The following is a 134,232-nucleotide window of genomic DNA, read 5'->3' on the forward strand; positions in this document are numbered from 1 at the left end:
TTTAGCGGCCCTTTTCAGCCACTAGCAGGGCGCTTTTAACCCCCACTAACGGACAAAAAAGGGTTAAACGTGCACTCAAAGTGCTGCTGCCCATTGATTTCAATGGGCAGGGGTGCTTTAGGAGTGGTATGTACACTGCTCCTACAGCGCCTCAAAGATGTGGCTTGCAGGACTTTTTTTTGGCGTCCTGCCAGTGCACCGCTCCAGTGTGAAAGCACTTGGGATTTACACTGGAGTGACAGGAGAGGCTCTTTATAGGCGCTATTTTTAGAGCTATAGCACCTGTAAAGCGCCTCAGTGTGAAAGCAGACTTAGATTTACCCTAAATTATGTGGTGCAAGGGCCTGCCTAATTGGATACAATTGAAATTTGTTTAGTTTTGACCTTGTATTATATGGTTTTTGGTAAATCTAAAAGTACAAATCTATTTGGTAAATCTAATTGTACAAAAAAAATTGAAGATGTATGGCCAGCCTTAGGCTGGTTTTAAACGGGCTGTCCGATAAGGTCCACCTTTCAGTTTTTCAGGCTTGGGCCATCCATAGCTTTCTATGGTGCGGCAAATGTCAGTGGACATGTGTCCACTGACACCCGCCGGCATCCGATCCTGTCCGCCAAAAACAGTGGATCCAATTACAGTTGGATGGAAACAGACAGAGGTCTGTTTCCATTTGACAGCCCCATAGAGAACAGCGGGGCTATGTCTGTGCCCACTCTGCATTGCGGAGCAGACACAGACCTGTCATTCAGGCAGATGCTGACAAAGCCAGTGTAAAACCAGCCTTAGCTTTGGGTTGTTCTTTGGTGGCAAGTCATGGTAATAGCAAAAAATATAACAATACATTGTATAAAAATGACTTTTTTGCTTTTGACAATAAAAAAAAAAAATTATATATATATATATATATATATATATATATATATATATATATATATATATATATGATATCCATTACTATTTACCACCAAATGAAAGCCCAATTTATCCTGAAAAACAAGGTACAATGCACCTGGATACAGTAAGTAGTTGCGATGATATGTACAGTTTTACTAACATGTTAAAGCTGCAAAACTGTTCAGGCATTAACAGTTGTTTTACCTTTGTTGTGAAGAGGTTGATAGCAGGGGATGAGACAATTCTACTAAGGGCTTGCATTTTTTTGGACATGGCGTATAATGAAAATGGTATCTCGGACATAATGAGAGGTACACCTTGCCTTAAGAATATACAAGTTCCCTGCTTGTTTTTAAAGGCATTGTAAAAGGCAGAAGGTTTGTTATTTTAATGCATTCTATGCATTAAGATAACAAACCTGTGTGTAGCAGCCTCCCCAGCACCCCCTAATACTTACCTGGGCCCCATCTCTCTCCAGCGATGTCCACAAGTGTCTTAGCTGTCCATTATTCTTCTTCTGATTGGCTGTAAACAGCTGCAGCCACATTGGCTAACTGACTTTGATAGCCATGGAAGCCAATCAGGGGAGAGAGGGGGTGTGGCCGGGTCAGGGCTCCATGTCTGAATGGACACACGGAGCTGTGACTTGGCTCCAGTGCCCCCATAGGAAGCTGTGAGCGCAGAAGAGGGACTCAAGAAGAGGCGGATCGGGGCTGCTGTGTGCAAAACCAACTGCACAGAGGGGGTAAGTATAACGTTTTTTTTTTTTTTTTGTTTTTTTTATGCGACTTTACAATCACTTTTAAATATATTAAACAAGCAACATGATAGATATTTAGAGAAGCAGCTCATAAAAAACATACAATAATCCATCCATCTAGAAAGCAGAATCACTTGGAGTAAAAGATATGGGAAAGTTCCATGGCTGAATGTACAAAGGAAGTTTTGTCTGGATTTTCACCCATACAATTATCTTTGGTTTCAGTTGAAAACTTCTGTATTCCTGAAAAAGTACAGTAAGCTCTGCAGCCCAAAGAGCACACTGTATACATTATCAGTTTTTGTTTTTTGTTTTTTTTGCACAGACATGAAATTCTTTAAAAATTGCCTAATATTAAGGTATGGGCATGTGTCTTTACATTTGCTCATGCTTCATTTTCACCAACACGCTGCATCAGATTCAGATGCATTTACAACATGCGGTAATAAATCAAACAGCTCTGGGAAGTTAGATAAGAAATAAAGGTGCAACGAAATAGAGGTGACGAAACCAAAAATTCAGGATGCACTTGGCCAAAACCGAAAAGGACATAAAAAAATATATTTTTATATATAATTGTATTATATACTACTTTTTAATATCATGAACTTAAATGAATATGAATTTATTGTCTGCCTATATCGGCACCTTTAGGGTTGGTTCACACTGGGACGACTTGGGATCCGACTTGTACGCCCTCAAGTCGCCCGAAGTCGCCCCAGAAAGAGATTCACATTTAAGTGAATGGGAGCGTCTTAATAGACACTACTGAAGTCGCTCCGACTTCAGAGCGTACTCCCTGTACTACTTTGATCCGACTTTGATCCGACTTCAGCCTATTGACTATCATTGAAGTCGGATCAAAGTCGGATCGCCGTCTCGCATGATCCGACTTCGGCATGCGACTTGTGCTCAGATGATCTTGAGGGGGAACTCCGCGCCAAATTTTAAATAAAAATCCGGCATGGGTTCCCCCTCCAAGAGCATACCAGGCCCTTGGGTCTGGTATGGACCTTGAGGGTAACCCCCTACGCCGAAAAAACGGCGTGGGGGGTCCCCCAATCCATACCAGACCCTTATCCGAGCGCGCAGCCCGGCCGGACAGGAATGGGGGTGGGGGACGAGCGAGCGCCCCCCCCCATCCTGAACCGTACCAGGCCGCATGCCCTCAACATGGGGGGGTTGGTGCCTTGGGGGAGGGGGGCGCGCTGCGGCCCCCCCACCCCAAAGCACCTTGTCCCCATGTTGATGAGGACAAGGGCCTCTTCCCGACAACCCTGGCCGTTGGTTGTCGGGGTCTGTGGGTTTATCGGAATCCGGGAGCCCCCTTTAATAAGAGGGCCCCCAGATCCCGGCCCCCCACCCTATGTGAATGAGTATGGGGTACATCGAACCCCTACCCATTCACCTAGGGAAAGTGTCAATTTAAAAAAAAACACTACACAGATTTTTAAAGTAATTTATTAGACAGCTCCGGGGGTCTTCTTCCGACTTCGGGGGTCTCTCCGGTTCGTCTCCGCGCTCTCCGGGTCTTCTGCCGGGCTCCTCCGCTATTTTCTGCTCTTTTGCCGCTCTTTTGCTACAGCGGAGGAGCCCGGTCTTCAATCTTCTGCCTTCTGCCCTCTTCTCCTGATGTTGACACGACGCTCTCTGGGGCTGGAATGCACTCTGAGCGCTCCGCTCTGACTTATATAGGTGGTGACCACGCCCCCTTATGCCGTCACAGTCCCTGGGCATGCTGGGACTATGACTGCATAAGGGGGCGTGGTCATTGGGTGATGACCACGCCCCCTTATGCAGTCATAGTCCCAGCATGCCCCGGGACTGTGACGGCATAAGGGGGCGGGGTCACCGCCTATATAAGTCAGAGCAGCGCGCACAGAGAGCATTCTAGCCGGAGAGAGCGTCGTGTCAACATCAGAAGAAGAGAAGAGGGCAGAAGACGGAAGACCGGGCTCCTCCGCTTTAGCAAAAGAGCGGCAGAAGAGAGCGGAGGAGCCCGGAGGAAGATCCGGAGAGCGTGGAGAAGAACCGGAGAGACCCCCGAAGTCGGAAGAAGACCCCAGGAGCTGTCTAATAAAATACTTTAAAAATCTATGTAGTGTTTTTTTTTAAATTGACACTTTTTCCCTAGGTGAATGGGTAGGGGTACGATGTACCCCATACTCATTCACATAGGGTGGGGGGCCCCCTTATTAAAGGGGGCTCCCGGATTCCGATAAGCCCTCCGCCCGCAGACCCCGAAACCAACGGCCAGGGTTGTCGGGAAGAGGCCCTTGTCCTCATCAACATGGGGACAAGGTGCTTTGGGGGGGGGCCGCAACGCGCCCCCTCCCCCAAGGCACCAACCCCCCATGTTGAGGGCATGCGGCCTGGTACGGTTCAGGAGAGGGGGGGCGCTCGCTCGTCCCCACTCCCATTCCTGTCTGGCCGGGCTGCGTGCTCGGATAAGGGTCTGGTATGGATTGGGGGGGACCCCCCACGCCGTTTTTTCGGCGTAGGGGGTTACCCTCAAGGTCCATACCAGACCCAAGGGGCTGGTATGCTCCCGGAGGGGGAACCCATGCCGGTTTTTTATTTAAAATTTGGCGCAGAGTTCCCCCTAAAGATTCATACCAAACACAGTGGCGGGGATCCAAGTCGGATCCCCGTTCATTGAAAGTCGGACACATGTCGCAGGGCAAAGTCGGATCCACAAGTCGTGTTGAAGTCGCGTTGAAGTCGCGTTGCCCCTGTGTGAATCGAGCCTTAGTGCAAGAAAGGCTCAAGAAAAATGCATCCCTTTAAATCCTATGTATGTCTTTACACTGGCCCGTTGTGTTAAAAATTTTGCTTGCTGCATTTTTGGTCAGTTAAAAAAAAACGCACCAAAACGCAGCAAAAATATATCAATAATCCAAGTTGCGTTTTTTATGCGTTTTTTGGGTCACATGACCTATTAAAAACACACCATAAGCACAGTAAAATTGTGGCAAAATTACGGCTAATTTCTCTATCAGCAAAATGCCGATAACCCTATTTTCGTCCGATAATTTTTGGCGGCTAAAATTTCGGTGCATCTCTAACAAGAAATTATGGCTTTCATTAAAATATGTGATCATTCAGTCTGGGTTCACACTGATGCGATTACGAATGGGTGTGATTCTCATGCAGATTTTTGCTAGCGTTCAGTGCAATTTTGCGTAGAGATTTACGGTAAAGAGTGCAATTGTAATGTGAATTTCATTGAGTGCCCCCACAGCAAGCAGCTTGCTACGGGGGCACCCGAACCGAGTTGCAGCTCCCGGTGTCCATTCAGACACGGAGCTGCAGTTCGGTCCTGACCCCTCTCTCCTGATTGGCTCCCGCTGCTGTCAGCCAATCAGGAGGCCAAGACACTCGTGGACATCGATGGACAGAGATGGGCCTCAGGTAAGTATTAGGGGGGCTACTGCACATAGAAGGCTTTTTATCTTACTGTATAGACTGCATTAAGATAAAAAAAAAAGCCTTCTGTCTTTACAACCACTTTAATTGAACAAGCTGAAGTTAGAAGCTGATTGGCTACCATGCACAGCTGTACCGGATTCTGAGTGCTCCAGTTTTAGTAGGGCCCCTTTCAGGTCCCCTGTCACACATCTGTTCATCTGTTTTTAATCCATCCGTTGACAGATCAAAAACAGACATCAATGCATTCCTATGGAAAAACGGATGACCATCTATTTTCATCCGCTTCCATCAACATCCGTTTTTTTTTAACAGATCGGACGAAAAACAGATGTAAACAGACGAATGGTCCATTGTTGCATCCGTTTTTTCATTGGTTTTTAGGAGCAACCAGTCACGGAGCTTTGCGGTGGAGACAGACAGGAGAGCAGTATAGATAGTGAGGGGCCAGTCTGTACAGACAGGCTCCCTCAGTTGCTGGCGCTGACTGTCATTTTTGGCTTTTAAACGTAATAGCCGGCTTTTTTTCCCCTTAGGTTTTGGAGCTGTCATTTGGGGGGGGGGGGGGGGGGCAGCGTGTGCAAGGAATAGGGCAGGACAGAGCAGTATACACAGTGAGGGGGCAGTCTGTACAGACAGGCTCCCTTCACTTGCCGACGCTGACTGTCACTGTCAGCTTTTAAATGTAATTGTTAGGGATGAGCTGAACACCCCTCTGGTTCGGTTCGCACCAGAACATACCGAACAGGCAAAAAATTCGGAAGAACACACGAACATGAAAAATCAAGAGCTAATTTTAAAGGCTTATATGCAAGTTATTGTCATAAAAAGTGTTTGGGGACCCGGGTCCTGCATCAATGCAAAAAAATTTTGCATAGTAAAATGCCTGTAAAGCGTGTTGTGTTTAGAACACAGCAAAATGACATTTCTAAAAGGAAAAAATTACATTTAAAACTGATCGCGGCTGTAATGAATTGTTGTGTCTCAGCAATATAGATAACAATCATTGAAAAAAACGGCATAGGGTCCCCCCCAGTCCATTACCAGGCCCTTCGGGTCTGGTATGAATATTAAGGCGAACCCCGAACCAAAATTTAAAAAAAAAAAAAAAAAAAAAAAGAATTGGAGTAGGCAGACCCTTCAGGTCTGATATGGAAATTAAGGGGAACGCTGCACCAAGTTAAAAAAAAACAAAAACATGGAGTAGGGGTCCTCCCCAAAATCCATTCCAAACCCTTATCCGAGCATGCAACCTGGCAGGCCACAGGAAAAGAGGTGGTGACGAGAGAGGGCCCCCCCCTCCTGAAACGTACCAGGCCACATGCCCTCAACATGGGGAGGGTGCTTTGGGGTAGTTGATGGGAACAAGGGCCTCAACCCCACAACCTTAGCCCGCCCGCATACCCCCACAACCACCGGGCAAGGGTTGTGGGAATGAGGCCCTTGTCCCCATCAACTTGGGGACAAGGTGTTTTGGGGGGCTCCCCCGTAGCACCCTCCCCATGTTGAGGGCATGTGGCCCGGTACGGTTCAGGAGGGGGGGGCGGCTCTCGTCCCCCCTCTTTTCCTGTGGCCTGCCAGGTTGTGTGCTCAGATAAGGGTCTGGTATGGATTCTGAGGGGGACCCCTACGCCATTTTTTATTTGGCGCAGGGTTCCCCTTAATTTCTATACCAGACCTGAAGGGCCTGGTATGGATTTTGGGGGACCCCCAGGCAATTTTTTAAATTTTTGGTTCGGGGTTCCCCTTAATATTCATACCAGACCCAAAGGGCCTGGTAACGGACGGGGGGGGGGGGGGGACCCATGCCCCTTTTTTCAATGAGTTTTATATATATTGCCGAGTCCTGACAATTCATTACGGCCACAATCAGTTTTATATGACAATTTTTCCTTTAGAAATGTCATTTTGCTGCGGTACTGTTCTAAACACGGGAAAAATGCACCACTTTACAGGCATACTATAGACACTCCCCAGGCATGATATTTAAAGGAATATTTAATTTTTAATTGTGTCACTTTAAGCATTTAAAAAAAAAATCACTGCTCCCAAAAAAACGGCAGTTTAAAAAAAAAAAAAAAAAAAATAGCATTGATACATGTTCCCTGGGCAGGACCCGGGTCCCCAAATACTTTTTATGACAATAACTTGCATATAAGCCTTTTAAATGAGCGCTTTTGATTTTTCATGGTAGTGTCCTATAGACTTTAACGGTGTTCTGGTGGCTTTCGAATTTGCCCCGAACACCGCATATTGTTGGGTGTTCGCAGAAGATCCGAACAACCAAAGTTTGGCCCGAACCATTCGCCCATTCCTAGTAATTGACGGCTCTTTTTTCTATACTTATAAGTGACGAGAAGGAGCTGTCATTCAAGCCCGCCACTAAATTAAACAAAGGGGCGGGGGTCATCGGGCAATCCCCTTTGTTTAATTTAGTGGGGGGACCAAGTGACAGCTCCTTCTCGGCGCTATTAAGTATAGAAAAAAAAAAAAAAAAAAAAAAAAGCAAGCAATCACACTTAAAAAGGTGACAGTCAGCATTGACTGCCCCCTCACTGTGTATATTGCCCTTCACATCCCCCCCAAAGAGGACTGGTCACATGCCTGCTATCACATAGGGTCCCTATTGATAGGACTATTGGTCCCCTATGTGATAGCAATAAAATCATAAGTTGAAAAAAAAAAACAACACATGAAAAGTAAAAAAACAAAACCACCCCCACATACACAGGCATACTAGAGCTGCACGATTAATCATTAACCACTTCAATACCCAGCTATAGTCATATGACGTCCTGGGATGGGATCTCCCATCCTGGGTGGACGTCATATGACGTCCTGGGATTCCCAGCCGTCTAGGGGGCGCGCGCGCCCGCCGCGTTGCTCGGGACCCGGTGCGTGTGCCCGGCGGCCGCGATGTAAACACACAGATCCACAGCCTGTCAGCTCTGGGGAGAGCGATCTGCGTTCCCAGAACGGAGGAACACTGATCGGTCTCCTCCCCTTGTGCGTCCCCTCCCCCTACAGTTAGAATCATTCCCTAAGAAACATACTTAACCCCTCCCCGCCCCCTAGTGGTTAACCCCTTCACTGCCTGTCACATTTACACAGTAATCAATGCAATTTTATAGCATTGATCGCTGTATAAATGTGAATGGTCCCAAAAATGTGTCAAAAGTGTCCGATGTGTCCGCCATAATGTCGCAGTCACAAAAAAAAAAAAAAAATCGCAATCGCCGCTAAAAAAATAAATATTTTTTTTTTTAAAATGCCATAAATCTATCCCGTATTTTGTAGACGCTATAACTTTTGCGCAAACCAATCAATATAGGCTTATTGCGATTTTTTTTTAACCAAAAATATGTAGAAGAATACGTATCGGCTGAAACTGAGGAAAAAATTTGTTTTTAAAAAAAAAAAAAATTGGGATATTTATTATAGCAAAAAGTAAAAAATATAGTGTTTTTTTTTCAAAATTGTCGCTCTTCTTTTGTTTATAGCGCAAAAAATAAAAACCGCAGAGGTGATCAAATACCACTAAAAGAAAGCTCTATTTGTGGGGAAAAAAAGAACGTCAATTTTTTTTGGGTACAACGTCGCACGACCGCGCAATTGTCGTTTAAAGTGCGACAGCGCTGAAAACTAAAAATTGGCCTGGGAAGGAAGGGCGTGAAAATGCCCGGTATTGAACCGGTTAAAAAACAATCTGGATTCAAAACCCCCTCTCTATATGAACTGACATTTCTCTAATTCTATATAAACAGAGCAGAGCCAGAGCTGTCAAAAAAAAAAAAAAAAAACATTTCTTAGCAGAGAGATTAATCAAAAGGAATGAACTTCAGTCTGTAAATGAGGGCAGTTTAACCATTTAAACCCTGATGGGTTTTATTTCCTCTTTTTTCCCCTGCAAAGTAAAGGCATAATGGGCTTTTTTGGGAAAAATACACTTCCATGCATTAAAAAAAAAAACAAACAGTAAAGTTAGCCCAATTTTTTGTATCATGTGAAAGATGTTACGCTGTGGGAATCATGAGAGAATCAGTCTTTATTCTAAGCAAAAAAAAAAAAAAAAAAAAAATTGCGATTCTCATTTTAATCTGGAATCGTGCAAACCAAAAATTTGACTCAAGTAGTTGGATGTGTAAACTGTATAAAACTGATGTAAACCTGATAGTAAACTGATCCGCTTTTTCTTTGAAAAAACGTGACTGAACTGATGAAACAAACTGAAGGTATGTGTGAAAGGGGCCTAAATCTTCCCTACTTGTACTGTTTTTGGATGACATGTGAGTATAGGCTTTTTGTAATGCATCAAATTCACAACAAATTCGCAGTGTGAACTGCCACTCAAGGGAAAAAACAAAACAAAAACAAACAAAAAAACAAAACAAAAACAAACAAAAAAAAAACAAAAAAACACACACAGTACAGAGTCATTCTCTGGGAAAATTCTCAGTTCTTTATTTTACACAATTTACCAGTACTGCAATAGCTTATTAATATATCCAAGCTCTGCACCCTTCCCTTTCTTACACGGAAGAGTCACAAATAAGGGTTATATATATATACGGAATCAACTCATTTTCAATGAGAAATAAAAATCATGCATAATGCTGGCTAAAGTAGTACAACACTGTGGAATCTGCTGGCACAGAAATGAAATGACAGTAGATGAAACAATCAGTTGACTCTGCTCTGATGTGGACTTAATTTGCATTTTTGTTTATTTCAGCGAGATGTAGGGAACTTCTCAATCTTGGTTGTGTATTACTTTAAGGTACAGATATTACTTGAACAATTTCCACTTTTATATTGACACTGAATACAGATGGACTTTGTAGAAGGTAAAGCACTGCACGATTAAACAAAGCTTTAACACTGCAATATATTGGATACCCATCACCAGCAAAATAAGTTCAGCTGTTGACCATAATATAATATGGATTGAAGAGGCACTTGAATGAGAAAACTTGTTGGCTTCACAGATTGTCAGGGACATCCAAGCCAGAATGAGTTAGAAGTTCTCCATCCCACAGACCAAACGCCGGCAACACTGGACCTCGAAAGTTTGCATTGAGAGTGTGGATGAGGGAACCCTTTTCAGAGTCCACAAGGCTTAGCTTCCCATTATCATAGTCCAGTAGGAGTCCCACTTTGCTAGGATGTCCAATATTGGTGATGGGGATTGTTTTATTTGCCACCATGCCATGCCATTTTCTATGGCTGTAGGCAAACACCCAAGAACGGTTATTGACTCCAATGCATTCATCTCTAGACATATCTGCATCTGCGACACCTATGCGGAATTCATTGGACTTCTTCACTGTCACCTCCCAGTAATAGCGACCGTTTGACATTGATGTGTCCCCAAGCACTACAGCCCATTCTTGAAAACGTTCAGGGTTCTGTGGGATTTTGGATGGGTCAATACCTAGCATGCGATAGATTATCCCTGTGTCCTTCTTGAACAGGTCCAGGCTACTGTGGGCAGTTTTCTCATCGAGTTTAAATGTCACATCTGTAATAAAACCAGCAAATTAATTTAATCTACTTCTTCTTAGACAGTTAGTTCAGGATCAGTTCACATATATGCAAATTGGATGCCTTTTGAAGCACATCTGATTCGCATGACATGTGAACCAAACCACCTTTCTATGGAGCCGGGTTCACATATCTGCGGTACAGCAGCAGTGCGCACTCAGTGCGAATTTAAAAAGTCCTGTGTGTTTTCTGAGCACTGCGGTGCTGTTCAGATGTGAATTAAAGGCTCACTGCCTTCTATGGAAATGCTTCTGATTCACATGTCAACAGTTTTGAACATGAATAGAGAAAAAAAAAACAGCACCGGCGCCGCCCCCCCCCATGCATACACACATACCAGGCCCTTCTAGTCTGGTATGGATTTTAGGAGGAACCCCACACCAGAAAAAAAAAGAAAAGTGGGGTCCCGCAAAAATCCATACCAGACCATTATACGAGGAATAGGGTGGAGATGCTTGTGTGCCCCCTCTCCTAAATCATACCAGGCCACATGCCCTTAACATGGGGGGGTGCTTTGAGGTAGGGTAGAACCCCCCCCCAAAAGCACTTTGTCCCCATGTTGATGGAGACAAGGGTCTCTTCTCCACAACCCTGGTTGGTGGTCGTAGGGGTCTGCAGGCAGGGGGCTAAAAGGAATCTGGAGGTCCACTTTGACAAGGGGGGCCCCCAGATCCCACACACCACCGAGAATGAGTAGGGGTACATTGTACCCCTACTCATTCACCAAACAAAAAAAAAAAAAAGTGTTGAAAATAAATAAAAAACACAGACAGTTTTTGACAAGTCCTTTATTTAAAAAACAAAAACAATGTCCCCCTGGCGTAGTTTCAGCGCCAATCACGATGAACATCGCCGCTGCGACCCAGAAAAAAAATAAAAGGATTAGAGCTCTGTACCCTTTGCTGGCTTCTGCCATCTGACAGTTTTTAACTAAGAGCCGTATCCACCTGGTGACATCACTGGATGGTCCTGCCCCTGGTGACTTCATTGACCCAGGATGCACTGATCGAGGATATCACAAGGTGGCGGTGCCACCAGTGACAACACCAGGTGGACCCACCCCCTAGTTATTTAACCACTTGTTGACCAGCTCACGAAGATATACTGCGGCAGGTCGGTCCGTGCAAGGAGGATAGCAGGCGCACACATGCCCGCCGCAGGAGTGGGTTTGCGGACTCTATGTCCGCCGGCGACACGCGATCGTGGTGTACAGAGGTAGAATGGGTGGGTAAACAAGGCGATTCCCCATTCTGCCAGATGACATGACAGACATAGATCTACTGTAACCAGTGATCGTGAACAGTGAACTCTGTCATGTTCCAGTAAGCCCATTCCCCCTACAGTTAGAACACACTTAACCCCTTGATCACCCCTTTCCTGCTAGTGTAATTTCAGTGCATTTTTTTTAGCACTGATCAATGTAATAATGTCACTGGTCCCCAAAAAGTGTCATTTGTCCGCCGCAATGTCGCAGTCCCGCAAAAAAAAAAAAAAAAAAAAAAAATCAATCACCACCATTACCAGTAAAAACTATAAACAAAATAAATACATAAATAAATTACCCTAAATCTATCCCACAGTTTGTAGACATGATAACTTTTTCACAAACCAATCAATATATGCCTATCGCTATTTTTTTTTTACCAAAAATATCAAGAAGAATATATATCGGCCTAAACTGACGAATACATTCTTTTTTTTTATATATATATATTTTTTTGGATATGTATTATAGCAGAAATTGTTGGTATTTTTTTGTTTAAAGCGCGAAAAATAAAAACCACAGAGGTGATCAAATACCACCAAAAGAAAGCTCTATTTGTGGGTAAAAAAGGACGTCAATTTTGTTTGCGTACAACGTCGCACGATCACGCAATTGTCAGCTAAAGCGACGCAGTGCCGTATCTCAAAAAAATGGCCTGGTCATTAATGGAAAACGCCTTCTGGGGGCGGAAGAACTGTAAGATGGCGGGAGCCAGCGACAGGTACAGAGATTTTTTTTTTTTTTTTAAAAGAAGGAATGTTTATTGACATAATAGAATGGTGTACATGTGAATCACATCAGTAATATAGAAACATTGCAGAGTCTCCAACGGTACAATTAAAGCAGAGTTCCACCCAAAAATGGAACTTCCGCTTTTCGGAATCCTCCCCCCCTCCGGTGTCACATTTGGCACCTTTCAGGGGGGAGGGGAGAGCAGATACCTATAAAATTCAGGTATTTGCTCCCACTTCCGGGCATAGATAGTCGGAGTATCCGCGGATATCTATGCCACGTCCGGCGCCTCCTCCGTCCCCCCCGCTGTCTTCTGGGAGACACATGGGTCCGAGAAAACAGCAGGGACCAGTAGAATCGTGCATCGCGACTCGTGCATGCGCAGCAGGGAACCAGGCTGTGAAGCCGCAAGGCTTCACTTCCTGATTCCCTTACCGAAGATGGCGGCACCTCCACCTGAGAGCCGAGGGACGGATTGGCTTCGGGTGAGTACATTGCCGACTCCCTGGACAGGTAAGTGCCTATATTTTAAAAGTCAGCAGCTGCAGTATTTGTAGCTGCTGACTTTAAAAAAAAATTTAAAAATTTGGCAGGACTCCGCTTTAAGCTAGGAGCAAGAAGCATGTATTACATGAAATATAAGAAGTAAAACATGTAAGCCATATTATCCAAACCAGAGTTCAATTCAGTGAAGCTAGTGAATGTCTTTTTCTAGATCAACAGAGGTTTAAAAAAAAGACAAAAAAAAACAGCGGCGTTCACCGAGATTGACGCTGGATCTACACCAAGGGACATTGTTTTTTTAGTTTTTTTTTTTTTTTTAATAAAAGGACTTGTCAAAGACGGTCTCTGTTTTTATTTTTTTATTTTTGGGTGAATGAGTAGGAGTACAATGTGCCCCATATTCATTTATATAGGGGGGCCAGGATCCGGGGGCCTCCTTGTTAAAGGGGGTCACCAGATTCTGATAAGCTGCCCACAGACCCCCCACAACCACCAGTCAGGGTTGTGGGGAAGAGGCCCTTGTCAATATGAGGACAAGGTGCTTTGGGGGGGTCCATAAAGACATGGATGAGTGAGTTTGGGGTGGAGGAACATGAATGACCTGCACAGAGTCCTGACCTCACCCTGATAGAATACCTTTGAGATGAATTAGAGCGGAGACTGCGAGCCAGGCCTTCTCATCCAACATCAGTGCCTGACCTCACAAATGTGCTTCTGGAAGAATGCTCAAACATTCCCATAGACACACTCCTAAATCTTCCCAGAAGAGTTGAAGCTGTTATAGCTGCAAAGGGTGGGCCAACTCAATATTGAACCCTACGGAAGAAGACGCCATTAAAGTTCATGTGTGTGTGTAAAGACAGGTGTCCCAATACTTTTGGTAATATAGTGTACTTCTATTTCTGAGCTTGCCTGTTCTGGAATGGACTCACTTTTTCTCATATTTAATAATAAGAGAGGGCCCTCTGATTCCTCCTGTATTGAATTGTATTGTACTTGTACTGTCTGCCCTAATGTTGTAAAGCGCTGCGTAAACTGTTGGCGCTGTATAATAATAATAAATAATAATAATAATAATAAGAGGAATAATTACTGCTCCCCCTGGTGGTCAGGCGGGTCCTTTTTAGAACTACAGATTTTCAGGTTCCCACTAAAGCACATAAGTAGATATCACCTCACCCACAGAGAGCTCTAGAAGTAATGTGGATAAACTAGTGACATTATATATAAGAAGGGCCTCTCTCTTCGGGTAGTAGGGATACTGGGGGCCTATCCAGGGACCTGTGACCAGGACTGAACCCTCTGTATACAGCGCGCTTTGCCCTCTTTCAGCCTCCCATCTATCAGCAGCCACAAGTCGGCAGTCTCCGCTCTGTCCTCCTCCACCAACCACCGGCCCCGTCCTCTCCCCCTCGTCTGCAGTCTCCTCACCCCTCCTGTCACTGGCTGTGACGTAGCTCCTCTGTAGCCCGATGACCCGCAGACATCTCAGCGCTCGGCTTCCCAACATCATTGCCCTCATGGGCGACGCCATCTTGGATCTGGGCGGTCTTTGCTCCTCTCCTGTCTATTGGCGATATTCACGTTACAAAGGGTGGCGGGGTCGCCATTTTGGAAAAGGGAGGAGGACTAGGCGGGGAGCTGGTCACGTTGCTGAGAAGAATGTGATCTGTGGACGCTGGGATAATGTACGGGAGAGGGGTGCTGCTGAGTCTGCTGGTCACTGTCATGTGCTGTGTGTGACATGGATAATAATGGAAGGGGGCTCTAACAATAAATAAATATAAATTTGAAGACCAAGTTTTTTTCTGCCACTTTTTGTTTACAAGTAGTTTAACCACTTGCCACCCAGGCCAATTCTGACATTTCGCTCCTACATGTAAAAATCATTTTTTTGCTAGAAAATGACATAGAACCCCCAAACATATTTTTTTTAAGCAAAGACCCTAGAGAATACAATGGCGGTCATTGCAACTTTTTATCTCGCACGGTATTTGCGCAGCAATTTTTCAAACACGTTTTTTTTGGGAAAAAAACAGTTTTGTGCTTAAAAAAAAAAAAAAACAGTAAAGTTAGCCCAATGTTTTTGCATGTAGTGAAAGATGAACAGGTAAGTAAACAGATACCCAACATGTCACGCCAAATTTCGGTACTTAAAAATCCCCATAGGCGACACTTGAAATTTTTAGTTAGATGTTTTGAGTTACAGAGGAGGTCTAGGGACATTATTGCACACGGGGACAGGGGGGCGCTTTAAATTTTTTTTTTATTATTGTTAATTATACTTTCTTTTTTTCAGTTTGACACTTTTTTGAAAAAAAAAAAATTTTTGATTACTATTATTCCTATTATAAGGAATGTAAAAATCCCTTGTAATAGGAATATGACATGACAGGTCCTCTTTACAGTGAGATATGGTGTCAATAAGACCCCACATCTCACCACTTAGGCTGGGAAGCCTGAAATAAAAAAAAAACTGACCACGGCTTCCCAGCCGAGGCAGCTCCGTTTTTTGAATGCAGAGGCCAGGCGTGACGTCATAACATCGCGCCCGCCCTCCGACTATCATAGAGATTCCAGCAACCATCTGGTCTGCCGGAAATCTCTATGATCAACATCCAGGGCCGGCGGATCCGTTCTCCAACTCACTGATCGTAGGTGTGAGTCAGTAGAAGCACCGAGGCAGCGGGAGGGGGGACGTCCCCTCTTGCCTCCCGCAAGAACGATCAAGCGGCGGAACAGCCGCTATGATTATTCTTACGGTGTAGGGAATCGCCGGCTGAAAACAGCAATATCTGAATGATGTCTGTAGCTACAGGCATCATTCAGATATCCCCGCTCAAATCTATCACTTCATATGACGGTGGGCAGGCGGCAACCAGTTAAATCAGTATTTTTTGCTAGAAAATTACCTATAACCCCCAAACGTTATATATTTTTTTATTAGCAGAGACCCTAGGGAATAAAATGGCGATCATTGCAAGTTTTTATGTCACACGGTATTTGTGCAGCAGTTTTTCAAACGTGATTTTTTGGGGAAAAAAATACATTTTAACCACTTCTATACCAGGCCAATTCTGGCATTTCTTTCCTGCATGTAAAAACTCATCACTTTTTTGCAAGAAAATGACTCATTATATACATTTTTTGTTAGCAGAGACCCTAGGGAATAAAATGGTAATCGTTGCAATTTTTTATGTCACATGATATTTGCACATCAGTTTTTCAAACGTTATTTAAAAAAAAAAAAAAACACTTTCATGATTAAAAAAAAATAAACCAAGACACAATATTTACCCCAATTTTTTTGTTTAGTATGAAAGATGATGTTACACCAAGAAAATAGATACCTAACATGTCATGTTTTAAAATTGCGCATGCTCATGGAATGGTGACAAACTACGGTACTTGAAAATCTCCACAGGCTACACTTTAAACGGCTTTAAATGTTACCTGTTTAGCATTACACAGGAGGTCTATTGCTAGAATTATTTTCGCTCTAACGTTCGATGCGATACCTCACGTGTGGTACGAACACAGTTTACAAATGCATGCACGACTTACGTATGCATTTGTTTCTGCACGCGAGCATGGAGAGATGGGGCGCTTTACTTTTTTTTTTTTCCTTATTTATTTTATTTTTTCACTGTCCCTTTAATTCTTTTTCTTTATCACTTTTATTCCTATTATAAGGAATGTAATCAACCCTTGTAATAGAAATGAGGATGACAGGTCCTATTTATGGAGAGATCTGGGGTCAAAAAGACACCAGATCTCTTCTTTACCTTTAAAAGCAAAAGATAAAACATTTTTTTTTAATCTTTTGCTTTAAAGAAATTTTTAAAAAATGTTTATTTCCACCCTGGACTGGAAGTGACATCATGACATCTCTCTGGTCCTCCAAGGCCATAGAACTGATGGAAGAAGATCTACTCTTTGATTTTCACAGTAACCTGCCGGCGGCACCGTCAAATCGTTTCTTGGTAAAACCAACGGAAACGGCAAGCAGCGGGAGGGAGGGGGGGGGGGCTTCTGAAAGCATTCCAGGGGCTTATGAGCAGCTCAGAATGCTTTCAAGAGAAAGCCAGGGACCAGCTAAAAAAAACAATAATGGGGTTATGGCTGATATCTTTAGCCATAATCCCGGTAAACCACAACATATATATACCTGTATGTATTGCAGTCGGCAAGTGGTTATACATATTCCTCTGGCAATGCAGTTGTACAGATAGTTTCATAGCTCCCTAACTTCTGACACAAGAGACAGAGATGTAGTTTAGCATATTTCAGCAGAGGACGCACACTTACCACAGAACCCGATCACACAAATTGCAATAAATTAAGGCAAAACTTTTTTTTTTATAGTTTCGGACAGAGTGGAGATACATTTTTATTGCTCTCTGTGCCCCCACTGTGTGCTCTGTGCCCTCAATTTGTCATGTTTACCATTATCACTAAAACAAAATCCCAAATTTTGGCAACAGGAATAGAGCAGAAATCTTCCAGTGGGGACACTAGTTTTGTTGACCACCAGGGAACCCCTTACTTTGGAGGGATTTCCTCTCACTTCCTGTTTTTGCTATGTAACAGGAAGTGAAGTGTCCCCTGTAGCGCTTGGTTGCTACTAGTAACTAATATCCACCATGTCACCCTGCTGCCAGACCTCCATCTATCACTTTGGAGACAATGAACAGTCATTTGCGTTGTTTTGTTTTATTTACTGGGAGATATAACTTGGTTGGGGGAAAGGAAATATGGGATGCCCATAGAACAATTGCTTTGCCATCATAGTTAAGAATTAGAACAAAAGGTTGAGCCATTAAGTATTGATGTACAAATATCTACAGTCACTTCCCCTGCATAACACAATGCAGACTATTACTCCTCCTCTGCGTATCTCCTGCAGACTGTTGCTCCTGCACAAAACTTCCACTGTAGATCATCACTTTTCCTGTCACAGTAAGGCCCCTTTCACACTGGGGCGGTGGGGGCGTCGGTGGTAAAACAGCGCTATTTTTAGCGCTGTTTTACCGTCGTTTTTGCGGCTGTATTCGGCCGCTAGCGGTGCGGTTTTAACCCCCGCTGGCGGCCGAAAAAGGGTTAAACCCGCTCGTACAGCGCGGCTATAGCCGCGGTATTACCACGGTATAGCCGCGCTGTCCCATTGATTTCAATGGGAAGGAGCGGTTTAGGAGCGGTGAACACACCGCTCCTTCACCGCTCCAAAGATGCGGCTCGCAGCACTTTTTTTACCGTCCTGCCAGCGCACCGCTTCAGTGTGAAAGCCCTCAGACTTTCACACTGAACAAACAGCGGAGGCTGTTTAGGGGAGGTTTGAAGGCGGTATTTTTAGCGCAATAACGCCTGCAAACCGCCCCAGTGTGAAAGGGGCCTAAGGACTCTTTGAACAAAAGAGACTCCTCTGAACAGTCCCAGTTGCTGGCTAGAATTGGTTGCACTGTTACTAGGCCAGAGGTCTGCAGTACCTCTCCCCGGCGGCCTAGTAATTTAGTAGCATGTGCTGGTTGGTGGACTACTGTTCCCAGATAGTCTGGCCTGCAAATCCTGTGCCCTCAGGCCACAGCGATTTGACACTTTCCCCACAATCTCTCCTCTGGCCTCGCACCCAGCTCCCCTGGCATGCCTCATCCAGAAATCCACTGTGGCCCACTCACCGACCCTGCCCCAAGTCCATGATGGAGAGCTTTAACTGGACGTACGTTCCGACAGCTTCTCCTGCCCCTCTGTTCCAGAACACTTCGTCCGTGACCGTGTATGGATGAAGATCCTTCATCTATGACCGTGTAAAGATGAGGCTCCTTCCGAGCTCTCCTCACACCCCCCCCCCCCCGGATGGGGAGAATGGGGCCCCTGCTGCTGCCTAGTGCTCCATTCTCCACGTCTCCCGGCCGACAACTCCTCCCAGTGGCCTGTTACCTCAGCTTATATGAGAGGCCTGCCCCCTGCCAATTGCAGTTGGGGATTGGTCAGGGCTCCTCACATGAGCTGCCTGCCACTCCAGTCCTAGGCCCTGCTCCCTTCCATAACATTCTCCCTGGAAGCAGGGGAGGCGCGTCAGAACCAAAGCACAGGTGGTCACACCCACTGCTGCACTAACCCCTCCCTGCCCCCCAGATCAAAACAAGCAGGCCTAGCCTGAAGCATAGGCCTGCATAAATTTACCTGAACTGACAATTTCCCTTACAAAATCCCCACTCTAGCACCTACCTATGGTAGAGGGTGCTACACCCAATAGAACCAAATGGCAAAAAAAAGTTGACGCTGGTTATAACTCTCCCTTACTATAGCCAAATGAAAACAATACCTTTAGTTCTACTTTTAAACAAAGCGGCTTTAACCACTTCAGCCCCGGAAGGATTTACCTCCTTAATGACCAGGCCATTTTTTGTGATCCAGCAATGCGTCGCTTTAACTGACAATTGTGCGGTCATGCTTTTTTCCCCACAAATAGAGCTTTCTTTTGGTGGTATTTGATCACCTCTGCGGTTTTTATTTTTATTTTTTGCGCTATAAACAAAAAAAGAGCGACAATTTTGAAAAAAAAAACAATGTTTTTTACTTTTTGCTATAATAAATATCCAAAAAAAAAGAAACAAACAAATTTCTTCATTAGTTTAGGCCGATATATATTCTTCTACATATTTTTGGTAAAAAAATCGCAATAAGCGTATATTGATTGGTTTGCGCAAAAGTTATAGCGTCTACAAAATAGGGGATACATTTTGGCATTTTTATCTTTTTTTTTTTTTTTTTTTACTAGTAATGGCGGTGATCAACAATTGTTAGCAGGACTGGGACATTGAGGTGGACAGATTGGACACTTTTTACACTTTTTTGGGACCAGTGATCTATACAGCGATCAGTACTAAAAATAGCCACTGATTACTGTATAAATGTCACTGGCAGGGAAGGGGTTAACACTAGGGGGCGATCAAGAGGTTAAGTGTTCTCTAGGGAGGTGTTTCTAACTGTGAGGGCAGTGTACTGACAGGGAGTAGAGAAAGATCGCTGTTCCTGATCACTAGGAACAGCAGATCTCTCTCTACTTCCCTGTCAGAATGGGTATTTGTTTGTTTACATTGACAGATCCCCGTTCTTGCTCTCTGAGGAGCAATTGTGGGTGGCCGCCGGCCACGAGCATCTGCTCCAGTGGTGCTCGCGTGCCTGCTAATGCTCTTAAAGCAGCCGACGTACACATACTGCAATTCACGCAGCCGTGCCAACCTGCCGTAGTATAATGGCGGCGGCTGGTTGACAATCGGTTAATCATGGCTACTTTTTCTTTATATCAATCTGAAAGGTGGTTGAAATAATTTAGTGCAATGTTAAAAAAATGTGGCAGTTATTATTATTAGTAGTATTATTATTATACAGGGTTTATATAGCACCAACAGTTTACGCAGTACTTTACAATATAAAAGGGAGACAGCACAGTTACAATACAATAAAATAGGATTAAAAGGTCCCTACTTATAGAAGCTTACAATCTAATAGGATGGGGCAAATGGTACAAAAGGATGTAACTGTGGTGGATGAGCTGATGTAAGTAATAAAACATTAGTTGGAGGCATGATAGGCTTCCCTGAAGAAATGAGTTTTCAGGGATTGCCTAAAGGCAGCCAAAGTAGGATACAGATTGAAGTAGAGATTTCCAGAGGATGGGAGAGGCTCTGGAGAAGTCCTGGTGCCGAGCATGGAAGGAGGCGACAAAGGAGCTTGAAGGCAAGAGGTCTTGAGAAGAGCGGAGAGGATGGTTTAGGTGATATTTGGAGACAAGATTGGTAATGTAGTTTGGGGCAGAGTTGTGAATGACTTTGTATGATTTTGTTAGTATTTTTAATTTAATTCGCTGAGTAAGCGGAAGCCAGTGTAGGGATTGGCAGAAAGGTGTGACAGGCACTGAGCGGTTGGTAAGGTAGAGGAGTCTGATTGCTGAATCTCTGTTATAGCACATTTCTGTATACAAACATTCGGGAGATGTTGAGATCTGTAGATATGTGTACAGTAAGGCCTCATTTACATGGGGCATACTACAGTTTACCCCCATTGAGGTCTGAGTTTACCCACACAGTGATGCATAGGTGTTCCATGCATCCCGTGCAAGCAGGGCCACAGGGTGGTACCACTGGGCTTCCTGTAGGGGGCTTGGGCACACAGGGGGGGCCCACAAAGCAGGGGGATCTCTGTCTCTCTCTCCAGCAGCTGAAAGCCAGTTTCTCCCCCACTCCCTTCCACTGGCTTTTAACTGCTGGAGGTAGAGACACATACATAGTGCATCGTTCTGTAATTGTCCTTCTCTCCCGCCGCACCGATCCCCCTCCTCCACTTGTCAGGATAGAAGAAAAATGGATGGGGCAATATACCATCAAATTCTTGAGGAAAATGTGCTGCCCTCTGCCAGAAAGCTGTCAATGGGAAGAAGGTTTACCTCCCAACATGAAAATTACCAAAATCACAGAGCAAAAATTACCACACTGGTTGAAGGAGAAAAAGGTGAATGTCCTTGCATGGCTTAGTCAGAGCCCAGACTAAAACCAATTGAAAGTCTGTGGAATGACTTGAAGACTGCAGTGCACATCGTCATATTTAACTGATCTTGAGCAGTTCTACAAAGAATAATGGGCAAATATTGCAAAGTCTAGATGTGCAAAGCTGGTAGAGACATATCCCAACTAGTGTTGGGTGATTGGTTCGAGCCGAGCATAAGTTTAGCCTTGAACCGGCAGAGCGAATTGGCAGAGCGTTAGACTGTTTGTTCGGCCCACCGAACGCCCCACAATGTACTCCGTGCCGCACAGTACATTCTAAGCCCTGATTGGCTGAAACAGTGAAGGCTTTGCCCAATCAGGACACAGAGCACTGTCACAGCCATGACTGGAAAAGGTCTTGATGACTTAGGCCAATCATGGCTCATTGCTCTTAGACCCACCCACACTATAAAAGGTTCCTTCCCAGAGGAGCCATTTGCAGTGTGATATTGGAGTGGAGATAGATCGAACAGGGCTCTGTTCATTGCTACTAGCGAGTTAGTGTGCTATAGTGTGCTATTGTGATTCTATTGTGAGTGTAGTGTCAGTGTAGTGTGAATATAGTGATAGTGCAGCGTCAGCATAGGGCGTCCGTGCAGTTTTACTGCAATGTCAGTGTAGTGTGTCAGGACAGTTTTACTGCAGTGTCAGTGTAGTGCGTCCGTGCAGTTTTACTGTAGTATATTGAACTGTGTTAGTGTAGTGTGTCAGGGCATTTTTCCTGCTTTATATTGGAATACTGTATGTCAGTGCAGTTTTACTGCAGTATATTGTAGTGTGTCAGTGCAGTTTTACTGCTGTATATTGTAGTGCGTCAGTGCATTTTTACTGCAGTTTACTGATGTGTGTCAGTGCAGTTTTACTGCAGGATATTGTAGTGTGTCAGTGCAGTTTTATTGCAGTATATTGTAATGCATCAGTACATTTTTACTGCAGTATATTTAAGTGCATCAGTGCAGTTTTACTGCAACATATTGTAGTGCATCAGTGCAGTTTTAATTCAGTATATCGTAGTGCGTCAGTGCAGTTTTACTGCAGTATATCGTAGTGCATCAGTGCAGTTTTACTGCAGTATATTTTAGTGTGTCAGTGGATTTTGTCTGTGTAGTGCAGTGTTTTATACCGCATTACATAACATTTAGTGTACCCCTCTTTTTTTTTTTTGGTCGTTATGTGTTTTTTTTAATTTTTTGTCCTGTGCCTGCCCCTTTTTTTGAAATTGCGAGTCGCAATTTTTCTGACTGTGGCGCTGTTGTTCCCCCTTTTTATTGTTTTTATAGCTTTGACATTTCTTTTAGCGGCAGTCCTCAAGTTAAAGTGCACCAAACACCACTTTCCATTGATTAAAGTGCATCCCCGGGTGCGTGGCTTGGAGTCCATTAACGTGGCTGCTTAGATCCGTAGCTCCGGCTCTACAAAGACATCCTGCAGGCATCCTGTGTCCAATTCTTTCCCAAAAGGCACTGAATCCTTCCTAAAGACGGTGGGATCCTGAGGCAGGCATGATGGTGAATAAATACGGGCCACCCGTGCCCCAGTCAGCGGTGGAACAACTGGCTAGATATCGCAGTCAAGATGGTGCCGATCCCGTAGCCCTCTCCTATCTCAGCACAGCTCTCCACATCAAGGGTGAGTGACTCTATGCCTGCTGTGTTCCACACTCAGGCTAACCTCCTAACTCCATTAGACTCCCCTACATGCTCAGGAGACTGTAATTCTTCGGGCCCTTCCTCAGAGGAGCCTACTCTGGCTGAAATCATGCTAGCTATAAAAGACTGCAAGGCCTACCTTACAGTTCAGATGGAAAGCATTCATATTGATTTCTCCCTATTGAAGCAAGATGTGCAAACCTTGAGGGAGCAGATGGGGGGGGGGCAGAAGAACGTATCAGCTCCCTGGAGGACACAGTACACCCCTTAGCTGCAACTGTGCATAGGGCTACTGATGAGCTGGTGTCCCTGAGAGCCAAAATGGATGACTTGGAGAACTGTTCTCGCAGGAATAATCTCCGTTTTGTGGGGTTCCCTGAACGTTCAGAGGGGGCCTGTCCTGAAAGGTTCCTTCGCTCCTGATTGCGAGATGTTTTTAGGATGGAGGTGTTGTCCCATGCATTTGTGGTTGAACGTGCACATCGCACCCCCCACATACTCCCCCCTCTGGGGGCCCCCCAAGATCACTGATTGCAAAAATCCTCAATTTTCAAGACAAAGTCGCCATCCTGCGCCTTGCTAGAGAAAAAGGCCCACTCAAGTTTAATGGCAACAATATCTCCATATATCCGGATTTCTCAGCTGAAGTACAACGCCAATGCATATCCTTTGCTGAGGTCAAAGACCACCTCCGTACTGAGGGCCTGCCATATGCAATGCTCTTCCCTGCTAAGCTGCGGATCATCCATGAGGGTAAAGCACACTTCTGCACTTGTCCAAAAAATGCTATGGCCTGGATAGATGCTGGTTTTGGGAAACAACCTAGACAACTCCAATACTGATCTCTGTAGTCTTTCTTCCTCCCTGCCTCACTACTCATCTCTCCTGAAGCAAGCTTGAGCACCTGTGGGTCACCCTCTCCTTCTTTCTGTCTCCTACACTCTATTGCTACGGATGACTTAAGGTCTGCATCTACCCTTTCCTTCCTTCCTTGTTTCTTTATACCACCCGTGTGACAGAACTGTCAGATGTCATAGCTGGATATAACACCTGTCCTCATCAGCGGGTAACTCCTGCCTTGCCTTATATGACTCCCACTGTTTGTGCCTTCTTTTACAGGTTACTGTTATATCCTTCTGGATGGAAACTTTTGCCTTTACAGAGATCCTTTCTGGACCCACTACCACCTCCGCACAAGTAGGTGGGGAGGCCACAGGGTTTTCTTTTTCTTTTTTTTGGTTTGGGAACCAAAGCTCACTATGTTTGGGATGGTTGAGTATGGTAGAGGGGGAAGGGGCTTTGGTTTTTTCTTCTCTTTTGGCATCTCTCACATTTTAGTTGTTGGGACTGGCTGGACTTTTAAGTTTTTTTCTGCTGCTGTTTTTTATGCTCCTATTGCAGATCCATTTCTGTTGCTACTGTGCATTTATTCTCGTGCAATGTTTTATATATCGTACTGCATCTCCCCATGATCCTGCCTATGTTGTTATGCTGTATATGACTGAATATGGCTACTGCGCTAAAACAGATCTCTTGGAATTTCAGGGGTTTGAACTCACCTCTTAAGCGGTCCTTGGTTTTCTCCTTCCTTAAAAAATATAAGTCACGTATTGTCTGCCTTCAAGAGACTCACCTCACCAATGCTAAACTGCAGTCCCTTAGTTGGCTACTCAGTACCACGCTACGCATACCAACTATTCTAGAGAGACCTCTATCCTGCTAGCAAAATCCCTCCCGGCTGAAATCTTGTGAATTAAGACGGATCTGGAAGAAAGATTCATTATACTTACTATCCAAATTATTTCCATAGTCTTTACACTAGTGAACATATATGTTCCTCCCCCATTTTCCTCAGACCTACTTTCTAATTTATCCCTGATGCTGCTGTCTAGAGCCCCTGGTCCCCTGTTTTATGTTGGGGACTTTAATGCTGTTCTTGATCCTGCTATGGACCACTTGGGAGGTGGGGGTAGACCCTACCCCTCATTTATTGACTGGACTCAGGTGTATGGTCTTACTGAGCTGTGGCGATGGAAGCACCCAGAGGGGGGACATTTTTCTTGCCACTCTGACTCCTTCCACACTATGTCACGTATATATATGGCATTCTCTACTGTTGAAGTGCTTCCTATTGTACAGGCAGCTTCCTACCTTCCCCGAGGGGTGTCTGATCCTGCCCCCTTTCTATGGATCTCCTCCTCCTGCCAAACTCAAGCACTTTGGTCTGGCGGTTGAACTCCCATTGGTTGGAGGATGAGATAGTACAGTTTGACTGCAGGAAGAACATTGCGGATTATTGGCGTACGAATCAGGGCACTGTTGGGTCCTTAACTGCCTAGGAGGCTTCTAAGGCCGCGCTACGAGGCACCTTTATGTCCATTACTGGAATTTTCCGCAAGAACACCCAGCAGTGCACTGAAGATCTAGAAACCAAGATGGTAGCTGCAGGGGCAGCATATGATGTTACTCCTGATCCGACTACCCGCCTATTGAACCTCACTAAAAAACCGTATGCTCTATGTCAATCAGAAGACGTTCGAACACGACAATAAACCATACTCCCATCTCTATCCCTAGGATTCTAACTCCTCAGGATAGGGTTAGCGATGTCCCTCAGGAGATAACAGAAGCCTTCCTCACCGTCTATTGTGATTTATACACTACTGGGGCCCACTACTCCGGTGCCCAACTGAATGACTACTTGACTCAGACGGTGCTTCCCCAACTATCTGACCAAGACCGGACTGAACTGGATGAACCTTTCTCTGTTGAGGAGCTCTCCATAGCAATTTTGCAACTCCTGACTCATAAGACGCCGGGCTTAGATGGCTTTCCAGCTGAATGCCGGTATACACAATTTCTTCACCTCTTGAGTCCCATCTTACTCAATACCTATAATGAGGCTCTGAAAGATGGGGTGCTCCCTCGTTCTATAAAAGAGGCTTTAATTATTTTAATACTCAAACTATGGAAAGATCTGCTTAAATGTGACTCTTATAGACCTATATCTTGGCCAAGATCCTGGCCAATCGTCTGAATAAGGTTGTTGCAAAATTGATTAGGAGTGATCAAGGGGGATTTATTCCAGGCCGTTCAACCAGAATGAATATTCGTAGATTGTTCCACATCTGACCTATCCCCATGACTATACATCTCCCCATGTGATTGTGTCACTAGACACTTGTAAAGCCTTTTGATAGTGTAGAGTGGCCCTATCTATTTTGAGTATTGCAACTGTAAGGGTTTGGCCCTTGACTCATAGCATGGATACGGCTACTATATACTTCACCGCTTGCCCAACTAAGAATTAATTAGAATTCATCCATACCGCCCTCTCCCTATTTGAAATGGTATTTGCAAACACTTCCACTGATTCTTGGGAGACCTCCCCCACCAGTCCCTTAAAGAGTTATAGTCTATGCCTGACCCCATCAGATGGTAATCAAAGGGAGTGAAATACCTATGTCATCTATATACTCCTCAGGGCTTTAAATACTTTTCTCAACTACAGACAGACTTTGACATCCCATCTACTTACCTGTTTTACTATTACCAACTCAGACATGCTGTACGTACTCAGTTTGGTTCTCTGCTCAGTCCTATTAAGACACCTGACCTGGAAAAACTTCTGAGAGACCCAGACCAGACGAAACTTATCTCCATGTATTACTCCACTCTTATGACAGGCACTAACCCTAGGTTTTGGAGTGCTCAAGAGAGGTGGGCCTCCTTTGATATCCCTATCACAGAAGAGGATTGGTCTGAGTTCTGCGATACGTTCAAAATCTCCATTATCTCTCCGAGGGACAGGGTGATTCAACTCAAAATTTTCCATCATTCACACCTTACCCCTGCTAGACTGTATAAAATGGGACTATCCCTCTCTGCTGACTGCTTCCGTGGTTGCAGCAACACTGCTGATTTTCTCCACTGCTTCTGGACTGCTTCGCGCACTGCGGGCAGTTTTAACCCTTTGTCGGCCGCTAGCAGGGGTTAGAAGCACCCCGCTAGTGGCCAAAATGCACTAAAAATATCGGCGTTTTACTGCCGACGCTATGGGCGGCTCGGTGTGAAAGGGGTTTAAACCATCCTCATCCTTCTCATCCTCTATCACCCAAGCAGAGACTAGTGTGCAGTCCACCGAAGCTGCCAGAGCAGCTTATTCTGCCTCCTTGTCCATAGCTACTCCTGCCATAGCCCCAGCATCATGCATGGAGGAGTCAGCTGAGTTAATTGAACACAGCGTCAGCCACTTGCTTCTTGACGATACACAGGCATTACTTGATTCTGATGTTGGTTCTGACTCTGAGGTTGAGCAAGGTAGGAACATGAGCCTACAGAGAGGGGAGAACACTGATAAACAACAAATTGGCAGTCATGTTTCCCCAGCAGCAGCATATTCCCAAGTTGGCTCCAGTGATGATGAGGATTGAGGGGATGAGGATGGAGGGGATGATGATGATGAGGTCAGTGATGTGACTTGGGTGCCGGATAGAGCGGAGGAGGAAAGAGAGGGTGAGGCACAATCTCAGTGAGGCAGGATGTCCTCCATAGGCAGCCATCATGGAAGAGTAGAGAGCAGCCACCCTATTCCATCAGATTGTGGAGCTGTTATCTCCTGACCCACTTCCCACAGCTCAGCTGTCTGGACCTTTTTTAGCATATGTGCAGCAATTGCACTGTTGCAATTTGCAAACTTTGGCTCAAGCAGATCAAGCGTGGCAAAAACACCAGCCATTTGGGTACCACATGCTTGACAAGGCATGTACTCTGCCACCACTCAGCCTGTTGGCAAAAGCATCTGAAAGCCACAGAAAAGGGACACAATTCTTCTTCTCCTCACTCTTCACCTTTCAGGTCTATTCCCACTATATCTCATGACCTCTCAGCAGCCTCCACTGACAGGGATGATGGTATAGCGAAGGGTGTCACAGGTCCTGGCAGCATGTCTGCCAGTAGCACACCACCAGCAGTAGAGTATAGCAGGCAAATTTCTCTGCCCCAGCTGCTGCAGAGAAAAAAAAATACTGCCACATGTCCAGTGTCTAAACTCCAACTTGTCCAAGCTGCTGACTTTAAAACTCCTGCTTTTCTATCTGGTGGATTTTGCACCCTTCTGTGAATTTGCAGAATGTGCTGTACCACAATCACAGGTTCCCAGTTGTTATTTCTTTGTACTTAAGGCCATTCCAGCTCTGTACCATCACGTGGAATGCAATGTTGTGGCATCGTTGGGCTAGATAGTCAGCAGCAAGGTCCATGTTACTGCTGATGCATGGTCCAGCAAGCGTGGTCAGGGACGCTATATTTCATTCACAGCACACTGAGTAGCTCTGTTTGCAACTAGGAAGAATGCAGGAGCTGTATTTTTCCACCACCTTTCCATACAGCTGGTGGTGATGCTTCCAGATTTGTCAGCTCCACCCCCTCCCCCTCCTTCTCTTCCTCCATGCCCTCCTCTTCTGAACTGTTCTATGAACCACCAGTACCCCCTAAGCATTCCAGGGGCTATTCAAGGAGTCAGGCTAAAAGATGCTATGCAGTGCTTCAGCTGGTCTGTCTAGGGGACAGGAGCCACACCAGAGCAGATTTTCTTTTAGTTCTGCAAGGGCAGGTCCAGAGGTGGTTCACACTACTCCAGCTTGAGCCAGGAATGGTGGTGTTCGATAATGGCACTAAACCCCTGTCCACCATTTGACAGGGAAAGTTGACACATGTGCCATGCCTGGCACATGTCCTCAATTTGGTGGTGCAGCGTTTCTTAAACAGGTACCCAGGGTTGGAAGATCATCTGAAGCATGCCAGAAGAGTCTATAGGCATTTCAGGCGGTCATACACAGCCACCTTTCCATACAGCTAGTGGTGATGCTTCCAGATTTGTCAGCTCCACCCCCTTCCCCTCCTTCTCTTCCTCCATGCCCTCCTCTTCTGAACTGTTCTATGAACCACCAGTACCCCCTAAGCATTCCAGGGGCTATTCAAGGAGTCAGGCTAAAAGATGCTATGCAGTGCTTCAGCTGGTCTGTCTAGGGGACAGGAGCCACACCAGAGCAGATTTTCTTTTAGTTCTGCAAGGGCAGGTCCCGAGGTGGTTCACGCTACTCCAGCTTGAGCCAGGAATGGTGGTGTTCGATAATGGCACTAAACCCCTGTCCACCATTTGACAGGAAAAGTTGACACATGTGCCATGCCTGGCACATGTCCTCAATTTGGTGGTGCAGCGTTTCTTAAATAGGTACCCAGGGTTGGAAGATCATCTGAAGCATGCCAGAAGAGTCTATAGGCATTTCAGGCGGTCATACACAGCCAGTGTTCAGTTGGCTAAAATTCAGCAGGAGTTCTACCAGCCCATAAACCTTCTGATTTGTGACATGCCCACCAGGTGGAACACAACTTGGCTAATGTTGCAGCAGCTGCACATGCAGCAGAGGGCTGTCAGAGAATACCTGTGTGAGTATGGCACAACAACAGACTCAGGGCGGGTCAACTTTTTTTCTGCTGCTGATAAAGGATGCATGCACTGTACTGTCACCATTTGAGCAGGCGACAAGGATGGTAAAACCGTGACAATGCGTGCATCAGTGACACAATCTTGTGTAACTGCTGAAGCAGACTCTGCGTGGCATTATGGACAGGGCACTCGAGGCAGACCAGCGGGAGGAAAAGGAGGACTTCCTTTCCTCTCAAGGCCCACTTTATACAGACACCATTCTTGCGAATCCACAGAACACACAAGAGGAGAGGGAGATTCTGGCAGTTTTTCGAGGCATTTAAGCAGAGGAACCTTTGAGAGTAGTACGGCTGGGAGGAGGCAGTTCCAGAAACTGTAATCCTCAGTGACCACGAGGACTTTGCTTTTCATGCCTCCATAAACTTGCGATGCATGGGCTCCCTTATTCTTTAAAGCCTGCGAAAGGACCCAAGAAATTGTGGCATCAAGGAGAAGGATCATTATTGGTTGGCAACCCTCCTTGACCACCATTATAGGGAAAGTATCAGGACTCATCCTGTCCCCACAGAGGGAGCAAAGTATGAAATATCTTGGGGACACCTTAAAGAGGAGTTTATGTAACGCCCTTCCAGACTCTGGTAGGTTACAGTATCATGGAAAAGCTAGATTTGTTGCTGGGGTGATGTCTATTGTTGTGTGGGGGAACCTATTGTTGTGTGGGGGATCTATTGTTGCTGGAGAGTCTCTTGTTGCTGGCTGCAGGGGATCTATTTTACTGCTTTTTTGTTATCATTAATAAATTCCATACAAATTATTAAGCACAACAAAATGATACTTGGTTCTGTATTCTCTAAAACAGTGGTACTGGGAGGTGGGCAGGGGGTGGAACAAAGGGACGGTGCTCAGAGGTGAAGAGGGGCAGAGACAAGGGGTGACTCAGAAGGGGTGGGGGGGGAGTTACTGCACCTATTCTCTGAGAAAAAAAGCCCTGGTCTCAACACATCTGGCAAAAATGTACCCCTATACTTCTCTGCTCTGTTTTCAAGATTGTAATCTGCTAAGGTCTATGTACAATATTTAAAAATATAAAAAAGCAGCGCTGTGACAAAATTTGGTTATATATGATATAACAAACAAACAAGTGGGATATTAGGCCCAAATTAGGGGTAGACTCCAAGTTCATAAATTGGCATAAATATATGGGATGAACAATCCTATTCAGTATCGATCATAGATGGTGAATAAAAAAGATGAGGTAGGTGGAAATATTGAGTCCTTCACCGCACCACTGTGGTATAGTAAAATTATGCGCTTACCAAACGGCAAGCTTGGAAGAGCTTGCGACCTTAACCCGGTCGGGGCCTTTCAAGATGGACCATCAGAGAGGACCACACCACCTTAGCTTGGATTAAGCCCGCTGTTCCTCCAGTTACCACTCTAGGTGGAGATGTACCACTGGCTAGGGATAAACCTCAAGGGAGGTGTACCAAGAAAGAAGGAAAGGCAACATAGCGTAATCCTGCTTTACTTTTATTAAAAACAAAAGAGTTGCACTTACATTCGGAAAAGTATCAACAAACATATAAGCCGGCCGGCTAGAGAGCGATCGCCCGTCCTGTAGACTGTAAACAGTGGATGCAGCACGTCAGCACGTCAGCACGCCCGACGTACGTTTCGTCACACTCTGACGTCGTCTGGGGCACGGGCGACGCACTGACGTGTCGCATTAATGTAGTAAAATAACATAACCAGACCTCGTTCTGAGGACGGGACCGGAAATCACCTTGCGTTCCACCAATCAAAGGCGGATGACACAAGATCGCCATCTTGGATCTGGGAATGTACATAGCAACCTGTGCCAGTTTGAGATATACATAAACAGACCAATTAACATTCATAGGGGTAAGTTAACATCGCACGTAGGTTAATCCCCAACAAACGGAAAACGCAAAAAGGTGATTCTTAATAAATTAAATTAAATTAAATTAAATTAAAACTATTAGTTAAATAGCGTCCTTCGGAGGTGTGGCCATACGTAAAAAAGGGGATAAAGGTATTAAAGTAAATTAAATTAACCCCTTCAAATCGTTTACCACGTGAAATGGCTCGCTAAATCAGGAAGTCATTCCCTAGATATACAGGGGCGTCCCAGAGCCATTCTAACATTTATGGTGGTTAAACCTGGGGGAAAGGAAGGTGATTTCCTCACACATATGAAAAGCATAAATACATCATGACAAAAGTTGTAAGTGGAATACAAGCAAAAACAAATTAAAATAAATTAAAATAAATTAAAATACAATGGACATTTAATTTTAGTCCCGACCTTAAAAGTACCAAATCCCCATACAAATATTGGGGCACATCCCAGATAAGGCAGGTCTAAGTTGCCCTATGGGGCATCTGCCCACCCAGAAATATCATGTCTCTGGCATTAGCCATTCTAAGGGTGAGGAATATTGATCTAAATATTATACTCTAAAGATGGAGAATATGTACGAACCGAAAATTCCGAGAGCTATTATTACTCATGAATTATCGATAAAGGCATTGGTATCAGTGTCAATATTAAGCCCATGGGGGGCATAGCACTTGATTTTATATATCCAGAGCATCTCAAGTTTTGAGATGCTCCTAACTAGGGAGCTACCCCTCCAATGAGGCCGATATCTATCGATTCCTAAGAAAAGTGTTTTAGAGGGGTCTTTATTATGTGTGGTCAGGTAGTGCTTAGAAACAGAATGTTTCGGAAAGCCATTCAAGATATTAGTGATGTGTTCATTTAGACGAACGGAGAGTGGTCGCCTAGTCCTACCCACATATTGTAGGCCACAAGGGCACTGCAGAAGGTAGACGACCCCCTCCGTTGTACAGGTGATAAAGGGCCTAATTTCATGTTCCTCGTGGGTACTATTAGAGATGAATTTCTGAGTTCGCCTAGATGTCGCAGAGTTAAGCCTACAAACACGACATCTGCCACATTTATAGTACCCCTTCAAATTGTCAAAAAGGCCTTGAATGCCTCTAATAGGTGGATCAAGAACATTAGGGGCCAATCTGTTCCTAAGTGACGATGTCCCTTTAAAAATTACTTGGGGTTTGTCTGGAATGACAGTTCTCAGGATCGAATCATTAGCCAATAAGTGCCAATGTTTATTAAGAAGGTTTTTTATACTACTATGCTGTATTGAGTAAGTGGTGACAAAGGGGAGAGTAACGGGATTCTTTCTAGGGGGTGCTTTTTGAATGAGTAGCTGTTCCCTGTCTATACCCTTAACAACATCCAAGGTTTGGGTCAGAAATTCCCTGTTATACCCTTTTTCTACAAACCGGTTCATCAGGACTTCGGTCTGTTGCAAGAACTGTGAATTGTCAGTACAATTCCGTTTAAGACGTAGAAATTGACTCTTGGGAACAGACCGGAGCCAAGAGCTATGGTGGCAGCTATTCAAAGGAATATACGAATTCCGGTCTGTTTTCTTAAAATAGGTAGAGGTTACAAACCGGTCCCCTTGTATATCAATGTTAAGGTCCAAAAAATGGATATTGGACTGGCTGGCTTCAAAATTAAGTACAATGCCCCTATTGTTGGAGTTGAGTTCCTCCATAAAGAGGTCAAGGTCACTGCGGTCGCCATCCCACAGGAGGAGGATGTCGTCAATGTACCTGGCCCACAGTTTTAACTGACCGTGGAGTTGCGATGGGGGCTAAGTATGCCCCCAGTCTTGCAAACCTGTTTATGGCCCTGTGGGAGGAGGATGTCGTCCATGTTTGCCAGAGGCCCCAGTTAAAACTGTGGGCCAGGTACATTGACGACATCCTCCTCCTGTGGGATGGCGACCGCAGTGACCTTGACCTCTTTATGGAGGAACTCAACTCCAACAATAGGGGCATTGTACTTAATTTTGAAGCCAGCCAGTCCAATATCCATTTTTTGGACCTTAACATTGATATACAAGGGGACCGGTTTGTAACCTCTACCTATTTTAAGAAAACAGACCGGAATTCGTATATTCCTTTGAATAGCTGCCACCATAGCTCTTGGCTCCGGTCTGTTCCCAAGAGTCAATTTCTACGTCTTAAACGGAATTGTACTGACAATTCACAGTTCTTGCAACAGACCGAAGTCCTGATGAACCGGTTTGTAGAAAAAGGGTATAACAGGGAATTTCTGACCCAAACCTTGGATGTTGTTAAGGGTATAGACAGGGAACAGCTACTCATTCAAAAAGCACCCCCTAGAAAGAATCCCGTTACTCTCCCCTTTGTCACCACTTACTCAATACAGCATAGTAGTATAAAAAACCTTCTTAATAAACATTGGCACTTATTGGCTAATGATTCGATCCTGAGAACTGTCATTCCAGACAAACCCCAAGTAATTTTTAAAGGGACATCGTCACTTAGGAACAGATTGGCCCCTAATGTTCTTGATCCACCTATTAGAGGCATTCAAGGCCTTTTTGACAATTTGAAGGGGTACTATAAATGTGGCAGATGTCGTGTTTGTAGGCTTAACTCTGCGACATCTAGGCGAACTCAGAAATTCATCTCTAATAGTACCCACGAGGAACATGAAATTAGGCCCTTTATCACCTGTACAACGGAGGGGGTCGTCTACCTTCTGCAGTGCCCTTGTGGCCTACAATATGTGGGTAGGACTAGGCGACCACTCTCCGTTCGTCTAAATGAACACATCACTAATATCTTGAATGGCTTTCCGAAACATTCTGTTTCTAAGCACTACCTGACCACACATAATAAAGACCCCTCTAAAACACTTTTCTTAGGAATCGATAGATATCGGCCTCATTGGAGGGGTAGCTCCCTAGTTAGGAGCATCTCAAAACTTGAGATGCTCTGGATATATAAAATCAAGTGCTATGCCCCCCATGGGCTTAATATTGACACTGATACCAATGCCTTTATCGATAATTCATGAGTAATAATAGCTCTCGGAATTTTCGGTTCGTACATATTCTCCATCTTTAGAGTATAATATTTTGATCAATATTCCTCACCCTTAGAATGGCTAATGCCAGAGACATGATATTTCTGGGTGGGCAGATGCCCCATAGGGCAACTTAGACCTGCCTTATCTGGGATGTGCCCCAATATTTGTATGGGGATTTGGTACTTTTAAGGTCGGGACTAAAATTAAATGTCCATTGTATTTTAATTTATTTTAATTTATTTTAATTTGTTTTTGCTTGTATTCCACTTACAACTTTTGTCATGATGTATTTATGCTTTTCATATGTGTGAGGAAATCACCTTCCTTTCCCCCAGGTTTAACCACCATAAATGTTAGAATGGCTCTGGGACGCCCCTGTATATCTAGGGAATGACTTCCTGATTTAGCGAGCCATTTCACGTGGTAAACGATTTGAAGGGGTTAATTTAATTTACTTTAATACCTTTATCCCCTTTTTTACGTATGGCCACACCTCCGAAGGACGCTATTTAACTAATAGTTTTAATTTAATTTAATTTAATTTAATTTATTAAGAATCACCTTTTTGCGTTTTCCGTTTGTTGGGGATTAACCTACGTGCGATGTTAACTTACCCCTATGAATGTTAATTGGTCTGTTTATGTATATCTCAAACTGGCACAGGTTGCTATGTACATTCCCAGATCCAAGATGGCGATCTTGTGTCATCCGCCTTTGATTGGTGGAACGCAAGGTGATTTCCGGTCCCGTCCTCAGAACGAGGTCTGGTTATGTTATTTTACTACATTAATGCGACACGTCAGTGCGTCGCCCGTGCCCCAGACGACGTCAGAGTGTGACGAAACGTACGTCGGGCGTGCTGACGTGCTGACGTGCTGCATCCACTGTTTACAGTCTACAGGACGGGCGATCGCTCTCTAGCCGGCCGGCTTATATGTTTGTTGATACTTTTCCGAATGTAAGTGCAACTCTTTTGTTTTTAATAAAAGTAAAGCAGGATTACGCTATGTTGCCTTTCCTTCTTTCTTGGTACACCTCCCTTGAGGTTTATCCCTAGCCAGTGGTACATCTCCACCTAGAGTGGTAACTGGAGGAACAGCGGGCTTAATCCAAGCTAAGGTGGTGTGGTCCTCTCTGATGGTCCATCTTGAAAGGCCCCGACCGGGTTAAGGTCGCAAGCTCTTCCAAGCTTGCCGTTTGGTAAGCGCATAATTTTACTATACCACAGTGGTGCGGTGAAGGACTCAATATTTCCACCTACCTCATCTTTTTTATTCACCATCTATGATCGATACTGAATAGGATTGTTCATCCCATATATTTATGCCAATTTATGAACTTGGAGTCTACCCCTAATTTGGGCCTAATATCCCACTTGTTTGTTTGTTATATCATATATAACCAAATTTTGTCACAGCGCTGCTTTTTTATATTTTTATTTACTGTGTATGTGCGTATCACACTTTGTAGCGGCTGCTTTTATGTTGTTTTTTGAACAATTTGTCACTTTTTGATTGCTTTTTTCAGTACACCTTATGTATTAATTTTTATGGTATAGCGCGGTGTTTTGCCTTTTCTTCTATGTACAATATTGGTGGGAGTGTCCCAGGATTCGTAGCTTCCAGAATGGTATCTTTCCATTATTATGCAGAGTCACCAGAGTATCAGTTCCACAAACTCCCCACATCACTCTTCTTAACCACTTCAGCCCCAGAAGGATTTACCCCCTTCCTGACCAAGCCCTTTTTTGCGATACAGCACTGCATCGCTTTAACTGACAATTACGCGGTCGTGTGACCTTGTACCCAAACAAAATTGACACCCTTTTTTTTCCACAAATAGAGATTTCTTTTGGTGGTATTTGATCACCTCTGCAGTTTTTATTTTTTGCGCTATAAACAAAAAAAGAGCGTCAATTTTGGAAAAAAAGCAATATTTTTTACTTTTTGCTATTATAAATATCCCCAAAAAAATATAAAAAAACAAATTTCTTCCTCAGTTTAGGCCAATATGTATTCTTCTACATATTTTTGGTAAAAAAAAATCGCAATAAGCGTATATTGATTGGTTTGTGCAAAAGTTATCGCGTTGGCAAAATAGGGGATAGATTTATGGCATTTTTATTATAATTTTTTTTTATTAGTAATGGCGGGGATCTGTGATTTTTATCATGGCATTGTGGCGGACAGATCGGACACTTTTGACACTATTTTGGGACCATTGGCATTTATACAGCAATCAGTGTTATAAAAATGCACTGATTACTGTGTAAATGTCACTGGCAGGGAAGGGGTTAAACACTAGGGGGCAATCAAGGGGTTAAGTGTGTTCCCTGGATTTGTTCTAACTGTAGGGGGATCGGCTCACTAGAGCATGACAGAGATCACTGCTCCCGATCACTCCGCGGGACCCGCGGGCATCCTCCCACATCGTGCGGCGGGAGCACGCGCCCACTAGCTACTGATGACGCAGTGACGTGCGGGTATGTCGTTTTGCGCACCCATGCCACTCTGCCTACCTATATTGGCGTGAGCCGGTCGGCAAGTAGTTAATGTAACGGTGGATGACATTTCCAATACTCTCTGATCTTTTTTTATCCAACTGGGGGTAAACGGACTATTGGCAAGTCCTGGAAGCAACCTTCCATGTCTATTGCGCAAGCAAACAAAAAAATCAAGAAAAAATTGTTGTATTTGCAGGATATGGTAAAAAGATTAAAAAGGCCTGGGAACTGTGGGCTAGATATATGCTCATCTCGTTTGAAACTTAAAGTGGAGTTCCACCCACTTTTACAACTCTTCAGCATCCCTCACTAAACTGTGCACTGTAAACGAACTGGATATATATATTTTTTTCTCAGCACCTACTGTATATCTGCTGTATTCATTTTTCACTTCCTCCTCCATGGCCGTGGCCCATCGCATCATTTCCTGTTTGCAATGCCTTCTGGAAGGGCTGGCAACTTCCTCTGACACTGCTGTTGCTATGGAAACCTGACCTGAAACCTATTACACTGCTTGTGCTGCTACTACTACTGCTATAACAAAACAGACCTTAATTTACAGACTAACTTTACTAGAATACATTAAGCTTGTGTATTATAGGGGTATTTTTATTTAAAAAGTATAATTTCGGCTGGAACACCACTTTAAGGCATCTTTTTGGGTGTGGGAGCGGACGAGTGTCTCTGCTGTGCATAGTCTGGTATTTACTTATCTCTTCTCTGTTTTCCTTCTCTTGTCTTCTTTTTCTTTCTTTTGTTAGTTCTCCCTGGCTCTCATGGCCGTTGTTAACACGTTAGAGTACTTTTTGCCACAGGCATTGTATTGGCCGAATATGGTTTTGATTACTTTGTGTCTAAAGAGACAGGTTAACTGAAAGTTATGCAGCTGACAAGGTTCATACTTCCGGGATAGTTTTATTTTTCTACACCCTGCATAGTTGCCAACATTGTAAAAAAAAAATGTGGGACACTTTTGTGGCTGTAGGCAGAGCCGTACAATAATTAGGGTGCGGGGCATTCGTTTGTAGGCGTGGTTTAGGAAAATATACAAGTGCGGTGCGCGAAGCGTGGCGAAAAGTGGGCGTGGTTTATGCGACATAGTGGGCGTGGTTTAAATGGGCGTGGCTCAAGAGGGTGTGGTTAGCGTCTGAGATGAATGAGGGATGGAGAGGGAAAGGGGGAGAGGGGGGGAGAGGCGGAGAGGGGGAAAGGGGGAGAGGCGGAGAGGGGGAAAGGGGGAGAGGGGGAGAGGGAAATGACGGGACAGCAGCCCCAGATCCTACACAATAAAAATATGTGTATTCTAGAAAGTTTAACAATCAGCAGATAAAGATACTCCAAGCACCTGGTGTTAGCACTTCAATCATCCCGGCACCATGGTTGTTATGGTGTCAGGATGATTGAAGTGCATTATTTCTATTATTACATTGTAATATTAAATGAAATCATTCAACTCACCATAATGCAGAATCAGTGGGATCCCTGATCGTGTCACTAGCCATGTCGCCTGCCACCATCCGTCCGTCCTTGCGTCAGATGTCCCAGCAGAGTCCGTCCTTGCATCGGGTGTCCCAGCAGAGTCCGTCCTTGCATCAGGTGTCCCAGCAGAGTCCGTCCTTGCATCAGGTGCCCCCAGCGGAGCCCCCCTTACATCAGATGTCCCCAGCGGAGCCCCCCTCACACCAGGAGTCCCCAGCGGAGCCCCCCCTCACACCTGGAGTCCCCAGCGGAGCCCCCCTCACACCTGGAGTCCCCGGCGGAGCCCCCCCTCACATCAGGTGTCCCCGGCGGAGCTCCCCCTCACATCAGGAGTCCCCGGCGGAGCCCCCCCTCACATCAGGTGTCCCCGGCGGAGCTCCCCCTCACATCAGGTGTCCCCGGCAGAGCCCCCCTCACATCAGGTGTCCCCGGCAGAGCCCCCCTCACATCAGGTGTCCCCAGCAAAGCCCCCTCACATCAGGAGTCCCCGGCAGAGCCCCCCCTCACATCAGGTGTCCCCGGCAGAGCCCCCCCTCACATCAGGTGTCCCCAGCAGAGCCCCCCCTCACATCAGGTGTCCCCGGCAGAGCCCCCCTCACATCAGGAGTCCCCAGTGGAGCCCCCCCTCACATCAGGAGTCCCCAGTGGAGCCCCCTCTAACATCAGGAGTCCCCAGCGGAGCTCCCCCTCACATCAGGTGTCCGCGGCAGAGCCCCCCTCACATCAGGAGTCCCCAGCGGAGCCCCCCCTCACATCAGGTGTCCCCGGCAGAGCCCCCCTCACATCAGGTGTCCCTGGCAGAGCCCTCCCCACATCAGGTGTCCCCAGTGGAGCCCTCCTTACATTAGGTGTCTCCAGTGGAGCCCCCCTCACATAAGGTGTCCCCAGTGGAGCCCCCCTTACATCAGATTCCCACAGCGGTGCACCCCCCCACCTCAGAGGAGTCCGCCGGCCGCATGGCTAGAACCCCCGCCCCTTTCCATAACAGACTGGCAGCGGGGCGGGAGGTAGGCGGGGCGAGGCGGAGCAAGGCGGAGGGTGGGCGGCCCCCCCAGCCGTCTTCCTGAACTTCTTTAAGATGGTCGGACCTCTAGCGGCGGCGAAAATCGAGAACTGGATTTCTCGGGACATTTCCCGGGACACCACAAATTAGGGAATTGAGTCTAAGTCCCGGGAATGTCCCGGGAAATCCGGGACAGTTGGCAACTATGCACCCTGTCCGTGTTTGATATGTTCTATGTGGGAGGTCTCTCAATTTTCTGTTCTGCTTATATACTTTTTATACTTGAACTATGTTGTAATGTTATAAAATGACAATAAAAATATTGAAGTAAAAACAATGCATCACTGAGCGTCTGCTGTGTGCCTAATAATGTGCTCATTAACTGTAGGATTAAATTGAGCACGAAGCATGGGATAAAGACCCTGTTAAAGTGAAAATGCATTATTTTTGTTTTGGATAGAGGGGAGATGGATTAAAACACCTGGCAGTTTTTATTGCTGTCTGTGCCACCGTAAGGCCTCTTTCAGACGAACGATCCGTTCAGGTCCGCCTGTCAGTTTTTTAGGCGGACCTGAGCGGACCCTCCATAGACCTCTATGGAGCGTCGGATGTCAGCTGTGACATGTCCGCTGATATCCAACCCGCTCCGATCCGAAAACTCTACGGACTCTACGGTCCGTCGTCATCTGATCCCCCATAGGGGAGAGCGGCGCTCTACCAGGTCCTGTTATCTGCCTGCTCAGCGGTGATCCATGGAGCACTCCCCGCTGAGCAAGCGGATGTTCACGGGCCGGATCATCTCGGATCCGTCCCGTGTGAAAGGACCCTAAAGGAGATTCACCCTCTCTATTTTTCTCTTTTACCATTATCATTGAAAGTGAAAATAAAGAAAATCACAAATTTTAGGTTGGCCCCAGAAAAGTAATAGAGGGGAACTCTTCCGACCTTGTCCAGCTTGGGAATGCAATCCACATTTTTTCACATTTTTTTTTCGGATAGTTGTGGACTCTCTTGGGTCTACTGGTCTCTATTTTACTTCTATTTCAAGGACATTAAAAAACAGGCCATTCCCAGGCTGTCTGGAGGCTTACAGAGACAGGAAAAATGAGGATTTACCTAAAATGACATATTACAGCTAGTAGGTTTTCTGAAACAATGACATTGCTTATTCTACAGAAATCAGTGCTTCTTCTATTTCGAGTTAAGTGACCAACTGCTGAAGTGCTAGTTACGTGACTTCTGCTGAGCAGATTTCAGATAGAGCTGTCATTTACGCTGCTGAGATCATATGAGTCTGGAGAATATTCTTCTAGAGGAACAATTGTTTCAGGAATTCTTTACAATTAAATGTAAAGGAATATGTGCTGTATGAAATATTAATTGCTTGGCTGCCATGCAGATTTAACGGCTTCCTATATTTTCTAAGTCACCAACCTGTAACAAAATAGGTAGCTTAGAATTTCTAACTCCTCTTGCCCTAAGCTGGAAGCATTTTAAGGAACTGCTCGGCAATGAGAATTTCTGTATCTCTCTCAGTGCAGATTTCCAGAGCAGGATGGCTGTAATGGGGGCATAGCATTGCTACAGGTCCACTTTAAATACAATGCAACGTTTTAAGCTGAAAAAATAATATATGAAGAAATACTCATTCTTGTCAACATCAATTATGCAAATTCTTCATATTATTTTATTTCAAGTTTATTTCAATTTATTTACTCTACAGGAAACAAAAAAGGCAGAGTTGCCAACTATCCCAATTTTCCCGGGACAGTCACGGTATTCAGACCCAAATCCCGGTCTTACTGTGTCCCGATGAAAAATCACAGGAAATTGGCTTTGTCCCGGTGTTTTGCCAGAGCCACCGCTAGAAGTCTGGGGTTGGCACTGGTGATTTGGTCTCCATCTCCATTTTTACAAACACCAGCTCTCGTGGAGGCCTAGGGGAAAAAACAAGAGGTGGAGCCCGGGTGGCAATGAAAGCAGCTGCCAATAGAAATGGAGCTGCCGCCAACCCCCCGCCCCATGGTCTGCTGCATCTGGTGGCAAGTGACACAAGCTGCATCTGATGGCAAGTGACGTGCTGCATCTTTTGGCAACCGACATGCTGCATCTGGTGGAAAGTGACTCGCTGCATCTGGTGGCAAGTGACACGCTGCATCTGGTGACAAGTGACGTGCTGCGTCTGTTGACAAGTGACGTGTTGCATCTGGTGGCAAGTGACACGCTGCATCTGGTGACAAGTGACGTGCTGCGTCTGTTGACAAGTGACGTGTTGCATCTGGTGGCAAGTGACACGCTGAATCTGGTGGCAAGTGATGTGCTGCATCTGGTGGCAAGTGACATGCTGCATCTGGTGACAAGTGACTCGCTGCATCTAGTGGTAAGTGACACGCTGCATCTGGTGTCAAGTGACACACAGCATCTGGTGACAAGTGATGTGGCAGGTGAAACGCTGCATCTGGTGGCAGGTGACATGGCAAGTGACAAGCTGCATCTGGTAGCGGGCAACGTGGCAAGTGACACGCTGCATCTGGTGGCAGCCGATGGTGGCAAGTGACACGCTCAGGGCTTCAACTGATTCTGCATTATGGTGAGTTGAACTATTTCATTTTATATTACAATGTAATAATAGAAATAATGATCTTCAATCATCCTGACACCATATCAACCTTGGTGTCGTGATGATTGAAGCTCTAACACCTGGCTCTAACACCTTGGCTGTGGAGATCATGTGTATCATGTCCGCACTCTCTCTGACCGTCTCCTGTACCATGTACGCACCCTCTCTGACCGTCTCCTATACCATGTCCGCACCCTCTCTGACCATCTCATGCACCATGTCCCATGTCCGCACCCTCTCTGACCATCTTCTGTATCATGTCTGCACCCTCTCTAACCGTCTCCTGTATCATGTCCGCACCCTCTCTGACCGTCTCCTGTATCATGCCCGCACCCTCTCTGACTGGCTCTTGTATCATGTCTGCTCACCTCTATCATGTCCACACACTCTCTGACCATCTCCTGTATCACGTCTGCAGTCTCTGACCATCTCTTGTAACTGTTAGATGGGATCTGCCTGGGGGGGTGGTGTTTGGAATATCTTTATCTGCTGATTGGTAAACTTTCTAGAATAAACATATTGCTGTTGTGGTGTAGGATCTGTGCCTGCTGTCCATCCATCACTCTTTCTTTCCTTCTTTCTTTCCTTCCTTCTCTCTCCTTCCCTCCCTATCTCTTTCTTTTTCTTTCTCCCTCTCTATTTCTCCCTTTTTTTCCTCTCTCCCTCTTTCTCTGTTTCTATCTTCCTCTATCCCTCTCTTCCTTATCCCTTCATCCCTCTTTCATCTCAGACTCTAACCACACCCCCTTTAAGTCACACTCAATATTAAGTTGAAACCATGCCCATTTTTGCTGCAGAGTGCTATGCAATGAATGCCCCACCCCTAATTATAATAAGATTCCGCCTACAGACAAAAAAGTGTCCCTAAAATATTTTTGATAATGTTGGCAACCATGAAAAGGAGGCATTTTTTGTATGATTTTTACTAAAATTGGTCATGCCAAAATACAGTACATGCGTTAGCGATGAACAATATTAGATTCTTCAGGTTGATTCTACTTATAATTACTTTTTGTTCTGTATATGACACTTGCATTGCAATTGAGCTTCCAATTTTTGTGCTTTACTTACAAACAACATAAGTGGCCCACAGAATAAGGTCAAATATTCCCACAGTGAGAGCGATCTGCTAATGTAGGAAGATCGCTCAGGTACTAATAGTGCATGCAATGTTATGTTCAGTCCATCAATACAGCACTAAAATATATCCTGTTGCCTTCTGTTGTGACATATCACTTATTTGGCTTTATATTGGCTGATCAGATAATTTACTAGAGAACAGCAGAACATTTTATGCAAAAGCTAATGCATAAAATAAAGCTGCAAACAAGTACCTGTGTTCGAGGTAATTGTAACAGAGCCTGACGCATCACAAAATAAGGTAGAGTGTTTGCGAGCATGTTTAAACAGGAGTAGACTAATAGGGATTTTTTAGATAGGTTTAATGCTTATAACAGTTTTCTGATTGTTCTGGGTGTTTTCTATTAAAGAACTCAATGCATCAGCATTATAAGCACAGAGCATTGCTGAAATACAATTAGAAACCCCCCAGCTCTGGTCACACTCCCTCCCTTTCGGTTACCCTCTATGCCAGGACTGAATAATAGCTTTTCTCGCTGTATGGCTCATCCTAATGCTGGACCTGTTTTGTTTTGCTGATGCTTGTTGTTTGGCCTAAAGCTACATTCACATTCTGTGACCTGGTCTACTTGACAAAGTGGAAAATAATATTAAGAGATGAAATAAGGCATCTAATTCTCCTGAGTTTATGGGTAAATATTCAAATCAAATCAAATCAAGCAAATGTAATGTTTAGTATACTACAATTGTAAGGAAATTGGAAAAAACTAAATATATAATTTCCAGGATGCCTTTAAAATGAACCTGTACTGGGAAAAATATGGAGACTGCCATTGCTGACCTTAAATACTTTGAGAGTTATGGAACCAGGACAAGTCAAAGTGAAGTCAGAAATGCTTATTTCTAGACTTGTACTAGGTCAGTGAAACCTCCCATTTTTCTGAGGTGGTAAAGAGGGACATCTTTCACTATAAAATATTTAGACAAAGGACATACCACTGCCACATCCAGTTACAACAGAGCACGTATAATTAACATGCAGAAAAATAATTGCTTAAACCCACAAGTGCTTTTATTCATACTTTCCTTTAGACTGACTTTTTTCAAACTAACAAATGCAATAATTCAGAGGTTGGATGAAAGGTTAAAGTGTTTGTAAAGGCTTAGGGCAGTGATGGTGAACCTTGGCACCCCAGATGTTTTAGAACTACATTTCCCATGATGCTCAACTCCACTGCAGAGTGCATGAGTATCATGGGAAATGTAGTTCCAAAACATCTGGAGTGCCAAGGTTTGTCCTCACTGACTTAGGGTTTTTCACCTTAATGCATTCTGTGAAAGGGGTTAGTTCCAAGCCCCTGAAGGGGAGAGTTCCTGGGGAAAACTGCCAAAATATAGCCTGTTACTCTGCTGGAGTAACCACCCCCTCTGGGAGGACGGGGGGGGGGGGGGTGATAGGAGCCCAATTGGCTTTCCTGGAGAGGGTCCCAAGCCTGAGGAGCTATGGACTTGTGGCTGTTAATCATGGACTTACTGCATGTGTGGATTACTGCCAATCATAGACTCTAAGGGACTTGTAGTGCCCCCTGTGGATTATTGCCTAAATGGATTCTTGCCTTAAAGGAGAAGTCCAGCCTGAGCTTTTTAGTCTGGTCTTCTCCTCTGGGTCACAGTAGTGCAATTAGTTTTGCACTCCTGTGATTCGTTTTCAGCGGAGAGCGGTCTGAAGTCTGCTCTCGGCTGACGTCACTCCAAACAGTCAAGGCAGCCAACTTCCGAAGTCTGGATCTGCCATCTTCCTTGACTGATGGCAGTCTCAGTGAGCCAGGCAAAAAAAAAAGAAAACCCATACTTCTCTTTTAAGAGGGGTTGCTTTGAGGACTTGCCTTCTGCATAAGATATGCACACTCTTTGGCATATTAGAAGAGCTCTGTACAGGAATTGCCATATTTATTGGCGTATAACACGCACTTTTACCCCCTGAAAATGGGGGGCAAATCTTGTGTGCATGTTATACACCAATATCTGGCTGCCTCGAAGGGAAGGAGGGGGCGAGCGCCGCCACATTACACAGAACTGGGATCTCCTGTGTACTCGATGCTCGCAGTCACACACATAGTGTTAATTTCATCGACTAAAATGACTAAAACATTTTAGTTGACTAAATGAATACTGTTTTAGTTGACTAAAATACAACTAAAACTAAACAACTGAGATAACTAAAATGCAACTAAAACTAAAATGGAATTTTAGTCAAAAGACTAAAATGGGACTAAAACTAAAATTCATTTCAGTCAAAAGACTAAGGCTAAAACTAAATTGAAATTTGACTTCAAAATTAACACTGGTCTGTAGTGCATGTTCAAACCTCAATACCATAAATTAAAACAAATGAGATTTTTCACTCCAGCAGTATATAATGAGTTTGGAAATTGTGGAGAAATGTTAACTAATGCATTACAATTTAATTACACCTATTAGATTTTAGACTTTTAGTCGACTAAAATGTACTGGATATTTAGTCGACTAAATACGACTAAAACTAAAACAATTGCAGAAGACTAAAATGGGACTAAAACTAAAATGCCATTTTAGTCCTAAGACTAATGCCCCGTACACACGGTCGGACTTTGTTCGGACATTCCGACAACAAAATCCTAGGATTTTTTCCGACGGATGTTGGCTCAAACTTATCTTGCATACACACGGTCGCACAAAGTTGTCGGAATTTCCGATCGCCAACAACGCGGTGACGTACACCACGTATGACGAGACTAGAAAAGGCCGGTTCAGAACCAAGCGCGGCACCCTTTGGGCTCCTTTTGCTAATCTCGTGTTAGTAAAAGTTTGGTGAGAGACGATTCGCGCTTTTTCAGACTCGTGGCTTTCAGATCGTTTTCTGCCGTTCAGTTTGTGCTTGTGGGTTTGTATCTGCTCTTCAGTGCGTGCAGTCAGTTCGTATCAGAGTTTTCTGTGCGATCTTGCCCGCTCGTTGCTGTTTTTCAGGTCGCTCTTTACAGGCCTTGCTGTTCTTCAGTGCGTTCTGTTACTTCGTTCTGAGCAGCCGACCGTTTTCTAGCCATGTTTCGTATGCGTACTCCTCGTAGAGTTCGTGCTGTGTGGGGGCTTGGTGTTGGGGTCCTGACCTTGACACAAGTCCAGTCCATGAACAGGGTGGGGAGGAGTTCATGGACCAAGAATTGGTTGCTTCAGCGTGACCAGTTCTCTCATATGCCTTTGCTCCGTGAGATCCGTGAGAATAATCCTGATGATTTCAGGAACTTTCTCAGGATGACAGACCCCGTATTTCACCGTTTGTTGGCTTCGCTGACCCCCTATATTAGCAGGCAGGATACCTGCATGAGGCAAGCCATCACTCCGGAGCAGAGGTTGGTCGCTACCTTGCGGTATTTGGCCACAGGGAGAAGTCTGCAGGACTTAAAGTTCTCGACAGGCATCTCCCCCCAGGCTCTGAGGATCATTATCCCAGAGACCTGTTCTGCCATCATACAGGTCCTGCAGAAGGAGTATATGAAGGTAAGATTTTTATCCTTTAATATCACATTTTATTGTATTGAATGTTTGATAATATATTGTATTTCTTCCCTCATTCCCTAATTACCATGATTGTAATATGCTGTGAATGTCCCCTTTGTTCTCATGCATGCTGGATTTTTATGTAATTATTATTTTATGTCCTTCATACATATTTGCCCTTCAATAACCTCCCCAGCATGGTGTCTCCTGCCCTATATTCACCTCATGTAGTCACTTAACAATGTATTTTATCAGCTCTATAGTAGTGCTTTACCCCAAACACCCCCTAAAATGTTTGGAAATGTGATTTTTGATTTCAATTCAGGCAGAGTGCCAGAGGGTTTTTTTTGTGGTGTCCCCCAATTTTTTTTAACCCTCCCTCCCCCAACTGCTAAGTCAGCTGATCTCAATTCTCTATCCTCAATCATCTATCTGCTGACTTTGCCAAACCCATACACACTATACCCATCTCTTTACTGGTCAGATTTATGGATGAATTCCCCAAAGCATGTAGTGCAAGGGCCTGCCTGTATACTTTCCAATGGTACTGTTTAAAGTTTTGTTATTCTATTATTATCTTGATAGGTAATAGCAGAATGTCCAAATGTCCTCAAATGTGTACAGTGTGTATTTATATCTTTGTATTATGACACTTCTTACCTGTCCAGTGGGCTGCCAATAGTGTAACTAAGGAGGGTCTGTTACAAGTAATACCCATTATTTAGGCATTCATCTCTCAATGAAGTGAAGAGGGTTACCTGTCCAAGAGTTCCCCCCCCCTATAATGTTAGAAATGGCCCATGAGAGGGGGGGGAGGGGGGGAATATGATAGGTGTACCTTATACTTTGGCCTTGTTAAATTCCCCTTAGTAAATGCTATCTGGAGGTTGCCCCATAATGTTTGTGTATAATCTGCTTGCCATGTATCTTTGAAAAAATAGTAATGTTTATTGTTTTTTCCTCAACAGTTTCCTTCAACGCCACAGGAATGGCAGACTGTGGCCTCCCACTTTGCCCAGCGGTGGGACTTTCCTAACTGCGGAGGGGCAATTGATGGGAAACACGTCCACATCGTCCCACCACCCAACTCGGGGTCGTACTATTATAATTACAAAGGGTTTAATAGTATAGTGATGTTGGCGGTGGTGTCGGCTAATTACGAGTTCTTGTATGTGGACGTGGGGAAGAATGGCCGGATGTCCGATGGTGGAGTGATCGCCCAGACGGAGTTCTACAGGCGTCTCCAGAATGGCAGCTTGGACTTGCCACCTCCAGAGGACAATGTTGAAGGTCTCCCATTTGTGTTCGTTGCTGATGAAGCATTTGTGCTGGGGGACCACCTGATGCGGCCATTCCCGATGAGGACCCTCACCCCGGAACAGAGGGTTTTTAATTACCGACTGGCCAGAGCCCGAAGAGTGGTGGAGAACACATTTGGAATCCTGGCCAGCCGGTTCCGATTATTTCTGACACCCATCCATATGGCGGAGTATAAACTGAACCATATAATACTTGCCTGCTGTGTTCTCCATAATTTTTTAAGAAAACATTCAGCCAACTATGCTGGCTCAGTTGGGCCTGAGGCCGGAATCCCTAATCCATCAACACTGACGGCGCTTGAAAGTGGCCGTCCTGGCTTGCCCTCCCTGAATGCCCGTGATGTCCGGTTACGCTACCTGGAGTTCTTTGCGGGTAGAGGGGCTATCAATATGCCAGACAATCTGTGACACCTTTTTCAAATAAAAAACAACCAAAAGAAATTCTTTGTGGACATTTACTGCTTGTGTTTGTTTTAGCTGACCCTGACAGAAATGTGTTGAATGCAGAAAATGTCGTGATTGGGTAACCTTATAAAAAACAGTGTTGGCTGGTACTTCCTAAATGCCAAAACACATTTCACTACAAGTGCACTTGCAACTGCACTGAACCTGCACTTGTAGTGCAAAGTGTATTTGCCCTTAGGAAATAACCCCCATTTTTGCATAAAACAGCAATTACATCACCCCAAAAGTGTTGTAGTGTTGAGACAATAATCCACACATTCTTGAGTAAGGCACTTTTTTATACCTGCACAATCACATGTGCATTTCCCAAAGGTTTTTAAAACAAACCAACATGTTTGTTGTATAACAATGTTTGCAGTAGCATTATCAAAAATCGAAATATCCATTTCAGATAAAACAGGCCTGTGTAAAACCAACAAGAAAGCCAAAAAACTTGAACTTACAAAGTTCACATATGGTAAAACCTGAAGGCTATATCAGACATGAGTATTTAGGAACTGTGTTTGATATAGCGTTCAGATGGGGGGAAATCACCCCTGGAAAAGCCAAATTTGGAAGATGCACACCAATTTACGAATGTCAACATGTGCTATCTGCCATCAGGGGGGATCAAGGGACGTGTTTTGGGGGAGCAAGCCCTTCCTCAATGCGACTTTATAATTGAGGAAGGGGTTGCACCCCCAAAACGCGTCCATTGATCTCCCGTGATGGCAGATAGCACATGTTGGCACACTGTGTGCATCCTCCAAATTTGGCTTTTCTAAACATTGAAAACATTTTCGTAAGATAAAACAGGTGATTTTGTGGGGTTTAAATTCGCCCCAAAACATCAATGATGTTATTATTTTTTTTAATAACATCACTGATTTGTTGCTGGATGTTTTGCAATTGGAGATTACACCCCATGATCTCCCCGATGAGTATCTGGGCACTTTCAGATGTAAAGCGTTCTGGATCACGATCACCTAAAAAGAGATAAAGAACAAAAAAAAGGTCTCAAAAATCTGCCACCATCCATCTCTTTTACCTGAGCCTGTGGTCGCAGACACTCACCTGTTGTTGTGCCAATCTCCACCACGTCTTCTTCTTCCTCCTGCTCAGCTTCTTGGGTTGGTATTTCCCCTTCTTCCAGAGGGGGGGGTCTCTGGTCTCCTCGGATGAGGGGTGTCCTCCGAGTCTTTTCTCCCCTATGTAAAACAAAAATGGTATACTTAGCACCCAGATATTTGAAGGCAGAACTAGAAATAGGAAACATTGCTTGGAAGTGGGGTACAATTGTCTATTTTAGCCGAGTTCCAAGATGTATATTTTTTAGTGTCATTTGTCAAGCTGCAATACTTTACCTGTTTGGTAGAAGCTTCACAGATGCAGCCCCCCCTATAGTATACACTGGAGCACCTGTGTGGCCCCCCTAATAAAAATGGTGTTCTGGGGTCCCACACTAGTGCTCCAGTGTCCAGATGTGAAAACAGCTGCTCAGTGTCCTCTCCTTACACACAATCTAGTTTGCATTTCATTCTAGTAACAAACCCATCTACACAAACAAATATTTGGCATCCAAGTAGGCCCCCAAAAATGTGTGAAAATGCATATGGCCTAAACAATGGTGTTCTAGAGGCCGAAAGAAAAATGTTTGATAGGAACGAATAATGGGCCCATGAACATTAAAGTTGACCTTTTTAAACGTTACAATTAATAAAAGCATATGGAGCAGAACGAACGTAATAAAGACAGAAAGAATAGGAACACAGCACAACTACTTACTTTTTTGCAGCACTCTCCGGATCTTTCGGTACTGCTCTGGCTCTCTCAACTTCAGGTCCGACCACCGCTTCCTGAGCTGATCTTTTGATCTTCGTACCCCGAAATTCCTCTCAAGACTCCTGACCACTTTCGCCATGATCTTGGCCTTTCGGATGTTGGGGTTGGGGTAAGGCCCATATTTTCCGTCATAGTCGGACTTCTTCATGATGTCGACCATCTCCAACATCTCCCCAAACGACATATTTGTGGCCTTAAAACGTCTCCTTCTGGATCGGGACGTGCCTGGATCCGGGCTTTCCTCCTCCTCGTTGCTAGAATTAGCACGCACCTGTTGTAACTCCGCCATGTGCTCTTCACCCACTGCGCCGAACGAAAAGGGGTGGGGAATACACTAGAAAGAACGTCAGGGGCGGGCGGAGTTACACGCATGCGCAGTGTGTATAAAGCGTAACACGCGTGCGTATTACGTACGATCTGTGAGCGGAGGAAGGAGCATTGGACGCGCCGATCGTAAGAACGAAGGTAAGAGACAAACTTGTGCCTATACTGCTTCTAGATTGAGGCCTATATTGTAACAAGATTAGGAGAGTTTTGTCTGACATTAGGCTTTGTCTTGTGTTGTGTCTTGCAGTGAACATGGATATCTTAATGAAAGACAATGACTTCATGTCAGTATTCGTAGAGATGCTAAGTGAGCTGCCCTGTCTGTGGGAGATTACCCACCCCCATTTCAAGAACCAAGCAAAGAGGAAGGCAGCACTGGAGCAATTGTGTGAAATTGTGAAGCAGGTGACCCCCACGGCAGACATCACCTATTTAAAGATCTTCATTGGTGGCCTGAGGAGCACATATCTGAGGGAGCGCAAGAAAGTCCTGGATTCACAGAGATCCGGAGCAGCAGATGACATCTATGTCCCCAGGATGTTGTACTACGACAGGCTGCATTTTCTGGCAGGCCAGACTGAACCCAGGCCATCCCTCTCCAGTCTTCCTTCCACGCTTCCTTCCCCCCCGGCTGAGGCTTCTGACGCCCAACCTGGGCCTTCCAGGTCACATGTGGAGGAGCCCAGATTGAGCCAGGTATAGCATTCCTCTAAATATTTCTGCTTGTCCAATCAATGATGTTAACTAGATGTTAGTTGGGAGTACTAATTTAGGATTGGGATTGATGAAGCAACAACTAAAACCATGTCCCTTTTTCATACACAGGGAAGTCTCAACCAGGAGGTGGCCGGGCCGAGCCGGCTGGCTGATATCAAGGTCCCTCCACCCCCCCTGAAAAGAGAAAGTGGCAGTAGGACGAGTACCCTAGAGGAGGCGGCTATAGCATTCTTTTGGAGGGCTACAGAGGTCCTGGGAGCACCACACACCATGCAGGAGAACATTGCTGCCTTCATAGCATATAAAATGCAGAGGATGGAGGAGGGCCAAAAAGTCTTGTGTGAGGCCCTCATATCGGAGGCTCTGGAGAAAGGTATGAGGGGCCAAATTACACCTCACACACATCTTTGGGATGGTCCTCCTCCTCCTCCTGCAGGTCCTCCTCCTCCTCCTCCCTCTCCTCCAGGTCCCCCCAGTCCTCCTCCAGGTCCCCCCAGTCCTCCTCCTCCTCCAGGTCCTACTCCTCCTCCTGCCACATCTCCAACTGCACAGCCACAGCCCGGAAAGAAGCGTGGAAGGAAGACCAGACAGTGATTGCCCTGGGTTCAGTCTGGTCGGCCAAAAAATGCAGCCTCTTGTGGTACCACAGCCTGGGGACACAGATGTCATCTGCTGCTATCCAGATCTCTGCGAATCCCGGACCAGACTGCCCTCCCTTACATATGGACTCCTCAGGCCACCAATTTTGATGTTGAAGAATTGATGTCTGCCGTGGGGGTCCCAGGCTTCGCTAATTTCTCTTGTTGATCCAGTGTTGCCTTCCTCTTTGTTTGGTTCTGATCCCTTAATAAAGGATTTTTGTTTTGAATTATACTCTCCTATGTGTTTTACTTCAAAAAGGACAGTTTTTTTGTGAGGATTCAGGTACATTTCAAATATACAATGTGAAATGAACAAGGGACACCAACACCAAACAATCTCCTGGAGATTAAATAATACAAGATATCAATGGTGTTGGGGTAACTTGACACACAAAACACACACAAAAATATTCTGGAGTAAAAACAAAAATAACATTGAACAAAGATCAACCTTGGAAAAAATCCAAACATTATAAAGAAAAAAAAAGGCTTAAAATCCAAAATAAAAAAAATTAAAAAATATAAAACTGTCAGATGTGACAACTAATAACAATATATTCAGGGAATCCCACTAAAAAAACACAAATAAAAGTTTGTGAGAAGTGTGTGTGAATATGAGCAGCAAAACGACTTAATTCTTGTCACATTATAAAGAAGAAGAGAGTGCGCTGTATTAAACCATTTTGAACATTGCAGCGTGACGAAAGTGCTGTATCCATTGCGAACGCTAAGTTTACCAGAACGAGCTGTCCCGTGTCGGAATTTCTTCTGAGCATGCGTGGCACTTTGTGCGTCGGAACAGGCCACACACGGTCGGAATTGACGCGATCGGATTTTGTTGTCGGAAAATTTTATCTCCTGCTCTCCAACTTTGTGTGTCGGAAAATCCGATGGAAAATGTCCGATGGAGCCCACACACCGTCGGAATTTCCGACAACATGCTCCGATCGGACATTGTCCATCGGAAAATCCGACCGTGTGTACGGGGCATAAGACTAAAACTGAATAGAAATTCGCTGCCAAAACTGGAGATCCCAGCTCTGTGTAATCCGGCACTGGTGAAGTTTCATTGATGGATAAAGGCGAGGGTGCAGATGGGCACTGATCAGGCTGCAATGATGGGCAATGGCGGGGCTGCAGATGGGCACTGATCAGGCTGCAATGGTGAAGCTGTAGATGGTCACTGATCAGGCTGCATTGATGGGCAATGGCGAGGCTGCCGATGGGCACTGATCAGGCTGCAATGGCGAGGCTGCAGATGGGCACTGATCAGGCTGAAGATGGGCTATGGTGAGGCTGCAGATGGGCACTGATCAGGCTTCATTAATGGGTAATGGTGAGGCTAAATGGATGGGCACTGGTGAGGCTGCAGATGGGCACTGATAAGGCTGCATTGATGGGCACTGACCCTTATTTTGCTTCAAAGTTCTTTATTTAAAATTTAAGTTTTTATCCTGAAACTTCCCTCTTAAAATTAAGGTGCGTGTTATACGCCGATAAATACGTATATTAAAACTTTTTTTTGTGGTGCTTTTTGAGAGCTGTACTGTTATCAGCAACTACCTGAATAAAGGATTTTTGTTTGTTTACTTGCTTTGCCTGGTTTGATGTCTCTTAAAAGGGTGCATACACAGCGTGTCAAAAGGACAGGACTTTCAACACAGGGACTGAGCTAGAGGAAGATGCAATACATGGGTCTAACACACAGAGTACTATCCAGTGGAAGTTAATCATTTGGCTACTGGGCACTTTTACCCCCTTCCTGCCCATGCCAATTTTCAACTTTCAGCGCTGTTGCATTTTTGAATGACAATTGCGTGGCCATGCAGCACTGTACCCATATGAGATTTTTATCATTTTTTTAATACAAATAGATCTTTCTTTTGGTGGTATTTAATCACCAATGTTTTTTTTATTTTTTGCTATACGAACGAAAAAAGACCAAAAATACTGACATTTGCAAACAGGTAATTCTGTCTCCTTCACTGATAAGCGCTGATGAGGCAGCACTGATGGGCACTATTAGTAGGTAGCACTGATAGCCTGCACTGATGAGGAGGTACGATGAGACTGTACTGATATGCGGCACTGATGGGCACTAATAGACAGCACTGATGAGCACTGATTGGCATCACTGTTGGGCACTGACGGGCACTGTTGGGGCTGCACTGATCATCAGGACTCTGATGATCAGTGTCCTGATTATCAGTGCAGGTGTCTCTTTTCACACTAGTCGGTTACCGGCTCTCTCCTCTCTTCACGCTGTGACAGCATGAGGAAAGGAATGCTGATAACAGGCAAGTGTGTTTACATCGTGATCATCTGTGATTGGACACAGTTGATCACATGGTAAAAAGTCACTGTGATTGGCTCTTTATCCAGATCTGTGATCAGCTGTGTCCAGAGGACACAATGATCACAGAGCATGCCACCTGAACACGCCACAGCAGATGTGATCATGGGGGGACATCATATGAGGCCTTCCCAGAACTGGCCGACCGCACTGTAGTGGTCATTTTGCTATAGAGTGGTTGGCAAGTGGTCAATGCGTTATTGCTAAGGACTACAGTGTTTTATGTCACATGCAAGGCAGTCAATCAGCCAGGAGAGGCAGAGGTAATGGTTCCTCTGGTAGTGGAGGGGGTTAAGTGCTTGGCACCTCAACTTGTTGCTGGTTCCACACTCTTTGGGACCGGATCCATGGCACAGAGTGTTTAGAAGAGAGATGTATGAGGTACCTTGGGAGAATAAGAGCAAGCATGGTGGTTGAAGAGGGAGAAAGAGAGCGCTTCCTGTATCCCATAGCAACAGCTGGATGGGTCACTGGGAAGGGGGTAACATGCATTGCTGGATTGGTGGAGCCTGGTACAGGCTCAGCGGTACCAGTCTCAAAATGCTGCACTCCTAGGAAGTGGTGTCCTCTATGCATAAGGGTATCTGAAGTGTACGAGTATCATCAGTGTAATGGAGTTAGTACGAAGAGCAAGGAGGTAACAATGTATTTGCCGTTCGCTTCTAAGTCCGGGAGACCTGCCTTAATGTTGACTGTCACATAACCGCACCTCCCAGCCTGAAGCTCAGGCATTAGAGAGTGCAATTCCACTTCTCCCGACATGGGTGCCTAAGCCTCACCCACACAGAACAGTGTACATGCATTATTTGTGTGGGATACCTACGGTTACCTATAGATCTTTATAATGTTCTGCTCTTTTTTGGCACATTTTCTGAAAGCATACCAAAGATGCAGCATGCAGGGCTTTTGTGTGCTTTTAGAAAACAAGGCAAAAGGCGGAGCATAATAAAAGTCTATGGAAAACTGCAGGTAACCCGGATGAAAACCGTGGGTACACCCTGCTGCAGTGTGAAATGGCCCTTACAGATAAAAGTTTTCAAATTTTGGGCACCATTTACTCTGTTGTGAATTTAGGTGAAGAAAAGACAGACCTAACTATCTGATGAGGTGAAGTCAACCTGTGTTCGCTCCCTTCACTTTAGACATTCAGTCTCATAAAGAAGCTCTTTTTTTCCAATTTTTAATAGATAAATGGATGTTTAAAGTAAATAGAGATGAAGTTCATCTCACTTTACTAAGTCGGTCCTTTGTGTACACAGACTTAGAAGACTACATGTGATGATTGTGTTGTGCTTCATTTCAAATAACAGTGTGCTTACTAATACTATTATGTTCACACTGTACAGGTCTGCAAACTAAACTGATACTATACAGAAATGTATTTGCCTATTCTCAATATCTTCAGCTTTGGAAATGTTTGCCTTTGCCAATTGTACAGTGGAGTGTGCTTTGCTAATCAGGGAGGGCATCTTGTCCTCCTGATCACTGATGAGGTTTTCTGCTGCAGTGGTACATTCCCTAAATTTCTGCAAGTTCTGCTGCAATAAGGACACTTCTTCTTTCCGCCCACCCAAATGATCTATGATAGTGTTAACCAAAGCTGTGCATTTGTTTACAGCACATAGAATTTTCCCTGGTGTAGGTCATTTAGTGTCATCAGCAGCATCTATGTCTTCTAATGGGCTGTCATCTAGTCCAATTATGGTGTGTTCCTGATGGGGGGGTCCAGCACCATTGGAATGTCCTGCAATTTATTCTATGAGGCCTCAAATGTAGATTGCCCCCTAGAGCCCAATAAATCTGAGCATAAAACAAAATATTCCTTGTGGTCTCCTTCCCTGTTGGGCACAGAAAAGTATTTGGATGCAGTATATAAGATATTTAGTTTTTAAACAATTCTACAAACACGGATTCTGTTAATGAACATGTACATGGGAAATAACTATTTAAATTTGCTTCTATTTATGGATTTGTGCAATATGTATTCCTGAAGATGAAAGCAACTCATCAAACGTATGACAATAGTCACCAAGGTAACTAAAGAGGTAAGACCTGGCCCATCCAGCTGCACTGCTTACCATCCTATTCACATTGAAATAGGGGTCCTATCACCACAGTAACTGAATCTTTTCCTAATGGTTTGCATCAAAGAAACACATTCCCAATTTTTCTGTTGATTTACAACAAGGAAACCAAATCGTTTTCTACAGGTGTCCCCTTAGGTTGGAGAACCTATATTGAGTTGTACATTTAGAGAGCAAATTGAACGAGTCTAGAGCTTCAGGTTGTCTATTCACTCAACGCCCCGAAGCACAGCAGCAGGATGGTTATCAAAGAGGTAGGAGGATGCAGTTCTTCGTTACTGTTATATGTTTTGCTAGTCAAGTCTTCATAGATTTTACTTTTGTTCTCTTTTTTATCTATTTCTTGATTAATAGATTGATTTTTGCTTAAACATGTGCTGTCTCCATCCTGTTCTGTGTTTTTTTTTATTATGACAAAACTTTGTTGTTAAAACTTTTACAACAGAATTTTTCAAGTTGCATGTATATAATACTGACACCACATTTCATGGTTTGAGGATCCAACTTGTAAAATCCTGAATGGCGCGTGGAATAAAGCAACTAGTCACCCTTTCAATAGCTATTTTTTAACAAAAACCCAGGTGTTTTGTGTTCAATAGCTGCATATAGTTTGCATAGACTTAATTTGCTCAATTTTTCTTCGGTTGCTCTGGTTTCCTCCCACAACCCAGAATATAATGACAAATCAGTTACTGTAGATTGTAACTAAGTTGTCCCTAGAGTGTGAAAATTTGTGTGATTTCATGACTGTCATGGGTTTGTGACATGTGAATGATTCTAGGTACTCTGAAATTTTCTGTTAGAAAAAAAGTATTTTTAAAAATTGTTTTCATGATGTTTTTTGTATTCTTTTTATGCATTTGCAAAATATAAGTATCATTATTTCTTTATTTCATTTTCTAGGAGTTGAGGAAACATCGATTCTGGCGCTCAGTGCTAGCAGAAGCTCTTGGAACTTTTATACTGGTGGTTGTAGTTCTAGGGTCCTCAAGCTTGCAAACAAGAGCATCTCAAACACATTCTATGGCCCCAGCTGTGGCTGCAGGTCTGTCAGTTGTCAGTCTGGTGCAGAGTTTTGGGGACATAAGTGGTGCTCAGCTAAATCCAGCCATCACATCTGCTCTTGTTTGTGCACGAAGGTTGGATCTGCTTCATGGATTGGCCTTTGGTGTAGCTCAGATTCTTGGTGCTACTTGTGCCTCTGCTATTTTCTATCTCATCCTACCGGCTTCAGTCTTTATTCAGCTTGTTCCTAGAGTAAGTGTACCACCAAAGAGTATGGCAATTGACTTGCCAATAACTCATAGTAGTAATCAAATGAGAATTGAATGTATTGTAAACCCCTGCCATTTGTAGATCTATTTCATTTTCCAAAGATCATTTTTCTAAGAGCCCTTTCACACTGGGGCGGCGTCGGCGGTAAAACGCCGCTATTATTAGCGGCGTTTTACCGTCGGTATGTGGCCGCTAGCCACATACCACTAGCGGCCGAGAAAGGGTTAAATACCACCGCAGATCTGCAGAGGCGCTTTGCCGGCGGTATAGCCGCTCCGTCCCATTGATTTCAATGGGCAGGAGCGGTAAAAGAGCGGTATACACACCGCTCCTTCACCGCTCCGAAGATGCTGCTGGCAGGACTTTTTTTACCATCCTGCCAGCGCATCGCTCCAGTGTGAAAGCCTTCGGGGCTTTCACACTGGAATGAAAGTAGCGGCACTTTCGGGTCGGTTTGCAGGCGATATTATTAGCGCAATAGCGCCTGCAAACCGCCCAAGTGTGAAAGGGCTCTTATAGATTTTCACTTATAGATTCAGAACATTACAGTTTCTCAAGATAGTCATGAATTGGTAGAATTTCTATCTTCTCTAAGTATTTGTGCTTTTTGCTCTTGGCTCTCCATCGTTCTTTGACAACCTTTAAATCTGAATTCCAGGTTTACTTAGAGTTTAAATAGTTTTGGCCAAGCTGACCCAAACAAACTATTTACAATGAAAGTAAACCTGGAACCCAGCTTTAAGTATACTGGTTATCTGTGGCACTACACAGTCACGCACATTCAAAGTCATGTCAAGAGGCCTACCCATTAATTTCTCTCTTGGGCATTCAGCCCTCTGCAAAAAATATGTCACCTTCATCTATCTCAAAAATACCATTGTGTTTGCCCTTTTCTTACTCATATCACAGAAATAATAATGATTATTAATTTCCCCCTTGACTACTGTCACGCTAACTAAAACTATAAAAAAAGCAGTCATGCTATTCCATTTAGGATTGTGTAGATAAAAGAACCAAAATGGAGTAGTCAGCATGGGTTCTAGGGAATGTTTTATAAAAGTAAAATGAGTGGACTGTCTAGCAAAGTGGAAGTATAGAGTGTACAACATAAGTAGCTCACCATTTGAATTTGCCTTTTACCTGAAGTTAATTTTTATTATGCATGTCTTCAAACGTGTATGTCAGACCATAATAAAAAAAGCCTATGCAATACATATCAGCAATACATGCACATTTACCCATGTTTTATGCCTTTGAAGACCTTGCAAGTACAAAAAAATATCAGCTTGATCTGCCAGGAAATGCAGCTCCTACATCCTGTTTTGCGTTGACAAAACAGTTTTTTTTATGGACTGAGTGGTGTCAGCCCTGTCCAGGTTTCTTTTGCAAAACTACTCAGACCTTCCTTCTCTTCGATCTCCACATCATGAAGAGTAGTCATTCTGTAATCCCAAGTTAAGGACTGGGAGGGCTAAACTAGACTTCTAGAGAGAACACAGAAAGTGTGCACAAGACAAAGGACAGCTCGGAATTTCTGACATGAGTACCAAGCAGATTTAACAAAACTCTTTCAATTGTACAGTATATCTAATAGACCAAAAGGGAGCAAATAAGAATACTAAAATAATAAGTTAATTCTTATGGCACACTTTTACATGCATCTAATTCTTCACATTGGAACTCCAGCCAAAATGTTTTTCTACTTTTGGGTGGAGTACAGAATGGTTACAACCTCTGTCAGGATTCTACTGCTGCCTGTGAGCCCACTGGGGAACATTACTCTCTCCTCTGGAGACACACCAGAGGGTAAATGGTAATCTCTCCACAAATCCCACCGCTGATAGTCAGGACAGGTGATTATTCAAGGAGACTGACATTTTTCCACTTGTTCTGACACCTGTTACATTTTAGATCTCCCCTCACTTTCTATTCTATTAAAAACAGTCACTATGACAGAAAGTAAGAGTGGATCTTCCAAACTTGTATAGAGGCAGCAATAACAATCTGAAAGAGATTCTAACACTTTCCCCACTCTACCTATTTGGGCTGAAGCTCCACTTTAAATAACAAAGCAATTTACCACATAGATCAGATTATAATCTGGTTGCTTTTGAACATTTCTCATTATCGTAAACCTTTATTTATTAGGAGCATCAGACACTCTAAGTCTGTGTCTGCACAATCCATGCACTAATGCTAGTCATATTTTTTCAATATGATTGATACACTATACACAGTAAGCTTCTGCTTACTTTTGTCTTACTTCCTTTAGCTAACATACTAGGACTTTGTTCCTTATTTACGTGTGCCTTTATGTTCATGATTTGATCTGCTAGTATCTGAAATAACTATTGAAAATATTTTAATTGTTGGCTGTATTGTGAAACCTTGATTATCCATGAAGAATTTGCCAACAATTCCAGTGTTTCTGGTTGATCAACACCTGCAGAGAAAGAAATTCTTCAAAGAGGTTTATATGCATAATTCAGCTAAAAAGCTGATCTCACACTTCCACAGCGGCATTGGTGAGGATAGGGAAATATTTCTCTTCTGAGCTTTCAGAGAGCACCTGGTGGGAATCTCACCCTGCCTTATGCCATGCTGAATGTAAATGAAGTGCTGTGAAAAAGTATTTGCCCCTTTCCTGATTTTTTTTTTTTTTTGCATAATTGTCACACTTAAATGATTCCGATCATTAAATTAAGATAACCCGAGTAAATACAAAGTGCAGTTTTTAAATGATGATCTCATTAAGGGAAAAAGCTGTCCAAAGCTGCCTGGCTTTATGTGAAAAAGTAATTGCCCCCTAAATCTAATAACAGGTTGTGCCACCCTTGGCGGTAACAACTGCAATCAAGCGTTTGTGATAACTGGCAATGAGTCTTTCACATCGCTGTGGAAGAATTTTGGCCCACTCTTCTTTGCAGAATTGTTTTAATTCAGGCATGTTGGAGTGTTTTCGAGCATTAACATCCCATTGAAGGTTACGCCACAGCATCTCAATCAGATTTAACACCAGACTTTGACTAGGCCACTCCAAAAGCTTAATTTAATTTTTTTGAGCCATTCAAAGGTGGAATTGCTGGTGTGTTTCGGATCATTGTCCTGCTGCATTAACCCAAGTGCACTTTGAGCTTGAGGTCACAAACTGATGGCCGGACATTCTCTTTCAGGATTTTCTGGTAGAGCGCAGAATTCATGGTTCCATCAATGATTGCAAGTCATCCAGGTCCAGAAGTTGCAAAGCAGTCCCAAACAATCACACTTCTACCACCATGTTGGACTGTTGGTATGATGTTCTTTTTAGGAAATGCAGTGTTTTACCCTAAATGTAACGGGATGCACACCTTCCAAAAAGTTCAACTTTTGTCTCATTAGTTCACAGAATATTTGCCCAAAAGTCTTGGGGATAATCAAGATGTTTTTTTGCAAATGTGAGATGAGCATTGGTGTTCTTTTTGTGAGCAGTGGCTTTGGCCTTGGAATTCTCCCATGGATGTGATTTTTTTTTTTTTTGCACAGTCTCTTTTTTATTGTTGAATTATGAACACTGACCTTAACTGAGTCAAGTGAGACCTACAGTTCTTTAGATGTTGTTCTGGGTTTTTTAATGACCTCCTGGATGAGTCGTTGTTGTGCTCTTGGAGTAATTTAAATAGGCTGGCCACTCCTGGGAAGGTTCACCACTGTTCCAAGTTTTCTCCATTTGTGGATAATGGGTGGACACCATGGTTCACTGGAATCGCAAAGCCTTAGAAATGACATTGTAACCCTTTCCAGACTGATACATGTCAATTACTTTGTTTCTCATCTGTTCTTGAATTTCTTTAGATCATGGGAGAATGTGTTGCTGGTTGAGATCTTTTAGCATTCTTCACTTTGTCAGACAGCTTCTATTTAAGTGATTTCTTGATTCATCAGGTCTGGCAGTAGTGTGGGTGTGGCAAGTGAAATTTTACTCAGCTTTCCAAAAAATGTGGTTAATCACAATTCATTCATGATTTAGCAAGGGGGGCATTTACTTTTTCAAATAGGACCAGGCATGTTTGGACAGCTTTTTTTCCCTTAATAAATTAAATCACCATTTAAAACTATTAATTAATTAATTAAATAATTAAAATTATTTTTATCTTTGTGTAATATTAAAATTTGATGATCTGAATCATTTAAGTGTGACAAATATGCAAAAAAAGAAAAAATCAGGAAGGGGGAAGATACTTTTTCACAGCACTGTAATTCGTTTTGAATGGAGTTTTGACTACATTTGCAAATTTATTTACTACAGGTCTTTTCTCCACAGGTGAGTAGTGAAGGAAATGCAGGACAGGCTGTGGGAATGGAGATCCTCTCAACATTCCAGTTAGCCTTTACAATCTTTGCTGTGGATGATCGAAGGCGCAGGGACATAGCAGAGCCAGGGAGTGTTGCTATCGGCTTTTCTCTGATAGCAGGTGCTTTAACAGCGGTAAGAAAAACATCCATCTCTTTAACTGACACTGATTAATTGAGGCATAAACTGGAGGAATAAAACTGCATTTCAGGTTACAGACACAACCTTTCAAGATGTTCAGCACACATTTCTGATATGATGTAGTATATTTAAACACGGCAAGAAGACCATGGAGTTTTAAACCAAAGGATGCTAGTAGGCAGAATACACAAAACTGAAAGACAGGCCTGTATTACTGTGTAGGGAAAAGAATCATGAATCTGCTTTAAAAAAAGGCTTGACCTACTACCTATGGAGCAATAAAATGATGCATCCTGCTCACACACTCAAGTACCATGTGCTGACATAGCTGAGTAACAGGCATAATCCTCACACATGCTTCCTCACAATCTTGTATTGCAGAGAAGGGAAGGGAGTGTGTCTGACCATGTCTGTTACATTACAGACAGCATTGGGTACTATTTTTTGGTCTTCCGTTATGAAGTTTGAGGATGAATTGCTGCACAGTTTCTGCAGTTCCACACATCAGTTACTGCTTGTTCTAAATCTCAGTTACTGCTTATTAAAGTGATAGTGGGGTTGATTTACTAAAACTGGAGAGTGCTAAATCTGGTGCAGCTGTACATGGTAGCCAATCAGCTTTTAACTTCAGCTTGTTCAATGAAGCTTACTGTTCCTGCACTAAAATTGCTAATAAATGGTGTACCTTAAAGGTAGATCATAAATTTATAAAAGAGAGGTCTATGGGACTTTATATAAGGAGATGACGTTGTCATCAGCCTCCATCCCTATTAAAATATACAAAGGAGAACAAGGAAATGGGACTTTGAATGAAGTACACGGAGGGTCAAATGTTGTATGGAGTTATAATTAACATATCTATAAAATGTGTAAAAAAAGTAGGACACTTGCCTCATAATAATTCATATTCGATAGAAAATTGATATACTACACACATAATTAAATACGTGCATAGAGTAAAAAACTTTATTTCATACATAAAAACATACTTCGTAAATAATCCAAAAAAAGGATAGCACAAGATACATATAGAAAAGCCCCAAATTTTCATAATTATTCTCCCTCTACCCACAGTGTAACTGACACTTCTGAAAGCATTGATTGCCTGATCCTCCGCTGTGCTCAGTGGTTCCTTTTGCTTTCACAGATGCAGTAGTGACATATGTATCAGTGGAAGGAACCACTAAATGTAGCAGGGTGACCAGGACACTGAGACTCTGAGAAGTATCTGTCTAAAGAGACCTATGGCATCGATTTCACTTCATTAGAGTGTCATTCGATGCAGTAGACAGCTGGAGAGTCAAGTATTTAAAGTCTTCTATGCAGGTAAATTGTTATTTAGGTTTCTTTAACTGACTAAGTCACTTCAACAAGCAGTACATAAACTTTAAAACTAGATGTCATTGACCTCTGTAGCTACATTGTGGAGCACTTTAAGACTTATGCACACCGGCATGCATATGGGCTTTTTTTTACTGATCTAATTGCAGACCATTGTTTTTAATGTGCCAGTACACACAAGCGCGTAAACATACACTGCGTATAGATGAGTAAAAAAAGAAATAAAGAAGGAAATATGAGTTTCCGGTCAGTATTTTATGCGTACAAATATGCGCCAACATGTGTAAAATGTGAATTTGAAGAGGCTGAAATTTTATTCTGAGAGCTAGAATTTATTTTATTCGCGTACATGCTTATGCACAAATACGCGCAAACTAAACACAATTTTGGCCAGGAAAACTGATGTTCAAACATCTATACTTTGTGAAAGTACCGATCGGCTGGCTTTTGTCAGACCGACTACAGTACACACGGGCTGCCCAACATTCGGTCCATGTGTACTGTAGTCGGTCTGACAGAAGCCAGCCATTCGGCCGGTTTCTGTCAAAGGGGCATGATGGAAAAAGCTCTGCCAATCAGCGCTCAAAGCCAATGGCTGAGAGCACTGACTAGAGTGTTCTGGAAAAGGGGCCACTTCCCACTGTCAGAACACAATAGAACAGCAGGTGAGATCACTTTACTAACGTCAGATAGTACAACAGCTCGTTCAGAGCTGTCAGTTTTTTTCGTTCAGCCCTGCTGGGTTGAACGGAAAAACAACTACTAGTGTGTACTAGGCTTTATACTCAAAATTCATCATAGAAGCATTGACATTGTTATCTCTTAGCAGCTCAGCTACCTGCTCTGCCTCCCAGAGCATCTGCACAGTGTTTACATTAGGCCCCTTTCACACTGGGGCGGTGGGGGCGTCGGCGGTAAAACAGCGCTATTTTTAGCGCTGCTTTACCGTCGTTTTTGCGGCGGTATTCGCCTGCTAGCGGTGTGGTTTTAACCCACACTGGCGGCTGAAAAAGGGTTAAAACCGCTCGCATAGCGCCGCTATAGCTGCGGTATAGCGGCGCTGCCCCATTGATTTCAATGGGCAGGAGCGGTGAAGGAGCAGTGAATACACCGCTCCTTCACCGCTCCAAAGATGCGGTTTGCAGGAGATTTTTCTTTTTCTCCTGCCAGCTCTCCGCTTCAGTGTGAAAGCCCTCAGGCTTTCACACTGAAGAAACAGTAGAGGCAGTTTTAGGTCGGTTTGCACGCGCTATTTTTAGCGCAATAACGCCTGCAAACCGCCCCAGTGTGAAAGGGGCCTTAGAGATTAGAAGACTAGAAGGCTGCCAAGTCATTGCTGAGGGTGGGAAAGGAGAGATGAGGTGCTAAGAGAAGGATTGTACAGTGTTTATTTAGAGACATACATGGGACAACTTCAGTGCTTATCCTGTGAATTCTGAAGAGGAATTGCTCCAAAGTGCCTGCAGCTTGCAGAGGTCTTTGTTTAAAAGCTCATTTACTACACGCTAATAGAATATGTAAATACATGAATGTCCATATCCTGGTCACAGGTTCAGCTTAAGGTGTATCTATTGTCAAAATGTAAAATCATATATTTATTTCCACATTTTATTTCAATTAGTTCTAGCCTACTCCTATTAATCTGAATGAGCTTGAAGTTTCTAAAATTACTTTGTGAAGATCCCCACGCATTTATGTGCTTGAATTCTGTGACACATATTCACTAAGCCATGTGAGTAGCTACTGCTGTGTCACATATTTCAGAGAGCACCATGGATAACATTGTCCTTAGAATTTGAAAGTAAACAGCAGATGAGAAGATGCAAAGCATGCAGATAATCCAGGAAGTTGTGGAAAGAAATGGCCAGCAGACAGGCAGCATTCACAGTTTTTTTTTTTTTTTTTTGAGTAAGCTTACATTGGATTTTCAAAAATAACTATTGTTTGCATTGTTTTTATAATGCTAATGTTATAAAATGTAAGTGTATGCTGTATCTATAGATCTTCTTTAAGGATTTATGTAGATAACAAAACAAAATGAGCAAATTAGCATTCATTTGGTTTGCATTTGAGATAAGCTTCAGATGCATCTGAGGTTCTTGAAATGTGTTTGAAACCTCCTTATAAACTGCAGCAAACATTTGCCATTTCAGAGAAAAGCAATTATTTAATGACAGGTTTGCTTTGATCATTCAATTATAAAAATCAATTTATTCAATTATAAAAATTATAAAAATGAAAAAAAAAAAACAAACCACAAATTCCTACTGAATTAATATTTCTCAAGATCAACCCTCCTAAAATATTACATAGGAAATTGCATTAAGGCATTCAGGACTTTCATGGTACGGTCCTGAATGCCATGGTACGACCCTGAATTCATCATGCATGGTAATCATGCTCCTAAGTACACTGATGCCTAAAAACAAATACCCTAAATTCAAAATGATAAAAAAAAAAAAAATTGTATTACTTTATTTTACTTCACAAGCATTTAGGATCGTCATTGGTTCTATTAATAATATTTTATTATATGTATCTACAAATTCTTGCCATCAAAAATGATAGGGGCCATTCTCAGGTGGAAGTATGAACCCAGCCAGATCGTTTGGACCAGCCTTGCTCACTGGGTTTTGGGAACATCACTGGGTGAGTTTCTAATGACAAACCAAAAACATTTCTCACATTTTATTTTATTGTGTTTTCTGATTTTGTAAACTTTCCTCATGGCTTCATTTTGGGTTTAAAAATAGCCATGAAAGCTTTAATATTGTTCATTAATCGCTTTTTTTGTTTAAAAAGAAAACAGTTTTAGAATGAAAAAGCTATAGCATATCTGCAGCAATATAAAGAGGACCTTTTTGAACTGTTTTACACAGATATATACAATTTTGAAGGCCCTGGAGCACCAGGACAGTGGAATTACCCACAAAATGACCTCATTTTGGAAAGCAAACACCCCAAAGGAATATTCTATGAGGCATAATAGGTCTTTTGAACATGTCATTTTTTCCAAAAGTTTTTGGAAAATGTGGAAAGAAAATTAAAACTTATTTTTTTTTTTTACACAATTTATTCGATTTTTCTAACACATAACATGTACATAGCAAAAATTACCACTCAAAATCCATTCTACTACTCCTCCTGAGTATGACGATACCATATGTGTGAGACTTTTACACAGCCTGGCCACATAGAGAGGTCTAACATGCAGGGTGCACCGCGTTTCCTGACAACCTATCACACTTTTGAAGGTCCTGGAGCACCAGGACATTGGAATTACCCACAAAATTACCCCATTTTGAAAAGAAAACACCACAACTGGTGACAGGTACTCAGGTACTCTGATGGGCTGGTGACAGGTACTCAGGTACCCATTGAGTTGGAGATAGCTTCTCAGGTACTCTGATGGGCTGGAGATAGGTACTCGGGTACTCTGATGGGCTGGTGACAGGTACTCGGGTACTCTGATGGGCTGGTGACGAGTACTCAGGGTACTCTGATGAGCTGGAAATAGGTACTTGGGTAATCTGATGGTCTGGTGACAGGTACTCGGGTACTCTGGTCTGGTAACAGGTACTCTGAGGCTTGTGACAGGTACTCTGATGCTGGTGACAGGTACTCTAAGGCTTGTGACAGGTACTCAGATGGGCTGTGACAGGTACTCAGACGGGCTATGACGGGTACTCAGAAGGGCTGTGACGGGTACTTTGGGGCTGGTGACAGGTACTGAGATGGGCTGTGACTGGCACTTTGATGCTAGTGATAGGTACTCTGATGCTGGTGACAGGAACTCTGATGAGCAGTGACAGGTACTCTTATGGGCTGCAACAGGTACTCTGATGGGCTGTGACAGGTACTCTTTATTTGGGGGGAGATCGGGCACATCACTGCACTTTTTCTTCCAGGTCTCCTCCTCACACACTGAGGAGAAGAACCTGGAAACAGCGCTACATCCGTTTGTTGACATTTGTGATCTGATGTGATTAGACACAGCCGGTCACGGTGTAAAGAGCCAATTTAATTGGCTCTTTACCCCGAGGGGCAGGACTCATCCCTGATCGTCGCGTTGCGTGCCTCGGGGGTGAGCAGGAGTGGCATGCACGCAGATCTCCAAAGTGACTGGCTGTGATTGGACACAGCAGGTCGCGTGGTAAAGAGGCAATTTCATTGGCTCCTTACCCTGACCGGGGATGGGCTGTGTTCCAAGGGACATGCCTGATCCCCAATCGCCAGGCTGCGGGCCCCCGGGGGCCCGCAGTAGCGGCGAGAAGCGGAGGACGTCACATGACACCCGCCCAGGATGGGAGAGTGTTCCTGTGGACGTCATATGACTATACGCCGGTATGGAAATGGTTAAGTGTAAAATTAGTTAAGTCATTGCATGCCTAAAATGTGATTTTTCTTTAATGTTTTTGGGGTATGTCTAGCTGCTAACATTTCTTAATGCACATGCTATATAGGAATACAACTGCATTAAAGTCACTCTGCCGTTATTTTTAAAACTCCTAGTCAAAGGCATGCCTTAGTAAGGGCTGGAGAAAGGAACCACGGAGTGCAGTGGCAGACCAGGCATCCAACACATCTGGAAGTGTGGCAGATGCAAAAGACCTTTTATATAGCATAGTTTATAAAAAAACTGTGGAAATTAGCATCAAGAATGCTATGAATTAAAGAGGTTGTAAACCTCCATGGGGAAGTTGTACCTTTAGGTAAACCTAGAATAAGGCTTACCTATAGGTACTGTAAATATCTCCTAAACGTGCGCTGTTCAGGAGATATTTACCGTTTACTGTGCCAATGATGTCATTGGCGCATGCGCTCTGAAGGAACGGCCGCTGTGCCCTTTCTTCAGGCGAGTGTGCTGTGACCAGTGGCTCTCGCATGCATGCACGGGAGTGATGTCACGTGACTCCGGCCAGTCACAGAGCCGAAGTCCGTGGCCCTGGAAGGAATACGGGCGAAGATGGATGTGGCTTGCAGCGGGGACGACATGGGCTTCGTTTGCAGGGAAGTGTCACAAAATGTGCTAGTATGTGATGCATAGTAGCACATTATGCCTTTATTTTGCAGAGAAGAAAAAGGAAAAAAACCCACCAGGGTTTACTTCCTCTTTAAACCTTTTCGTTGTAGGCATACCTTTGATTGTAAAATAACCTAATTTTTAAAAACCTTTGTGAACCTTTCTGGGTGAGTATTATACTGCAAATGCATATATTTTTATGCATAGGGAAGATGTTCAGACACCAGCCAGAGTTTGAGATTCCAAGATTCTATACCCAGGTGCTTGGAATACAAATTCTTATGCCGTGTACACACGAGCGGAATTTCTGACAGAAAGAGTCCGACGGGAGGTTTTCATCGTATATTCCGACCGTGTGTATGCCCCATCTGACTTTTTCTGTCGAAAATTTAGACAGACTTAGATAGAGAACATGTTCTATATTTTTTCGACGGAACAAATTACTATTGGAAAAAACGCTCGTCTGTATGCTGTTTCGACACACCATAAACGACACATGCTCTGAAGCAAGTACGAGATGGAAGCTATTGGCTACTGGCTATTGAACTACCATTTTCTAGTCCCATCGTACGTGTTGTACGTCACCGCGTTCTGGACGGTCAGAATTAGAGTTTATTCCGACGGCAAAACTTGTTGTGTGTACAGGGCATTATACATATGATAATGTGTCTTACTACAGCGAGTTGGTCAAATTATTATTATTATTTTTTATTATTATTTTTTTTAAATCTCAAACAAGTTTCATTGAGAATAAAAAAAAATGTACACTAGCAACACAGCAGGAGTCTATAATGGTAACCCAAAACAAAGTAGCTTGACATAAATATATGAAGCAAGGGTTGGATCATAGTAGTCTGTCCAAAATTTAATCAATTGGGGATCGCCTTGGCGCATTCAGCCAGGGAGACCATGATTTATTAAATTTGCTAGGGTACCCTCTATGTTGAAAAATTAACGTATCTTTTTTTTTTTTTATTATGTTTTTCATTGAAGTTGCACATAGAGTAAACAAAGGGAAAAAATAAAGATATGGCATCCATGAAGAAAGCCAAGTCAAAGTACAACTTACAGGTTTATGTTTGGTAAGAAAGAATAACATAGATGCCTAATACAGTTCAAAACAGAAGCAAAATTAAACCATATTCGGATTGATCCCAGGTCACCCAACATTTATTAAACTGTATAAGGGAGTCTGTAGCAGTAGCAGTAAGGAATTCCATTCTCCGGATGTCAGCCACAGTGTGTAAAATTTGGGGTTTTGTAGGAGGGTCAGTGGACAACCAACGGAGGGGGATGGCTCTCCTAGCAGCTACTGTAGGCGAATGTATGAGATCAAACGATTGGCTGATTTAGGGCCACCGGGAAAGGGAAGACCTAGTAGATAATGAACAGGGTCCAAAGGAAAGGGCCTTTTGAAACAGATGTTGAAGTAATGACATAACATCATTCCAAAAGGATTGTAATCGTGAACACTGCCAGAAAATATGATAGTGAGATCCCAGTTCAAGATTGCAGCGCCAACACAATGCAGAAAGCTAAGGGTCCTGGCGATGCAAAACCTCTGGGGTTCTGTACCAGAACATTACAATTTTTTAAAGCAGTCTCTCTCTGCACAACACTTCTAGATGATTTAAAAGGGGTAATGAAATTGGCCTCTGAAGGAGGCCAATTTTTGCATGTATGAGTGGGTTTCCTCCGTAAGGGGAGCTGTATCGTGAAGAATTTTATAAAGGGAGGAAATCAAATGGTGTTGATAAGGGCTTTGAGCACAGATATATTCAAAATTAGTAGGTTTATCCAAAGTGAGGGAAGGGGATAGGGACCAAAAAAAAATGCTTAACCTGTAGGTAAAGTAAAACGTGTTTGGGTAGATTATATTTTTCCTGAAGAGCCTCAAAGGTGCGCAGCCTAGCTGAAAAAGGGAGGTGCCCAAGGTGTCATACGGTCAAAAGATAGGCTGTCAGGCAGGGTCAGGTTAAAAAGTGTATTAGAAAGGGGAGGGCATGGTGAGATAGTACTTTTTACAACACTTTTTCCACATCATTAGAGTATATGACAGAGGCAATACAAATGTGTTTTAAAAGAGCATCATTGCATAGTGAGGGCGACCACACCAGAGAACATGGATGTACTGGGTAAATAGAGCTGTTGCAAAACTACCATCATGCCTCTGCCTGTGGGAGTCATGCTTGTAACTGTCAGCCTTGCAATGCCTCATGGGACTTGTAGTTTTGCAACAGCTGGAGGGTCGCCAATTTGAGAACCCTAGTTTACAGGCTTTAAAGAGGGCCCTACCGTATTTCCCCGAAAATAAGCCCAGGTCTTATATTAATTTTGGCAACAAAAGACCCAGTAGGGCTTATTTTTGGGGTAGGTTTTAACATATTCTCTCTCTCCCTGCCTGCCAGGAAAACCCCAGTTTGAACAAACTTAAAATGCCCAAATCCTTTCTTTTACAGTAGCAAACAATACAGAATGTGTGTGCCCCTGCAATCTAATAGTGCCAAACACCTCTCCTCCACCTCTCCCAGCCGCCAGCGAGGGACCCCAGCCCCCCTCCCTCTGCATTGCTCAAAGCAGGGAAGAGAGCACACCAGCCAGCATGTGAAGAAAAAAAATCTGTAAATCCCGTTTGGAGACAGGAGTATCCATGCTGCATACCGCGCACAGTATGACATGATTGCAGAGGCTCTGCACCGTACCTTCAGTGATCCGCCGAAGCTCTGCGAAGGGAGGGAGGCCGAGATCCCCCGCAGACAGGCGGGAGAAAAGGAGACCAGCGGGGAGATCAGCTGAGTGCCGCTCTGTATCAAAGGCACCTGACACCGCTAGAGACACACACAGCACACTGCACACTGCCATAACAGGATTATACTGCGTTTCCTCAAAAAGCACACAATCACCTCGAACTAGGGCTTATTTTCGGGGTAGGGCTTATATTGCAGCCCTCCTGGAAAATAGCGCTAGGTCTTATTTTTGGGGTAGGTCTTATTTTCGGGGAAACACAGTAGCTATAGCCAGTTTGGTGATATCTTCCACTTGAAGATCATCTAGGATACATTATTTTTTATTCTTAGGTCAAATGTTAAGACAGGCAAGCCTTAGTGCACTTGATTGAAACAGAAGGCATATAAGATTTATTTGGATGTTTAATGCAGATGTAAAACTAGGACCCCAGTGTACACATTAAATTATTAGCTAGAGATTCAGGGATCACATTCATCGTACACACTTGAAATCCAAGCTCTCAGCAAGCCAGCAATTCACATGAAGTATAGCAATTTATTGCTACATTGTTCATTTGCTTTAGTAAATCGAGCACTGTGTCTGCTATTTTATGACAAGGACATTTTTCTTATGCCCAGAATTAGTAAGGTCTGGCTCACACCTGTGTGAGTTTTTGCAGCACATTAAAAAATGCATTGGTTCCAATGCAGCAGTTCCCATCTGCACTCTGTGTTGTGAAAAAATGAGACATGTCCATTTTTGTATGCAGTTACCAGTGTTTTTCTGGTCCATTGAAGTAAAATGTAAAATGCATGAGTACATGAAAAACTCATGGAAAATGCATGTAAAAATGCATATAAAATGCACTAAAAGGCACATTAAAAACATAAACAAAACATCAGGGAAAATTTATGACAGTGAAAGTGGAGAGATGTCACCCCAGCCTAAGAGCAGCCATACATAGATCAAAATTCATCTGGTTCACCAGAGACCAGCCAAATTTTGATCCACGTATAGGAAGGCTGGTTGAACAGAATTCGATCAACTGATTGACTTCTGTACAACCAACCTGTTGGGTTTTTCCAGAGCGATCAGTGGTATAGCTGGCACCACTGATAAGTGTATTCTGTTGGTAAGGTAGTCTCCCCCCTGTCAGAACACAATAGTACAGTGGGAGTGATCCCCCCATTCCCCTTGAATGGGTGGATGGGGGAAATCGTGGCTTTTTTTTTTTTTTTTCAAACCGCTGGTTGAAGGAAAAAAATGATTAATGTATGGCCAGCTTAATACTCAAAGCATGTGGAATTAAGTCCTAAAAAAGATGCACATTTAAAAAAAAAAAGCTTTATAGAAAGACAATATATCATATAATAATGCACAGTGCCTCTGTTGATGAAAACATGGAAAATTCCTTTTTGTGAGCTCATTAAAATAGATTAGCTTGCAATGAGCAGAAGAATACCTACATTACTGGCACTGCTTTCCTGCAGCACTGGATTTCTGGATTATGTAGATTCCTTGCATGTTCTCTCCTGTTTTATTAACATTAGAAGGAATACCAAAGAAAATACTGGTTGAATAATTGTGTCTTTAGCACTTTAGGCTTTTACTTGCCATGCCAATCATTATTTACAAAAATATCACTATCCCTTGGCAGAAAATAATAATTTGAGATCAATCAAACAAAATAAACAGATATTAAATTGTATTTTGGGTTTTCAGGATTATGGATGACTGCCTACTTTTCAATGCTGTATTTTTTTTTCAATTGTTACTCCAGTTTTATATAACAAATTATGAACTGTTATAAAATGGTGATCTCAGTGTGTTTATTTTTCCTTACCATTTACATATAAAATTCATCCAAAATCTAAAGACCCATGGACAGTATTTAAAGAGAGAATAGGTCTCCCCAAGTCTGAGCCAGGGTCAAGGCGATCTAATCTTTCTGAGCAAAGTTCCATGTTACAGGGTTTCTTTCTGACGTGACACTGATCCATTGACAGTCTATGCTGCACTTATTGTTGGTATTCAAGGTAGGAATGTGCACCATCATTGGTGCCAGTAGGAGGAATGGCACTCCATCATTGGTGTCTGTGGGAGGAATATTGTCCCATCATTGATGTCTGTGGGAGGAATGGTGCCCCATCATTGGGGTTTGTGGTAGGTATGGTGCCCATCATTGATGTCACTGGATAGCATGGTGCCCCAAGGACCAGATAAAGGCAAGCAAAGGGCCTTTGGAGACCACTGGTATAAAGCACAGAATGATTAGAACTTCTCTCACATTTTTAATGTTGTCTATGTCCCAGAAATGGAGGTTGACCCTCCCTATTTGTCATGGTGGTCATCACTTACCCTAGGTTCCCACCTATGCATTTTTAGTGCATTTTGCAGTTTGCAGAAATGCACTACAGTCCATGTAACATGGTTTCCTATAGTACATGTTCACATCTATTAGTTTTGTGGTTGGTGTGTTTCTGGAAAGGGTTGGGGACTTTTTTTCCTTGTTTTGTGTGTAATAGACTTCAATGGAGTCAAAGCAGTGTTGCGTTTGTGATGCGAGTCTAGTATGGATTCGGAAGAGACACCCCACCCCTCATGCCGAAATAAAAAAAAAAACATTGTGTGTGGACCCCCCCCAAATCCATACCAGACCCTTATCCGAGCAAGCAGCTCAACAGGTCAGGAAAGGGAGGGGATGAGTAAGCGGCCCTCCATCCTCCTGAACCATACCAGGCCGCGGGGGCCCCCATATTCCAGCCCCCCCATGTGAATGGGTAATGTACATCATACTCCCCCTGGAAGACGTGATGATGTCACGAAACGCGTAGGGCGGAGCCAGACGACGCGCTGACGTCACCCCTAGCGAGTTGTATTCCAGCAGGACGGGTTTGTCCGAGCTCCGGTGGCCACGGAGCCGGACTTAAGGCTGTTCTATCCATTTACACTCTGTAAGTGTGCATTTGTTTTTTATCTACTTTTTAATAAATTAAATCGGTTTTACACTATGTGAGCCCCTTCTATATTTTATGGTATCTATGCCCCGGGTTGTTGGAGTTGCTGATGATGAGATGACCCCTGGTGGACACCGCTGGCAGTTCCCATCTCTTGGCCTCTAAAGATTCCTGCTTGCTGTGATCCTCTGTGGTGGGGGGTCATGGCCTTCTGGTAAGGAGTAACCCCTTCCATTTTTGGTGGTGGACCCTCCCTTGCTGTCACAGAATTTCATTTTCACTTGGACTTTTTTTGTATATTGTTGGTGATTTGGATTCTCTAAGACACTTAATTGACGTTTTATTGAATGGGACTTTTTTCATTGTCACCAAATGTTTTTGCACATCGATTCATTTTCATTTATGATCACTATATGAATTTTTCTTCACTGTAAATGATTTATTATGTTTTATCAGTATTAGCGCAACCCCTTATTTTTCTTATGCCTTTCCACAAGTGATGTTTTTGTGGGGATTGCTGCTTTTCACATTATTGGATTTTCACTTGGTTTTTAGCGCAGTTTTTTTACTATTTTCTACATCATACTCCTACCCATTCACCCGAAAAAGCAGTGCAATGTTAAAAAAACAAAAGCCAGTTTTTGGCAAGTTTTTTATTAAAAAAAGAAGCCCCAGGTGGTCTTCTCCCCGTGCTGTCTTCTTCCTCACCGCCGGTTACCAGCTAAAAACAAAAAAAGGCAGATCTTCTTCTAAGGCGGTCTTCCTCCATTGTGTTGTCACCCGCTGTCTGGCATGACCATCCGGTGATGTCACCCGGGGAGCCCGCCCCTTGTGATGACACAGGCCAAACAGCGGGTGACAAAACAAAGGAGGAAGATGCCTTAGAAAAAGCGAGTAACCTGCGACGAGGAAGAAGACAACTCGGGGAGAAGGCAGGATGGGGAGAAGACAGCTCGAGGAAAAGACAGCTCGGGGAAAAGACAGCTCTGGGAGAAGACAGCTCAGGGCTTCTTTTTTAATAAATGACTTGTCAAAAACCAGGTCTTGTTTTTTTTAACATTTCACTGCTTTTTCGGGTGAATAGGTAGGGGTAGGGGTATCGATGTACCTGATACCCATTCACATAGGAGGGGATCTGGGGGCCCCCTTGGGAACCCCGCTGACAGTGGATGACTCATTAGTTGTTAAGGACATGGCGGCCAGCTTTCCAGCCCCCTGTCAGAAACCATGAATCAGACCGAGACAGAAGTGCAGTTAAAATCACACTTGTTTAATAATAATTATAAAAGGTAAACAGAGCAACGTAGTCAAATCATAGCCAGAGTTCAGTAACTGGAACGGATTGTCAGACAAGCCAGGACGTCAGGGAGCCAGAGATCAGCGTAAGCGTACTTCAGGACAGGCCAGGAAATCGGGAAACTGGAGAATCAGTGTAGTGGAACAGCAAGCAGGATCAGGAACCAAAAGGAACGTCAGCCAAGCAAGTCTTCAACAGGTACACAGCAGAGAGTCTGTGGATGTGTTGACCAAGGCGAAGGCAGAGAGGGACTGAACTGAGCAGCTTAAGTAACCAGCAGGACTGACGAACAGGATATCATCATCAGGTGAGTCACTGTGGAAAAGATTTGAGCTGGCAATTAACCAACAGCTGAGCGGCCTGCTCTGAGAAGGAAGGGCTGAGCCCAGCCCTGACAGTACCCCCTCCTCAATGACCCATCACCCTCTGAGGACCACCAGGTTTGAGGGGAAAACGTTTATGGAAAGCATGGAGGAGGACAGGGGCATGTACCCTTTCCAATGCACCAGGTACAGTATGCGTCCACAGAACCTATGGGAGTCAACAATGGACTGTACTTCATACTCCTCATGGTTCTCAACCTGTACTGGGTGAGGACATGGCACCGAGGTGGTAAAGCGGTTGCAGACCAAAGGTTTTAATAAGGAGACATGGAATACATTTGAGATACGCATATTAGAAGGAAGGTCTGAAGCGCAAGCCACTGGGTTAATCCTGCGGAGAATACGGAAATGCCAAATTAACTGAGGTGCCAACTTCAGTGAGGGAACACGGAGTCGGAGGTTGTGAGATGACAGCTAGACCCTGCCCCCAACCTGGTAGAAAGGCACAGGCAGGCGTCTGCGGTGAGCATGGAGTCTGTACCTATCATTGGCATGTCGCAAAGCCTACTGGACTTGTGCCCAAGTGGAACGAAGACCTTGGAGATGCTCCTCTAACGCAGGGATGCTCTGCAGAACAAATGAGTCAGGCAACAGGGAAGGTTGGAAACTATAGTTTGCCATAAACGGGGACAATCAGGAAGTAGAATTCAAGGCACTGTTGTGAGCAAACCCTGCTCAAGGTAAGAGGTCTGACCAGTTGTTATGATGGTCAGAAATATAGCAACGTAGAAACTGCTCGAAAGGACTGGTTGGCTCATTCTGCGGCCCCACTAGACTGCGGTTAATATGAAAAGGAGAAAGAAAGCTGAATTTCCAACTGTGCACAAAAGGCTCGCCAGAACCGGGAAACAAACTGACTACCCCTGTCCAAGACGATCACCTTGGGTAGCCCATGAACCAATCAACCAACATAAGGATAACTGTGTTGCCCTAAGAGTTGGGTAATTTCACAGTGAAATCCATGGACAGGTGGGTCCAAGGCCTCTCTCCATTGGGTATGGATTGTAGGAGGCCCATTGGAAGGTGTCGTGGTGTCTTACTCTGAGCACACACGGAACAAGCAGCTACAAAGGCGGCTACATCAGCATGTAGACTAGGCCACCAAAATTGTTGGGAAATGGTCCAAAAGTGTCGATTCTTCCCAGGGTGGCCAGCAGCCTTGGGAGAATGGTAAGTCTAGAGCACGGCAGTACGGAGACTCTCAGGGACAAAGCAGTGGTCACAAGGTTTCTCGGGAGGAGCATGGACCTGAGCGGAAAGAGTTTTGTCACCCAATGGAGAAGTTAGACTGGTGCGAACCGTAGCCCGAATACGATCAGGAGAAATCACTGGAACAGGAACCGATTCCATTTTGGAAGAAGAGGAAAATTGTTGCGACAAAGCGCCAGCCCTTACAATCTTAGTACCAGGTAAGAATGAGACAATGTAATTGAAACTTGACAAGAAAAGAGCCTATCGCGCCCTTCTGGGAGAGAGGCGTTTAGCCACAGACAGGAATGTGAGATTCTTATGGTCAGTAAGAATGAGAACTGGCAAAGTGGTACCTTCGAGGAGATGCCTCCATTCTTTAAGGGCTAAAATTATGCATTCCGTAGGTGACAATTTCTTGGAAAATTAGCCACAAGGATGCCTAGCGCTCTCAGAGGTAGGACGTTGAGACAGAAGGGCGCCAACTTCAGTTTCAGAAGCATTAACCTCAAGGATAAGGGGTAACGTAGGATCAGGATGTGCCAACACAGGAGCAGAAACAAAGGCAGCCTTGAAACTCTCAGAGGCCCTAATGGACTCCGGAGACCAACTCTGTATGTTAACATCCTGTTAGGTACCTGGAAGTGAGCCTGACTTGTAGTAGAAGACCTCTCATACAACGCTGGTTCAAGAGCCACTGGAGTGGGGACAGTGGTCTCGTGAGCACAGTGGGGTAGGAGTGGCTGTTAAGATGAAAGGCTCTGGTGCTGGAGCAGAGTAGAGATCCTTCCAGGGATGGCTGGGCTGCAGGTGAGGTGGTAGCAGGAAGCAGCAGGCTGCAGCGCTGAGGATGCAGATGCAGAAGTCCCTGGAGCAGGAGCTGAGAGTGCAACAGCACAGCAGCAAATGGCAGGCACAGGCAGGGTCAGACAGTCCGGATCAGCAGGCAGCAAGGCGGTTAATACAGCAGGCAGAAGCAGAGTCGGTAGGCAGGCAGAGGTCGGCAACGGTATTGGCAGATGCAGTAGCAGGGTCAGGCAGGCCGGGTCGGATTGGAGAAGAAGGGATGGTCAGATAAGCCGAGTCAATGGAGTAATCAATCAATCAGGTACAGGTTTAGCAAATCCACAGAGCTGAGACGAAACAGCAGCGCGTCCCTGCAGCAGGAGAACTCTTATGCACCCTTTGGCGCCAAAACGACGATAACGTGAACGCGCGCGCACACACACGCGCCGCGCACCCGCGCGCCCGAGCGCCGCGCTGACGCACAGTAACAGCTGGAGATTGCTGTATTGCCTGAACATGGGCGCGCCGGCGCATAGGCGCACACACATGCGCTGGTCTGGTGCTGACAGATCCCTGACACATCCTTTCTAGCCATATCAGTCAGGGGCTTGACCAGAGACGAGAATTTATGAATACATTTTCGATAATAATTGGCAAATTCAAGAAAATGTTGCAGAGGACATATACCCACGGGTCGGGGCCACTGTAGGACTGCTGAAAGTTTCTTTGGGTCCATCGAAAAACCGGTAGTGGAAATTACATAACCGAGGAATTTAACCTGTTCATGATGGAACTCACACTTCTCCAATTTACAAGAGATTGTTCTCTCTCAGCTTCTGAAGCACACGACAGACATCTGCGTGGTGGCTCTCTAGGGACTTGGAAAAAATGAGGATATCGCCAAAATAAACCACCCCACATAGCTGCAACAAATCTCAGAGGACATCGTTGATAAATTCCTAAAATACTGCCGGAGCGTCGCAAAGGCCAAATGGCATCACGAGGTACTCATAGTGGCCTGTTCTGGTATTAAAACGCAGTTTTCCATTCGTGAAAGTGAAGAGGTGCATAGGACCTTAGCCACATTCTGGAAACATGTCTTGCTGCATTGTGTTGATCAGGAGAGAACCTCAGCACAAAGCCAATCAAAAGAGGGGTTGTGCCTCTGTAACCAAGGATAACCAATAACCAGTGGAAACTTAGGAGAGGAAATAACTTGGAATTGGATTATCTCATGGTGAAGAGCCCCTACCGCCATGGACAACGGAACAGTCTCATGAGTCACATGGGCAGGCTGTAAAGGTCTCCCGTCAAGAGCCTCAATGGCAAGTGAAGTGGCACAAAGGCAGCATCAATGAACAGGCCTGCAGCCCCAGAGTTGATTAGAGCCTGTATCTCGACGAACGACTCAGACCAAGAAAGGGTAACCGGAACCAGGGGCTTATCCTTTTGGATGACTGGGGACTAAACAACGCCACCTAAGGTCTGTCCCCTACAGGACCTCAAGGTTCGGGCGTTCCCTAGACAGGTAGGAAAAGACTTCGAAAAGTGACCTGCCTGGCCACAATAAAGGCACAATCTTTCCCTCCTCCTAAAAGTTCCCTCATCTGCAGAGAGACGTGTGAAACCCAAATGCATGGGTTCATCTTCACTGACCGACTCGGTACCAGGAGGACAGGGAGGTGAGGGAGGCAAGGGTGGGACTGCAAAGCTCAGAGACAAATGTACAGGAGGCTTCTGTGAGCGCTCCTTAAAAAAGTCTTTCTCTGAATCTGGCGTCAATGAGGATGGCAGACGTGATCAACTTCTCCAGCTCAGTGGGTATATCTCGGGCTGCTATCTCATCTTTGATGGTATCCGAGAGACCATGAGAAAAAGCAGGCACGAGGGCCTCATTGTTCCACGCAACCTCTGCTGCCAGAGTACGGAATTCAATGGCGTAATTGGCAACAGTTCTCGTACTTTGTTTAATGGACATGAGGCACTTGGCAGCAGAAGCGGAGCATGCGGGAACGTTAAATACCCTTTTAAAGGAAGCCACTCTGGGTAACTTAGGACAATGGGTTTTTGCATTTCCCATAGAGGGTTTGCCCAGGCCAAGGCTCTCTCAGAAAGCAAAGATATCATGAAACCTACTTTGCTTCTGTTCGGCGTATATCTCAACCTGATTGAGAAACCCTCTGCATTGAACTGGATCACCCCCAAATCGCTGGGGAAGCGGAGCAGAGCCAGACATACCTCTTATAAAAGGTAATACTCAAGGCGGGTGCCTGCACAGAGACTAGAGCAGCAGCAGGGACGGCCTGCAACACAGGTTGTACCGGAACAGCCACAGTGGGAGATTCCAGGTGAGCTGTGCGATTCAGGAGCGTCTGTAATGCTAAGGCAAACTGATCCATACAGTGATTCTGCTCATCCAACCTGGAAAAAATATTACCAACAAGTGGATTGACTGCATCTTCTGAATTCATGGCTTTCGCCTACTGTCAGAAACCATGAATTAGGCCGAGACAGAAGTGCAGTTAAAATCACACTTGTTTAATAATAATAATAATAAAAGGTAAACAGAGCAATGTATTCAAATCATAGCTAGAGTTTGGTAACTGGAACGGATAGTCAGACAAGACAGGAGGTCAGGGAGCCAGAGATCTGCGTACTTCAGGACAGGCCAGGAAATCAGGAAACCGGAAAATCAGTGTAGTGGAACAGCAAGCAGGATCAGGAACCAGAAGGGACATCAGCCAAGCAAGTCTTCAACAGGTATACAGGAGAGAGTCTCTGGATGTGTTGACCAAGGTGTAGGCAGAGAGGGACTGAACTGAGCAGCTTAACCACTTCCTACCCGGCCAGAATGACGGCTGGGCGGTGGTTCAGTTATCCTGACTGGGCGTCATATGATGCCTTGCAGGATAACAGCCGCCGCACGCCCGTGGGGGCGCGCATCGCGGCGATCGGTGGTGCGTTGTGTCAGTCTGACACAACGCTACACCAATCTCGGTAAAGAACCTCCGGCGGAGGCTCTTTACCACGTGATCAGCCGTGTCCAATCATGGCTGATCACGATGTAAACAGGAAGAGCCGTTGATCGGCTTTTCCTCACTCGCGTCTGACAGACGTGAGTAGAGGAGAGCCGATCGGCGGCTTTCCTGATAGGTGGGTCTGCACTGATTGTTTATCAGAGCAGCCCCCCTCAGATGCCCACACTAGACCACCAGGGAAGCCCCCAGGACCACCAGGGAAGCCCCCAGCATGTGGATGGCCAGGTACATCCCCCATGGCCATCCACATTAAAAAAAAATGCCCAAAATATGCCACAAATGGGCACTAACTGGCAGCTCTGTGGCACATTACAAAACAGGGATGCCCAGCAATGCCACCCATCAGTGTCATCAGTGCCACCCATCAGTATCCATCAGTGCCACCTATCAGTGCCCATCCGTTCCCATCAGTGCCCACCTATCAGTGCCCATCAGTGCCACCTATCAGTGCCACCCATAAGTTCCCATCAGTGCCACCCATAAGTGCCCATCAGTGCCACCTACGAGTGCCCATCAGTGCCGCATACCAGTGCCACCTATCAGTGCCCATCAGTGTCACCTATCAGTGCCCATCAGTGCCGCCTATCAGTGCCCATCATCAGTGCCCGTCAGTGCCACCTCATCAGTGCCACCTCATTGGTGCCCATCAGTGCCGCCTTACCAGTGCCCGTCAGTGCAGCCATATCAGTGCCCGTCATTGAAGAAGAAAACATACTTATTTACAAAAAAAGTAACAGAAACAAAGAAAAACTTGTTTTTTTTCAAAATTTTCGGTCTTTTTTTATTTGTTGCGCAAAAAATAAAAAATTGCAGAGGTGATCAAATACCACCAAAAGAAAGCTCTATTTGTGGGAAGAAAATGATAAAAACTGTGTTTGGGTACAGTGTAGCATGACCGCGCAATTGTCATTCAAATTGCGACAGTGCTGAAAGCTGAAAATTGGCCCTGGGAGATAGGTGTCTAAGTGCCTGGTATTGAAGTGGTTAAGTAACCAGCAGGACTGACGAACAGGATATCATCATCAGGTGGTTCAGTGTGGAAAAGATTGGAGCTGGCAATTAACTGACAGCTGAGCAGCCTGCTCTGAGAAGGAAGGGCTGAGCCCAGCCCTGACAGCCCCTCCTTAGCAACCAGCATTGTACAGTGTGCTAAAAGAGAAAAAAAAACCCCAAAAACTTAAAACGCAGATTGCATGAAAACTGCATGCAAAATTGCATACAAAAATGAGGGTTTAATAACGCACTGCAAAACGTGCCTGAAAAACGCATCAAGCCAGTGGCGGCCGGTGGTATTTTAGGGGGGGCGGCAAACAATGCAAAGCCAGACACCCCCCAGCCAAAGGTCAGGTCACCTGCACCTCCCCCCGGTCGGCTGGTCACCCGGCCGCAACACTTACCCTGGGCTTCTCTCCAGGCGACAGATGGACGGCTGGCTAGCTTCCCCTGCGTCTCCTCCCTCCTACTCCCGGCAGCCAGCTTAGCTTCTCCTTTTGGCCAATCGTGTAACGGCTCTCAGAACCGCTTCCTGATTGGCCGGAAGGAGAATTAGTGTGACACTAACGAATGTTCATTTGCTAGTGTCACACAACTGGGTGGGCACTGCGCCCCGAGCCCACCCTATTTTGAAGCCTGTTAGAGCCTCTGGCTCTAATCACATGCTTAAACCCCCCCCCCCATTGGAAACCATGTAGATTAGGGGCCGAACACATAGATGGGGGGTGGGCGGTGCCCGTGCGCCTCTTATGGACGGGCCGCCACTGCATCAAGCGCAGCCACATAGTTGTGACCGTAGACTTACAGGACAGAAAGTGATGAAAAATCCATGTTACAGTTGTCCATAGAACAGGAGGTAAGGAGAAATCTTACAATGTGGCCCTTCTTCTTGTAATAACTTTTCCCTCTCATTGTAGAGATTTCTTCTCACTTCCTGTTATAGAATTTAAGACTTGAAGGTAAAATTCTTCAATAGAATACAGAGAGCAAAAAGAAAAACCCTAACCTGCTTTTTTCAAACCAAAAATACTTTTGTTATAGTGTCATACTGTAGATACCGTTTATTGCCTCCCTACATTTGTATTCGGTGTTAGACTAATTTATATACTGTAGTTCACCGTAAAAGCATGCAACGTACATATGGGGTCTTTTAGAAAAGCATTGTTGGAAAAATGTCCCAACACTTTGCCTACCATCATCCACGCATTTCGATTGGTCAGGAAGGCTAGTAATAGGAATCTATAGGAATGGGAGGTAGTGGGCAAGCTCAGACACTACCAGGATATATTGAAGCTTTGCCCTTTCAGAAAAGCCTAACAATACTACTCCAGGTATTTGCAGGTTGCTCTAGAGGTCTGAGCTTTGGGCTAGCAGATCATTAACTGCAGGCAAGCAAGCTACTACATCTAAGATGGTATGGACGACAATATGTAATTCCATTTTTAGTACTTTTATATTTAAAGGCTATTTAGTCTTATTTATGGGTTCCTTAAATGTAGTTCACCGTAAAAGCATGCAACGTACATATGGGGTCTTTTAGAAAAGCATTGTTGGAAAAATGTCCCAACACTTTACCTACCACCATCCACGCATTTCGATTGGTCAGGAAGGCTAGTAATAGGAATCTATAGGAATGGGAGGTAGTGGGCAAGCTCAGACACTACCAGGATGTATTGAAGCTTTGCCCTTTCAGAAAAGCCTAACAATACTACTCCAGGTATTTGCAGGTTGCTCTAGAGGTCTGAGCTTTGGGCTAGCAGATCATTAACTGCAGGCAAGCAAGCTACTACATCTAAGATGGTATGGACGACAATATGTAATTCCATTTTTAGTACTTTTATATTTAAAGGCTATTTAGTCTTATTTATGGGTTCCTTAAATGTTCAATCTGTCTTTCTAGGTGTACTGGATTGGTCCTATTCTTGGTGCTTTTCTAGCAGGTGCTTCATATGAATTCTTCTTTGCATCAAGTGCCTCAAGGGAAAAGCTGGTTGCCTGTCTCACGTGTAAGGATATTGAGATAGTAGAAACAGCAAGCGTCTCTCGGTCTTCTCTCTCCATGGCCACACAGACTGCAGGACGCATGCGCCAAGTGGAGCAAAAACATGAGCCAAACTAACAGCAAGTGCATATTTCCAGGGAAACTGCTGTTTATGGACAGTGGACAAAAAATTTTGACATAAAATATGTGAATGTTATAGGCAAAATAAATGTTACAACATACAGAAATAATATAACAGGGTACCATAATTGGTATTAATTATATTTGTATATTTATTGTATGTTAGCTAAATTGGAGCACAAATGTTAACAGTCTTTTCTTGGATATACACTATATTGTCAAAAGTATTGGGGCGCCTGCCTTTACACGCACATGAACTTTAATGGCATCCCAGTCTTAGTCCATAGGGTTCACTATTAAGTTGGCCCACCCTTTGCAGCTATAACAGCTTCAACTCTTCTGGGAAGGCTGTCCACAAGGTTTAAGAGTGTGTCTATGGGAATGTTTGACCATTTTTCCAGAAGCACATTTGTGAGGTTAGGCACTGATGTTGGACGAGAAGGCCTGGTTCGCAGTCTTTGCTCTAATTAATTCCAAAGGTGTTCTATCGGGTTGAGGGGTGGGCTTTGTGCACTGGTGCACAGTTATGTTGGAACAGGAAGGGGCCATCCCCAAACTGTTCATTGTTCATTTGGACATTGTCCAAAATGTATTGGGATGCTGACATCTTAAGTGTTCCCTTCCCTGGAACTAAGGGGCCAAGCCCAACCCTTGAAAATCAACTTCACACCATAATCCCCCCTCCACCAAACGTTTTGCTTGTGCCATACGGCAATTTGACCAAAGCTCAATGTTGTCTGGTTTTAGGGATTCATTTTTTTTTTTTAAGAAAAATAAGTTTTACCCCCCCCCCCCCATTATTAACTGTCAGGTTAAAAAGTCTTTTTTTTCTTTAACCACTTCAGCCCTGGAAGGTTTTACCCCCTTAATGACCAGAGCACTTTTTACAATTTGGCACTGCGCTGCTTCAACTGGTAATTGCGCGGTCATGCAATGCTGTATCCAAACAAAATTTGCGTACTTTTTTCCCCACAAATAAAGCTTTCCTTTGGTGGTACTTGTTCACCTCTGCGGTTTTTATTTTCTGTGATATAAATGAAAAAAGACTGAAAATTTTGAAAAAAAAATGATATTTTCTAGTTTTTGTTATTAAAAAAATCCAATAAACTAAATTTTAGCTATACATTTAGGCCAAAATGTATTCAGCACATAGCATGGGTAAAAAAAAAATTCAATAAGCATATATTTATTGGTTTGCGCAAAAGTTATAGTGTCTACAAACTATGGTACATTTTCTGCAATTTACGCAGCTTTCAGACTCATTTCTTGAGGTGCTAAAATGGCAGGGCAATACAACCCCCCCCCCCCCCCAAATTTTCCCTTTTTAGAAAGTAGACACCTCATGGAAGTTGCTGAGAGGCATGTTGAGCCCATTTAATCAGTGCAAGTGATCACTGTTACAAGTGATTAAAAATTAACAAAAAATAAATAAATCGTTTTTTGTGGTCCTGTACGTGGCTAGGCTCCCAAAAGGTCTCACGCATGTGGTATCCCCGTACTCAGGGGAAAATGCAGAATATATTTTGGGGTGTAATTTTACATATACCTATGGCATGTGAGAGCAATATATCATTTAGTGACAACTGTGTAAAAAAAAACAAAAAAAAAGTTTTTTTAATTTTCCCGAAACTTGTGGCAAAATATAAAATATTCCATGGACTCAACATGCCTCTCAGCAAATAGCTTGAGGTGTCTACTTTCCAAAATGGGGTCATTTGGGGGGGAGGTTTGAACTGTCTTAGCATTTTATGCCCAACATTAGAAGCTTATGCCACACATCACCCACTCTTCTAACCACTTGAACCACCAAGTCCTTTCTGACACTTTTTTGTTTACATGAAAAAATTATTATTTTTTGTTAGAAAATTACTTTGAACTTCCAAATATTATATATTTTTTAAAGCAGAGGCCCTACAGATAAAAAATGGTAGGTGTTGCAATTTTTTTTTTCACACGGTATTTGTGCAGCGATTTTCCAAATGTATTTTTTTTTTACTTTTTAGAATTTTAATGCACATGCAAATGTTTGGTATAAAAAAGAGGATTTTATGTCGAGTACATAGATATTAAACACGACATTCTTTAAAATTACGCACACCCGTGCAGCTGCGACAAACTACATACATTTTTAATAGCCTTTAAAAGCCTTCACAGATTACCACTTTAGATTTACAGAGGAGGCCTACTGCTAAAATTACTGCCCTCGATTTTATGTTCTTGGGGATTCTTCAGATGCATGGTGCAATTGCTGTTTACATATGACACAAGACTAATGCTTGTGTTTGCCTTTGCGCGCGAGCACGTGGTGACAGGGGTGCTTAAAATTTTTACATTTTATTTCTGTTTATTTTGCTTTTTTTATTTTATTTTTACACTGTCCCTTTAATTTTTTTTATCGTTTTTATTGTTATCACAGGGAATGTAAATATCCCCTATGATAGCAATAGGTAGTGACAGGTACTCTTTTTAAAAAAAAATTGGGGTCTATTAGACTTTAGATCTCTCCTCTGCCCTTAAAGCATCTAACCACACCAAGATCGATGTGATAAGATGCTTTCCCAATTTCCCAATTATATCTGAGGAAACCAAAGTCATAAAATGCTCGTGTTTCTTAGGCCATAGAGATGATTGGAGCTGTTCTGGTCTCCGATCAGCTCTATGGTCAGCTGGCGGAACCACCGGCTGCATTCTCAGGTGGGACAGGAGAGCCCAAGAAAACCAGGGAAGACGGTGGGGGGGGGATGTCCCCTCCCACTGCTTGTAAAAGCAGTCTAGCAGCTAATTAACCACTAGGATTGCTTTTACATGAAAGTCGACCGCGGCTGAAAAAAACTATACCAAGATGATACCTAAATCTGCAGGCATCATTCCAGTATAATCACTCAAAGTCCAGCAACATACCAGTATGTCAGTGGTCCTTGTTGGGCATATATTGTAATGTTCTTTTTTTTCATGCAGCCTGTGGGCTGAACGAAAAAAGAGAACCTAACAGATTCCTCTATTCACATCGATTGATGTGGATGAAGAAATCTCTGCCAAGAAAAGTAAATAAAAATATATGCCGAAGCATAGGGGCGATCCGCCCCTATGTCCACCACTGCCCCTATGCTTCTACATATATGCTCTTTTTTTTAACTGTGGTGGTGAAATCACCTCCTACAGCGCCGCAGCCACGGATTTATGTATCGTGAGAGCAAACCCTGTTGCTGTCAAAATAAAGAAATCAGTGTTGCAACTGAATGGCGTACCTGAAGAGCAAACAATAGTAAAAATAAACCACAGTATCAATAATTTTTTTTATTGCAATCTGTGCCAAAAAAAGCAAACAATGGTTAACAATAAAACACAGTAACAGTACAGTATAACAGTAGAATAACATACCTGCAAAGGAAACATAATAAATTACAGAAACAATAAAACATTACAGTATAGCATAATTCACAGTAACAGTACAGTAAAACAGTAGAATGACATACCTGCAAAGCAAACACGATAAAAGACAGTAAGAATAAAACATTACAGTATAGCATAAAATACAGTAAAACAGAGCAGAACAATAGGGAGAGAAAAACAATAAAACAACAAATATTTTTGTCTTTTTTATTTTATAAAATTTTTTTATTTTTTAATCTTTTCTTTTTTCTTTTTTTACACTTTTATTATAACTTTGAACGTTCCAGCTTAGGGTTTCTCAAAATGTGATGGCCATCTCATTTTCGAGACCCTGTTTGAAAGTGTGCCCTAGGACTGTGCCGTGCTGTACCCTATGCTAATACTCCATTAGTGTGTGGTAGCGATGGAAACAGTCACTGATGCAGAGACCAGGTTGGTCAGGACAGGAGGGACAATAAGAGTGAGTGTCATGCCTATGTCCACATTTCTACAGACACAACATCTTCTTTGGGGTAGGGGTACTAGGCAGGACGTCCGGAAAATGCCTCTCAGGCAGCCGGCTCACTGCATTTGGATTGGGAAGTTGGGCCACAGCACCGTCTGAAAACAGAAGAGCTGTGATGATCTCTTCCTGGAATTTTAGGAAGGATCCAGTTCGTCCAGATGCTTTGTATAGCACATAGGAGTTAAAAAAAGCCAATTGGAATAAGTATACAGGCACTTTTTTGTACCAGTGTCTGGCCTTACGGGCAACCTAGTACGGTGCCATCATCTGGTCATTGAAGTCCACCCCTCCCATTTTAAGGCTGTATTCATGGAAACAGAGGGTATTCTCAACAATACCAATTGCCGTAGGAATTTGGACTGCCCTGTCTCCATGAATGGAAGACAGAACAAAAAAGCATTACGTTTGTCCTTCCATCTCATGGCAAATAACTAATTGGACCTCAAGCAGGCTCTCTCTCCCAGACTAAGTCGGGCATCTACAAGCCGTTGGGGAAAGCCCCGGTGATTATAACCCACGGTGCCACATGCGACAATTCGTAATCGAAAGAGGTGACTAAAAAGTGGCACGCTTGTATAAAAATTGTCCAGGTATTAATGGTACCCCTTTCCGAACAAGGGTGACACCAAGTCCCAAACAATCTTGCCGCTACTCCCTATGTAGTCTGGGCAGTTGGGGGGCTCCACGCTTCTATCTTTTCCCTCGTAAACCAGAAAACTATATGTATAGCCTGTTGCCCTATCACATCTTGACCCCATATCTGGCATGGTTTCTGGGGAGAAACTGTTTGAACACAAGGCGGCCAGAAAACTTAATCAGGTACTCGTCAATGCAGACATCTTGATCGGGAATAAACAAGGCTGCAAATTGTTGTTTGAAGTGGTTTACGAGGGGCCGAATTTTGTGGAGCCAATCGTATTCAGGATCACCCCAAGGATGACCGAGTTCATTGAAGTGCATGAACTGCAAGATTTGCTCGTTTCGATTTCTGGCCATGGCAGCAGAGAACACAGGCATATGGTGAATTGGGTTAGTGGACCAATATGACTGCAACTCACTCTTTTTAGTAACGCCCATGAGGAGGGATAGGCCCAAAAAGGCCTTAAATTTGGGAACCATTCTAGGTTTCCAGGCAAATTCTCTGGCAAGGGTCAAATTTGGTTTTATGGTGATAAATTGACCAGCGTATAAATTGCTTTGGTCCACAATCGATTTGTACAGATCGTCCGTGAAAAACAGCTCGTAAAAGTCAAGGGGAGTAAAATCAGTTGTCCTGAATTCCAGGTTGACCAGTGAATGGGGGAAGTAGGGGCGTTGCAGAAGTGGTGGGCTGCCAATCAGGATCTGCAAACATACCAGGAAGGGCACTATGGGCTCTACGGGCCCATAGTGATCTGTACACTAAACTAATGACACAGTGAAAGGGTTAACTGGGGGGCGATCAAGGGGTTAAACCTTTATTGGGAAATATATGGCGGGTACCCTGATGCTATACAAGACTAACGCTGCCGCTAACTAGCGTCACCCGTGACACTAAATACAGTGATCAGAAAATAGATCTGTACACTATACTAGTGACACTGTGACAGGGGGTGAAAGGGTTAAATGAGGGCGATTAAGGGGTTAAACCTTTGTTGGGAAATATATTGGGGGTACCCTAAACCTACCTGGGCCTACCACTAACTGCCCTAGTGCTGTTTAGTGTCACAAGTGACACCAGTACAGTGATCAGTGAAAAATCTGAAAACTGCATGCTTAGTGTGCTCACTGTAGATGTCTTCTCTCCGTTCGCTGGAACCGAAAAGGGCTCCATGAGGGGAGATGACATCATTTTCTCTGCCTGTGTTTACATAACACAGGCAGAGGAGGCTTTTCATTTGCCAGAACCGATCAGCAGGACCAGGCCAAGAATCACTGGTTCTGTAGGTTCTGTAGCAAATCTGGGTACGTCAGTTTGCGCAACCAAGCCGCCTTGCCACAGTATATCTGCGGAAGGCAGTCGGCAAGTGGTTAAAGTCCAAGTTTGTTTATTTACCTTAAAGAGAAAAAAAATAAAATGGCAATTACAATGCCTTGAAAAAGTATTCATACCCCTTGAAATTTGCCACTTTTTTATGTTACAACTAAAAACAGATTGCCCTGTATTTGGCTCCATCCATCTTCCCATCAACTCTGACCAGCTTCCCTGTCTCTGCTAAAGAAAAGCATCCCCACAACATGATGCTGCCACCACCATGTTTCATAGTGGGGATGGTGTGTACAGGGTGATGTGCAGTTTTAGTTTTCTGCCACACAAAGTGTTTTGGTTTTAGGCCAAATAGTTCAATTTTGGCCTTATCTGATCAGAGCACCTTCTTCCACATGTTTGCTGTGTCCCCCCACATGGCTTCTCGCAAACTGCAAACGGGACTTCTTATGGCTTTCTTTCAACAATGGTTTTCTTCTTACCACTCTTCCATAAAGGCCAGATTTGTGGAGTGCACGACTAATAGTTGTCCTGTGGACAGATTCTCCCACCTTAACTGTGGATCTCTGCAGCTCCTCCAGAGTTACCATGGGCCTCTTGGCTGCTTCTCTGATTAATGCTCTCCTTGCTTGGCCTGTCAGTTTAGGTGGTTGGCCATGTCTTGGTAGGTTTGCAGTTGTGCCATACTCTTTCCATTTTCAGATGATGGATTGAACAGCGTTCCATGAGCTGTTCAAAGCTTGGGATATTTTTTTTATAACCTAACCCTGCTTTAAACTTCTCCACAACTTTATCCCTGACCTGTCTGGTGTGTTCCTTAGCCTTCATGATGCTGTTTGTTCACCAAGGTTCTCTAACAAACCTCTGAGGGCTTCACAGAATAGCTGTATTTATACTGAGATTAAATTACGCACAGGTGGACTCTATTTAATAATGAGGTGACTTCTGAAGGCAATTGGTTCCACTAGTTTAGTTAGGGGTATCAGAGTAAAGGGGGGCTGAATACAAATGCATGCCACACTTTTCAGATATTTATCTGTAAAAAAGTTTGAAAACCATTCATCATTTTCCTTACACTTCACAATTATGTGCCTCTTTGTGTTGGTCTATATCACATAAAATCCCAATAAAATACATTTACGTTTTTGGTTGTAACATGACAAAATGTGTAAAATTTCAAGGGCTTTTTCAAGGCACTGTATGTGTGGTCAGGGAGTCTACAGTGCTCATATCTTGGCTCTAATGTCCTTCGGATACCATAAACAACTATATGAAAGCATGCAGAACATTTGTGCATATTAGAGGGCTGAAGACTGAACCCCAAATTTATTATATAAATATTTTATGCCTACATTATTACTCATCCCCTCAGTAATTTTCTTCTTTTATGTATTAAAAGAAAAGAAAATTCCAATGTGGATCATTGACACTTCTACCTTCAATTTTCATCTCCATGACAGTTAAAGCCAAAACCAAAGATGTAATATATTGCCGCTTACCAATCATTAGATGTGGTGGCTGCATAATTTTTCTTTTTTTTCTTTTTTAGGCTTTTTTTTACTCTGTTTTCACCTGATGGTCTGGCCAATAACACAACTCCTGTATTAGAGTGCTCCTATTCTGGATGAAGGAGCACAGGCGGCACTTTTGGACATCAGTATTGTTAGTCTGAGAGGAGGGGAGTGTTAGATGTACTAGCAGATTTACATACAACAAATTGAAGCCAAACTCAAGCTAACTCTTCATAACCGCTTACAGCAATAGTTTTACATAAATAAAAAGGTTTTACATAAATAAAAGCTGACTATTGTAAGAACTCCTGCCAGTGCTAACTGGTTTGTCTCATCACTGTAACTGATGCATCTGCAAGAGCGCTTGTTCTTTTGAAAAACAACAGACTTACTGGCTGGATCACGAGATGAAAAAGCCTAAAAAATAAACCTAATGAAGACATCACATCTAAAAATTGGTAAGCTGCAATATAATACAGGTTTGCTTTTGGGTTTAATACCACTTTAAGGGAAAAAAAAAGTATTTCTTCTTTTTTATTGCAGGTAAATAGTGGATTCCAAGCAGAACAACATGCTGTCATTAAGTTCTTGACGAAAGAGGGGTGCAAGCTGTCCATCATCCACAAAAGGCTACAGAATGTTTATGAAGATGACACCATTGACAAGAGCAATGTGCACAGATGGATGAAGAAGGGGATACCAGCATTTACGACAAACCACACAGTGGGAGACAGTAGCCTACCTACAGGGGTCCCCTCTGCGACCCAGTCCCATGCTCCAGGGGGCCCGTGCGTCCCCCCTGTATGCCTGAATAGGAGGGCAGTGTCATGTAGCAGAACAGATCCCTCCATGTAGCCACTAAATGCTTCTGCTCCTCTCCGTCCCGCAGATATTCAGCAACTGCAGGAGGGAAATGGAGGGTATCAGCTCCTCCACATTTCGCTCCTGCCACCTCCCTATCGCTGTCCTGCTGTCCCAGGCTCCTGTGTCCTTCCCTGGCCCCTCCCCCCCCAGGATGGAGAGTGAAGAAGGAGCCCTATGTTTACTATGCCTCAGTTTATGAATGAACGGCAAGCTCTGTACAGAGCTATTCCTGTTCATTCTGTGAAGCTGAGGCTGCAGAGAAAGGGACTGATAAGTCTGTACTCAGTACTTTTCTTCATCTCAAAAGTGAGACATTAGGGTTCTGTCTAGACCCCTGATATTTCACCAAAACCCCCCAATGGGGGGGGGGGGGGTCCTAAAAATTTGTAAAAAATAATAAAAAACTACATTTTAAAAAAAGAAGTCAACTAAAATGGTAAAAAAAATATTTAAAAAATAGAAAACTACTGACACCAGTGGCTGAACTACCGGGGGTCACAAAGGCTGCACTTGCGACTGGGCTCTGATGTTCCACCACCGTGGGGGGACCACAAGATGGCAGGAAGGTGGCCTGCTGCGGGACCGTAATAAAGGGTCCCACAATGGGAGTAAAGGGCCAAAGGATCAGCGGTCGGGGCCAGGGGGGCCCTTCATGGTTTCTTGCACCGGGACCTGACACAAACCATCAGGCACCAAGTGTAACTCAGTAATGGCATATTTCTTCTGCTTGGAGTCCATTATTGCAATGAAAAAGAAAAAAAAAAAGAGTCTTCTCTGTAAATCTTCTGTGAAACATTCTTCTTTACAACTTGAGACAACTGTGATCAATAATAACAAACAACTCCACAACACTCCCAGTGCTCAGTGAAAGCCCCCTTGGTCACTCACTCCCTTTTTTGCCTGGACCAATGTTAATAAACATCAGTTAGGTGAGGTATGCTTATGATTTCATCAGCACAGGAGATTTCATGATGTTCTTGATTGAATGACACCCATACATGGTCAGACCAATCGTATGGAGTAAAGTGGAAATCAAATGGACTAAAGTGGAAATAAACTGGTATAATAGAATAAATTAGAAACTGCATATAATGTAAAATCATTATAACCAATTTATTAAGATACAAATAAAAAAAAAAAAAATCGCGCTAACATTTTGTGCTTAGTACACTTTTAGACACTGTTGGATCAGTTTCTTCCTGTTAGCACTAGCTGGGCACTCATACTCTGTCTTTCCACTGCACTACAACTTCTGGGACTGCGTGATTCAGTCGTTACTCGTTTGTGTTCAAATTATAGTGCTGGCAGCTGTGCTGCTTATTCAGGTGATAGGGTTAGTGTAAACAGATCTCAGCTAGAGATAGATTTATTAACAAACACAATATGGCCTCAATATAGTTGGGAACACAAAAAATAGGAAATACAAAGTTAATCAAATTGTTGGGTCTTCCCTTGGCCATTTAACTGGAAATACATGCATTACAGTACGGGAAGTCAATCAAGCAGTCATTGAGTTAATATATTTGTATAATAGTGCTTTCTGTGCTTTTATCTATTTATTTATTACAGGTACTTATATAACGCTGTCAATTTACGCAGTGCTTTACAAATATTTTATACATTCACATCAATCCCTGCCTTCAAGGTCATAACTCACATTAATACATACACATACTAGGGCCAGTTTAGACAGGAGCCAATTAACCTACCAGCATGTCTTTGGAGTGTGGGAGGAAACCAGAGTACCTGTCGAAACATGGAGAACTTGTAAGCTCCAGGTAGGTAGTGCCATGGTTTGCATCATCACATTCTGTCTCAGGAAACAAAAATAATATTTTCACTTTACTTGCATTTCTCTGCAGAACTACTCTGACCCTACATTAACTGTTACTACATTTTTAATATATATTTAAAACAGTTAAAATTTGACTGTATTTAATTTTGTATTTGTGTATAGGTATGGTTTTAAAAGCATCTATGTACTTTTTTTGTTTTACCATATATACGCGAGTATAAACCGACCTGAGCATAAGCCGAGTCACCTAATTTTACCCCAAAAAACTGGGAAAACATATTGACTCGAGTATAAGCCTAGGGTGGGAAATGCAGCAGCTACTGGTATGGTAAATTTCAAAATAAAAATAGATACCAATAAAATTACATTAATTAAATAAAAGTAAGTATACTGATGCACAAACCATATAAAAAGAATAAACTAATCAGTAGCTGCCAACATAAAATGGTGTTCCGTCACTAATAACTGATTGAGAGAGATAAAAATGTGGTGCTTACTATCAAATAATAAAATAATAAATAAAGTCGATAATATTGCATGTACTGTGCAAAATAAAACAATGTGCAAGGATGCTCGATCACTTTCCTCCTGTCCAGCACACAGCACAGCTCTCCCTGGGGATGACTGAAGATCTCAGAGGACAGATAGTTGGTGCTACACTGTCTATGCACTTTTTGGATTGCTAGATTTGCACATGTTCATGTTATATACTAAATTTGCATTGTTGTGGGGGCGTGTCCAGATGTAGAGGGAATAGGACGCGTTCCAGAGGAGCTCCTGCCATCCTGCCTTACAGGACATTTATATCACCACCAACGGCTTACCCACGACTGCTTGGAGTCATCTGCAGCAGGGACAGTACTTATTGTGGCGGCTGGCCGGCGGGCGGAGCTGCGGCGGGCCCTCGGCTGGCTCCACACTCCAGAGGCAGCCGCCATCTTGAGGCCTGCGGAACCTCCGCGATCCCTGACCTCAGGTGCCGCGATCGGCGGGAGGAGAGCCGCCGCACATTAGTGCCATCCATCCGGCTATGGGACGTAGCGGGCCTTAGAGGAGATAAGAGGGTCTGTTGGACGTGCTGCGGCGGCCCTCGGTGGACACAGTACTTCGGCCGCCATCTTGCGGCCTAGCCACAGCAATAATCCCCGGGCTCGAGTGCCGTGATTTGCGGAGGGGGAGGTACCGAGCGGCCAGCGACATACAGAGAGATTGAGAGGGAGCACAAAAGGGCTTTTAAGGACTCATAGAGGCCGTTCCCGGACACACGCGGCCTTCACCCAGCTGGCGGCCTACAGGACTAACCACAGCCTGGACACTAAGGTACTTATCTGTGGGGGTGGTGCATAGCTGCAGGGTTGAACGGCCGAATCTGAGCTGAGCGCTGCCTATCATTATAGTTTATCTCATCCAGCAGTGGGGGGGCATCCGGGCATGAGAAGAGGCAGGTCTGGCTCCGGGAAGTCAGGTGGGCATACCCCTAAAGTTTCCTCACAGCGGAGGTCACAGGCCCCAGTCGGCCCGTCCAAATACACGCACATGGCGTCTCAGACCATCCCCACAGACCCGGGGTCGGAAGAGGATCGCTTTCAGGCTTTAATGCTGGCTATCTCTGGCTGTCAGAACACCCTAACGGCCAAAATTGACACCCTGCAAATGGAATTTGGACTGATGCGTAGGGATATGGACAAGATGCGGGATCGCATGACTGAAGCGGAGAGGCGTATTAGCGACTCGGAGGACGCCGTTCAAGACAATCGGGCCTCCATCCATACCCTACAAGCCAAGGTAAAGATTCTCGAATCGCGGGCTGAGGACAGTGAGAACCGCAGCCGTAGGAACAATTTGCGGCTGGTGGGCCTGCCGGAGGGCTCTGAGGGTCGGGACCCTACGGCTTTCACGGAGACCTTGCTCCGCACCCTACTTCCGCAGGCCCCGTTTTCCCAACACTTTGTAGTGGAAAGAGCGCACAGGATGCCTCCTGTGCGGGGCCCACCTGGGGCCCCTCCACTTACCTTCATTTTTCGGCTGTTGAACTTCCGGGACAGGGACTTGGCCCTCAGGGAGGCCCGGAAGATCCCGGAGCTTCGCTTCGAAAATACCAAGATTATGATGTTTCCAGACTACTCCATCGACACCCAGCGGCTTCGCAGAACCTTCGACCACGTCAAGGCACAGCTCCGTCTGAAAGGGCTAAAGTATAACATGTTGTTCCCGGCTCGCCTTAGAGTGATCGATGGAGAGTCCTCCCGATACTTCACCTCGCCGGAGGAGGCCTCCCGCTGGTTGGATACCCTGCCCCAGGTTCAGAGGGGACAAGAGTAGTATCTACAGGAATACTGGTGCAAATGCCCGAGGCTACACCCTGGTGCCTTATTCGTAACTGTCCCTGTTGTGTATGCTTATCACCATCCACACCTGCCGAGATGAACACTTTCCTCCTTTTGTTAATTTTCATTTTTGCTCCTATTTTTGATCACGCAGATTCAAAGCCACTCCTTCTCCCCCATGTTTTCTGTTTTGTTTCACTGAAATGTGCCTGCGGGGGCGGACGAAGCTGTGGCAGTGGTTAGCTCCCTCCTGTTTCTTACCCCCGGAGTATCACTGAGATCTACATGGCTGCTTCATCCTTTATCCCCCTCGAGTAAGGTGACAATATGGCAGAACAATTACACTATACTTTTTGCCTGCAAGAAATGGTGATCGACGGAGGTGAATATTACTCTCCAGGGCCTCCTATAGAGGTCTATGGGTGGTATATACCTGATCTGACTAAAGTATGTGCCCCTAGCTGTGGCTAGGTGATTCTCGTCTTAGTTTTATCATTATGGTTACTTTTCTAGTTTACAGTTTGCATGGATCACTGTTATGTTGCTTTTATCCTCAGGATACGGACGGATATCTCTGGACTGCACCTAACTCTGACCGCCCCTGTGTCTGTTTGGTGGCTGTCTGGGGGTTGTCTCTTTGCCTCATAGGAGACTATCCTAGGCCTTAATGGGTCTTGTTTTGGGTATAGGCACGCCGAGTTCCACAACGGTTGTGCGGGGTTGGAGGGGTTGGGGTTTTTGTTTGTTCTTGTTTTTTTGTGTTATTTTTTTTCATATAGGACAGATGAGCGGCAATATAAGTTATACAAGGATGCTGTGGATTTGGGCTCTGCCATCGTTTTGCCTAGATCTGTGGCGGACCCATATGTACAGTATATTGGTGATGCTGCCAACTTCGCAGGGTCCAGCTGACTGTGAACATATCCTGATAATTTTACCTCTTCCCATAGTATGGCCCCCCTGAAAATCCTTTCTTGGAATGTCCGGGGCCTTGGTGATAAAATAAAGCGCTCCCTAGTGTTCGATTATATTAAGAAATATAACCCCCACATATGCATACTGCAAGAAACGCATCTAGTGGGGAGTAAGATAATGAGTCTTAAACGCCCCTGGGTAGGACGGCATTTTCATGCCACCCATTCTGGATACTCTCGTGGAGTTAGTATTTTGATCCACAAGTCCCTTCAATTTGAGCTGTTAGATATCAAGCTGGACCCTGGGGGAAGGTACGTGCTAATTCATGCATTTATTGACACGGTTGAGATGGTGGTGGTGGGCATCTACTTACCACCCCCGGCTGACATTTCCCTTTTACATAACCTTATCCCCCTCCTAGCTCAGTATTCCACAGACAATATCCTTCTGGCAGGGGACTTCAATATAGCTCCAGACCCGTCCCGGGATAGACTCACCCCTGACTTAGCCACGGACTCTTCCCTATCCAGATGGGCGGGCATCTTTGGGTTTGAGGATCTGTGGAGATGGAAGCACCCCAGTGAACGCTCCTACACGTGCTGCTCCCTTTCCCATAATACGCTATCTCGCATTGATCTCCTCTATGCCAGTGGCAGTTTTCTGCCCAGGCTTAGGGAGGTCAAGATCCTGCCCAGGGGAATATCGGACCATTCACCGATGTTCTGTGCTATACAAACGGTGACACCTCCAACTGACAGAATTTGGCGTCTGTCTAAGTTTTGGATAAATCACCCGACTATAGAGTTTGAGATGGCCACTTTGATTAAACAATTCTGGTTGATAAATGCTAACTCTACTACGCCGGGGAATGACTGGGATGCATTTAAAGCCTATATTAGAGGATGTTACATGTCTTCTATAGCTACGGAATGTAAGAATAACCAAATTACACTGGAGGATGCGGAAGCCAAGGCTCAATCTCTTGAATCTGACTTCGCCCTCACGGCTAACCCCATCACAGGACAGGACATGAAAGCAGCGTATAGGGAGGTCTTGCTTCTTAGGGTGGCCAAAGTTAATAAACGACAGTTGGTTCAATCCCAAAGAATCTTTGAACAGGGGGAAAAGACAGGGAGACTGTTAGCCTGGCTCGCTAAAGAGCATTCCCCGACCTCCACTATAGCGAGTATTAGGGCGCTGGACGGGACGGTTAAGACAGATCCATCAGACATAAACACATGCTTTATGGAATTTTACTCTAGTCTGTACTCGTCAAGAGCAGGATACTCTGAGGAAGAGCTGTCTGGATTCTCGGATGAGGTGGAATTTCCTACTCTTACTCCGGAGGCTAGGAAATCCCTGGATAGTCCGATTACACTAGAGGAGGTCCAACTAGCTTTGGGTTCCCTCCAATCAGGTAAGACTCCAGGAGCGGATGGGTTCCCTCCTGAGTTCTATCAACAATATGCTGAGGAAGTGGCACCTAGACTACACAACATGTTTATTAAGACGCTAAAAGGAGGAGCCCTCCCCCCATCTATGGCACAAGCCATAATAGTTGTGGTGCCCAAACCAGGGAAGGATCCCCAATTATGTTCGTCCTATAGGCCCATTTCCCTCTTGAATTCTGATGCCAAAATATTAACCAAAATTCTTGCCAGACGGCTAAATGAGGTAATATTGTCACTAGTACATGAAGACCAATCAGGCTTTATGCCGGGCAAGGGCACGGACATCAACCTGCGAAGACTGTATGCGATCTTGTCCTCGGGGGTTGGAGACGTTGACCAAGCGGTAGTGGCCTCCCTGGATGCGGAAAAAGCTTTCGATTCTGTGGAATGGAACTATCTATGGGAGGTCCTCCGCAGATTTGGATTTGGTCCCGTCTTCATCTCCTGGGTTGAGGCTGTGTACAGATCCCCGTTAGCCAGAGTACGTACTGGAACGGTCCTCTCCCCACCTTTTCCCCTTCATAGGGGAATGAGGCAGGGTTGCCCACTGTCCCCGGGGCTCTTTGCGTTGGCGATAGAACCCATGGCTATCCTTATTAGATCCACCTCTCGGATACAGGGTATAACTATAGGCCCACTACAAGAAAAAGTGTCATTGTACGCAGATGACACCTTGTTATATCTTAAAGATGATGGAAACTCATTGACACAAGCACTTCAGGTCATAGACAGATGCAGGCGTTATTCAGAAACATGTATTAATTGGGGGAAATCAGTATTGTTCCCACTGCACTCTGGGGTTGCTCCTGTACATTTGGACGCCCAACTTAGCCGGGTATCCCAGTTTAGATACCTCGGCGTAGAGATACATGGAGACCTTCGCCAATTCATTGGCCTGAATTTGACCCCGGTGATGTCTCGGGTGACCCACCAATTTTCCTCTTGGAGGTCTCTTCCCCTCAGTCCAGTGGGCCGCGTAAATCTAATTAAGATGTCCATCCTCCCCAAATTCACCTACCTATTCAGACAAACCCCTGTACCCATACCTATTTCCTTTTTTAACAAACTCGATAGTCTGGTCGTCTCCTTCGTATGGAATGGGAAGGCCCCCAGAATAGCAAAGACAACATTACAACTTCCAGTTACATTAGGTGGCCTCGCACTCCCCTGTTTTTTAAAATACTACTGGGCTGCAGTCCTGGTGACGTTGAAGTAGTGGTTGGCGGAGGAGCCCTCTAACCCGGCGTCTACTGTGGAGGCCGCGCTGCTGGGTTCCTACTCGGAGCTATGAAATCTCATACATAGAGGCCCCCGCTCCAATCCGAAGTTGTCTGTGCCCATGAAAACGACCATTAAAGTGTGGGATACGGTGAACATGAAACTAGGGAAACAAAACACGTGGTCCCCTGTGACACCACTTTGGGGTAACCCACGGTTGAGTCACTTTCAATAAATACCGGACCCCATCATATGGGCCAGATACGGAGTAGTTGCACTTAGTGATATTATATCGCAGGGACAACTGATAACGTTCGATGATCTGAAGAGTAAAAAAGGACTCCCAAACCAGATGTTTTTTAGATTTCTTCAGATAAGACATGCTTTTCGCTCCCAGTTTCCCAACCCGGTAACTTTACAGATGTCTGATTTAGAAACGGAACTTCGGGTACCTGAAGGCACTAGACTGCTCTCGGCTATATATAACAGACTTGCCCTGTTGGACACATCTAGGGTCTCACAATTAATGTCATTCTGGCAGCGGGACATCCCTGACCTGACTGATGACGATTGGGAGGAGGGGGTGCAGCAATATTTAACCTTGACCATTTCCTCTAGGGACAGGTTTGCCCAACTGAAATTTCTCCATCGTGCTTATTATTCCCCTTCGCGTTTAGCCAAAATCTATCCAGATAGAACAGCCGTTTGTCCCAGGTGTGGCTCAGACGGCGCAGATTTTTTCCATACAGTGTGGTCATGTCCGAGGATAATTGACTTCTGGAAGACAATTCTGGATGATATTAACTCGGTGGGCAAACTCAGGGTCCCATACAGTCCTCTTCCCCTCCTACTGGGCATATGTGATTTTCTTGAGGTCCCAAAAAGAAAAAAAATGTGTTTTTTACACAGCGTTGTATGCCAGAAAGGTGATTCTCCTTAACTGGAATCAGCCTCAACCGCCCACTAAACAACTATGGCTCTCGCTTATCAATGCAGCTCTTCCCCTGTACAAATTAACATATATGGGAAGAAATTGTCCGAAGAAATTTGATAAAATTTGAATTTGGGCGGACTGGGTGGAGGCCAAACACCTGACCATTCCGTAGAGAAACTGAATACTTCACATTATACTACACTCATCCCTGCCTCATTTACTTTTGCCTAGAGCATGACCTACTTACTAAACAGTTAATATAGCAATAGACCCCCCCCCGACCCCCTTTCCCTTCCTCTCCCCCCCCCCTCAGGGGGTCGCCTACAGTGATCTAAATTTGATTTCTTATAAATCTACTCTCGCCATCGATTAGGATATTGAAATGTGACCTCATCAATGTACTTTTTGACTTGACATGGTATAGCTGATTATTGTACAATATCTGTCTTAAGCTAATGTAACCCGTTCTTTTTATTCTGTTTGTTTGTGACAAAATAAATAAACTTTATGTTAAAAAAAAAAATAATAAATTTGCATTGTTGTCATACCTGAGAGGCGCTCTGATGATCTGGCCATTCCGTGCCTGCGCCAAGGGACTCCACAGTCACAGAAACTGCTGGGTGTGAGCCGCGGCGACTTGTAAATAATGCAGGTGACTGTTAGACCTCTAGAGGCGGATCGTCACACTATACAGAATATGAAGTAGTCGCAGTAACAGCACACAGCGGCCCCGGAGAGACTGAAAAACACCCGCACATACCAGAGTGGCCCCAAGAACACCTGCACACACCGGAGCGGCCCCGGAAAAAAGAAAAAAAGGGCTGAAAAACCTCGGCTTATACTCAAGTATATATGGTACATCTCAAAAATGAGCATGACTTCATATCACATGCTGTCTTAGGGCTTATGCATACAAGCCTATTCTCCAGTACCTCTTAAAAACAATCTAGCATATTTTTGTGCCCAGGAGTTCCTGGAGCTGCATAGACATGAATGGTTTCAGGTGGTAGTATATGACTATGCTCCATTACTTGCATAAGGGGGTGCATACACACAGGCCTATATAGGTTCCTGAGCACAGCTAGTCTGAGTTCAGGAGCGTACACCTGTATTCATGAGCTGCTTTACACAAGTAGTTTTGCATAGCCACCTGCAACCATTCATGTCTATGGGGGGGCTGTATAAAACACCAGGAACTCCGGAGCACAAAAATACTCTAACTTGTCTATGATGTACTGTCGAATGCTACCATGTGAATGAGTCCTTATAAAAAAAAAAAGATAGTGACTTGCAGTATTTGCAATGCCTTCAAAGAAGTGCATATAGCTTGTCCACCCTATATTGAAAAATCACACTATGGGGGTTATTTACGAAAGGCAAATCCACTTTGCACTACAAGCCACCACACTGGACCACCAGGTATGCCACCCTAGACCACCAGGGAAATGCCAATCAGTGCCCAGGCAGCTGCCAATCAGTGCCCATCCCCAATGCCTGCCAGTGCCATCAGTGATGCCTATCAATGCCATGTATCAGTGCCACATATCAGTGCCCAGCAGTGCCACCTACCAGTGCCCATCAGTGCCGCCTATCTGTGCCACCCATAAGTACCCATCAGTGCAGCCTTTCAGTGCCCATCAGTGTTGCCTATCAGTGCCCACCATGAGTGCCCATCAGTGCCGCTTATCAATGCCCATCAGTGCCGCATATCAGTGCCCATCAGTGTCGCCTATCAGTGCCACCTCATTGGTGCTGCCTTATCAGTGCCCATCAGTGCCGGAGAAAACTTGCTTATTTACAAAAATTTATAACAGAAACAAAAGAAAAACTTTTTTATTTTTCAAAATTTTAGGTCTTTTTGTATTTGTTTAGCAAAAAATAAAAACCGCAGAGGTGATCAAATACCACCAAAAGAAAGCTCTATTTGTGGGAACAAATTTATAAAAATTCTGTTTGGGTACAGTGTAGCACGACCGCGCAATTGTCATTTTTTTGCAAGGCTAATTAATCATTTAGAATGTTCTCTTGTCCTATCTAGTAGTAAAAACAGTAGCGTTTAATCACCAACATAATCCTGTAGATTCTTCATCATTAAATAACTGGGATAGATAGATAGATAGATAGATAGATAGATAGATAGATAGATAGATAGATAGATAGATAGATAGATAGAGAGAGAGATAGATAGATAGATAGATAGATAGAGAGATAGATAGATAGATAGATAGATAGATAGATAGATAGATAGATAGATAGATAGATAGATAGATAGATAGATAGAGAGATAGAGAGAGAGATAGATAGATAGATAGATAGATAGATAGATAGATAGATAGATAGATAGATAGATAGATAGATAGATAGATAGATAGATAGATAGATAGATAGATAGATAGATAGAGAGATAGATAGAGAGATAGATAGAGAGATAGATAGATAGATAGATAGATAGATAGATAGATAGATAGATAGATAGATAGATAGATAGATAGATAGATAGATAGATAGATAGATAGATAATTTTTGGGATCTGGGAAATGCTGACAGCACAGTACACAGAAATGGACTAGGATCTGTGCTGAATGAAATTTCGCACACAGCAAGTGCCTTTGTTCCAGAGGATGCTCGCACAGCGCTTTGCAAACAATCCCAACTGCACATGGGATAATCCCATAGGGGAGCTGTGGATTTAGGATGCCTCCCCCAGCCTGAAAGGAGACAGATAACTGTACACAGAAGCACAATCCAGTTAGATGCAACCTGCTTGTGCTACAAAATAAACTGTGGAGGATGCGAGAGGGCAAGGCAGGGGCTTCACTTATCAGATGTGTACAAAGTTAAAATACCTGATTAATAAAGTGTCACTGGCACTGCAGATACCCCCAATGCAGTTGTCATGAATACACAAATCCATTCAGGTTTCATACTGCATTACATAAAACAGAATTTGGTGGACAAAGGTGGGAGTGGGTACTAAAAATCTCTAAAATGTACACGGGTCGTGTCATGATGGAGAATTAGCAAAATCTGTCATTCTACAAATTAAAAACATTTTAGAGACACATTTCAGAATTGCTAATGAAAATATGAAGAAATACTTCTGAACTGACAGAAATAGATATATAAAAAACACAATAATTATGAATGTAAGCCACCAGACTGATGCAATGTATACCATTTTTTACTACATACCAAACTTTGTAAGTGTATATTGTAAAAATAGACTTTGTGTATTCTGTATATTGTCACTTCTGCATGAAGGGCAGCAGACATTTCAGTCTTATTCTTCCATACTTATCCATTACTGCTTTATATAGACATCCCTTTTCACACTTTACTTTAGTTACAATCAAGTCACATCTGTATTATAAGAAATGTGTTTTAGAAGAACATAAGTATTTCTACCACACACTGCCATTAGCATCAGGTTTAAACTAACATCTAACCAAAACAATCTGGTGTGGTCTTATATTTTGAGCTGCCCAGAGGGAGGAGACAGAATACAACGGAAGAGTTAACCACTATCTCTCTGACTCTACCCCTCCCGTTAGGGGGTGGTGTGTCTCTGTATAGGGGGATTAAACATGTCACAACCTCTGCCCCTTATAAATCCCCCCGCCACTCTATAAACAGGTTGGGGGGGAAGTATCCACAGCAGTTGGGAGTTTGGAGTAGTTACTCTGTCCGTGGCTTTTTTAGGTTTTTTGTAACGTCTAGTTTTTCTTTGTACATTTTCATTTTTTGTTAACCTGTTTTTACCTAAATTTGGATTATCTTAGGTTATCATCTCCTTCAGTATTGGGGGGGACTTTTATAAATATACCGGGGCATCTCCCACCCACAGTGTAAATCTCCATTTACTTACTGTTCTCTTCCTCTCTGTTATCAAACAAAGCACCCCATCATGTGGGAGTTCCGCTCATTCTCCTTTTGGAGAGCCGTTTTTGCTGAATTTTTTGGTACTATGTTCTATGTTTTCTTTGGCTTGGGTGCATCTTTGAAGTGGGCAGCTGGCCCGGCTAATATATTGGTTATTGCATTAGCATTTGGTCTTGTACTGGCCACTATGGTGCAATCTATCGGCCATGTCAGCGGTGCTCATATTAACCCAGCAGTCACTTTTGCCTTCCTTATCGGCTCACAGATGTCCCTGTTCCGTGCCATTTTCTACATTGCAGCACAACTGCTGGGAGCAGTAGCCGGAGCTGCCGTTCTGTATGGTGTCACTCCTGCAGCAATCCGTGGCAACCTGGCTCTTAACACGGTAAATACTCATCATAAAAAGCTGTGCTGTATTCTTGCAGTTTGTTCACTCTTCCTAGTGTTACATTACTTACCTGTTTGTCTAAATTTCCTGTCGTTAACGGAGGTTTTCTGCCTAAGGCCTCATTCACATTTACAGTGTCAAACCTGCGTTTATATGCGTTTAAAGCACACTTCTAAGAGCATATAAGTATAGGTAACGACTTCTCAATAATTTTATTCGAACTAGCCATTTAGCTGTGTTTAGGGTCATTCATTATAGCTGTATTTGGAGATAACAGAATTCTTTGCATCCATAGTCTGATTAGAAACTCTAAATGTAGCTATACTCGTGTAAAGGTTTCCAAACATGCTTTAAAGCAGGAATTTCTAAGTGAAGGAAAAAGTGATCTGGGAGCATAAAGGTTGCTTGTACTTCCCAGAGAACCAGTGTGCCAGTGTGGATGACACCTAAGACCACTGGAATATTGCGTTGCCATTGTCACTTAATTTAGACTTGACAGTGCAGGTACAGAAAGCAGAGAGTATTAGCCACTAAAAAATATTACTTTAACAGCTAAGAGTAAGAAAAAATACTGTCCTTTAGAACACTAGGCTCCATTTACAGGTATGTTGATAGATAGAAATGGAAGTAGCAGAGTAAAAAAATATATACGGATTCCTAATTAAGCCATTGTATACAGATATAATGTATATATCATAATAAAAGCCGACATTTGTAAATGGGTTAAGTACAAAATGACAAGAGTCAGAGGGTCATTTCATAGGTTTGAAAACTGAAAAATGACCTTCTGAATTTTGTCATTTTGTAGCTTAACGCATTTCACTTTTTTATTATCCTATTTACACTGTATAAAGTGTCTCTGTTCAAAATCTGTATATTCGATTGTTCTCTGCCACTTTAGCTTTTATCGGTTATAATACTTAAAGAACCCAGTGATCTGAAAGCTTGTGTTTTTTTTTGTTTTAATTTTTAGTTAGTTACTTTAACGATTCTGCCTTCTATATCAATGATAATTCCTGGCTTACATAGTACATCAGTTTGTTTGCCAACTTCACAGCAGGAACAATTTTGCAGTAATTTATAATCAGATAGCAGATAGCAGAGATGGTTGTAAGAACCAGACCTTAGACAATAGGTTGCAGTGCAGTGTGAGCAGCTAAAATCCCTTTAAAATGCAAAATCCTACAAATCATGCAGGTAAGTGAAACACTCCACAATATGCAAAAGTACCATAGTAATTAAAAAAATCCTGTTACATACATGACAAGAGTTTTACATAAAGAATACAGTATATACATACCTGAAAATGAAATTAAGAGATTTCTTTTGAACTTCACCCATTAGCACAAATACTTGTATGTATATATCTTCAGCTAGAAAATAAAACAAGACACTTGCCTCAATCATAATATAATAATAATTAATAATAATTTTAGTTTTAGATAGAAAAGAGAGGGATTAGAACACCTGTCAAGTCTTTATTGCTTTCTTTGTTCCGATTAGGGAACTTTACCCTCTATTTTCCCCCATGACGGTTATAACTGAAGTAAATGAAGATCCCAAGTTTTGTGTGGTCACAAGAACAGGAACTGAGGGGAAATCTTTCAGTTGGGGCACTAGTTCTGGCGACTACCAGGGATTTTCCTAACTTTAGATGGTGTTCCTCACCGTTCCTGTAGTGGCTATGGGATTGGGAGTGATGGGAAATATCCCCAATGGGACACAGATGGCAAGAAAAAGTCTGACTTGGGGTTATAACATTATACAATTTTCTTATTCAATTTCCATTAGATTTACCTTCAACTATGTAGTGCATGGGTGCTCAACCTGTGGCCCTCCAGCTGTTGCGGAACTACAAGTCCCATGAGGCATTGCAAGGCTGACATTAACAAGCATGACTCCCAAAGGCAGAGGCGTGGTGGGACTTGTAGTTCCGCATCAGCTGGAGGGCTAAGGGTTGAGCACCCATGATGTAGTGCAAGGACCTGTCTGATTGCATACAAATTGAGAGTGTTTAGGTCTGACCACATATTATATGGTTTTGGTAAATCTAACGGAAAATTGTACAAGAAAATTGTATAATGTATGGCCAGCCTTACTCTATTCAAAATGAAAGAAAAAATAATTGCTTTCAGTTCTACTTTAAATACAATATAACTGTATTTGCCCTTGTTGGCTTTCATATTGCACAGATGTAAATCATAAATCTGAAATTAAAATGTATACCAAAATCTGAGTTTTAAATGCATGGTTTGTTTTATGATATAGGGTTCAGTGTCACTGCTGGTTCTGTTTTAAAGGGACCCTGTTGATTTAAAAAAAAATTCAAGCAGCTGCAACCTGTAATAGAGGATGTAAACTTACGTCTCTCATGGGAGACATGTCCATTCTTTACTGTGCTGCAGAGCTAGCTATCCAACACTTTTTGGTATGTTGTATAGTGTGTCCACTGATGGGTGCCATGATATCCCTCTTTGGCCACTGAGTCCTTAGTGCTGTAGCAGCAGGCAGAAAAACATGGAGACACATTAACCATTACCCAGAAGTGATAGAAATGATGCCAATAGCTCTGCAAAAGAATGAACAACAGACAGGCCAAAGAGGTAAGTTATTCAACCTCTGCTATTACAGGTTGCAGCTGTTAGCATTTTTTTTTTTTTTTTTTTAAGAGAAGCGACATTGTTGCGTTAATTATCACCTTTTCCCTCTGGGATTCTGTGTGTAAATGCAGAGAATAAACATACTTTTTTTTAAAGAAAATAATAATGCTAAGGAGAGAGCTAGGTAAGCACCACAGGTTAACGGGTAAAGAAGTATGTTTAAATGTGGTAAAATGTATAAATACACAAAGAATTAAGGATGGGTCAATTGTCTTCTAGTTTCGTTTTGTAACAATTAAATAAAAAGTCCATAGGTTTTATTATTGGGAAAATATATTTGTGGCAATTTGCACATATTATATATGTTGTGCTATAAAGAAAACCAGCAGTGGCTGACGTATTCTGTAACTCTTTTGACGGTCAATGGGGGGGGGGGGGGGGGGGGGGTCTTAGTAAAATTGAGGCGCAGCACTGAAACTGTTGGTGCTTGCGCCTAGTTCATGCACCTGTAACGGACATTATTCCACCCAATTATTTACATTTAACTTTCGGCCAGGTAATCTCCCAGCCAATGGTTAAATGAGGCTGGCGATACTGTGCTGTGTGGGAAGCTGTCACACAAATGACAGCTTATTAGCATAGGCAGGGCCTACTTTTAGTACTGGCATACCTCTGTATGCCAGGTCTTAATTTCCTCCAGTTTCTTAATCAGCAAAGTGGTGGTAATTCTATAAAACTTTGTTGCTGCCATAGCAATAGATTCTTAAAGTGGCAGTAGTAAAAACTAACTGAGTTTACCGTATGTAACAGTAATATTACTGACACTGGAGCAAATGCTTGCCTGAATTAGGCACAGGTAGTTTTTAAGGGGACTACCACCAGAAATGTGGCATTAGAGCCATTTTGAATTCCTCTGAATATGTTTAGCCATTTAACATCATGTCACATGCTATCCTCTTCTTTTTCAAGAATTTCAAATGTCTCACTAGTTATGTTTCATATACAGTTAATAGATACTACCTGTGGATGCTCTAATACAAAGTTCAAAGCTTTTTCTGTAACACTCTGATGTAACAAGTGACAGTGCATCACACAAAATGTAAAGATACAGCACCAGTGAAAGGATTACTTAATTGTATTATTTTAAGTTATTAATGAGTGTTCGATAGCATTAAACTCAAAAGTAATGTCCTACTTATGAAAGCACATCTTTGTCCAATAACATAATATAATCAACTATTAGATATTTTGTTAGGTAGAAATTTGAATAGAAACAGCAAAAGAACATGTAATGAGCAAACATTCTAGTTTCAAGCAACAATTTCAAAAGCATTCAAAATTAATTGAAATGAACACTATAATCCTTTTAAGTCGCACTTAGCTTATATTCAAAACATGTCAAACATTTTTTTTGCAGAATGCAGATCTTTTGCAGTTCAGTGGAGTCAGGACTGCTCAATGTCAAACCAAAACCTTTTAGTCAAACATAATTAGTTTTCACCATCTATTGGTGGTTAATTCTCTGTAACTCAATTTTATCCTGAGAAGGTTACAAGGTTAAACATGCAATAAACAATATGTATTTGTGGTTTAGAAAAAGTGTCTTATTATTCATGGACTTAAAATGCTTTTAGAGTCTCTGATCTTACTGCCTTCTTTACAGCTCCATCCTGGTGTGAGTCTTGGCCAGGCAACAACAATAGAGATTTTCCTCACCCTCCAATTTGTGCTCTGTATCTTTGCCACGTACGATGAAAGGAGGAATGGGCGCTTGGGTTCTGTGTCTTTGGCCATTGGATTTTCTCTCACTTTGGGACACCTCTTTGGGGTACGTAAGAAGTGTAACAAGATTCTAAGACTTCTATCCCTCCTACCACTGATTGTCTGGATACACACACACATATATATATATATATATATATATATATATATATATATATATATATATACACATACTAAAATAACATAGATATGGAAGGAATGTTATTGGTCCAAGGAATTACCAAAAAAATAGGTGCTGGTCACTATAACTGTAAAAGAAAAGAGAATGCCAGATAATTAATGTATATATGTGTACCATGAGTGACCTTAGCAACAGTACCCAAAGTATAGTATTTGCTCTGTATGAATCACTTTTAAGGCTATATCATGAATAAGCATAGGAAACAAAAACATACAGAGGACCTATTATATGCAAACTGTTCCTAAGAACATCTAAAGAAGGGCCAAGGACTAGTCACCGGTATAGGCTTACTATAGCTGATCCTTTCCCCAGGACCAACTTATCATGTCTTGATCTGCTGTGTCCTGATATGGTAGTGGCCATCATGGTAAAGAAGCAGGACATTGCTTTTTGTCAGACCTTCAGGCCAGGTTGTAGTTAAAATCTACACTTCTGTCCAGTAGAGATTCACCAATTTGATAGTTAAATAATAGTCAAATGGCTATTTCATGCAAAGAAATAATGATTTCATGACATAGAATGTATTAATTCTATCATAATAAGTATGAAATAGTGATGGAGTGATGTATTTATAAAGAAGTGGTGCACTGAAATGTGTGTGTAAATTTTCTCCTAAGCCATTTTTAAGAAATGTACTAGAATTGATGACCGTGAAAACAGAAGACAGACAGACCTATTAAAAATAATTATGTCCCCCTCTGTCATAGACCTGTACGAACCATGGAAAACGTTTTGTTCTCAAAGTCTAAATTTGCAAAGGCCGAGAAATTCCTCTGGTGAATCAAATAATCAAACATTTGTTAGGACAGAAAATGTTATAAAAGATCAAAAGTTCACAAAAAATGGTGAATACAGCTAATCAATCTTTTAGAAATAAACATGTCACGAGCAAGGACTGCATAAATATTCATTAAGGATCTGCAGTAATCGAGTCAAACTAATATAAAATTTAAAAAAAAGTAACTTCTGGCTTAGATGGATGGGTATGATTGGAAAGTTTATTAATAGTTTACAGCCAATCTAAGCCTTTAGTTGATCATTGGATGACCATGAATCAAAATAAAAGAGCTAACTAATCTTTGGTTGTTAAATATGTTGCTTTGTACTGGTGAGTTTTTATTGTCTAGTGTCTAGTCAATATATACTGTTCTTAAATGATTGAAATAAACTATTAGCTATATCTGTAAATCATACAACAGTATTTTTATCTGCTCACATGTAAACTCGTCTTATGTCTCTTTAGTTGTATTACACTGGTGCCAGTATGAACCCTGCCAGATCATTTGCTCCAGCAGTACTCACCAGAAATTTCACCAATCATTGGGTAAGAAACTAAACTAAATAGTCTTGTGTGTTTATATTTGTTGATTAGAGGTCACAAATACATGTTCAGTTGCTGACAGATAGATAGATGGATAGAACTAAACTATATTTAAAGCCAAAGCTTTTTTAAAGCCAAACTCAAGCTTGGGAAAAAGAAATGCAACCCCCAGCAGTTCTTAAAAATAGGAAATAGCTTTGACTGTTATACTAATCCCTATGTCTTCCACTGCTCCCACCCACTCACCTATCCAGCACCCCTCCTCTTTAGGGGTTGAATGACACCCAGAATCATGCAACCCACTTCCCGTGAGCCTAGGGCATTATGGTTCTGCCCCACAGGCACGGCTCTCTGCAGCATTCAGAATTCATCTACCGCCAGAGGAAGAGGAGGGTGAAGAGGACCTGTGACATTACTAGATCTGACTGAAGACATTTATAAAAAGGTAAGTATAATGAAAGGGGGAAGGGAATCCTGAGCCCAGAGTTGGGCTTTGACTTTTTGATAACATAGGGATTGTGTTAGTTTTTTTCTTTTGTGGTATCTGTGTCCCAGTTGGAAAGCTGTTTCTTTACTTCCTTTATTCAGACAAAATAGTGAGAGATTCCTCTGATGGAAGGAAGTAGTCACTAAAACAACAACAACAAAATGCTGCCTATTTACCTGTCCCCGGTCACCAGGATAAAAAGAGACAGCAGTAAAATCAAAATTAAAGAAATAGTCAGCACTCCTTATACTCTAGGTATTGAAAACTGAGGTGTTGGTTTTATATATATTTGCAAATCTAAATAAAGGCCACAAGACTCGTCGTGTGTAGTGTGGTGTCTAATCTAAAGCTGGCCATGCACTAAGGGCTCGTTTACACTTGCTTCAAAACATGGCATTGGACACACTTTTTTAAAGCACTCAATGCCAAACAAAGCCCCTGTCACTAAACAAAATGGTTACCTCAAAGTCTTGTTCACATGTTGTGTTTGCTTTGCTTTGCTTGCTTAAAAAAATGATACCCTATGTCGCTTTCTTGGTGCTTCAAAGCTTCCACAGAAGTCTATGACAACGCTCGTTTACAGCGCCTAAAGTTTTTGAGGGGCTTTCATTCAGCATTAGCTTCGCTTTGTTCTGGAGATATTGAAGGTATGAGATATCTGCACTGGGAAACCAACAAGCAAACTGGAACGATGTCATCAGCAGTCACTTACAGTTCATGTGTATATATTCTAGAAGTGTCTGGTGAAGACATCACATCTGGTGTGCAGTGCGGAGCAGCAGGAAGGTGAGCAGGCTCCGGACTGGAGCAGAGCAACTAGCAGACAGCACACGTGGTGTGCAACATGGGAACGCTATAGCAGAAGGTGAAAGGGACCGTAGAGAGAGGACTGAGTGGCACAGGTGGTGAGCAGTGTGGGAGAAATATAGTGGGAGGCAAGCGAGGACCGGAAAGAGAGGAGGATCAGCAAACCAGAGGATCAGCTGAGCTGGGGGTTACTATTGAGTGGGGGGTCAAATATCTAGCAATCTTGCCAGAAATGTAGTGTCCTTGTCACTTTCTATAAGCTGAACTAAAAGCAAAATCTTATTTTGCCTCAACATCCCACATTTAATGAAGATGAACAAAGGCAGACATGTCTATTACAAACAAAAGAACATTTCCCATCACACTTACCAGCTAGCCTGCAAAAAGAAAACAAAGCCCTGTCTAACAGTTCATGTAAAAGACAGAGGGTTTAGTTGCACACATTTGGAAATATATGTGAAAGCCACAGTGCCTCATCCAGGCTCCTCTATATACTGTGATCCTAACTCTATAGTTTAGAGTCTCTGAGTTGGAGCACGTATATCAATAGTTAACCACTTGAGCCCCGGACCATTATGCTGCCTAAGGACCAGAGGTCTTTTTCCAATTTGGCACTGCGTCGCTTTAACTGCTAATTTCGCGGTCATGCAATGCTGTACCCAAACGAAATTTGCGTCCTTTTCTTCCCACAAATAGAGCTTTCTTTTGATGGTATTTGATCACCTCTGCAGTTTTTATTTTTTGCGCTATAAATGGAAAAAGACCGAAAATTTTGAAAAAAAATGATATTTTCAACTTTTTGTTATAAAAAAAATCCAATAAACCAAATTTTAGTCATACATTTAGGCCAAAATGTATTCGGCCACATGTCTTTGGTAAAAAAAATGTCAATATGCGTATATTTATTGGTTTGCGCAAAAGTTATAGCGTCTACAAACTAGGGTACATTTTCTGTAATTTACACAGCTTTTAGTTTATGACTGCCTATGTCATTTCTTGAGGTGCTAAAATGGCAGGGCAGTACAAACCCCCCCCCCAAATGACCCCATTTTGGAAAGTAGACACCCCAAGGAAATTGCTGAGAGGCATGTTGAACCCATTGAATATTTATTTTTTTTGTCCCAAGTGATTGAATAATGACAAAAAAAAAAAAAAAATATTTACAAAAAGTTGTCACTAAATGATATATTGCTCACACAGGCCATGGGCATATGTGGAATTGCACCCCAAAATACATTTAGCTGCTTCTCCTGAGTATGGGAATACCACATGTGTGGGACTTTTTGGGAGCCTAGCCGCGTTTCTAAGGATTTCTAAGGGTGTAAATTTTTGATTTCACTCTTCACTGCCTATCACAGTTTCGGAGGCCATGGAATGCCCAGGTGGCACAAAACCCCCCCAAATGTCCCCATTTTGGAAAGTAGACACCCCAAGCTATTTGCTGAGAGGCATATTGAGTCCATGGAATATTTTATATTTTGACACAAGTTGCGGGAAAGTGACACTTTTTTTTTTTTTTTTTGCACAAAGTTGTCACTAAATGATATATTGCTCACACAGGCCATGGGCATATGTGGAATTGCACCCCAAAATACATTTAGCTGCTTCTCCTGAGTATGGGGATACCACATGTGTGGGACTTTTTGGGAGCCTAGCCGCGTACGGGGCCCCGAAATCCAATCACCGACTTCAGGATTTCTAAGGGTGAAAATTTTTGATTTCACTCTTCACTGCCTATCACAGTTTCGGAGGCCATGGAATGCCCAGGTGGCACAAAACCCCCCCAAATGACCCCATTTTGGAAAGTAGACACCCCAAGCTATTTGCTGAGAGGCATGGTGAGTATTTTGCAGCTCTCATTTGTTTTTGAAAATTAAGAAAGACAAGAAAAAAAAAAATTGTTTTTCTTTTTTCAATTTTCAAAACTTTGTGACAAAAAGTGAGGTCTGCAAAATACTCACTATACCTCTCAGCAAATAGCTTTGGGTGTCTACTTTCCAAAATGGGGTCATTTGGGGGGGTTTTGTGCCACCTGGGCTTTCCATGGCCTCCGAAACTGTGATAGGCAGTGAAGAGTGAAATCAAAAATTCACGCCCTTAGAATGCCTGAAGGCGGTGCTTGGTTTTCGGGGTCCCGTACGCGGCTAGGCTCCCAAAAAGTCTCACACATGTGGTATCCCCGTACTCAGGAGAAGCAGCAGAATGTATTTTTGGGTGTAATTTCACATATTCCCATGGCATGTTTGAGCAATATATAATTTAGTGACAACTTTGTGCAAAAAAAAAAAAAAAAAAATTTGTCTCTTTCCCGCAACTTGTGTCGCAATATAAAATATTCCATGGACTCGACATGCCTCTCAGCAAATAGCTTGGGGTGTCTACTTTCCAAAATGGGGTCATTTGGGGGGGTTTTGAACTGTCCTGGCATTTTATGCACAACATTTAGAAGCTTATGTCACACACCACCCACTCTTCTAACCACTTGAAGACAAAGCCCTTTCTGACACTCATTGTTTACATGAAAAAGTTATTTTTTTTTTGCAAAAAAATTACTTTGAACCCCCAAACATTATATATTTTTTTTAAAGCAAATGCCCTACAGATTAAAATGGTGGGTGTTTCATTTTTTTTTTTCACACAGTATTTGCGCAGCGATTTTTCAAACGCATTTTTTGGGGAAAAAACGCACTTTTTTAAATTTGAATGCACTAAAACACACTATATTGCCCAAATGTTTGATGAAATAAAAAAGATGATCTTAGGCCGAGTACATGGATACCAAACATGACATGCTTTAAAATTGCGCACAAACGTGCAGTGGCAACAAAATAAATACATTTTTAAAAGCCTTTAAAAGCCTTTACAGGTTACCACTTTAGATTTACAGAGGAGGTCTACTGCAAAAATTACTGCCCTCGATCTGACCTTCGCGGCGATACCTCACATGCATGGTGCAATTGCTGTTTACGTTTGACGACAGACCGCCGCTTGCGTTCGCCTTAGCACGAGAGCAGGGGGCGACAGGGGTGCTTTTTTTTTTTTTTTTTTTTTTTTTTTCTTTATTATTTTTTTGCTTTTTTATCTTATTTTTAAACTGTTCCTTTCATTTTTTTTTTTTAATCATTTTTATTGTTATCTCGGGGAATGTAAATATCCCCTATGATAGCAATAGGTAGTGACAGGTACTCTTTTTTTTAAATTAATTGGGGTCTATTAGACCCTAGATCTCTCCTCTGCCCTCAAAGCATCTGACCACACCAAGATCGGTGTGATAAAATGCTTCCCCAATTTCCCAATGGCGCTATTTACATCCGGCGAAATCTAAGTCATAAAATGCTCGTAGCTTCCGGTTTCTTAGGCCATAGAGATGTTTGGAGCCACTCTGGTCTCTGATCAGCTCTATGGTCAGCTGGCTGAATCACCGGCTGCATTCTCAGGTTCCCTGTTGAGACAGGAGAGCCAGAGAAAAACACGGAAGATGGTGGGGGGGGGGCATTCCCTCCCACGGCTTGTAAAAGCAGTCTAGAGGCTAATTAGCCGCTAGGATTGCTTTTACATGAAAGCCGAGCGCTGGCTGAAAAGAATGATACCAAGATGATACCTAAACCTGCAGGCATCATTCTGGTATAACCATTCAAAGTCGTGAATGGCGTACCTGAAGACAAAAAAATGGTTAACAATAAAGCACAGTAAACGGTAAAGTATAAAAAATTGCATACCTGAAAAGCAAACATGATAAAACATAATAACAATAAAACATTGCAGAATAGAATACAGTAAAAAAGAGCAGAACAATAGAGAGAGAGAATAGAGAGAGAGAGAACAATGAAACGACAACAATTTGTTATTGTAATAATTTTTTTATTTTATATATTTTTTTTTTTTTTTTTTACACTTTTTTTGTAACTAACTTTTATAACAGTAACCGGTTCCAGGTTCGGGTCTCTCAAAATGCGATGGCATCTTGGGAGACCCTGTGAAAGTGTGCCTAGTCTGTGCAATGCTGTACCCTATGCTAATACTCAACTAGTGTATGGTAGCGTTCAAAACATTCACCAATCCAAAGACCAGGATTGTCAGGACAGGAGGGACAATAATAGCGGGTGTCACGCCTATATCCGCGCTTGCTGCAGACACAACATCTTTTTTGGGGGGGTTCGTTGGGTAGGGGTACTCGGGAGGACATAAAGAAAATGCCTCTCATGCAGCCGACTGCATTTGGTTGGGGATGTGAATGGGGGAAGTACGGGCGCTGCAGAAGCGGTGGGTTCCCAATTAGGATTGGCGAATGCAGCAGGAAGGGCATTATGGGCACGACGGGCCTGTGTTTGTCTTCTTCTTGGTGGCAGCGGGACACTACTTGTGCTTGCCACCTCACCAGCTGGAACTGCACTTATGGGACTCACCACGTCACCAAGTGTTACTGCAGTGCTGGTTTGACTACGACCGGGGTGTACTAGGCCGCTGGTGCTTGCCAGTTCAATAAAAAGCTACCAAAAAAACTGTTAGTGATCGCAGGGATCAGGCCTGACTCTGCGAACGCTGCAGTTATGCGTTAAGTGTTTTGTAAGTGACAGTGATCGATCGATACTGCACTTGGGTGGGCTGGGCCGGGCGGAGGGGCAAAATGCAGGTGCTAGCAGGTATCTGGGCTGATCCCGCTAACACTGCGTTTTTGGGAACCCTAAACTGCTGGGGACGCTAGTATAGATCTGATCGGACCAGATATTGATCCGTTCAGATACTATACCACTAAGGGAGCTGTACGGTGCGTGCGTGGGTGTTAGCGCTACTGGCGCTAACCTGATGCTGCCTGGGGCTGGTGCTTGCCAGTTCACCAAAATGCTACCAAAAAAACTGTTAGCGATCGCAGGGATCAGGCCTGACTCTGCGAACGCTGCAGTTATGCGTTTAGTGTTTTGTAAGTGACAGTGATCGATCGATACTGCACTTGGGTGGGCTGGGCGGAGGGGCAAAACGCAGGTGCTAGCAGGTATCTGGGCTGATCCCGCTAACACTGCGTTTTTGGGAACCCTAAACTGCTGGGGACGCTAGTATAGATCTGATCGGATCAGATATTGATCCGATCAGATACTATACCACTAAGGGAGGCGTATGCTGCGTGCGTGGGTGTTAGCAGTACTGGCGCTAATCTGACGCTGCCTGGGGCGACGCATATCACCGGCGGGCGATCAGGGGGCTAAACCTTTATTCGGTAATAAACGGCGGGTGCCCTGACACTATAAAAAATAAACAAACTAACCAGCGTCACCCGTAACAGTTATACGGTGATCAGTGGTGAAAGGGTTAACTAGGGGGCTAATACTAACTGTCCCAACACTGTAACTGTCACAAACTGACACCAATGCAGTAATCAGAAAAAAAAAAAAAACTGCTGCTGTCAGTTTGTGACAGGGGGGGGGGTGATTGGGGGGGGAATCGGGGTGTTTTGTGTGCCTGGCATGTTCTACTGTGTGTGTGTAGTGTTGTGCACTCACATACCTGTCTTCTCTCCTCGGGCCGGAACGGAAATTACCGAGCCGAGGAGAGATGACATCATTTCCTTTGCTGCTGTTTAGCATACAGCAGCAAAGGAATGATTCGATTGGCCGGCGGTGATCGCGAGGGGGGGCCACGAACGGATGGCCTCCCCCTCACCTCCGATTGCCGTGGGACAAAAGACGACCGCCTCGGGCACCGGGGGGGGGGATGTCCGATAGGACCCCCACCCGCGGAAGGCAAATCACGTACATGTATGTGATTTTGCCTGTCCGTGCCACCTTGCCGACGTACATCGGCGTGAGGCGGTCATCAAGTGGTTAAATTAAGGGCAGGTTTGCCTGGAGGGAGCCCACACCTCCTTGGACACCTAGCAAAAGCACAATGGCAGCTGAAAGCAACAAGTGTGTCCCTACGCACAATTCAGCTGACAAGCTGTGCACCACTCCAATCTATAACTAGCCTTTACAGTACAGCTTACAATCAGAAAATTGGACAAAATATACAGCTTTCAAAGTGATCGGATATTAATCGAATCCTTAGTACACAGCTTTCGAGAGCCAATCATGACAGTACATGCTAAATTATTTGAAAGGACAAACACAATTTTTTTCTCGTACGATACCAGAATGAACGATTTTTGTTTAACCAGTATGGTATTCGAAAAGACCAAGACCATGCTCGGAGACTAAAGAGTACATTACAATACAATACAATACAATACATTTCATCACTTCCAAAGTTGTATTCTGTCATACGAGAACTTTTGTAACTTAAGTAACCTCTTCATTTTCGATACATGCACAAAAAAAAGGACGATCATTTGTCCGATATTCTCATCATGTGTCTGAGGCTTAAGGTGCACATGGAAAGGGCTATGTACATTACAAGCAAAAGAAATTTTCCCAGCATACTTACCAGCTAGCTTGTAAAAAAACAAATTAGCCCTGTTTGAAGTCTAGCCTGGGTAACAATAATGGCTTCCTCCATAGATACAGTGAATGGGTGAGTATAGCCATCCAGGGGAAAAAAATGTGTTATTCACAGTATTACCAGATGAAAATACAAGGAGAAGGGGAAAAAGGACTAATGTAGCCTCATCTAAGAACTGGTAAGCTGCAATATATTTAAAGTTGTTTTCTTTCCTTAATGCATTCTCTGTACCACACTACTTATCCTACACATCCCCATCCCTAAACACTTACCTGACTCCTCTCACCAGTCCAGTGCTGTCCCAGCTGCAGGACCGTTCCTCTCGCTTCCTGGTCTCACAGGAGACACTGAGAGCAGCAGAAGCCATAGGCCCCTGCTGCTGACAGTAAAACTCCTGTGAGGAAGGAGCGGGGGCGTGCCTGCATGGTGCTGCCTGTGCCTATGGATGCAGACAGCCAAGCTCAGGAGCACATGTGCACAAGTGCTCCCTTAGCAGCCAACTTGCCAAGGAGCCACCCAGAAGGGGAAGGAGCAGACAGCACTAGCGGGGGACTGCAAAGTATAATCTCTTTTTTCTTTCAATTAAAAAAAAAAAAACCTTTAGTATCACTTTCAATTTTGTTTTTGGGTTTAGATACGCTTGAACATGTTCATGCAATTTCAAAAGTTGTTTGCACTCTTTGTATATATTCAGCTTTCACTAAAAGAATAACTAGTAATCCACCATGAAGGTACTTGTTCCTGCTGTTGCTGTGTCCTGCATTTTCACCTGGTCACATGTGCCCCTGGTTATGCAGTCAGGAAACAAGGGCACATTTGACAAAAAGCATCAGCTTTGATGTGCAACTGATGCTGAAGCAAGTGTTTAAAGACAGGAAGTAGCTGAACAAGGTGGGATCAGCACTCAGCTGCAAAAAAATAAAAGCAGTATTTTATAAGAAAAATAGCATTTGCTTATTCACAGTGCTTTAGCAAACTAAAAATGCATTCATTTAGGTTTTAGTTCTACTTTAACCACTTCAATACCAGGCACTTACACCCCCTTCCTGCCCAGGCCAATTTTCCGCTTTCAGCGCTGTCACACTTTGAATGACAATTGCATGGTCATGCTACACTGTACCCAAACAATTTTTTGTTCCCACAATTAGAGCTTTCTTTTGGTGGTATTTGATCACTGCTGGAGTTTTTATTTTTTGCGCAACAAATAAAAAAAGACCGAAAATTTGGGGAAAAAAAAGGTTTTCTTTGAATCTGTTATAAAATTTTATAAATGAGTACATTTTCTCCTTCACTGATGGGCACTGATAAGGCGGCACTGATAGGTGGCTCTAATGGGAACTGAAAGGCTGTACTGATGGGTACTTATGGGTGGTACCAATAGGTGCAAAAAGCAAATCCTGGATGCCCGCACACCGATAAGGGATCTTTATTGTAAATAAAATCCAGTACAGTCAGTTCATTTAGGCAAATGCAGGGATGAATTCTGATGCGTTTCACAGCGGGTGTTGGTGCTTAATTAAGCACCAACACCCGGAGTGAAACGCGTCAGCCATTCTTCATTTTTGCTCCTTGATTTAATGCAGAGTCTGCACCTGAGTGTTTCCACAGGGCATGTGTATTGAGAGGACTTGGGTTTAGAGCGGCAATTATCTTCCTACTATTGGCACCGATAGGTGGCATGGATGGGCACTGATAGGTGGCACTGATAAACACTGATAGATGGCACTGATGGGCATCACTGATAAGGAGACATCTGGCAGGCATTAGTAATAGGTACTGAATGGCATCATTTGTGGGCACTGATTGGCATATTTTGGGCACTGTGTGGCATCCCTGGTGGCCATGGGTGGCATACCTGGTCATCCATCCCTGGTGGTCCTGGTGGCATACCAGGTAGTCCAGTGTGGGCATCCGTGGGGGGGCTGTGCTGATAATCAGCGCAGACCCCCCGTCATGAGAGCTGCTGATCGGCTCTACTCTACTCGCGTCTGTCAGACGTGAGTAAGGAAAAGCCATTGCATGGCTTTTGCTGTTTACACTGTGATCAGCCGTGATTGGACACGGCTGATCATGTGTTAAAGAGCCTCCGTCAGAGGCTCTTTACCGAGATCGGAGTAGCGGTGTGTCAGACTCACGCGCCGCACCACCGATCGCTGCACACCGGCAGTTATCCTGAAAGGAGTCATATGAAGTCCAGTCAGGATAACAGAACCACCGCTCGGCCGTCATTTTGCTATAGGCTGGGCGGGAATGGGTTAATGTTGCAAATAAAGGTAAGTAATTAAAGTGTATGCAAAAGTGTTTATTGTAGCCTGTGTCCTTGCTAGCTACATTCAACACTCTATTTGTCCTGGTGACCATTGTTACCGAGACAGAAAATAAAGTGAAATTGTACATTTTAGAGTTGTCATCCAGTAATACACTGTCTCACCCTGGTCTGCAGATGCTCAGTTGCTCTCCATTTTTAGACACTGCCGGGTTTGAAGAGGCTGATCTGCTGACAGCCTTAAAGCAGAATTAAACCCTCCTATACTTTACAGCTAAGGCAGCTCCTTCTGTTTAATCAGCAACTGCCATTGTGCTGCACATGTGATCAGTTATGACACCAGTCATTTAGAGCCCTTTCACACTGAGGGCGGTGCGGGTTCCGGTGGTAAAACGGCGCTATTTTTAGCGCTGCTTTACCATCGTTTTAGCGGTGGTATTCAGCCGCTAGCGGGGCGGTTTTACCCCCCTGCTAGTGGCCGAGAAAGTGTTAAAACCACCGCAAAGCGCTGCTGCAGCGGCGCTTTGCCAGCGGTATAGCCGCGCTGCCCCATTCATTTCAGTGGGCAGGAGCAGTATACACACGGCTCCTTCACCGCTCCAATGATGCTGCTAAAAGGACTTTTTTTCCTGTCCTGCCTGCACACCGCTCCAGTGTGAAAGCCCTCGGGCTTTCAATCTGGAGTGTAAAGAGCGGCTCTTTCAGAGTGCTTGCTGTAGTGCCTGCAAAGCGCCCCAGTGTGAAAAGGGTCTTAATGGTCTGACAGTTTGGTTGAGGACACAAGCAAATGTGACAGTTAACAATCCCAACATTCCAGGAATGTAATTGTTTTTTGAAACCTTTAATTCAATAGGTTTAGTTCTGTTTTATGATTTATTGCTGGGGCTCTGGGCTTCAGAAAAATGACAGCCTCTGGCAAGAACAACCAAGAGCAAGGCTGGAGGCAATTTATAGAATGCACTAATTTTGGCAGCATATATATTATTGTGGAATGTATGTTCCTTGCTCAAGAACTTGATTTTTTTTTCATGTTGTTATGGGTGCAGTTCAGCTTTAAGAACAAGAAAGTGTGCTAATATTCTTCCAATGTAAGTCGTTTATCTGGATGATAATGGTTTTTTCTTATCAAAGTTGGAGCTGTATTTCATAAGCAAATGCTCCAGTGTTTGATATTTAGAAAATGTTCACAATTAAAAAAAAAAAATGTTAGTGGACCTTTAGTACTAAACAAAAGAATAAAGTTCATCCATATAAAAAGAGAGTGTTATTCAATAAAATGCTGGAAAAAATATGAATGGTAACAGCATAACGAGTGTGATGCCTAATGAAATTCCTAATTCACATTTGTTTTACCTTATTTCAATTATTTCCCAAATATGCAGGTATATTGGGTTGGCCCTATCATCGGTGGAGCACTCGGAGGTCTTGTTTATGACTTCATCCTATTTCCAAGAATGAGAGGGCTGTCAGAGAGACTTTCAATCCTTAAAGGAGCTCGACCTGCGGAGCCTGAAGGCCAGCAGGAAGCAACGGGAGAGCCTATAGAACTGAAAACACAATCTCTATAAATAAAACCTCTGCACAATTACATAGTGACACACAAGCATTCACGCACGCACACAATTTTGGCCTAGTTAGCGTAATATCCGTCATGGAAAGTGTGTTGGGGGGTTGGGTTATACTTTGAAAAATGTTTCTTTTCTTACCAGGCTGTGGGTATTGTGTTGAAATAGAGGCAAAAGGAGTGGTTAATGTGCTTGACTTTCTCATCAAAGTTGGGATGGGGTCGTTTGAAGGGGTCAAACAACTCAGGGGTAAAATATATTTATATCACACAGAAAGGTATTTACAGTTCATACAAGAGGGATTCATCCTCCCTGCCACAAAAAAGTGTAGCACTGAAGTTGAAACCAGATGGTAATACAGCTCCTAAGTGCCTTATTAACATGTCAGCTTTAAGCATTTAATTAGATGTAAAAGGTCCCCATCAAACTTCCCATCCACCCTCCTAACTGTGCCTCTAATGCTGCTGTACATCTCAGACACATTATTTTCTTTATACTGCGTTTTACTTTTTGCTGGTTTAAGGAAATGTTTTCTTTTTTGTGTTTTTAGAAGGTGGAGGAGAATAATGGGCCAATGAACTCTATTAAAATATTCTGTAGGCATCTCGTAACAGGAAAGGCCTTTCCCCCATTAACTTATACTTACGAAATCCCTTTGTGTGATAATGTTTGCCCCATAATCTTTAACATAAAGACTTCCATTTTTATGCTGCTCAGGGTTAGTCATCCACCCTGTACATATTTTCCTTCCAACATGTAAGGGACAAATGGGGTTAACAACCCTTGATATAATTGAATGGCAGCTCCTTATTTTTAAAAAGGCTTGTATTGACATTTCATGTGAAACATCTACCCTTTATTAAATGTTTTAAAAAAAAAAATCTATAACTGGAAAAAACATGTCAACTGTCTTGGATTTCTCAGATCCAGTATATCTCTCTTTATCAAGTTATCTATTTTAAAGCTGCTTTCTTCTTTCTTATACTGGTAATTAGTTAGGAACAAATTATATTTTAGTATGGAGAATGCAGCTTGGCCGATTTGTTCTATAAATAATGACATGTTTCTTTAACTTGATTAATGTAGCTAATATTATTTGGTTTGATCATAAATGCAATTGAAACTTGGGGTAAGTAGGTGTGTCTCTTAAAACTGAATTTCAATTGAGGTATATTATTATTTATTACTAAGCTGCATTGTGTTTAGGTCTGATCACATTGTTAATTAACTTAGCCCAGAATTCTACTTTGTGTTACATATTTCCTCAGAATCAGCACCCGCACAACATAGATCTATGTGACATATATGTTTAGTGAATGTGAGGTAACACAAAAATCATACTTCTGTTCTAAATAAATAAATTATATATATATATATATATATATATATATATATATATATATATATATATATATATATATATACACATACACACACACACACATATTCCAGGGTGCACGTCAGTGAATAGGAACCTTACAGAAATATTGAGATCTGGCACGGAGTGAAACGTTTTTACATATTTCAGTCCCAAAGTGGTTATCTGATGATATCAACCACAATATACACAAAATTGGGCAGTTTTGAGTCAGAATCAGTGAAAATCTGCTGTATCTGGCAAATGCAATAGAAACGTGTTGCATTGTAACAGGATAATGAATACCGTTTTTTTATTCATATCACCTACTTCATGTTCATGTTAAACCCCTTTTGGGCTTTTAAGGCTGCAACATGTTTGAATAGTACCCTTTGTTAATATAGGCATAACCACGGAAGCCAGTATAGATAGCAGTACACTTATTACATTATATCTAATGATGCTGCGCTGACCAGCACTGTATGAGGTTTACAATCAATGTGCCTTTGCTAAACTGCATACAGATCTACATGGCATAAATGCTAAAAATATTAGATAGATTTCTGAAAAGAAGTATTCAGAAGATTTTATAGAAACGATTTACATGAGCAATAAAGTATCAATTAACATGGCCATGATAACATAGACGGGGCAATACTGATATCAGTGTTCATCCTGTTTTTGAACAAAATGGCTCTAGTGGAAAGTTTTAGGTTAATATGGGTATAAAGCTGGGGTACCATATAATATGTGCTACTAAACTGTAACTGCTGCACCTCACTGCTCTGAGCTAAAGCCAGGGTCAAGTTGCATATATGGATGAGGCAATGTAGCGCTTGTATGTATGGGGCTTGGGTGGGTGACAAACATCTGATCCGTAAGCGAGTTGAAAGTAAATGTGCCTCTTCTACTTTTGGCACAATAGAAATATTATGAAATACTAAATTCAATTAAGAAGGAAGATACTGTGTGGAGACCAAAGGCTACATTCTATGGCTTCTATGCCAAGGAATCCTACAAGTAAATTCAGTATTTATTTGTATGTATGTGTGGCACTGGTAATGGTTGCAATGCCAAATGGAGCAGGCCTGATTTGTCTGCAAATTTTGAGATTTGCAAAGCATGCAGTGCATTCTCAAGCACAATACCCTGGTATTTTCACTGCTTTGCCGTGGACAAATTTAGTACAACAAATCTTAATTTATATTAGTTTGCTCAGCATATCTTTCAAGTTCTGTCTAGTCTCTGCCTTTAGGAGCTTTTCAAATATCAATGGCAAAGGGAGTAAAAGAACAAAACGTGACGAAATATGTTTATTTTTAAGTAAATAATGATATATTCAAACACCAGGAATCATAGGTACAATTATGCCATCATAATTATCTGCATAAATAATTTACTTAATTATAATTTAAATTCAAGATAAAATGCGATGTTTACAAATTTTAATATGTATATAAGTATAGTTAATTTTTGCATTCTTTCACTGTCAGTGTGGTCATTTGTTCACAAATGATGTATGATAAATAACTTGTGGAATCTCATTAAAGTTGGTTTTGACTACCTTAATTTAAGTATTATATTAATAAACTATGTAAACACAGTAATTGCATAATTCAGTGAAGATAAAAGACAATTTCTGCATAAGAGTCTCTAATGGCCATTTTAGCCTACTATTAGTATAGGTATTACATGTACATGAGTCATATTACCTTTCATCTCTCTGGACATAATATATAAATATGTAAATATGAAATTCATATGTATATATGAGTGTGTATAAATAAATATACGCACACATACATACAGATATACATGTTTATTTTATCTGAAATTATGGGTTTTAACACAGGTCAGAGGGAGTTTTCATTTTATAGTTAAGTTATAATATTATATCTTTGGAACCTCCATCAATAAACATCTAAATATTGAAAAACTGATTGGTGGTGATCTCTGGATAATATTCAGTATATGTTTGTCATCTGAGACAGGAAGGATGAGAAGGCGGTAAAACTGCAATAAAATGTTAAATACAGACACCAAGGGGTTGTAACTACAAACCTGTTCACTCAGTCTACAAATATTTGCTTGTAGCGCCAAAAGTCAGATCTCTGGCATGCCTGCAGCAAGTCTCCCTCCACTATTCAGGAGGGAATGGTGCATTGCACTGAGGAATGCAGCCAGAATTGAATGCAGAGGTGGAAACAGCTATTTGCATAATGAGGGTCCAATAGACCTAAGAACAATATAACTGGCATACAACGCAGGGCTAGCAAGGAGCACAGGATATCAGTAAACTGACATTTCTGGCAGGATCATTTTTTTTTTTTGCACTTATTTAACAGAAATACTTTGAACAGTATATTTAAGCAACCAGAAGGGAGGACATAAGAGAAGTTCATTGCTAGAGTGTACATACACTTCACTTAACATATAGGAAGTTTAAACATTTAATCAAGACAGCAATACAGATTACTTGATCAATATATGACAGTGCCTCCAGCATAAAATAAACTAGTAAATATAAACCACGCTGGCTTGATTAACTTCCTGAGTCTGTTTAACTCTATGTAGAGATTATTGTAGCACAATAAAATTATCAGTGAAAGTATGCAATGATACAATAAATAGCAATTTACTTCCTATCAAGACACTACAATCATATGTACACTATATTGCCAAAAGTATTGCGACGCCTGCCTTTACACACAGATGAACTTTAATGGCATCCCAGTCCTAGTTCATAGGGTTCAATATTGAGTTGGTCCACCCTTTGCAGCTATAACAGCTTCAACTTTTCTGGGAAGGCTGTCCACAAGGTTTAGGAGTGTGTCTATGGGAATGTTTGAGCATTCTTCCAGAAGCGCATTTCTGAGGTCAGGCACTAATGTGAATGAGAAGGCCTGGATCGCAGTCTCCGCTCTAATTCATCCCAAAGGTGTTCTATCGGGTTGAGGTCAGGACTCTGTGCAGGCCAGTCAAGTTCCTCCACCCCAAACTCGCTCATCCATGTCTTTATGGACCTTGCTTTGTGCACTGGTCAAAATCATTTGCTGGAGGGGGGATTAATGGTGTGGGGATGTTTTTCAGGGGTTGAACTTGACCCCTTAGTTCCAGTGAAGGGAACTCTTAAGGCGTCAGCATATCAAGACATTTTGGACAATTTCATGGTCCCAACTTTGTGGGAGCAGTTTGGGGATAGCCCCTTCCTGTTCCTACATGCCTGCGCACCAATGCACAAACAAGATCCATAAAGACATGGATGAGCGAGTTTAGGGTGGAGTTGACTGGCCTGCACAGAGTCCTGACCTCAACCTGATAGAACACCTTTGGGATGCATTCAAGCGGAGACTGTGAGCCAGGCCCTCTTGTCCACCATCAGTGCTTGACCTTGCAAATGCGCTTCTGGAAGAATGGTCAAACGTTCTCATAGACACACTCCTAAACCTTGTGGCTAGCATTCCCAGAAGAGTTGAAGCTGTTATAGCTGCAAAGGGTGGGCCAACTCAATATTAAACCTTACGGACTAAGACTGGGATGCCATTAAAGTTCATGTGCATGTAAAGGCAGGCGTCCCAATGCTTTTGGCAATATAGTGTATGTCTGATTTATAATGCAATACATAAACACAATTATATCAATAGCATGATGTTTCAACAGTGATCACTAAAATATATATCTGGGCCTAGTAACTGAGGATAAATTAGATTATTTTTATTCAGAAGGTACCATCACCACTGTCTCAGAACACAAGCAAGACTACATTGGCAGAAAACAAAGTCCACCCCAATCAGACCCTCACCTTGAATTCTTCTGCAGCAGAATGCAAGGATCAAGTCTATGCTACTGGCTACGCCGACAGCGGCTTAACCTAATTACTTAATTCTTAGGTGGGGATGATACCTTTGAAGATGATGATAGAATGCCAAAAATCTATCACCCAAAACTATAGAATGCACATTCAGTTAATTTTAGAAGTGAGAGAAAGATTTTGCAGTGTACCGTTTTTTCCGCACTATAAGGCGCACCTAAGAGCCTTATGTGTGCACTGAGTTCAAAAATCATTTCCCGCTCTGACACAGGGACGTACGCTGGTAGTGATAAACCAACCACTGCACTTTGAAGGAGATATACAATCTAAACAGATCCATCAAACCCCTTTTACAACTGGGCACTAGCACACTGTTGATGCGCTCTGAGTCTCTGCCTGGAGCCACATTACGTAGGTTCCTACTCCAGTGCTACACGGCTGGTGTGTGTATCGCTGTGTGAGCGGAGCGCCCTGATCTCAGCGAGACTACTGACTATCCCCGTACAGACCGGGAAGTCATTCGTCCCTTCACTTGCTTCTGTTACCTTTTTTTTGTAGACCATATGTTTTAGCATGCACTTTATAATGCAGTGCGCCTTATGTATGGGTCAAGTACAGAAATAGTCCCCGTAATTGAGACTGCGCCTTATAATCCGGTGCGCCTTATTGTGTGGAAAATACAGGTAGTTATTAAATTATACCTTATCAACAAAGATAGTTGTGATGGCTTAAAGAACCACACCTGGGGATTTGCAAGGCTGCTTATGTGATGGGATTGTTCAGAGGGCTTCTAAGAGATTGATCAATATATCTGATTGAGAGTATGTTTGGATTGAGAGAGCATGTGAGTGTTGGACAGGGTGTCTTTCAGTTGATAGAATGTGCTTGTTGGGTCGAGAAAGGTGATCTGTTAGGTTGAGAGAGTGATCCCTTCCTCTTGGAACTTTCCCCTTTTATTCCCAAAATTCCATTCTCTAATGACTATCTTAGAAGGTGTAGTTCAGAATATTTACCCTCATCTGCTTGAAAGGCACTTCTATTGATTAATCAAATGTTTTTTAGGTGTTGACTGTACATGTACGTCTTCTGGAAATGAAATGGGATTTATTCAAATCAGCCCTATCTGGGACATTATATTTTTATCCCTGGGTTAAATCTAGGTATATTATCTTCCTGGTAGTGTGAATGGGGTTCCGAGGTGATCTTAATTTTTTAATGTTCTGTCATTTATTCATGGGATATTTGCTAGTTGCGTAACTCATTCAGAGATCACTTTTGAGGTAATAATTATTAAGCCTCAAAGGATATTTGGATAAGTATCACAACATCTTTCATCTTACTTATGAATCGTCCATATAATGAAAACATACAATATCTCACAAAAGTAAGTACACCCCTCACATATTTGTAAATATTTTATTATATCTTTTCATGTGACAACACTGAAGAAATGACACCTTTCTACAATGTAAAAATTTACTGTCCCCTCAAAATAACTCAGCACAGAGCCATTAATGTCTAAACCGCTGGCAACAAAAGCGAGTACACCCCTAAGTGAAAATGTCCAAATTGGGCCCAAAGTGTCAATATTTTGTGTGGTCACCATTATTTTCCAGCACTGCCTTAACCCTCTTGGGCATGTAGTTCACCAGAGCTTCACAGGTTGCCACTGGAGTCCTCTTCCACTCCTTCATGATGACATCACAGAGCTGGTGGATGTTAGAGACCTTGCGCTCCTCCACCTTCCATTTGAGGATGCCCCACAGATGCTCAGTAGGGTATAGGTCTGGATACATGCTTGGCCAGTCCATCACCTTTACCCTCAGCTTCTTTAGCAAGGCAGTGGTCATCTTGGAGTGCGTTTGGGGTCGCTATCATGTTGGAATACTGCCCTGCAGCCCAGTCTCCAAAGGAGGGGATCATGCTCTGCTTCAGTATGCCACAGTACATGCTGGCATTCATGGTTCCCTCAAGGAAATGTAGCTCCCCAGTGCTGGTAGCACTCACGCAGCCCCAGACCATGACACTCCCACCACCATGCTTGGATTGTAGGCAAAACACTCTTGTCTTTGTACTCCTCACCTGGTTGCCGTCACACACGCTTGACACCATCTGAACCAAATAAGTTTATCTTGGTCTCATCAGACCACAGGACATGGTTCTATTAATCCATGTTCTTAGTCTGCTTGTCTTCAGCAAACTGTTTGCGGGCTTTCTTGTGCATCATTTTTAGAAGAGGCTTCCTTCTGGGATGACAGCCATGCACACCAATTTGATGCAGTGTGCGGCGTATGGTCTGAGCACTGACAGGCTGAACCCCCACCCCTTAAACCTCTGCAGCAATGCTAGTAGCACTCATACATCTATTTCCCAAAGACAACCTCTGGATATGACGCTAAGCACGTGCACTCAACTTCTTTGGTCGACCAAGGTGGGGCCTGTTCTGAATGGAACCTGTCCTGTTAAACCGCTGTTTGGTCTTGGCCACTGTGCTGCAGCTCAGTTTCAGGGTCTTGGCAATCTTCTTATAGCCTAGGCCATCTTTATGTAGAGCAACAATTCTTTTTTTCAGATCCTCCAAGAGTTCTTTGCCATGAGGTGTCATGTTGAACTTCCAGTGACCAGTATGAGAGAGTGAGAGCGATAACACCAAATTTAACACACTTGCTCCCCATTCACATCTGAGACCTTAAAATGGATAGTGTCAAATAATTAATCAGTGTTGATCACATATAAAATAAATACACAATAATACTTAATCATCAGATGTGCCAGTGATTAGTAGAAACCCGTGCTGGTTCCATGAGCCAGACACCAAACATAAAAAACATGAAACTTTAAAAGTCCATTAAAAAATGTGCGTTATTGGGCAAAGCCTGACAGAATGGAAATCCGTGAGGACAACAGCTCAATAAAGTGTATTTAATGAAACACTAAATAACTTGTGTATAATACTAGTGAAAGTAATGTATAAATGAATAGGGGAATGTGTGAATAGATTAATCAAAAACTCTAGTGTGCGTTGGGGATCAGCAATGGTAGGATCAACTCACTATAAATAGTGTGAAGAAGTAAGTGGAGAAATTCTTCCCCAAAATCTCAAAAAAAAATGGTAAATTAAACAAAACTTGTGAGTAGTGTAGTGACACACATGAGAAATATAAAAACATGAAGCACCATAGCAACATACATTGCTGTCACGACCAAAAGTCCAGCAAATAATTATAGATAACTAGTATAACTGCAGTCCAATGATAAATAAAAAGATCTGTAGCTGTCAAGATGAATGGTAGAAAGGCCTCAAATCCGGGGATGGCGTCCACAGGATAAGGAGCCCTGCATATATATGAACGGGATAGGCAAAAATACCCTTACCGGCAATGGTGGACCCCTCGGCCAGCGGCCTGGGGGTCGAACAGGCTTAGGATAAGGAAGAGGGTTCCACAGCAGCTGGAGATGTTGGGGGGAATCCACGACACTCACCAACCGACCTCTCTGATTGTAACAACTCCCGGTCTCCGAGGGGTCAATCAAGAACTGCTTACAGGAAAAACCGCTTCCATAAACCGGATATGGATCCTCAGAAAATGGGGTTCAAAAAGAAGACCTCCCCATAGTGTAAATCCGCTTATTAAAAAGTATTTATTTGAAAATCAAGAGCTATACAGCACACCATGACCTAAACATCACAGTCAGGTATAAAACAATAAAAAGCGCTATAAAATGCTATAAAATGAAAGTGGCAAGACAGGCAAGACAGGGTGGTTATGCCTGTCTTGCCACTTTCATTTTATAGCGCTTTTTATTGTTTTATACCTGACTGTGATGTTTAGGTCATGGTGTGCTGTATAGCTCTTGATTTTCAAATAAATACTTTTTAATAAGCGGATTTACACTATGGGGAGGTCTTCTTTTTGAACCCCATTTTCTGAGGATCCATATCCGGTTTATGGAAGCGGTTTTTCCTGTAAGCAGTTCTTGATTGACCCCTCGGAGACCGGGAGTTGTTACAATCAGAGAGGTCGGTTGGTGAGTGTCGTGGATTCCCCCCAACATCTCCAGCTGCTGTGGAACCCTCTTCCTTATCCTAAGCCTGTTCGGCCCCCAGGCCGCTGGCCGAGGGGTCCACCATTGCCGGTAAGGGTATTTTTGCCTATCCCGTCCATATATATGCAGGGCTCCTTATCCTGTGGACGCCATCCCCGGATTTGAGGCCTTTCTACCATTCATCTTGACAGCTACAGATCTTTTTATTTATCATTGGACTGCAGTTATACTAGTTATCTATAATTATTTGCTGGACTTTTGGTCGTGACAGCAATGTATGTTGCTATGGTGCTTCATGTTTTTATATTTCTCATGTGTGTCACTACACTACTCACAAGTTTTGTTTAATTTACCATTTTTTTTTGAGATTTTGGGGAAGAATTTCTCCACTTACTTCTTCACACTATTTATAGTGAGTTGATCCTACCATTGCTGATCCCCAACGCACACTAGAGTTTTTGATTAATCTATTCACACATTCCCCTATTCATTTATACATTACTTTCACTAGTATTATACACAAGTTATTTAGTGTTTCATTAAATACACTTTATTGAGCTGTTGTCCTCACGGATTTCCATTCTGTCAGGCTTTGCCCAATAACGCACATAACTATTTAGCGCCACACTTATTTATCCTATAGTTCCATTACAATTAGTCTGATTGTTGTGTCGGCAGCTTTTTTTCTGTTTTAGTTGGCGCATTATTATTTTTAGTTTTCTCATTAAAAAATGTGTAGAAAAATAGTGAAGAAAACATCAACAGAGTTCAAAGGGGGTGATGATGCATGGACATTGACCGTGACCACGTCCTGTTGTGACGAAACGGCGTAGGGAGGGGGAGCTACGTCCCGACGACACCGCGATACACACACCCGGAAGACACGGGTTACTTTGGAGCCGGCCGGCTTTTTTCTATATGCTTGCTATTACCATGTTTCTGTAAGTGCAACTTTTAATTTTATATATTCATTAAATACGCTGGTTTTACACTATGTGGAACACTTTGTTTTTTGCATGGTGATATTTCCTTATTTGCGGAGGCTGGTGGGAGAGAGTCCCTGGACGCTGAGTGCCTGCTTTAAAGATCCCTGGCTGGGGTTGCAGCCATCCGCTCCCTGGGTCTCCTGTAATTAAGAGACCACTTGTATCTGGTAAGAGGCAGACATTTTTTTCAAGAGGTGGAGGTCTTTCTACGCACTCTACTTTTCACTACAGCAAGATTCTGTTTTAATATCCACAGAGCACATGGAGACAAGCCATTTTTGTGTAATTCAATTTAACACGGATGGACTTTCAATATTATTGTTTATGTTGAGCCACGGACTTTTTTTTGGGGAATATTGTTATTATTTTATATTACTTTTCCTTACTTATCACGCTATCCTTTTTTTTTTTCATAGATTTGCCACATTTTTCTTACAAGTTATTGGAGATACTCACTTCTCATTGATTTGGTTTTCAATATTGTGTTTTTTTTTTTTTTTTTCACATGGACATAGTTATTGCTATCTGTGTCCCACCTAATTAATAGCATTTAGTTTGGCTTAACCATAAAGTGTGTATTTATATTGCTCAGCACTCCTATAATATTCATCTATAATATTCATTTATTCAGTGATTATCATTTATCCCCGTATTTTTATGAGGCTTTTTAGGCATTTGCCAGTTGTCATTTTTAGTTTGTAGCGCGACTTATTGATTTATATAATATTTATGGTTTACTACTTTTTTAGTCGCAGCTTATAATAATTAGTGTAAGCGCAATTTTTGTTTTCACCATGGCCAGATGGTATTCACAGAATTTTAGTCGCACCAAATCTGGCGAGTGGGCAGAAGGGAGACCACAAGTGTGCATAGATTGTACATCAGTGCCGGGGCCAACACCAGGAGTAGAGGAGGCTTACTGGAAAAAATTGACCTGAAATGGCGTACGCCAGACAAGTCAAAAAAGCATAACAACCACTGGTTCTGGGAAATGCGTCTTGTCAGATGTCATCAACAGATGGTGGAAAGAAAAGGGGGGGTCCGCACGGCTTCCTCTCCCATAGGTAATCCAGCATAAGCCAAACGTGTAGTTTCATATGCAATGCAAGGAGCAAACAAAACTCACATAGCGTAATAACGTTTTAAAACACTAGTTTATTAAAATAATA

General features: G+C 43.2%; 3 protein-coding genes across 3 annotated transcripts; 2 read left to right on the forward strand and 1 right to left on the reverse strand.

The window, feature by feature from the left end:
* Positions 1-9,517: 9,517 nt before the first annotated feature.
* SPRYD4 (SPRY domain containing 4) lies at positions 9,518-14,751 on the reverse strand. Its single transcript, XM_073613926.1, has 2 exons — positions 14,554-14,751; positions 9,518-10,599 (listed from the first exon to the last, which is right to left on the reverse strand). Exons 1-2 carry the CDS (start codon positions 14,654-14,656, stop codon positions 10,061-10,063), a joined length of 642 nt encoding a protein of 213 aa, XP_073470027.1. The 5' UTR covers positions 14,657-14,751; the 3' UTR covers positions 9,518-10,060.
* Positions 14,752-23,176: 8,425 nt separating this feature from the next.
* On the forward strand, positions 23,177-84,506 carry LOC141126568 (aquaporin AQPAn.G-like). The gene is made up of 8 exons (XM_073612492.1): positions 23,177-23,300; positions 23,963-24,073; positions 24,340-24,386; positions 24,440-24,517; positions 57,578-57,931; positions 62,250-62,414; positions 66,330-66,410; positions 84,054-84,506. Exons 1-8 carry the CDS (start codon positions 23,177-23,179, stop codon positions 84,270-84,272), a joined length of 1,179 nt encoding a protein of 392 aa, XP_073468593.1. The 3' UTR covers positions 84,273-84,506.
* A 20,264-nt stretch (positions 84,507-104,770) lies between these two features.
* Positions 104,771-124,210, forward strand: LOC141127453 (lens fiber major intrinsic protein). The gene is made up of 4 exons (XM_073613927.1): positions 104,771-105,418; positions 109,685-109,849; positions 111,228-111,308; positions 122,680-124,210. The coding sequence occupies exons 1-4, from the start codon at positions 105,059-105,061 to the stop codon at positions 122,863-122,865; spliced, it is 792 nt and encodes a 263-aa protein (XP_073470028.1). The 5' UTR covers positions 104,771-105,058; the 3' UTR covers positions 122,866-124,210.
* The last annotated feature ends 10,022 nt before the right edge of the window (positions 124,211-134,232 follow it).

The sequence above is a fragment of the Aquarana catesbeiana genome, linkage group LG02 (genome assembly GCF_042186555.1).
Source record: "Aquarana catesbeiana isolate 2022-GZ linkage group LG02, ASM4218655v1, whole genome shotgun sequence".
Classification (NCBI taxonomy): domain Eukaryota; kingdom Metazoa; phylum Chordata; class Amphibia; order Anura; family Ranidae; genus Aquarana; species Aquarana catesbeiana.

Coding starts and splice junctions, on each gene's coding strand:
- SPRYD4 (XM_073613926.1), bottom strand. CDS start 14,656: ATGGCGTCGCCCATGAGGGCAATGATGTTGGGAAGCCGAGCGCTGAGA. Junction 10,600..14,553: donor CACAGCCAGTGACAGGAGGG/GTGAGGAGACTG, acceptor GTTTTATTACAG/ATGTGACATTTAAACTCGAT.
- LOC141126568 (XM_073612492.1), top strand. CDS start 23,177: ATGGTGAATAAATACGGGCCACCCGTGCCCCAGTCAGCGGTGGAACAA. Junction 23,301..23,962: donor CACAGCTCTCCACATCAAGG/GTGAGTGACTCT, acceptor CGGATTTCTCAG/CTGAAGTACAACGCCAATGC. Junction 24,387..24,439: donor ACACCTGTCCTCATCAGCGG/GTAACTCCTGCC, acceptor CTTCTTTTACAG/GTTACTGTTATATCCTTCTG.
- LOC141127453 (XM_073613927.1), top strand. CDS start 105,059: ATGTGGGAGTTCCGCTCATTCTCCTTTTGGAGAGCCGTTTTTGCTGAA. Junction 105,419..109,684: donor GCAACCTGGCTCTTAACACG/GTAAATACTCAT, acceptor CCTTCTTTACAG/CTCCATCCTGGTGTGAGTCT. Junction 109,850..111,227: donor CTTTGGGACACCTCTTTGGG/GTACGTAAGAAG, acceptor ATGTCTCTTTAG/TTGTATTACACTGGTGCCAG.